This window comes from Podarcis melisellensis (genome assembly GCF_964234715.1).
Source record: "Podarcis melisellensis genome assembly, chromosome: 9".
Classification (NCBI taxonomy): domain Eukaryota; kingdom Metazoa; phylum Chordata; class Lepidosauria; order Squamata; family Lacertidae; genus Podarcis; species Podarcis melisellensis.
Genome location: NC_138541.1, coordinates 40,020,546 through 40,164,724, shown reverse-complemented (window position 1 = coordinate 40,164,724; position 144,179 = coordinate 40,020,546). Strand labels below are relative to the sequence as shown.

The 144,179-nt window shown below is 41.9% G+C and overlaps 3 protein-coding genes and 1 long non-coding RNA gene across 20 annotated transcripts; 1 reads left to right on the top strand and 3 right to left on the bottom strand.

Moving 5' to 3' along the window:
* Nucleotides 1–63,995: 63,995 nt before the first annotated feature.
* RBM46 (RNA binding motif protein 46) lies at nt 63,996–82,097 on the bottom strand. Of its 8 annotated transcripts, XM_081926097.1 has the most exons (6): nt 81,526–82,097; nt 76,641–76,812; nt 75,659–76,126; nt 74,253–75,035; nt 68,129–68,188; nt 63,996–64,228 (listed from the first exon to the last, which is right to left on the bottom strand). In XM_081926097.1, exons 1-5 carry the CDS (start codon nt 81,565–81,567, stop codon nt 68,133–68,135), a joined length of 1,521 nt encoding a protein of 506 aa, XP_081782223.1. In that variant the 5' UTR covers nt 81,568–82,097; the 3' UTR covers nt 63,996–64,228; nt 68,129–68,132. The 8 variants fall into 8 exon arrangements, with proteins under 8 accessions (XP_081782223.1, XP_081782216.1, XP_081782218.1 ...); XM_081926090.1 differs by lacking the exon at nt 68,129–68,188 and having other exon boundaries at nt 81,526–82,089; XM_081926092.1 differs by lacking the exon at nt 68,129–68,188 and having other exon boundaries at nt 81,550–82,089.
* LOC309378222 lies at nt 79,535–112,800 on the top strand. 8 transcript variants are annotated; one of them, XR_014171884.1, is made up of 4 exons: nt 79,685–79,774; nt 106,382–106,434; nt 106,767–106,816; nt 108,447–109,247. It is a non-coding gene; the product is annotated as an uncharacterized lncRNA (long non-coding RNA). The 8 variants fall into 8 exon arrangements; XR_014171885.1 differs by lacking the exons at nt 79,685–79,774; nt 106,382–106,434; nt 106,767–106,816; nt 108,447–109,247 and adding exons at nt 79,535–79,667; nt 82,849–82,997; nt 83,626–83,752; XR_014171882.1 differs by lacking the exons at nt 79,685–79,774; nt 106,382–106,434; nt 108,447–109,247 and adding exons at nt 79,561–79,667; nt 112,679–112,800.
* LRAT (lecithin retinol acyltransferase) lies at nt 87,161–96,221 on the bottom strand. Of its 3 annotated transcripts, none has more exons than XM_081926221.1 (3): nt 95,978–96,221; nt 91,356–92,045; nt 87,161–87,830 (listed from the first exon to the last, which is right to left on the bottom strand). In XM_081926221.1, exons 2-3 carry the CDS (start codon nt 91,950–91,952, stop codon nt 87,678–87,680), a joined length of 750 nt encoding a protein of 249 aa, XP_081782347.1. In that variant the 5' UTR covers nt 91,953–92,045; nt 95,978–96,221; the 3' UTR covers nt 87,161–87,677. The 3 variants fall into 3 exon arrangements, with proteins under 3 accessions (XP_081782347.1, XP_081782346.1, XP_081782348.1); XM_081926220.1 differs by lacking the exon at nt 95,978–96,221 and adding an exon at nt 93,833–94,175; XM_081926222.1 differs by lacking the exon at nt 95,978–96,221 and adding an exon at nt 93,471–93,687.
* LOC309378125 (uncharacterized protein) lies at nt 99,939–141,136 on the bottom strand. The gene is made up of 20 exons (XM_081926056.1): nt 140,953–141,136; nt 138,787–138,887; nt 138,636–138,705; nt 137,732–137,862; nt 135,418–135,503; nt 133,886–133,985; nt 132,299–132,342; nt 131,264–131,341; nt 129,177–129,373; nt 123,985–124,049; nt 122,771–122,877; nt 121,170–121,281; nt 118,999–119,098; nt 116,330–116,369; nt 115,724–115,775; nt 112,895–113,006; nt 111,646–111,729; nt 109,261–109,384; nt 103,337–103,427; nt 99,939–102,453 (listed from the first exon to the last, which is right to left on the bottom strand). The coding sequence occupies exons 1-20, from the start codon at nt 141,119–141,121 to the stop codon at nt 102,379–102,381; spliced, it is 1,938 nt and encodes a 645-aa protein (XP_081782182.1). The 5' UTR covers nt 141,122–141,136; the 3' UTR covers nt 99,939–102,378.
* Between the last annotated feature and the right edge of the window lie 3,043 nt (nt 141,137–144,179).

The following is a 144,179-nucleotide window of genomic DNA, read 5'->3' as shown; positions in this document are numbered from 1 at the left end:
CTACTGGGGGGAAAGAGCTGCGAAATGTACTGGGGTGGGGAACAACTTCACTGCACTGGTGATGTGAGCAGCCCACTGTCCAATTTAAAAACTCAATCTATAGTGGAAGTCTGAATAACCCCTTTCTCTAGGAGCCCTTAGAACTGTCCAGCCACTGCTCACCTGATCACTTTGGCTAAAATGAGATTTGACCCTAGTTCCCTCATTCCTGAGGGTTACACAAATGTTTCTTTAAAAGCATGGTAGGCAGCCTCAAGGACACACTCCTTGTCCCTGCCACACCCCTCCCTAGGCCCGTTCTGCAGCCTCCTTGATAGGTTAAGACTCACTGGAATGTTTCCTTGGAATGTGATAGTGGCTTTTCCTTGACTTGTTGGAGGGTGAGGGTGAGGGTGTAGAATGACAACTCTGACTTTCATATAGCTGGAATGTAGTCTATTGTACAAAGATTCAGCTCACATTTATGGCTCTGCCTATTTGTATCCACCACACGGAAAGTCACTCATGAAGGAATGTGGCCCTCAGACTTTAAAAGAGGTGTCTCTGTTGCCTCCTTCCAACTTGATGGTATGCCATTGTATTCATAATAACCAATAACTTGGTCTTTTACTTATCCTGACTAGCTGAAAGAAACCAAAATAGGCATGGCTCAAATGGCTGCATCATGGTGCAAAGAGATACAGGTGCTTTGTCCACACCTTAAGGTTTTCCTAGTTAAACTGACCCTACAAAACCTAACCAAAGGGGGAGATGGATGCATATACTCATGACTCTTTCAACAAGGGAGCCAAAATGGCAATGAATGTGAGCCATTTATTGGCAAAGTACCATGTCATAGCTGGCTACCAAGGGCTCCAACTGTCATTGGTATCATCTCATGGTGACTGGCATTGTTAGAGGAAATAATCAAAGGGTAAGAGAACACCTTAGCTGGCATGAAAGAGTTGTTGATTGGAAAGAGGTGCAGAGAAAGAGTGTGAGGTATGAATGTCAAATAAACCAATTACAGGGGGGGAAACATCTGTGGATTTTTATTGTCTTTCACTTGCTACTTGATGTCTTGGAGCTGAACTCCTCACTTAATATAATGAACATAATTCCTACCACACATTCCACACAAATGCTCCATGTAGAAAGAAGTACAGTGGTACCTCGGGTTAAGAACTTAATTCGTTCCAGAGGTCCATTCTTAACCTGAAAATGTTCTTAACCTGAGGTACCACTTTAGCTAATGGGGCCTCCTGCTGCAGCTGTGCCGCCACTGTGTGATTTCTGTTCTCATCCTGAAGCAAAGTTCTTAACCCGAGGTACTATTTCTGGGTAGTGGAGTCTGTAACCTGAAGCGTCTGTAACCTGAAGCGTCTGTAACCTGAGGTACCACTGTATATATGTCCCTGTGTGCGGAGCTTGAAAGAATTAAATATAGAAGGAAAGGAACTGAAGAAATTAAACACGGAAGCCAATTATCTTTTCCATATCTCCTGCCGCAAAAGCATTTTGATGTTCATTTCTGTTACCAGGGAAAAGATAAAAGCACTTCCAAATTCAATGAAGTAAAAGAGGTCATGGCACTCTAAGAGGTACTGTCTCGAGAGGATCCTGACGCATCCCAAAATTGGCATCTGAAAACGAAAGGTCCTTAGTCAAATAACTCAAACTGGCCTCCAGCTCATTTTGCAGTGCTATTTTTTTTGGATCTGTAATTATACTGTGAAGTAATGCATCAGGAATGCAAACTGACGGTCTTGGACAGTAAGACCTAAAAGATTCAGAATACTAATGTCAGGAATACTTATCTTCTTAGACACAGTCTTTGTAGTTTATTGGAAGATAGAGAAACACATGGGTGAAAACAACTCTTGCTCCAATCTTTAGCTGCTATTCTTCCTTCTCCACAGCAAAGTCAGGCAATGGCATTACTTTCCCTAATGGCTGAACCAAGACATTTTGCTGCCTGAGGCAGAGCAGCAAATAACACCCCTGACCAAGTCAAGATGACAGTGGTGATGAGTTTATTCTGATCAATGAGATCCTCTGATGGGGCACTTCTGCTGGTTCCCTATGTCCCTGAGGTTTGGCTGGCTGTCATTAGGGAGCAGACCTTTAGTGTGACAGGCCCTGCCCTGTGGAACTCCCTGCCAATAGAGGTCCAGTGGGACTTGTCCTTTCCTTCTTTCAGACATCTTTTGAAAAGGAGACTGTAGACAGGGCTTTGTAACATGAATTTTCTTTTATCCAGTCAGTATTCATCAATGTCTTGCTGGTGTTTCTCATGATCTTTTCATGGATACTTTTGCTGATTTTATTCTCACATGTTGTATTTTGCCTTGAAATGTTTTTTTTTAATGCAGATTATAAGCTACCTAATGCCAATTTAGGCTCTGAAGCAATAAAAACTGATTATACAATCATTAAAGTATAAGCGTCAGTTCACAATAAGACAGAATATAAAATTCACATTAAAACCAAGCTTTTAAAACCCCACCATAATTAAATCAGGAGACTCTGGTCAAGGGAATGCCTGTCTAAGCACATGCATCTTCAAAAGGCAGAGGAATACCAATGCAGAGGTATTATCATATTTTTGGGACACATTTCATTAAACTGGTGCCACCAGTGAAGACTCACATTTCTGCATCACCAGCACCTGATAATCATCAGCACATGGCAAGACTAACCGGATTCCATTTTTTCCAATAGCTTAATGTCCTTGCAATCCAATAGACAGGAAGTAGATCTTTCAAGTAACCTGGTCTACAATAGTATCCCAAGCCAACTGGGTTATTTTGGGGCCTGGAGCAAAAATAATTCCACAAACAGTTCTTCCACTTCTTCGCAGTAAGAATACAATCATAATAAAGCAGATTAATAAACATTTGCTGCACTTTCATGTCACCCAAAACCATCCGCCTCAGGTTACCACCTCCCTTTCCCTAATGGCAGGGCCGGCCCTGGGTTCTCCTAGCTTGCAGTCCCCATTCTGCTTCCAGTCTGTCAACTCTTGCAGGCTGAAAACTGGTTCCTGGCTAAGTAACAGTTGTGGCTGCTCTACACTGGATTCTTTTGCGGAATGCTGGCGCAATACATTCCACCAAAGTAACAAACAAATGAAAAAGATTGCAGTGAACTGCATTTATATTTGTTAATAAAAATATTTCTAGACCTCTGATGTGCCCATGGAGCTTCCTGCATGCAAACAGGTCTATGCAGCCAAAGAAAGTGGATTGCGCAAAAAAATATACATCAAAAGCATGACCTATGATGAGGAATATTATAGATCCTTTAAAATAAATCTAAACCTGTTCTTTATACAATATGTCTTGTTCTGTTCCTCCACACACTCCTGAATTCAGTTCAAAGGAACAATCTAAAAACATGTCAATAAAAAGCTTTCATCCAATTTGCCAAAACACTAGCATAGAGTTTCTAGTGATGAAAGCTTTCATCAGCAAAGATGAGAATGCGGCTATCATTATATCTGGAGTAATCTCAAATGTTAACATTAAAAGCAAGTGTTGTTTTGAACTGTGAGTGGCTTTTGAGTGTTTGCTGTAGAAAGGTAGCAAATAAAATCCATAAATATCTTGCTTCTTGGATGAAACAGTCAACTGTGCAATGATACTATATTTCCCCTCAGTGAAAGAAATCATGCTGAGAGCCAACAAACGTAGAATAAGCTCCCCTATTCAGACCCAATGCATTCATGGCAGCAGAGTCAGATGATGGGCACATGATGGAGGGGTGAAGCTAATGCTTGCTTTCACACATCTGAACATCATCTAAAGCAAAGCGGCTCTGTCATTTCCCTTTAAATAATTTCTTTTACTCATATGTACTCATATGTACAACCAATTAATTTATTTTTTAAAACTGATACAATTAATCAACTATGATTTCCTTAATCTAATGCAAGCATCACTGGCCATGTATACCTAGCATGCATCTAGTAATTATATGCTGCCGAATCATAAAAGCACAAAAGTGAAGTATCTAAGAATGCATCTTTTGCTAGGACTGAAGTTGTTGCCAGTTATCTGGAATAATATCACCGAACACACATTGGAAAGAGCTTATAGCCTGCTTCTGAATGAGTGCTTCTTTATTGAACATTGCCCTAAGGTCATCCTGTGAATGCAAGACTCTAGATGAAGGAAACAGAGTCATCGTATGAGAATATATAGCATTGTTTTTTAAAAAGTAAGCAAAAAAAGAGAAGCAAAATAATGGGGTCATACAGAGAAAGTCAGTAACCAGACATGACATTACCTTGTGATGGCTTTGCAACCTTCCATTAACTAAAGGAAGCATGGAGTATTATCCGGTGCATTTACTCAGAAGGAAGTCCCACTGTGTTCCATAGGGCTTACTTTCAGGTAAGCCTGCACAGAGTTGCAGCCTCAGTAAAGCTTTTTTTATAAATACCGGTAGTTTTTATTAACGATTTTATTGGATTACATGCATTGTCTCTATTTTCGGGTTGTAGAGTCTTTTCTACAGATTAGTTCCATTGAATGTGAGACATTAATGTTGTATACAGTATAAGGATGGCGGCGGGGGAGGGAGAGACTCAGTAAAGTAAAATTGAAGAGATGCTTTAGGAGCTCTTCACAACCTCTTTTTATTTCAGCCACCCTGAACAATCACCAGCAAACTTGGCTAGCTCACTATTCAACCCCCTCTGTAAATCATTTATGAAGAAGTCAAAAAGCACAGGTCCCAATACCAGTCCTTGGGGCTTTGCTACATCTGTCCCATTGGGAGAACTGTCCATTTATTCCTACTCTCTGCTCCCTCTTACCTATTTACCAGTCTACAAAACAACCTCTCCTCTTGTTCCATGACGGCTAAGTTTCCTTGGGAATCTTTGGTGGGATACTTTGCCAAAAGCATTTTTAAAAGCCTGAGTGCACAATGTCACATCGCTGGATTTCATTTAGGGTTTTTTTCCCGAGGAGGGGGAGTTGCACTCAAGGGCAAGCTTCAAAGTAAACATCCAGCGTCATTTGTCCCTAAATAGTCTTATCTCTTTCAGTGGATTTGAAGGCATCATTTTAAAAATTCTGACTGCTGCAGTTTTCATATTGATTGTACTATACAGACTGTGACTATTATTGTGCTTTTAGTATGATTGTCTATCACTTATTTTGGACATGCTGTGTTGTGTGTTTAAATTTGGTATGTCTTTCGTTTTGCACCTTGGGTATGACTTTATAGACAGCTGAAATAGACTTCTTCAAAATAAATAGATAAATAAATAAAAATGCAACACAATACAAGATTCTACCTAGCTTGGTTCCAATGTTCAATCTCTTCTCTCTCTCTCTCTCTCTCCCCTCCCCCATCTCTGTTTTGTACTTTCCATTCTACTATGGCTTTTAAATGACAGAAGTCGGTCGCTTAGCTTCTTTACAATGTTCAAGGACTTCAACAGGCAGCTGATTGCTTCTTGAAAAGAATGCAATATTAAACAAACACTGTCTGAGACACAGCATTACCAAAGTTGGCATAAGCAAAGGTCACAGTTGGATAATTTATTCACAACATTTGCTAGGGGGCTCCCCTCCCAGTTGGTTTACCTTGTTAATGGCATCCAAAGAAGATCATTAGGAGTACTGATGAGGTTCATAGTGCTTTGTCAGAAAACTATGTGACCCAGACGATATCACCAGAGCAACTGTAGTGAAATCTAGAGAAGTCAATGAGCACATATGAAAACATGAGCAGGCTGCTGAAACATTTCAGCATGGAGATAATATGTTCCCTTAGGAGAGGAAGTCTCCATTCTTCTTCCTAATGATTTATCATTGAAGCAGGAGTAAAGGTGCTTCTGCAAAGATTCCATTAATTTCAATTTGACTTTGCAAACCAGGGTCCTGGTGGATTGTGCCCCTGGAGATGAGAATGGCAAAAACAGCATGCACATAAGCGTGGATATTCACCAAGGTCTAGTAAGTCTGACTAAATTAATGCTGTTGAATTTATTAAGCATCCAGGGCATCCTCCCAGGACTCTAAAGTACTCTGCAAAAGCCATTGTGTGAATTATTCATCCAGAAGCTGGATTCAGTCTTCTCAGCTGCTTCTAGATCTGTAAGACCTCATAGAGCTGGAGAGGAAGGCGGTGACATTGAAGATGGCATTGGAACCTTCCATGTATATGCCTCTCCTTGAAGAAATCATCTGTTAAATAAACCTAAAATTGTTAGAAGAGTAGACATTTTCAGAATAACTGCTCTCTCTTCTCCAAAAATTTGCACCCAGTTAAAGACAAAATTTCCCTCTGATAGAAGGACTTATGCCATCAAAGGAAGGTTGCATCCTTGGACAAAGAGATGTAACCCACTGACTTTTCCAGTCACACTACTTGTGATATTCCTGCTTTCCAAGTATGGGTTGCAAGTAGGGATGGGAAAATTCAGGTGTCTTGGTTTCTCGTTTTTCCAGTTCTGCACATTTCCACATCAGTCTGCATTTTTTTCATTCTCATGAAAATCCATCAGCATAACATGCAGTCCATTCATAACATGCATATTTGTGTGCAATCTCATACAAAACGCACATTTTTGCAACTTCCATCCTGCAGTGCATTTTTAAAATACAGGCATTCCCCCACTTACATGTGATCGATTTGTACACAACCATGTATACATGCGGCACGAGGAAATAAACAAATAATTCAATTCAAACCTGGAAATGGCAGGAGAAGGCTGGAAAGTTCTCATAGCTTGCGAGGAGACCCTCCCCAGAGCCCAAACAGTACATCAGTGAGCCCAAAGTCCAGAAATAAAGGTTTAAAGTGCTTTTTTAAAAAGAGAGAACTTATTGGTTCCAAAATAACACACAGGAGCTCTCATTGCTGCCACACTACCCTGCTCAACAGCTGTTGGACGGGGAAGCTGTATCGTCGCTGGCTTGGACACACTGTTCCCTGCCCTTTCTGGAGATCTGGAGAAAAAGGTATTTATGATGCCTCTTAAATCGACCTAGTTCCCTTCTCTGATGATCTAGCAAAAGTGAGGGGTGAGGGTGAGGGGAAAGTAAAGCCACAAAAGGAACTTAGCTTTCTGCCAAAAACCAACTGAAGACAGGAATGAAAGTGATATACAGTGATACCTCGTGTTACAGACGCTTCTGGTTACAGACTCCACTAACCCAGAAATAGTTCCTCAGGTTAAGAACTTTGCTTCAGGATGAGAACAGAAATCGTGCGGCAGCGGGAGGCCCCATTAGCTAAAGTGGTACCTCAGGTTAAGAACAGTTTCACGTTAAGAACGGACCTCCAGAACAAATCAAGTTCTTAACCCGAGGTACTACTGTAATCCACAAACAATCCAAAAAACCAATGGTAAAATACATAGTAAGGAAAAATATCAGTATGATTTTAAAGGGGGGACCTAAAGCATATATAAAGTTGCCAAATTTATTCAGCACTGAAGAGACCAGAGGCACAGAAGGCTAAAATCAGACTTTTAGAGGCTTTCTAATGGGTGCTCCCCACTTACGTGCATTTCGCTTATGTGTACAGGGGACCAGAACGTAACCCCTGTGTAAATGGGGAGTCACCTGAGCTATTTTTGCCAATGTTGTATTTCTCAAAACTCTTTACCCTAGTATATGTATTTCTGTGAATATTACTTGAGTGGAGAGTTGCACTACAAAATTCAGGTCGATAGCTGTGCAAATTTCAAATGATAGTCATTATTTTCTGCAGATATTGCTTTGGAAACTGTAAATTAGTTGGGTTCATCTTTAAATGCAAACTGAATCAAATTTCTTTCCCATCCCTAGTTACAAAGAAGGGTAATAAAGCCACAGTGAGATAGGAGATTTGGGGAAGTAACAGTAAGTGGACCAAATTGGCAAATTATGACTTTATTGTATCAGCCTTTATGGGAGGCGCTATTTGGATTTTATGTCTTTTAGTATTATTTATGAGTTACTCATCACAGACAAATATACAAATCAAGCATGCGGGAGGCACTCTCACTTGGATCATTGATAAAACTGCCTAATTACATTAGTACTCAAAGCTGCACGCTAAAGCATATTTTAGACTTCTAATTGGTTCTGCACTAAGCTACACAAAGATTAGCTAGATAATTAGAAAAGCCAAAAGCATAGCTTTGCCATCCTATTTTTGCTCCGGTGTAATTTTCTAGAGCAAAGCGTGATTTGGTTATGAATATCTATGTCTTAATTTAAAACTTATTTATGTTTAGCGTTTGTGACATTTCGAGTAGGGATATAGCCCATTTCCAGAGTTCCTTTTCTTTTCTTAGCAATCTACAATTCACTATATGCTTGAGGAGTCAGTTAGCCATGAGCTACCGCTTTCAAATTTTATGCTTTCTGCCAAAAACAGACTAAATAAGTTCAGGTGTAAAAGCAACACACAGCTTGATATGATTGCTTTATAATATTCTACTTCCAGCCATTGTTCATGATTCTGGCTTGTTTTTCTAAATCATAGTTAAGCACAGTTTGACCACATTCAGATGTAAACAAAAACCATGATTAATTGAAAACAGAAGCAAAGAGCTTCCACTTTTCTCCATACAGCATAGTGCTTAACTAATTATACATCTAAATCAGATCACTGTGACATAGTCAGGTAACTGGAGTGTATGGGGTGTTAAGGGAAGGATAGCACCTCTGGTGGGTCCATCCACCATTGGTCCCTACCCTGCACTCAGCTCTCATATGTCAGCATGCGGCGGTGGCCACAACTTGTGTAACAGCTTTGACTGGGCAGCTAAACCAGGTGACAGTAGTTGATGGGTCTCAAACCCTCAGTGAGTTAGAGACTTCCTCTGCATGCAAAGACAGCTCCAGCGGACTGTGCAGATGAGACCAATAGTGGGTCCAATGGTCAAGAAGGCTGTTTCTGCACAGTAGAGGAAAGTGAGGGACAGATGGGGGTCATCAACCTGGGAAGGTAGCCCATCAAGGAGAGTGAAAGCTCTGATCCTCAACCTCCACTGTCTTGTAGCTGTACTCATTTGTGAGAAAGGCTTTGGAGTATACCCCAAGAAAAAGTCCATACCCACTTCCGTGAAGGCCATAAAGCTCCACATCAGTCTTCTTCACATCCAATTTGCCAACAGCTTTGGATGCATATGGACTTGAATAGGTGCTGCAATTAAGGTGCTAAAGACCACACTATGTCGTGCATAGACCCGATGAAAATGGTTGACCTCTTTGACCTCCCTAGGTTGTACGTGCTGGAATTTCCAGCACCAGCACATCTTTGTTTAAAAATAATACTGTAATATTTGAAGCCCAAAATTTGGTAGAGAAAGGACTGTCTAGAGAAAAGGAAAAACATTTCTCTTTACAGCTGCTTTTCTTTCTTAGGAATGACCGTAAGAGCAACACACCTGGGAATATTTGCAGACAGCAATGCGGCACATGCCAAACATTTTAACAGAAACAATGCATCATTTCTGATGAGAGATATTTTCTTCTTCTTCTTCAAGGAAATGTCATGCTCAGGAAGGAAAACGTTGAGATAGTATTTGTTGTGTTGGTGTAGCAGGAAAAACAAATCACGAAGGAAGCAGGCCTGTAAAGCACAACTGTCCTTTATTAGTACAGAACAATAATCGAAAAAGACATGGAAAATGGGATGGAAAAGGGCAACCCAAGTGATCATGGGGATGGAGCCTAGGATGTACCCTATGAAGAATGGTTGCAGCATTTGGGACTTTTAGGTTTAGAGAAAAGCTGAGCAAGAGGTGACATGATAGAAGCTTATATGCATGACATGGAGACAGTGGATAGAAAAACGTTTCTCTCCCTCTCTCATAACCCTAGAACACATGGACTTCTAATGAAGCTGAATCTTGGAAGATTAGGGACAGATAAAAGAAAGCACTTCTTCATGTGGTGCCTAGTTAAACAATGGAACTCAAATCCACAGGACGAAGTAATGGCCGCCAACCTAGATGGCTTTAAAAGAGGGTTAGACCAGTTAATGGAGGAAAGGGCTATTGATGACAGCTAGCCATGTTGACTATGCTCTGCCTCCACAGTTGGAGGCAGCAATGCTTCCAAATACCAGTCGCTGAGAACCAGGGTAGGGGAGAGCATTCTTGTTTCCAACAGACACCTGGTTGGCCACTGTGAGAAAAGGATGCTGGGCTAGGTGGACCATTGGCCTGATCCAGCAGGCTCTTCTTACAAGGATGAAGCTAACTCTGCAGCATGCAAATTACTTGACCTTAAGAGGTCCTCCTTAAACCAAGGGTCTGCCAGTTCAGAGAGCAGCTTACTTATAAAAGAAGCTTTTAATCACCTATCTAACTGACCGTATTTTAATAATGTCATTTCTTATTACATTGCTTTATTTCAATTTTACAAAGGACTATTCTCTCAGAGCCAATTCAGCTGCAATGAATAATGGAAGGCAATAATGAGTGTAATTTTATGCCTGGCTATTTTGGTTTAGTATCTGAAAGACATGACAAGTTGTTTAAGTCTGTATTACTTTGAGTGAACGCAGCTAGAGATTGACAAAAGCTATAACATACAATAGTTATTCACTTAGAGCTATTGCAAACAGAGGGAAAACTGCATTAGACCACCATGTGCATCGAATACTAAATCTAATGACTGATCACAGTTTTCTCATGTTGCGAAATAGACCCATCAACGTATTTAGTATACGTGATGCTGTACACAAGATTTATTTACTAAAAAGTAATATCCTCATAAAAATTAGTGTGGATAAAGAGGCCTTCAGTAAATAAATTGGGTGCAATTCTAACCTTAGATCTTCTGGGATGAGTGAGTTGGGATGTGGTGGGTCTCTGGCTGAGCCAGCAGGTTCCTGACTCAGCCAGAAATAGGCCAGAGTAAGTCCCCAGCCCCAACTCAGCAGAGGCTAAGCTGGCTCCATTAAGACCAGTGGAACGCCCTCTGGTATAAGCCCTTAAAAACTGGCATTCTGGAGGAGTGTTGGGCAAGACTGGGCTGAACAGACTTAACCCTGGATTTAACTTTATTCAGGTCAGTCATATAACCTGGCAACCTAGAGGAACTGATGCATTCAGCAATATCTAGCTTTTTAAGGTGTTATGTAGCTCTTGATGAACTGCTCCTTGTGCAGTTATATCTGTGTCATCTTTCAGGAGGTGAATCTAATTTCACCTCAGAGGGCAGTTCATCAGACTTATTACCTGAATGTTTCCTTTAAGTCCAAAAGGATGTTTTATTAAAGCAGGAAGATGAGTATAATAAAGGGAAGTTCAATGAGCAACGAAGTAAGATAATGTCATTAAGTGCACAAACAGGAACACTTAATATTTTGACTTGTGCACATCAGTACCATTTCATTTACTTTAGTAGAGCTTCTTCAGTTCATTTAATGAACAGATTTTTGAAATATCCTACACTAGCATCCTCACACCCAGCATTGCTGAAGAATTCTAAGAAACAAAAAAAGAGTACAGTTTTGAAAGGTTCATTCCACCACCTTGATTCAAAATGGCATGCAATTATATCCAAACATATAGTAGTTGAAAACTGGCTCCTTGATCTCAGGGACCACCATACAAAATTTGGTTAAGATACAGTATGTCCTTGTGCTAAGTTGGGTGACCCATCTTCAAAGCCATTCAAATTGGCACCAGTTGGAACCGTCACATCAAACTAGGCAGCTTGGACCCTTAATGCCAAATTGGGTGAAGTCACTCTGATGTTATGTTTTGATCCACCATCTTGATTCAGAATGGCACCTAGTGTCCAAACATAGATGAAGATTACCATCTCCCCTTCGAGAACCCTCATGCCAAGTTGGGCAACAACATCATCAGTGCTATCCAACGTCATGGAGGTTGGAACTGTCATGCCAAAAATCAGGTGAAGTCATGCCAAAGTCACATTTCAGTCTGCCATCTTGAGTCAAAATGGCAGGTGGCCACCTCAGGAACCCTTATGTCAATTTTGGCAATTGTATCTTAAGAGCTGGGCAAATAAAAAATGGGAAAGTCATGTCAAAGTGATGTTTTGGTCCACCAGTTTAATTTAAGGTGGTGCCTGGCATTCAAATGGTGATGAAATCCACTGCCCCCATCTCAGGAACCCTCATGTCAAGTTTGGCAACAATATCTCAACAGGCAGGTGAGCCTATGCCAAAGAACAGGTGAAGTCACACTAAAGCAGGCATGTCCAAAGTCCATTTTGGGGCCTAATACGGCCCCCTGGCCAGTTTTATCCGGCCCCTGTGGCAGTTTGTTTATTGGAGTCAAATCCCAAAAAAAAGCCCAACTTCAACCCTAAAGAAAGCTCAACAACTTTGGTCAGCCCTCATGCATGTTCACTTCATCAAATCTGGCCCTCTTTGGAAAAAGTTTGGGCACCCCTGCTAAAGTCACATTTCAGGACATCATTTTGAATCAAAATGGCACCTGGCATCAAAAAGTCAGCAAAGACTCCCCACCAACCCCACCTTGGAAGCCTTATGTCAAGTTTGGCACTGATATCTCAAGAGGCATCCGAATGCACAGAGAACAGACAAACTACTTCCCAAAATATACAGTAGATTGTCAATAGTCATTTTTTTGTAGTTTTAAAATTTTTATTACAGTTTTTCCCTCTCTTTTTTTTTGAGGGAGGGACAGGCGTTTGGCAGAGAGAGATCCTGATGGGCCACTCAGGTAACAGTAAGTGCTTGTGGATATGCAAGATGTCAAGAAGCATCACTTCACTGCTGCTACCTTGGCCTTTTATACTTCCACTAAATTTAGTGCATTTGTAGTAAGTTTCAGCAGTAAGTTAAGGTCTACTTTTCCCTTTCAGCAATTAAAATTAGACCCATTTATATTGGTTTAAGTAGGTCACTAGAAGACACTTAGCTGTACATGCTTTCCATCACACTTAAATACTTTTATCACACATGTTGATCCATTTGCAAATCAACTGAGCATACTTAGGGAAGCCATTCCTTCCTCCAGCTGCACCCATGGAGGAATGTTGTGCCATGGTGGCCATGGAACTGCCCAGGGAAAGCACCACTGCTGGATTCAGCTTCAAAAAGGAGTTAAGAAAGAAAAGATCCTGATCCTGAATTTTGAAATATAAGTCCCCTTCTAAAATTGAAATCGATTTTTGTTTGCCTCTCAAGGGACAGAACAATTTTCTCCCTGCTATTCATCTCCCAAGGCCCCCGCAAATTGACAGAAGCGCTCCCAATTACTACTTCTGCTGTATGTCCAGCTACAGGGAAATGACTTTTGTCCTTCATTAATATAATACTTTGTTTGCTAAAGTAAAGCTTTGTCAGCCTACAGGGGACAGGACTGAGTTGTAATACCTAATTTCCTTTTATCGATCATAACTCAGAAGCTGAGCCTCTTTGTAATTTCCCTTTACAGTCACTGGTTGTCCTTTCCGAAAACACTAGGTGCTCCTCTCAGCCCAAGGTTGCACATGAGAGTACAGTGGTACCTTGGGTTAAGTACTTAATTCGTTCCTGAGGTCTGTACTTAACCTGAAACTATTCTTAACCTGAAGACCACTTTAGCTAATGGGGCCTCCTGCTGCTGCCGCGCCGCTGGAGCAGTTCTCATCCTGAAGCAAAGTTCTTAACCTGAAGCACTATTTCTGGGTTAGCGGAGTCTGTAACCTGAAGCGTATGTAACCCAAGGTACCACTGTAAAGATCTTGGACAAAGATTGTGATGTTCCTATTGCTGTACAATGCCAGAGCATACCATTCTCTATGCCCTACAAACATACACTACCAACAGTTATTTAAAGACTCCAGCATAACCGTCTCTACCATTAGGTAAAATGGGGCAACTGCTTCAGACAGTTGATGCTTGGGATTAAATAACACCAGCAATGGAAGGCTTCTTTATTAAATACCACTTAAACCCAAAATAGATATAAGTATAAAACTATGCACAAGCATTAAACTATAGCCACCCATAACAAAAATATACAATAAAACAATCCCATTAAAACAGATTGAAGAACCTGTGGTCCTCCAGTTGTTGTGGAGTTATGACTCCTATGATTTCTGGTATTGTTTCTTAGGAAAATGAAGTTGTAATGTTATTCTTAAAAAAAACACATTGAGTTTATAAATTATACTGCCTGGGAAGTATAAATAATATGATCATGATTACCTGACAGGGTGGCACTTTTAGAATCTACTTTATGTTGTCATTAAAAAGTCAGTTTTAAAATACATATTAAGAAGTAAACTGCAGCCATAAAATACAGTAATGCTGGGCAGGCCGTTCTTCCTGTCATATACCTGCTAGGATTGGCAAGACCTTCACCTGAATCTCATAGCTCTCCTGACAGGTGATTTGGTCTGCAGCCACAGTGTGGAAATAAAGGAGCAGATTGCCCTCCAGATACCAGGCACTCTAATATTCAAATTAGGCTCCAGTGTTTTTCTTACGATCCCCTTCTCAATTAAGTAATCCATTTTAATCTAGTATTTCTACCTGCAACACACTTGAGCAAACCTGCTCCTCTTCCTTTCACAGATATATTGTTGCCATTTGCAACTGTAGCTGCCTCTGATGAGTTATCATTTAACTCTTTGGGGGGGATAAGCATCAGATGTCATGTGCATGGAAGTTGCCAAATCAATTAGCCAACTAGAAGGGTTACTGTTAATAGCACCAGTTTTCCTATAAATTGATACTGCTGGATAGTTCTGATGAACTGAAAAAGCATTTTTAGTTTGCTTTCTGTTGCAACCGGTTGGTTGGCTGTCAGATTCTAGAGCTCCCTATTGGTGGCTCTTAGGTAATTCCAAAAATACAGAGTTCATTAATAAAACACAGTGTTCATTCATAAAGCAGTAACATAAATCTTCATTGCTACATATTGGGTGTGTATTTCAGCAGTTGAACGTACAAGTTTATGGCCATGCTGTAGTGTAGTGATTATGCGACTGTGAATAAAAGGTGACTGGGCTCATCGTCCAGGGGTTGGGGGGGAAGGTGAAAAAACTGATTTCCAATAAGTGCCCCCTCTTTATTTCCATAACAAGTCCTTGAGTCTGTACTCTGAATGGTGACACCAAGGACCTAGAAGGTGCAGCGCTTGTCAGTCCAACCCCTGCACAGTCTCATCAGGGCTAACCTTAAGGCAATTTGGCCAAATTGGGCCCCACAGGCTGCTCCTAAGGGGCCCCCTGCACCAGGGCAATCTAGATGGATTTTATTTACAGTATATCTATAAGATTTCACAGGGACACGGGTGGCGCTGTGGGTTAAACCACAGAGCCTAGGACTTGCCAATCAGAAGGTCGGCGGTTCGAATCCCCACGACGGGGTGAGCTCCCATTGTTTGGTCCCAGCTCCTGCCCACCTAGCAGTTCGAAAGCACGTCAAAGTGCAAGTAGATAAATAGGTACCGCTACGGTGGGAAGGTAAACACCGTTTCCGTGCTCTGCTCTGGTTCGCCAGAAGCGGCTCAGTCATGCTGGCCACATGACCCGGAAGCTGTACGCCGGCTCCCTCGGCCAGTAAAGCCAGATGAGCGCCGCAACCCCAGAGTCGGCCATGACTGGACCTAATGGTCAGGAGTCCCTTTACCTTAACCTATAAGATTTTACAGACTTTGGCTGTGAAGTGGGGCCCTACCAAAAAAAAACCTAAAGTTGGGCCCCACTTCTTCAAATTGGGCCCCACTGGCTAGCCCTGAGTCTCAGAGCTGCTGGGAGAGGGGAGACTGCAGCACTGGGGAGATGGCAGGCTGGTGAGGCCCCCTAGATTTAGAGGCCCTAGGCTTCAGCCTACTTAGCCTATACATAAATCCAGCACTGGCTGTTTGACAGTGGCACAGCCTACCTCAGAAGACAATGTACCGTACTCTCCTTCATTGGAGGTTTTTAAACAGAGTTTGGGTGGCCTTCTGCCAGGGATGCTTTAGCTGTGATTCCTGCATTGCAGGTGGTTAGACTAGGTGATCCTTGGGATCTCTTCCAACTCATATGATTCTATGAGTAATTTCAAATCTTCCAAAAAGTCATGATGACCAGCAAATTAATATTTCAAGCGCTTCTTTTGCGTTTATCTGGAATTTTGAAAGAATCCCTGTTTGACTCACGTATATGATGGAAACAAAGTAATTCAGCTTTGTTCAAAATTACTGGCATTGCACTACTTCTCAGTATTAGCAACGTAAAATGCAAATCTGTCCTTTAATGCATCCTGGCAAAACTTGCTGGCAAAACTGAGAAACGTGAATGTGCAACTTCCTAGGAACATTGTGCCTGAGTTAAAGGATTTCGTTATTAACAACACAAATTAATTGCCTTGTTGGAGATCTTAGAGATCCTTAGAGGTTTCAGGAATAAGAGATTTGTTCAAATGTTTAGTGCATCTTGGTTAATATCTTCATGATGATGCGGTAATTATTTTTCCTGAAGAACACTTAAGGGAATACAGAGAGCTGCCTTACTGTGGGTCAAAACATTGCTCCTTACAGCCCAGAATTTTTGTTCCTGCTGTGGCTCTCCTGGGTCTCACGTAGAGATGGAGCCATTCCCCATATCTGCTACCTGATTGACAGTGACAGGGATTGAGCTGGAGGCATTTTGAATGCAAAGCATATGCTTTACCACTGAGCTGTGGCCCCATGTGTCATAATTCATACCTGAAATAAAGAAGTGTTTCATCTCAGGATTTATGCTTTATATTACTGGATTCTCAAGGAACTGAAGAATTCAAATTTTGCCTGGGTTTTATGCATATGTACACAGACATAAGAATGCTTGCTAGCAGGGCATTTTCATCTACAAGGACGAAGCCTTAAAGCAAAGTTAGGGAATATAGCGCTATCCGGATGTGATGGACTACAACTCCCATCATCCCCAACAAATGGCCATGCTGGCTTATGGCAGCTGGAGTCAGTAATATCTGGAGGATATCCCTTTAGCTGGCTCTGCCTTAAGACAGGGATGAGGAACCTTTGTCAGACCAGGGGTTCATTCCCACCTGGGCAAGCTTCTGAGGGCCACATGACAGTGGTGGCATGTACTTTTGTACAGTAGGCTACTTTCTACACACACACACACAGACCCTCTATCATGCTTCCAGGCAACCAAGAGGCATTGTTGGAATTCAAGGACACATTCCAGCTAGACAAAAACACTCAAGGGGCTGAAGAGGGTGTGGCCTGGGAAGAGTCTCAAGGGCCAGTTAGAAAAAGCCAAAAGAGCTGCATTTGCCCCCACCTCCAGGCCTGCCTTAGAGCTTCTGTTGTGCCATTTGGCTTTCTCTTTCCAACATCATCAAATATTAGTCAAAGGTAGTGGTTGTTATGCCCACAAATCTGAGCATCTGACTGGTTGAGTAAAGGTAAGGTCCAGTCGTGACCGACTCTGGGGTTGTGGCGCTCATCCAAGGGAACCAGCGTTTTTCTGGGTCATGTGGCCAGCATGACTAAGCTGCTTCTGGCGAACCAGAGCAGCGCACGGAAACGCCGTTTACCCTCCCGCTGGAGCGGTACCTATTTATCTACTTGCACTTTGACATGCTTTCGAACTGCTAGGTTGGCAGGAGCAGGGACCAAGCAATGGGAGCTCACCCTGTTGCGGGGATTCGAACTGCCAACCTTCGGATTGGCAAGTCCTAGGCTCTGTGGTTTAACCCACAGTGCCACCCGTGTCTGTTAAAATAGTTTAACCTATTACAATTCTTTTGATTTCACAGAAGATATCCCATCAAATTTTGTTATTTGAAAATAAAAAAAACCTTAACTCCTGCCTCAGAAAAATCAACTTTAGAATCAAAGGAGTCTTCTGTGTCCCTAACTTATTCGGTTCATGTCCTCCTTTTTCTTCTTAATGCCAGAAAAGGGGCAGGCAGTGTTTTATAGCTCTCCAGGTGCTGTTACGACAATCCTCTGTATGCCTTCTAAAACCCCGTAACTTTCGTGTTTGGAGCATTTTCTCCCTCGAGCACACTGTGTCTCCTGCTGTCAGTGCTGTTTCCTTTCCTACAGGAACCTGAGATCAGCTACCAGAAATAATTTCTATCAATTCTGCTGGTCATTCTGCCACCAGGCAGGACATAGTGACTTGGTTTATGTCACCAAATTCTGCCCCAAGTGCTTGTTCTATATTACTGTGCTAATTAAAGAGGAAGGCCTAGACTTAGCATGAAGGTGGACAGGCCTTCTGGGGTGTGAGAAAAGTAGTTGGAATAAATATTTGCTACATTCTGAGCCACCTGTTTTTAGGGTAAATGAGGTGTCAACAGATGGGGTCTTATACCAAGGCTGATCACTGCTCCATCTAACCCAGTGCTGTTTATAGCAGCCTTCCCCAACCTGGTGCCTTCTGATGTCTTGGGCTAGACTCTCATCAGCGCCAGGCAGCAATGATCAGGTATGATGAAAGCCATACTCCACAAGGTTTTCCAGGGTTTCAGCTAAAGGTCTTCTTCAAGCCTACGCAAAGATACTGGGAACTGAACCTGGGACTTTCTGCATGCAAAGCCCATTCTCTACCACTGAGCTATGGTTTATGTTCAGATCACTTCCATCACAACACAGAATGCCTGTCCATTTTCACCCTTTATCTTATCCTTCTGGCAACAAGCAGGGCCTTCTCTGTTGTTGCATCTACCTTGCTGAACTCACTCTCAAAAGGAACTTGCCCGGCAGCCTCCCCATCTCATTTATAATCAATATATGGAATTCACAGCCCCAATATGTGGTTGTGGTCTTTGACCTAGATGGGTTGCAAAGGAGATCAGACCATTCTGTGTGCAGAATATATGGCACATTAAGAGCAGTGACCTAACATAACAGCAACAGAAGTCTGTTAAGTCTGATGGGCTCAGAAGGGATGGCAAAGTTGAGCATGTCTAGATGGAATTCAAATGCCCAAGTCCATAGTTTGGGACTTACACAGGAATCAAGGGTACAGGAACTTGGCCACTTTTAGCAAGATGAGCATATTGTGGTATTTATCAACCTTTAGCATCCTTTTAAAATGTACTAGAGTCTTCTAGGGTTTTCTGTTTGAGAGGCACTGGCTTGTGTCCAACAAAATTGCCCCATTAGCACAAGGACTTCCATATGCCCCCAAATATGTTCTGGTTTTCCTCCCAACCCTTCAGAGCAAATTTTTGGAGGTTGGTGCACAGGCAAACGAAGAGAAGATACAAGGGGGATATTTTGTTGCTGAAGTGAAAGTCCTTGTTCTAATGGGACAACTTTGCTGGAATTTTCATAGTGTAGTCAGAGTGCAGCCAAAAACAAACAAAAGGAATAAATAACAATTTTTATATTAGCACATAAGTCAAAGTGGCTCAGTTTAAGATTTTGTTTAGATGATACATGGCACCCCAATGAATAGCAGAATACATTATACTATTATATTTGTATGTTGAAAAGATGGTAGGATTCATGCAGATCAATATCAGATGCTATGAACCGGCCCACAAGTTATTCAACTCAAATAATTAACAAAATAGCAGGGGCCAGATTAAAATGTGATGCATTAAGAACGTTGTTATATTTTATAAATGGAGGAAGCTAACAAAGGGTGTGAAATTTGATTAACTTTTTGACCACAGGAAGAAAACTCACCAGCTGCTGGGAAAGCACTTTAATCTCCACAAACTCAGAATGACTCTTAAAAGTACTGGAAATCTCACACACTGACAAATCAACCAACATGGTTTCTAGAAGAAACTGCAAAACTGTGTAAACTTTCCTCCCACTAAATAGTATCCTTTGTTATACAGTGGTACCTCAGGTTACATACGCTTCAGGTTACATACACTTCAGGTTACAGACTCCACTAACCTAGAAATATTACCTCAGGTTAAGAACTTTGCTTCAGGATGAGAACAGAAATTATGCTCTGGCGGCATGGTGCTTCAGGTTAAGAACAGTTTCAGGTTAAGAACGGACCTCTGGAACGAATTAAGTACTTAACCCGAGGTATCACTGTATGCAGTCATACCTTGGATCCCAAACGCCTTGTGAGTTGAACATTTTGGTTCCCGAACACTGAGTGTTCTGGTTTGTAAACGTTCTTTGGAACCCGAATGTCCAACACGGCTTACACAGCTTCTGATTGGCCGCACCTTCATTTCTGATTGTTTTGGAAGTTGAATGGACTTCTGGAACAGATTCTGTTTGACTTCTGAGGTACAACTGTATTTGAATAATTATTTTGGGTTTTATATTTAAGTAATGCTAGACTGCATTTCTAATAGATATCCTCTGAGGAAGGTCTATAGCTTAGCGGAAGAACTTGCATGCAGAAGGTCTCAGGTTCAGTCCTCAGCATCCCCAGGTAGGGATGGGGATGCCTCCAGTCTGAAGCCCTTGAGCATCTTCTCCCAGGCGGTGTGGACAGTACTGAGCCAGAGGGACTAATGGTCAGATTCAGCAGCTTCCTGCATTCCTGTTGCTAAGAAGCAAGAACAACCTTACTGCTTAATGTCGAACATAGTAGAGATTCCCCCCACGCACAAACATTTTCTTTGACATAATGATGCTCTCTATGTCGTCTGGAAGGTTGACAAAGGCTTACTTTGTAGGCTTTCTGCAGAATTTCATTAGGCAAGTATATTTTTGTTGAGATCTATGATTGATTCCATCATTTCTTTGTTATTCTTTACATCAACATGCAAAATTGCCTAGGCTCGTGCTGGTGGAATTTAATGAGCAGAACCCATGAGGCCATTTCCCACCTCCACACAAAAGTCCCCAACAATAATAAGAAAGCAAGACTGGAAAATAGTAGCGAGACCAACAATAGTTATCTACAATCCCACTTCCTTTGCAGTAGCGCAAGCTATAAAAGATCAACCAATTTAAAAGCAAACTCTAATTCATTTGCAAAACACGCTTGAAAGTCATTATTCAGAATGTTCTCTGAAACACCTACACCTTTCACAAGTTTCCAAATATGGGGTTTTTTCCTCTTTAAATGCCTTATTTTAAATTACACTATTAAACAATGAGAACTGCTATACAAAAAGTAAAAGGAATGAAAATATTTCCTTGTTATGCTGGGGTGGGGGGTGAATGTTCCAGTTTGGAAAAACTACTATTGCTGTTGGCATCCATTTGATTGAGAGAGCGTGTCTCTCTAATCAGTTACGTAGAGCAGGTTCCTCGCACCCAGGGCAGGGCAAGTGTTACATCATTGTCATCGGCCCGTCCCCCATCCCCCTGATCACTTGGACATCCCAGCGTTGCTGGGCTATCACTGAGGAACTTGCCTCTGCAGCTCTCTAATGCACCAGAGCCCAGTGGAGGAGAAGCACAGCAATGCTACCACCACCATGGCTCCTCTCGGCTGCCTGTCATGGCTGCACCCTCTCAAAATCATGTGCCCAGGGCCGTGGCCCCTCTACCCCCTCTCCATGCTATGCCTCTGCCCTAATACCCCATGTTGTTGTTGTTGTTGTTTAGTCGTTTAGTCATGTCCGACTCTTCGTGAACCCAAGGACCAGAGCACGCCAGGCACTCCTGTCTTCCACTGCCTCCCGCAGTTTGGTCAAACTCATGCTGGTAGCTTTGAGAACACTGTCCAACCATCTCGTCCTCTGTCGTCCCCTTCTCCTTGTGCCCTCCATCTTTCCCAACATCAGGGTCTTTTCCAGAGAGTCTTCTCTTCTCATGAGGTGGCCAAAGTATTGGATCCTCAGCTTCACAATCTGTCCTTCCAGTGAGCACTCAGGGCTGATTTTGTTAAGAATGGAGAGGTTTGATCTTCTTGAAGTCCATAGGACTCTCAAGAGTCTTCTCCAGCACCATAATTCAAAAGCATCAATTCTTCAGCAATCAGCCTTCTTTATGGTCCAGCTCTCACTTCCATACATCACTACTGGGAAACCATAGCTTTAACTATATGGACCTTTGTTGGAAAGGTGATGTCTCTGCTTTTTAAGATGCTGTCTATGTTTGTCATTGCTTTTCTCCCAATAAGCAGGTGTTTTTTAATTTCATGACTGCAGTCACCATCTGCAGTGATCAAGGAGCCCAAGAAAGTAAAATCTCTCGCTGCCTCCATTTCTTCCCCTTCTATTTGCCAGGAGGTGATGGGCCCAGTGGCCATGATCTTCGTTTTTTCTATGTTGAGCTTCAGACCATATTTTGCGCTCTCCTTTTTCACCCTTGTTAACAGGTTCTTTAATTCCTCCTCACTTTCTGCCATCAAGGTTGTGTCATCTGCATATCTATGGTTGTTGATATTTCTTCCGGCGATCTTAATTCCGGCTTGGCCATCATCCAGCCCAGCCTTTCACATGATGAATTCTGCATATAAGTTAAACAATATACAGCCTTACACTCCTGTGGGTGGGTGGGTGGGTGTGTAAAAAGTGACATTTCTGTAGTAGCTATAAAATGAAGAATAACTCTTCTGAAGTTTACTATTTTCCCCTGGGGCTCCCGTTCCTTGGGAAGCCTCCGGAGACCTTATACTTGGATTTACCACTGTCTTAAGCAGTTCCTTCCAAAAGCCATCCAACAATTCCTCCGCTTTTCAGCGTCTCCAACCAGGCAGAAAGTCTTTGATTTGAAACTAAATGGATCCACAGTAAAAGCATTCTTTTGGTAGTCTTTTCCATTTCATAAGATTCTCAGAGCCTGGGGCGGGGAACAAGAGCAGCTGCTAGGTGTACTTTTGAGGGATTCAAGTGAAGCATGACAATCCCAGGACAGAGCCAAGGGTCCTCGCAACAGATGAAGAGGTGGCCATAAAAGGAAACATCTAAAAACATGAGGAACACACAGCAGGAGATTTCACTCATCTTAGAAAGATAATGCTAAAACTTTAGCATTAAATTTGTGCCATCTCCAAAGACCAAGTTATGTCACTTGCAGCAAATCACATAGTCAAATAAGGGAGTAAGACAGTTTTATGTATAGTCTTTGCTGCTATTAAACCCCAGGGAGCCTCGCATATTGGTATCAACTTCCCCTCCAAAAATGCCATTCATTCCCTACCCACCCACCCCCAAAAAAGTGGAATTGAAAACGGAAGAAGGATTCAGATCAACTCCATGTTGGAATATCCCAACATGGAGAATAGAAATCATCACTCAGGAATCAGGGCAACCCTAAATTTAGGCAGAGGGGGTTGTTGCCTCAGGCTGTGGGTGGAGGAAGATGTTCTGTTGGCAGGATTGAAGTAAGATTCAACTGTCAATGCAACCATATCCTTTGCATGTCCTTTTTTTGAGCCAGCCCTGTCATCACCTGAACAAAGATATAATACACCCTTTTGTCCCTATAGCCCCAATAGACAACATACAGCAAAACCAGCAATATTTTTCAGGGACTTTGTTTGTGTGAAAACGTTGAAGCCTGAACATCTCAAAGTACCCTTGAAGTCCTTCCTTATGCATGATCTGCAGGATAGAAACACCTATAATTTCTGAATATCTGCGGCTTTGACAGCTGGTAAATGTGGGTGTTTTCTTTTTCCTGGCACACCTCCTATGCGGCTTTGGAAAGCAGATAATTTATATTCAATGGCAACATCTTGCCTTTCCTAGCATGCAGATTCATAGTGTAACCTCATACATGTCTACTCAGAAATAGGTGCCACGGACTTCAGTGGGACTTGTTCCCATTGCCAACAGAGTGAGTTCATTAGGAACTGAGGTGGGGCCAAAACGTAAAAGCTTCCCACCCCCTTGTGTTGGCCCTCATCATGTCACACACAATGGTTTTCTTTTAGAATAATTTTGTGAGGTAAAATGTGAGGGAAAATATCTCAACTTCTTTGGACATCAGTTTACACAAAACCAAAATATCACAGAAATCATATTGCAGATTCATATTCATTGATACTGAACACAGACATGCCAGATATTTGATTCAACATTTTTTACCATTAAGGTTTATATCCCAACACCCCAAAGTATCCATTCGCAGATTTGTTTTCAATGAGGAACAACAGTGAAAGGTTTTTTGTCTGAGGGGAGTACAAGAGTGCTCAAACATGGCAAGAGGATTCCTCCCTCACCACTTATTCTGGAGTTTTAGATTTTCCCACTGTGTAGGACAGGAAGAAACAAACAGATTTAATTTCAAGCCTCTCTTGAGACCATTCTGGTACAAATGAAACAGGCTACCTGCAGGGATATCAGCTTTCTGTTTCTAGCTAATATGATCTCTATTTCCAGTTTTCTAGACCAGGGGTTCCCCAACTGTGGTCAACAAGCTTCATTCAGGTGGTCTGTGGCATGTCTGCAAAATACAATTTAAAATCATACAAGCATCTAGCACAGCACCTTGCAATTGCTACAAGAAAAAAGAAAAATCTTTAAGTGGACAACCAAGACCCCCCACTAACTTTCAAGTGGTCCATGAGGAGAGTTTGAGAACCATTGCAATGGACAGTTGGAGCTGTACCATGGTAGAATATCTAAGTATTAGGCTTTATTTTATATTTTTTATTTTTCATTTTCTCATTTTACTTATTTGTGTAAAATCTAAATATTAGTGTGTTAGAAGTTAGTGTGATGAGGGATTGAAAATAAATAAATAAATAAATAAATAAATAAATAAATAAATAGTACCCCTTACGCCAACATTGTTGTCTTTTGAGATGCTATTTCTGCCTCGGGGGCGGTGGAATTTTTAATAGAAGTTGTCCACATCAGTGCTCATGAATAAAACAGAACACTGAACTAATGTGAGTGGGTGGTAGTCAGCTAAGTTTTACTCGAAGTAAACCTATTAAAAGTTAAGCTTAGCTGAATACCACCCAGCGGTAATGTATGCTTTGCACATAATAATACATTTTAAGAAAGAATGTACCTTTCGTATCTGAACTGCATAAACATCTTAACTGGAGTAAGTGCTATGATTCAACCACTTTAATGAAGTTTTTCGTAAAATTATTCCTCTGAAGCAGCTCGCTGTGTTCTGCAACTATATTTTATTGTCTAACACAAACTGAAAATAATATTTTCATACCAACTTCATTATGAACCAAGAATAAAATAATAGACGTAAGAGGCAGCTCATCAGCCACAGTCAGGATGAATTCCTGGGTATACAACTCTAGTGCTTAAAGTCCTTGATACACTTGGCTACTCCACGATTATGTCTCACGAGTTTCATCCTCAACTCAAAGGCATCAAAGAAAAAGATACAAAAACAATTATTTGCAAATATTTTTGGTATGAATTTGCAGTATAACAAATTAGCCCTGTTGGTTCCAAGACTTTTGAGCCTACCTGGATATAGTAAAACTACCACCACCCGTGGAATTTCAGGCCTCTGTGGAATTTGGTATTTTGAAACTTGCTTTTATCTCCAGTTGGGATTCAAAACCTAAAACACAGAATCATAGAATCATAGAATCATAGAGTTGGAAGAGACCACAAGGGCCATCGAGTCTAACCCCCTGCCAAGCAGGAAACACCATCAGAGCACTCCTGACATATGGTTGTCAAGCCTCTGCTTAAAGACCTCCAAAGAAGGAGACTCCACCACACTCCTTGGCAGCAAATTCCACTGTCGAACAGCTCTTACTGTCAGGAAGTTCTTCCTAATGTTTAGGTGGAATCTTCTTTCTTGTAGTTTGGATCCATTGCTCCGTGTAATAACACTTTGAGACAACACTTTTGTCTCAGTCCCTTAAACAAGAGTTGCATTGCAAAAAGTCTTCCACACGAGCCACTTCTGGTGCAGATTTGGATGTGCATTGCAATGCTCACCTGGGTCTCACTGTACTAGAAACAGCTGCTAGTCATTCTATGACTATTCACCATGTGTAACTAGACCTGATTTAGCAAGATTTTGGAGTTAAACCAAAGGTGCGTTTCACAGGACAAAATAGAAATACTCTTCATTTTTTGCTTCATTATTTATTCTGTTTCATTTGGGGATTGGCTAGAGAAATGCACCACAAATGTCACATGAAAGGGTGGCTGTGTTTTGGTTCTCATATTTCTTTCCTTTTCTTTTCAAATAATATTTATTATTTTCAATAGATAAACATAGTAAAGAAAGAAAAGATTAACAATAATGAAGACATACAAAAAAGAAAAGGAAAAAAGGAAAAACATACAACATATTACCACTTAATTAAAATTAAGTACCATCCATCTTCATAAACATAGTATTTGACTTCCTCAAATCTCTTCCATCCGAATTTCTTAGTAATTATATGTAGCAGTTTCCTATATCAGTGTTTCAAAAGACCATATCACAGTCCTAATCATAGTACATAGCTTTCCTTATCGTACATTTTCTCATATTTCTTCATAAAGTGCAAATCTGATAGATTCATCTCTAAATGCAAACTGAAATGAATTTCTTCCTCAGCCCTACTTTTGAGGTCTATCAGACAGCTGCCTATAGCCCAGCCCTGACAGGGTTAAAAATATGCATCTGTCACACACCACAGCTTACATATTTAGGTGTACTCCAGGCATGGTGGAACTGTGGCTTTCCAGAATGTTCATAGAACAACACCTCCCATCATTCCTGGGCACTGGAAATACTGACCAAGGCTGCTGAGTGTTAAGAGTTCAACAACATCTAGAGGGCCACTGGAATCCCTTGAAAACTATGTATAGGTATATATTAAAAACCTAAATACAGCATCAAACATCATTTGCCATAGCATGTAAACACAATAGCAAGGGCAAGACCAATTCTTCTTCAGAGAAGTGAAGGAAAACACATTTGCAGGATGCTCACATTATGGTTTTAGAAGCATAGGAGCATACATTCATAAAAAATGTAACATATAATTCCAGCTTCAGTAAGCATGAACTCAACAAGCACGTCAACATGAGAAAGAGGCCAAAAGAACCAGTTCTGACGCAGTCACCGTCCTGGCATCCAATTCCATCACGGAGGGACAGGATTCTATGCAATGCCAGTGAATTCTGTAGAATGACAAATATTACCTTGTGTTTCCCCATCAATCTCTTTTACATGAGTGACTGCAGGATTTATGTACCTGTGTGACAGAGCTGAGTATTTGTCAGAAAGGTAATATGGCTGTTTCATCATAGCAGCTGCTGAAAGGACTTGGGGAGGTCTAAGAAGAAAGATGCCCAGAAGATTGAGGCTGCTGCCTGTACCGTTGGGACAAAAGGGCAGCGGCAGTGGGGTGTTCATGCAAAATGAATAGAATAGTGATAACATCAAGCTCTTTGGTCCTGGCATATCAGGGCTGCCAAGCAAGAAACATGTCTTAGAAGAATAAACGCAGGGACAGTGCAGGAGCTGGCTATTGACATAAATGCTGGCCAGCACATTCTAAAGCCTTATTTCTGAATGTTCTTGCTTCCACTGTTAATTTTCCAGGAAGATTTTAAGATTGCAATTAAGCACAGCATGTTGCACAAATTTTTTATCAAATAGCTTAAAAAGAAAAACCCACAATATAATGATGTACTATATCCATTTACTTGGGAGTAAGAGTTATTAAGTTTCGGGGGACTGACTTCTGAATAAATATGCAATGTATCATGCTGCTGAAGTCTTTATTTACTCCAAGTTCTGTGGAGATGATGATATTTTTAAGAGATGAATATATAAAATATTCATTAAAATGTGAATTGTGTGGTACCATCTGAAGCAGCTGCCTATGGCTGATGGAAGTTTCTGCCGCCCTAAAACATCTAGAAGTCACCACTAGGCCTGCAGAATCTGATCTAAAGAGTCCCCTAACTGGGCCCAAGTAATTCCACATACACACTTAGGGATTCCAAAATTTCTCATTCCTCCAGCATCTTCTTGTGCTGCATCACAAACAGGATCACACAGCTTTCAGGAGCAGTTTTGCTGGGATTGGAGATAACTTCCTTTTAATAACATAATTTTCCTGGAAAGATTATGTGTTTTTATGAAGCTGTACAAGTCTCTGGATGCCTCTCAGAAGACATGGCAAAGTGCCTTAGCGAGCCTAGAATAATTCAATAATAATTTCATTTTTGCCTTGACAGTGTTGATGGTGATGAAGGGGAAGAGGATACTGCATGAAGATTAATAGCTGTTGCTTGCAGGCTTACATTCTAGTAATCAGAAAAGAGTGTGGCGAGAGACTTGGTGGATGCAAGTTTAAATACACATTGCGTTCATGCAGCTCATAAAACCTTTCTCCAAATACTACTGAGCTAAGCATTTTGGCATTCTAAGGCAGGCATAGGCAAACTCAGCCCTCCAGATGTTTTGGGACTACAACTCCCATCATGCCTGACCACTGGTCCTATTAGCTAGGGATGATGGGAGTTGTGGTCCCAAAACATCTGGAGGGCCGAGTTTGCCTATGCCTATTCGAAGATTTCATGCTCACACCTCTCCAACTGAAATAAACAGGGCTTCTGAGTGCTTACTTTAGCTAGGCTATGCCTGAATATTTTACCAAGTAATAATTTTATAGATCTTTTATATGGAAGAAAAAGAAATGTGTTAAGATTTGCATAGATGGAATACAGGAACTTAATAACCTATCTCTCATTATGAAAAACCAAAATTAAAGTTCTCTGTTATAGTCAGGAAGGGAGACAATGACTTGAACATTATTAAGTTGAGGCTGTTTACACTGCTTATGTAAGGTTGGGAATTTGCTCTAGGAGGAGTCGGGAGCCTTTTCTCATTTTACTCAGTTGTGTTGCTGAATTTCAGATTCCTGCCTTACAGTTAACAGCAACGTCCCAGGCTAGTCAAATGATGCACTTGCCATTCAAAAGTCTCTAGTTTAGTTTGTCTTAGAAGTCTGCAGTTTGAATATGCGATATAGAAATTTGGGTACATAAATACATCTCTTTTTTTAAAAAAAGCTTTTATTTAGGTATGCATCACAGAGGAAACATTAACTAATGCAAGAGTACTCACCTCACCCCAATGTTAGCAGTCCATCAGTGGCTATTGGTACTTTCCCCCCCTTCTGGCTGAAGTCCAATATGAGGCTTATATGAAGCCCAAGAGCAGCAGGCTAAAAGGCAAGAAAGATAAAATACATGTAACTCAGGAAACAGATTAGGTTTTGTCCTTCTTAATGGTCTGTTTTTCATATTTTTCAAAATTTTAAAGCATTTCTATACCACTTAAAATTTCAAAGTCTCTATGCTGTGTACATTCTAAAAAGACAACCATATATATATGTATATATACCCCACCTAGAACCAGTACAGCAGCAATATAAAAACATATTAAGATGAATAAAATAGAGAGAATTCAAGCACGCCTCTCTCTTGAGTGGCCTGCTGAAATGGACATTTAATGTTATTATCTCCAACCTATTATTATTGTATAGCATATTATTGTACTGTCGTACATATTTTAGCTGCTTTTTCCAGATATTGTCAGCCACCTTGGGAAAACGTACTTTGAAAAGTAAATTTTATTTGTTACATAAAGTAAATTACGTAGCCAGAAAAGAACATTAGGCTATGGTTTCAAGTCTGCAAGCATTTAACGTGCCATATTCTGCCTCCTTCCTTGCTAAACGTTCAGAGAGACACAGGCCTTGTCCAGCTGAGAAACGAAACCCATTGCCGACAATTCAGGTGTGAACTTTCTGCCTTCATATCTATTATCAGGGGTTTTTTTTAAAAAAAAGAAAAAGATTAGGTTCAGGACACAACAGATAATCCATTCGAAGGAGGGGAGCAGGAACGTACACAGAGTCATACTTGTTCAGATCACGTAGCTCTCCTCTCGGCTGCTTGCTCTCAAGCCCTTCGAAAGCATGAAATCAAAAGGAGCCATTGCATTGCAATTTACTGTAAGTGGCTGTAATTCCACTCAGGGGTCGGGTAGCAGTTCAAAGAGAATGAGAACCTGACACATTCAATTAGTCATATATTGCAGGTTCTTACTTGCCTGGGTTACCAATCACAGCAGAGTCCATTATATTGGTGAGGGGAAGGAATTTTTGTTCTCTCTTTTCAGCCAGGATTGATGTAGAATGGTGTAGTTAGGAGGGATGATAAAGCATTGCATTGCAGGCACAGGTGGAAGGCATTTTTGACCCACTGAAGCTATATAAACACAACAGGAAGAGGAAAGGCTTTGATGGCCAGGCTTCCTGAGCACAGCAAGCTCCATCAGAGCTTGATGAGCATGTCATTCAATTGTCCAGCTGCCAGCCATTCACAACTAAAACCCTTCTTACTGTGGCAGAAATGGCTTGTGCTGTTCCCTTGTTAGCTGAAGTCAATGAAACTGCCCAAAGTGTTTCTCCATCCTCCCTCATCCTTGTTTGTACCAATCGTGGCCAAGTATGATAGCTCTTTTTGTCTGTTCCCTCAGTGCAGAGGGAAAGTGTAGGGGAAAAACCATGCAAACTGTGAATGAGAGCATCCATAGTGGACCAGTCTACTCCCCTGGCTGGAGAAAGATGACAGCAGGCTATGACAGTTGCTTTGTATTCAGAGGAGAAGAGCTCCAGATTTAGGGGTGCCTCAAGGTAGTCTCAGGAGCCCCTCTCCCTGAGTGGACCCACCATGTTACCACCATCCCCATTTGCCCTCTTTCACTGTGCCAGATGTGCCACACTCCCCAGATGAAAGAGCAGCACAAATGGAGATTGCTACTCCTTGTCCTTGTCATTGCTTGGTCTGAAAGGGAAGGCAGTTTCCTGATGCAAGCACTGACCACAGCCAAGGCAAGGCCTTCCAGAGTCACCTCACCCTCCAAGTTGAGTCCTGCATGAGATGTTCTGATGTTGCTTCAGCAGCCACCTTCATGGAGAAAAGGCTCTTCATTTAAAAGAACCAAGCTTTCTGCCGCAGGTGTTTGGTCCCAACAGAACAGGGGAGACTCCAGCTAAACTGAGATGGAGGCCTCTGAGTCAAGAGAAGGGAAATTTAATGTCCCTGGACCACAGGGGTACTGGCTCTTCTTGCAGATAAGTTTCCAGTAGACCAGCTGCTTCTAGGGCTCCACCCATTCTGACTCTCTGGTCCCAAAGAAGGGTTGTGATAGGCAATGGCAGCAGCAAGAAGGTATAATAGAGGCCATGGGCCATGGACCATTGAGGTTAGCAATGTGACCAGTGTTGGAGTGTTCTCAGCAGATGCCCAGCAATGCTCATTCCTGGCACCAGCTTTGGAAATGTGGTGGCAGGCAGAGGGACGGCAATAGAAGGCTGTAGTAACTGTGTCCTCAATGGTATTTACAAGATTGCCATAAAAGGTACATATTTAAGCTGTAATAGTCAGGCAATTTATTCTCAAATAGCACTGGAGGCAGTAGATTTGCCTCAAATGACACTTGAATATTGTAGCTCGGCAGCATTTTAGAACCAGACTTCTGTGGTTGTTCATCAGGTGGCCATGACCACCCGTGTTGCGGAGCTCAGAGAAAATCGATGGAGCAATCATTGCCTGCATACCAAATGGTGTAAATGCTTAAGAATTTGTTGAGTGCCTGCACAATAAAAGGCAACATCTTTATGACAGCTGGTGTCATGCAGAATTTGTTAAGTGTATTCTTCAGTCCAGCCATTAAGGATCTATCCAGGAAGAAAGCTGCAGTCAAATAAAATTACCTGTGAGAATTTAGATGACCTCTAATAAAATGATGGCTTTGCTGCAGTAGTCAACTGTATGTACTTATTCAGAGAGATGCTTTAAGGTCAGTGTAGTCATTTCCATAAAATATGCATCTTCAGCATGTTGACCCTAGCTCTCCAGAGTTGTTACAGAGCCAGCATAACACTTATCACAAGAGAAGATAAATAGGTAATATTCAAAGTAAAGATGCTATAGAATAGATGAAGCCAAACATGCAAGAGAACCCAAACTTATCATCCTCATTTAGGAAAGGACATCATAAATCAAAGTTGCCGATATGACTTGCTGTGCCGGCACATTGTGTTTAGGGTACATCAACAGTTATACCTGAAGACAACCACAGGTGTAACTGTGATGCTGGTGCAAACATTTAAGAAAGAAACTTTCCAGAGTCTACAATACAATTCAAAGTGTTGGTGCTGACCTTTAAAGCTCTAAATTGCCTTGGCCCAGTATACCTGAAGGAGCATCTCCACCTCCATCATCCAACCTGGACACTGAGGTCCTCCTCTGAGGGTCTTATGCTGGTTCCCTCACTGCGAGAAGCGAAGAGAACCAGGTAGATGGCCTTCTTGGTAGTGGTGCCCTTCTTGTGGAGAGCCTTCCCTTCAGAAGCCAATGAGATAAAGAACTACACAACTTTTAGAAGACATCTGAAAGCAGCCCTGTATTAGGAGGCTTTTAACGCTTGATGTTTTTATTATGTTTTTAGATATGCTGTAAGCCGCCCAGAGTAGCTGGGGAAACCCAGCCAGATGGGCATGGTATAAATAATAAAATTATTATTATTATTTCAAGCAGTAATCTTTCTGTAACTAGGGTGATGGACAGATAATGATGATGATGATATATTTAATTATACCTCATCTATTCCCCTGATGGGACTCAAAGCAGCTAACAGTGAAAAACAAGAACCGCTAAAACATAGAAAAAATAATCATTACAAACAATTAAACACTGATAGGATTAAAACTCTGCTTAGAGCATACAAATAAGTAAATTAAAGGCAGCACAGCACCAGCCCTTTAGTTAAAAGCATTCAATCTCAAAAGCCTGTTGGAACAAGAAAGTCTTTACTTATCAGTAGAAGGCAGCAAGGAGGGAGCCAGTCTAGCTTCTCTAGGAAAGGAGTTTCAGAGTCTGGGAGCATCTACCAAGCTCAGTCTATTTTCATTGAGAATGGTGATTGTATCTGTGAGCATTCATACTTTGCCTTTGCTCATATGCATGTGGACCCAGAAATGGTAGGGAATAAACCCACAGGAGAAAAATAAGTTTGCATACTGTACATTTCACAGCTACTATTAAAAAAGTTTCCTGTCAGGTCAATTCAGTGTTGTATTAGGAGCCAGAATGCCAGGTATTATATGAAATGTCTACATTTCTGTTGAACGGTGTGGCATAATGAGCTGCTATGAGAGCATAAAGAATTGCCACTGTCTGTGTCTGGGCAAATCAGTCCATTTTTAGTCTGCTTTACTTTCATCCGTAAGTCAGTTCCATCCAGTTTTGGAATGCCAATGGATGACCTAAATTCTGATCTGTACATTAGTCTTGGAGGTGCAGAGTAGGTCAGTTTGCATCCAGATTTACAAAGTTTGTGTTCCTCAGGCTAAGCACTTTGATGTTTCATTCCAGGCCAAGAGAGAGACCTGTAATTGCACGTACAATCAATCTTGCTGATTGTAAATATTTAAATATTCAGGCTCTGGGTGGGAGGAGGAGGGCAAAAAACTGGAACAGCAGCACAAACTGTGCATCTCTAATTACTGCACAGTGTAAGATTGCAAGTTTTCTAATTAAATATTTTTGCTTGCTTGATAGAACGTTTCTAATGTGTGGTGCTGATCATTTCATAAGGGTTGCTGGAGTAAATGCAAAACATTTAGAAGTATAATATAAAAATAAATCAGCCCTACAATGAGAAATATATCTGTCAGGGAACTGCCATCAGTACTGGAGGGGGAGAGCAAAAGCCAGAGGGATTCCAGAGAGCGTCCAGGGATCGGGAGGAGCAGCCCATCTTCTGAGGAAGAGAATCAGCGTAGCACCAGTGGAGAAGGGGGGCAGCTGGGGGAAGTGGCAAGGCGGTCTCATGACTCCTTGCCTGGGACCAGCAGGGAGAGTAGGGGTCCTCCGTTGCCTACGCCCTCCCTGCGCAGAAGGCTTCCACGCAGAGAGGGTAGGCGGAGACTAGGCGTCAAAGAACTTCTTTGCTGGAAGAAGTTTAAGAAACACCCACACACGAATTCTGCCAGCGATTGAGACAGCCACGGGTGAGTGGCTGTCCGGACAGAAAAAGGTTCACTTTGGCAACGCAGCCAGGTGTTTGCACCCAGCCGGGGAGATAGGCACCTGCTTACGCACGAGCAACCCCTAGAACCATCACAATATCTGACATATCTGGTTCACTTTATTCAGCAGTTTCTGGCAATTTGCTCATTCATCAGATGAGCTGCAATTCTTACACTGATACAGCAGAGGAGTAAATTCAAGTGAGCACTACAACAGCAAAATCAAATGGGACATCCTTGCAAGGCTTTGAAAGTTGAGATAATCTATCTGCTCTTGTTGAAGCTTCTGGACCAGATACAAGGGTAGCCCCACATAAAGCAAATTACAGTAATCAAGCCTTGAGGTTATTCACACATGGACTTCTGTGGTCAGGCTGTCATGGTCCAGGAAGGGTCACTGCTGACATATCAGCCAAAGCTGGTAAAAAGCACTTCTGGCACCAGAGGTCCCTACTGACAGAGATGGACCAAGACGTACCTCACAAGGGTGCTTTCTTTTTATACAGGTTGGCAAAATGTGTTGTGTGTGTTGCTGAGAGTTGTGAAACTTCCCATTATTCAGAGTTGTGTTGTGTGTGTTTTTGTGTGTTTTTTTGGTAGCTCTGTCATAATAAACGTGTAAGCTTTTAAGATATCTCAAGACTTCTTTTGTGGTACTTTATTCCACGCTTTCCTTTCCTGGGAAAGGGGAGCCCCATTTGGGCAACTGCACCAGGGTCCCCAACAAACTTCATTCAGCCTTGGCAGCTCCAACCCCTGAGGAGAGAAAAGGGAGTCTAAACAGGCCTAGCCTTCCAGATATTGCTGGAATACAGCTACCATCATCTCTGAGCATTGGCTACACTGGTTGGGGCTGATGGGCATTGGAGTCCAACAGAATCTGAAGAGCCACAGATTCAGGACTGGAAGCTAATCCCAAACCTGAGCCCTGTAGCTCCATATAGCATCATGGGAAATGTGTGTCACCCGTGAGTGCCAAACAGCATGACAAAGCTCTTGTTCCAGGCTGAATAAAGTTTGGAACAGGAGAACTCCTGCATTTTTTTACAGGTCCCATTTGCAAACAATGAATATGCACCTCTCAATTTCACAATGAGAGTTGATAAAACATGGTTTCCTATCACATTATTTCGCCACCACATGCCCCCCGCCTTTTTTTTACACTTTGATATAGTAAAGATTATCACTTTGCATATTATACTTCCCTCCCATGTAATTTTGCCTCATAAATAAGATGTGCCTTCATGAATTATTACCACTTTCTACTGTCTGGCTCTAACAACCTGGACAGTCTCCACGTTCCAGGTTTCTGCAAGCTCAGCCCTGTTAGCATTAACGACCAGGAACTGCTTGGGGATGGAAACAAATAAAAATTCTGCCCATGCCTTCCTAAAGAAATTAAATTTTATCTTTTGTGAAGCTTGTATTTCTCAAGCACATAACCATCCGTTTTCTGTTACCTCTAAATGCTATACCTTGTTTTTATTGGCCTAATCATGTCTCCACATTTCATGGTGATAATGTCAGCAAACACAATATTTCACTTAACAGTCAAGAAGTATATTGCTTACTCTCCAAGCTAGTTACATGCCACATCTTTAAGCTCTTATGATCTTATGGTCAAGATGCATTCTGGCCTTTCTAAGTGTCTAGGGAAAATGAACTCTAGCCAGCCAAGTATAATTTGAACTCCTTGGTGCCAAAATGCATGGCATGTTGTTGTTTTTTTGTTTGTTTTTTGCTGTACTACTATTAATAAAAACTGCATTTATATTCCACCTTTCCTTCAAGGAGCTCAGTGGTATTCAAGGACTCCCCCTCCCCAATCTACCTTCAAAACAATTCCATGAGGTAGGTTAGGTTGAGAAGCAGTGACTAGCCCAAAGTCACCCAGTAAAGTTCATGGCTAAGTGGGGATTTTAACCCTGGCTTCCCAGGTCCTAGTCCAACTTTCTAGCCACTACACCACCCTGGCCCTGAAGCTTAGAGTATCAGCTTGACAATTAACTGTAACTGTATCACCTTGTTATTTTTCCTTCTAAGCCTCAGGTATCATTAGCTGTCGTACTTTGATTTCCTATGGGCTAACTTATTAAATCACTCTATAAAACAGAGCAACTGTCTAACTGTGGCTGCAGTCCTGTAACACATGCCTGGGAGTAAGCGTCCTTGAACTCAGTGGGCCTTATTTCTGAGTAGTATGGTTACTGTTTATGAAAAAACTGTATTCATGAAAGACACTCCGTGTTCTTCAAAGCCTCTCAGATGAAAATAGTCTATAACTTCTTGAAGTTCTGTGGGCTGTGCAGTATAAACTTAACGTTGACCATAACTTAGTAATTTTCTGTGAAAATATGAGACAGTTGTCAAGCTTTTGGGGGACAAAGTTGTTGAGCTTTCTTGCAAAATCTCCCCCCAAAAGGAAGGTTGGGGGCTTCTTTTTCAGGAAGTTTGCCAAAAAAATCCAACACTTCTGACATGGCTTGCTGTACACCCAGGTTTTCCCAGACATCTTTTTGTGATTTTCGAAATTTTCATCCAGACACTATTTCCGAAAGATGAGTCCCAGACATGTCTGGGAAATTCCGGACGTATGGCAGCCTGAGAAGAATGGAGTATGTTTGCTTCTCACAACTTTGGCCTCCTGCTCCCTTCTTCGCTGCCACAGATCTCCCCTTCTTGCATGAATACAAGACTGACACACCAGCATACCTACATATGTGCAGTCCTCAGTCACTTCCCCTACTAGAGAAAAACTTTGCCCCCTTCAGCAGGTAATTTTAAAATTTCCTGGGCATCAACACCCCTCAGAGTCTCCCTAGCAGTTCTGTTTTGTGGCTGGTCTCATTTAGCTTTGAAACCAAACTGCACAAAAATATTTTGCCTTGAAGTGGAAAATTACTGTTAGAGGGAACTATATAATAGCTTGCCGTTAGAAGCATTTTCCTTCTAAGCCGCAGAGCTCTTTAGCTCTTACACTTAGATTTCATATTAGCTTACTGATCATATCACTAAAAGCTGTTGCAACTGATTAGTGGGGGACACATATGAACCTTGTTCATATGCAGCACAATCTTATGTAGGTTTACTTGTAAGTAAATCCCACTGAGTTCAGTTAGACTGTCCCCCAAGTAAGATTACAAGCTAAAGAGGCCCCTTTTACCCAAAGCCTTTAGGACAAAAATATTATTTGAGCTATCAGTACATTGTAGTTTTTCCCCAGCCTGAACTATCATTTAGTAATTTTCCAGGCAAGTATGCCTAGAAGTCTGTCATGGTGATATACCATATTGAACAAGTGTTTAGTAATGATCCCTTAAATGATGATGATTTTGTTTTTAACCATCTGCTTTTTGCTGCTTAGATATATTCAGCAGACCTATTTGCTTTACTTTTTTTAAAGACACTGAAAATAAGTTTACAGATACACACTATCTGTATATAGCATTACTGCATTTGTGTGGCATTTGTTGATAAAGTTGTTTCCCCCCTTTCCGGTTAAATTCTTGTAGTTTGCTTCATGCTGATCATTTGCTTTCTCTTTGTTGCTTATAAAGATGCTCCTTGAAAATATTCCACCTCTTCCAAGAAGGCCATCTATTTTGTGGGTACCCAAATAATTCCCCCTGTACTTGAATGGGCAAGAGCTCCTTCCTCCAGCACCTGCTTTCCTAACTAGGGATAAAATAACTGCAATGGCTTACTAGTTGAGGAGGTAGCAAAAGAGAAGCCACGTGGACTTACTTATGAAACTAGAAGGCAAGAATGGGGTCCATGCCATGGAGTAAGAAGTACACCCTACATTATATTGGAAAAGTAAGGAGTAGCAGGAAGAGGCTAATAGGAAAATGGCTACACCTTGAAGATTTTGATTGTTCTGATTCTCTGGGTGGGGAGAATTGTATTGTATTCCAAGGATACAATATATTATCAGATTCTGCTTCTTTTGGAATGAGGTCGCTGGAGAATAGCATGTTGAGATACACAGTTTATTTACAAATACAGTGGTACCTCAGGTTAAGAACTTAATTTGTTCTGGAGGTCTGTTCTTAACCTGAAACTGTTCTTAACCTGAGGTACCACTTTAGCTAGTGGGGCCTCCCACTGCCGCCACACTGCCGCGCAATTTCTGTTTTCATCCTGAGGTAAAGTTCTTAACCCGAGGTACTATTTCTGGGTTAGCGGAGTCTGTAACCTGAAGCGTCTGTAACCTGAAGCATCTGTAACCCGAGGTACCACTGTATACAGGTTGAGCAGAGGTGGTGATACAGGTTTAATGCAACTGGTATCTCAAGGTTCACTGCTACTTCTTCATCAGATTTCTAGGGAGACAGAACCTCCAAAATGCTTTCCAGAGGCAGTTTCGCTCTGTTTCTGTCCTACGCCAAACCTGAATGACACCTACATGCTGTCCCAGTCAAGGGAGGGGTAAGAAAAAAATGTCCTCTTTTGCCTTATGGGCTCTCACCTTCCAGAATTTTTTTTAGCTTCTGTGGCAATATAGCCACATAACAAAGGGGATACTTAACAGACCAGGCCAGTTCCATTAACAAAAGAAACGAGTTTAATCATTTTAGCAGTCCTCATACTCTTCTTCAGACCCCCGTCTCACAACTACAAAATCACAGGTTTGGAAAGAATCCTGAGAGGAAAATGCAACCCAACGTAAGTCCTATAACAATATTATCTAGATGACGCAATTACATCTGAAAACCTTAAAGCATCAACTCCCAGGTCCCCATAGTATATATACTTAATATACTACCACAAAAGGAGATAAATAGTGTTGCTGCTGCTGCTGCTGTCTATTAAATTTGTATACTACCATTCATCCAAAGGTCACAAGGTGCTTCAGAACACAAAAATACAAAATGAGAACACACACTGCATAATAAAAGAAGAACAAAAACAATCTGATAAACCCTTACCGCTAACTCTTCTTTAGAAATTGTATAAATAATTTTGTATTCTATGGCTGCAATGCAGAGACAGTTGTACTCAATAATTATGCAGCGCACACAGAACTAGCAACTTAAAACAGCAGATAGAGATGCACATTTGCATATGTACTGTAGCGCGGATGGGAACACAGATACCCATCCACTATCTCCAGCACCAACAGGGATAATACATGACCTTTTGCATCTGGGTGCATTATTTCCAACCCAGTAAAGGATTCCAGACATGTAATCCTGCTTCTGATTCTATATATTCCTTGCTGGGTTGGGATAAACACCTTATCACATCACTGTCAGCATTTTAAAAACCTTTAGAAATAATCAAGCCAACTTTCCCTCCTGGTATTAATGAAATTAGATTCCTCTTTACTTCTTATTTTCTGCTTGTATTTCACCTGCATTTTAGATTTTATCTTTCACATCATTATATTTAGGACAGTAAAAAAAAAATGCACCAATTTCAACTGTATCATTTTAATTTACATAAAATGAATGTAAAATGAAAAGAAGGTCAGCAATGACAACTCAGTTATGACAATCATTTACATCTATCATTCTAGCAAAAATGTGCCCTTAACAAGTATGTCTCTACATGATACGCATGCCAATCATTTTAGTTGCCCTTATGCAGATCTGTCACATCTGCGCTAATTCCAGAAACTTGAGTACATAGGTTCCCATCATTACTGCAGTCTCACTGAGCCTTTGATGAAGTGATTATGTGACCTAGAACAGCATGAAGAAGATTCAAACCTTCCCCCCAAAAAACCTGAATGAAAGCTTTTTTTGTATAAATTGTTGGTGGGGATCAAAATACTGACTACCGCAATGAAAGGGAAAGTGATAGGCTGTCAGTTCCATCACTGTTTTTCTTAGTTATTATAGCCTGATTTTTTGGTTTTAAATATTTGAACATACTGTACATTTTTATTTGTAATATACTGACATTAAATACTTGTGCACTTAGCTTTCATAGTCAGACAGCAGTTAACTGTCTAACAGTGCAATCCTATGCATGTTTACTCAGAAATAAGTCCCACCCAAAAGGTGGTAGATTTTCCTTCACTGGACGTTTCTAATCAGAGGTTGGATGGTCGTCTGTCAGGGATTTCTTAGTTGTGATTCGTGCATTGGGGGGGGGGGAAGGTTTGGACTAGATGACCCTTGGGTTTCCTTTCAACCTACAGTTCTATCATTCCATGAGTTTATTGGTTGAGCGGTGTAGGGTTTTATCCCCAGTGCTCTATATGAAGCCACTGGGAGCAGTCATTCGGAGATTTGGTGCAAGGTGCCATCAATATGTTGATGACACTCAGCTCTGTTTCTTGATAACATCTGAATTAGGGGAAGACATGCAGGTCCTGGACCAGTGTCTGGATGCAGTGGTGGGCTGGAAGTGAGATAATAAACTTGAGTTTGGATCCCAGCAAAACTGAGGAGCACTAGGTATTGCACAGGAAACTGAAATATGTGTGCTTCAAATTTACAGTTGCTTTCATTTCATGACTGGAATGTTCCTAACTATTCCTGGCATGCTCCTGAACAAAGCATAGCTCTCTCTCTCTCTCTCTCTCTCTCTTGCTCTCTCTCTGTCTGTCTGTCTGTGTGTGTGTGTTCACTTGATCCCTCACATTTCCACAAAACTAGAAAATGAAGTAAAAGTGGATTAACATCTCAGTGAAGCTCAAATGTGGTACAGGTCCACTGTTTTATCAACACACAGACTGTACAGGAGAACCTGCCACCATTTCCTTCAAATAAAATTCACAAATCAGCTGCGTTAGGAAGGGATTATGGAGGACTGCAGGCTACATGGACCATTGCTCTGAGTTGCTCCTGATATTTCCTGAAGACAGATACAAAGCTAAAAAGGATTGATGGAAAGAATTACATATGCATTTACATGACATATTATAGTGCAGCCAAGTTTCACAGACTTTTACCATCAAAGGAAGGCACCAATTCCTGCTTTAGGAACACTGACTACTAAAAACTATAAAACTGTGCTTCCTATAGGTGTTTCAAACATTTCATTTCTTTGTAATAAAGTGTATTTCCAGAATAAAGTGCAGTATTTGTGCCTATAATCCTGTAAAATAGAAATGCTGCTAGGGGGAAAAATTATCTGAGCTATACTTCAGACGTGAAAGGGAAGAGGAGGAAGATCCTTGCAGCCACGTATCAGGAATTTTTTAATGACTGATGTTTTTACAATTTTTTATATGCTGTAAGCTGCCTAGAGTGGCTGGGGGAACCTAGCCAGATGGGCAAGGTATAAATAATAAAATTATTACTATTCTTATTACTATTACTATTACATCATGTCAAAGTATGTCTGTGGAATCAATCAGTCTCAAAGCATATATTGACTGAGTGATTTCTATGCCATTCCATATATTAAAAATATCCTGTCTAAAAAACTGAAGCAACGACGAGCAACCTAAACAAAATATTACAAAAATACAGTTACATATAAAAATGTTACATTAATACAAGTTTATTAATTTATACAAATCAACGTTGACTCGTTTTCCTACTGACATACGCTCCTTCTCAGCCTCCGGGTTCTTCCCCAGAGTCCAACATATCCTCAGCTCACCCACAAAAGTGTTGGTTTCTGCTTTCTTCTCTGTGCAGCGAAGTGCTTGTCACGAGACAGGTTGTTTACATTCCACAGTAAATGCACTGTTGGTTTTCTCACGGGAAAGGAGACTGGATGTGACGTACACTGGTTTCCTGTTTTTCACTGTTCTTTGCAGTTTCACTTAGGGATTCTCTCCGTGCTTTAGAGGAGAGAGGATGCATTCTCTGCTCCGGCAGAGGCAAGATGTTTTTCTGTAACATACCTGCTTTGAAGTGTAAATAAAGCAATATAGAGTATGTAGTACGTACTCCTCATCCTTCCGCTGTGCACGGGACGACTCTGCTTTTCAATAACACATGGTTATGGGCTCCAGAAGTCGAATCGGAGTGCCGGCAAAGGATCGGAATGCAGAGGGACAGATCGGATCGGAATCTGCTCTGCGCGTAAAGATGATTGATGAGGTATGTGCTACTGCTCCGGGCAGCCTGCCAACTTCTAATTAATGGCTTTATGGCTGGACTTTGAACTTTTAAAGCCGTTTTGCCGGGCACAGGCAAAAGGCTCACAGGCATAGATTCCTATGCTGGGGAAATCGAAAGTAACTTTTAAAAGCGCTTTTGGAATAAAGCAGCTGCAGATAAGCAGAGCAGCACAGACACAGCTTGTATAAAGCAGCCTGATTTAACGCAGCAGAGATGACGCAGAAGGCTAATGCCAGAGTCATGATGGCCCTTCAGGATGCTTGTGGGATTCCTAAGCTCAATAAGAAAAACTATGCGGACTGGGTTTTGTATGCAGAGGCAATTCTGCGGAAAGAGGGTCTGTTTGAGGTGATTACAGACAACCCCCCAGCTCCAGTTACAGATGCATGGGAAGCTAAGGATTCCAAGGCATGGGGAACTCTTACATTGATAGTATCCCCAGAAGAGCTCTGTCTATTGCGTGATAAGACCTCAGCCAGAGAAATTTGGGACGCTCTGAGAGAGGCTCACTTGAGGACAGAAGCTGGATCCACTATGTTTTACTTTAACAAGCTGCATAATATGGCTCTTGCTGAAGGTGGAGATGTGCGTATACATCTGATGGAGATGCAGAATCTGAGACATGAGCTGCAACAGAGAGGACTCAACTTTCCAGAGGCTGTGTATTCCTTCATGATACTACAATCTTTGGGTTCAGGTTGGGAGTCTGTTGCAACTCAGATTGCTGTACAGCCAACTGCTCAGCTGACAGTGGACTATGTTACTGCCGTGATTCTCAATGAAGCAGATCACCGGGGTGCTGGCTGCATGGGCAACAGGGAGACTTCACAGACGTCATCCCATAGTGCAGTGGAACCACCAGATGGCGCCAAAGCTTTGAAGGCAGTGAAATGCTACTCGTGTGGACGTCTAGGCCATATGAAGAGGGAATGCAGATATCCCAGGGCCAAGACAGAGCAGCGCAGCGAAAGCTCATCGCGTGGAAAAGGCCGAGGCAAAGGCAAAGGTCCGGTGTCCAGGACAACGCAGCACAAGGCAATGGTCTCACGCTTCACTCCACAGGTTGCAGAGGTCCAGAAGACGTCTAGATCTTTCTTCGTTGTTGATTCAGCGGCGACCCACCACATGTGCAACGATAAGTGACTGTTCGTGTCTTTTACACCGCAGGAAGGTGCGATTCACCAGGCGGATGACCACACAATTCCCAGTAAAGGCTACGGAACTGTTGTTCTTCACAGTTTGGACTTATCGATACAGAATGTGCTTTATGTGCCAGATGCCAAACATAATCTGCTCAGCGTTGGACAGCTGAATGAGCGGAAAATTGACGTTTCCTTTAAGAACAAAAGGTGCATCATCACAAAGAAAAATGATTATGTGTTGTATGCTGAATATGTTGATCGTTTGTTTGTTTTGTATTATGATGATGTTGTGCAGGATGACACTTGTTGCATTGCAGGTTCTAACAAAAGTTTGCATGCAGAATGTATTCACGATTTTCATAGAAAATTTGGTCATTTGCATTTTGAGGCAGTATCTAAAATGCCTGCCTTGGTTGAAGGTATGACTATTAAACCCTGCAGGTACCACATGAAGTGCAAGGCATGCGCAGCAAACAAGGTGAAAATGGCTGCGAAAGGTAAGGTGTCTAGTAGGCAAGCTACAGAACCATACCAGGTTGTTCATGCTGATTTGGTTGGACCACTAGCGCCCTCTTTAGGTGGAAACAGGTACTTCATGGTTCTCATTGATGCATTTTCCAGGTATATTTATGTGTACAATCTCAAGCAGAAATCAGAGGCTTTTCCTAGGTTCAAGGAATTCTGTGCTTGGTTGGAAAATGTGCATGGTAAGAAGATAAAGACTCTTTTCTCTGATCGCGGGGGAGAATTCACTTCTCAGCAGTTTGAAGCTTTTCTGACTGAGAAAGGAATTCAACACGATTTGTCTAGTCCTCGCTCGCCATGGCAGAATGGACTTGCGGAACGGGCAAATCAGACATTGCTTCAAGGGTTAAAAACCTTGCTGCATGATGCAAATCTTCCAGAGAGTTATTGGGCTGAATCTCTCTCGTGTTTTGTTTACAGTTACAATCGCAGGTTATCTTCAGCGATTGGTTGTACCCCCTATGAGAAGATGTTTGGCAAGAAACCATACATCAAATACATGAAAATTTTTGGTTCTGACATGTGGGTTCACTCACCACAAAACACCAAGTTAGACAAGCGTGGATTGCATGGTATCTTTCTAGGTTATCAGAAAGGGTCTTACAGAATAATGATGACTGACTCTAAGGAAATTAAGCTCACAAGAAGTGTTGAGTACAATGCCAAGTGGGGGGAGAATGTGGGAATTTTCCAATGTTATCCTGATGACAGTGATGAGACTGAGGATAGTCAAAAGCAACCGCAACAACCCACACCCACTGATGAAGGTTCTGATTCTGAGTCTGAAACTGAATCGGGTGATTCAGAGGATTTCAAGAGTGCGAAAGCCTCTATGCGACCCTCTGAAAGCTCTGATCAAGAATTGGAAGAACCATTGTTCACAATAGGCCGTTTTTCTCCTAAGAAGGAAGAGGAGAGTGTTGAAGACTTAAAGCTAATTCGTAGGTCACAGAGAGCCACAAAAGGCAGACCTCCAAAGAGATTTGCTGATGAATTTGCTAAGATAGCAATAACAGCTGTTAAAAGCTCCAAGAAGGTATTTGAACCTTCAAGTTTCCAAGAAATCCAGGATTTGGATTCAAAGGAAGCTGAGCCATGGTTAAATGCCATGAAGGCTGAGCTTGATTCCTTAGAAAGGAACAAAACATGGGAGCTTGTTCCAGTAGTTCCAGGAATGAAACTGCTTGGAAGCAAATGGGTCTTCAAAGCGAAGACTGATCAAAATGCCAAGATAGTCAGACACAAAGCCAGATTGGTAGCCAGAGGTTTTGCACAGGTACCAGGTGAAGACTATCACAAGACCTACTCACCCACAGTGAGGTATGAAAGCATTAGGCTGATGCTCAAGCTAGCTGCAGAGGAGAATCTACACATTAGTCACCATGATGTGAATACAGCTTTTCTGTACGGATCTCTAGATGAATCACTTTATATGCTTCCACCTGATGGCGTGCAGGTAAAACAGGGATTTGTTTGTGCTCTGAAGAAATCCCTTTATGGTCTCAAACAAAGTGCACGGTGTTGGCACACAAAACTCACTGAAGTATTGTTTTCTCTAGGTTTTCAGCAAGGGAAAGCTGATCCATGTGTATTTGTCAAAGAGGAGGGGCAAAAGAAACTGTATTGTTTGTTTTATGTTGATGATCTTTTATTCTTTTGGAAGGATGTCACAATGTACAATAACGCCCTAGCTCAACTGAAAGAGCACTTTGACATGAAAGATCTTGGTGAGGTAAACAACTACCTATCTCTGGAAATAGAGAGAGATCAAGATGGTAACATTCTAGTACACCAGTCACGGAAAATTGCTGATGTGTTAAGCAAACTAAACCTGATGGATGCTAACCCTGTAGACACACCGATGACAACAGGTTATCAGGTAGATGACACTGAAGAAGCATTTTCTGACACTACACTGTACAGAAGTGTGCTAGGCAAGCTAAACTTCATTGCCAGATGTTCAAGACCTGACATTGCTGTTAGCTGTAATTTGCTAAGCAGACAAGTCAACAATCCTACTGTTAAGGATTGGAAAGCTCTGAAACGCATAGCGCGGTATTTGAAAGGCACTATGCATTACAGACTGAGATTTAACAATCAGAAGTCTGGTGGTCTTGAGATATTTGCAGATGCAAGTTTTGGAAGTGACACTACAGACAGGAAAAGTACGTCTGGAGTTTGCTATAAGTACAATCAGGGTCTATTTGATTGGTCATGCAAGAAGCAAACAACAGTTAGCTTAAGTACTTGTGAAACTGAACTGAATGCACTGTCTTATTCACTTAAGGATTGTGAATGGTTGTTACAATTGTGCAAAGACATGAAAATTCCTGTCAAATGTCCAATCCAGGTTTACCAGGACAACAAAGCATGTTTGGCTTTGCTGAATTCTGAAGGTTGTAAGCAAAGCACGAAGCACTTGCAATTGAAGTTGCAACATGCTAGGGAATGTATTCAGAAGGGACTCGTAACGGTGTCCTATATGCCAGGTAATGAAATTCCTGGTGATGTATTGTCCAAGATTGTATCAAGGGATCAACACTGTACCTATGTGCAGAAGTTGGGTTTGTACTGATATTGTACGAACACGCTGCCCAGAGATGTTCACAGAAAGGGGGAGGATGTTGGTTTCTGCTTTCTTCTCTGTGCAGCGAAGTGCTTGTCACGAGACAGGTTGTTTACATTCCACAGTAAATGCACTGTTGGTTTTCTCACGGGAAAGGAGACTGGATGTGACGTACACTGGTTTCCTGTTTTTCACTGTTCTTTGCAGTTTCACTTAGGGATTCTCTCCGTGCTTTAGAGGAGAGAGGATGCATTCTCTGCTCCGGCAGAGGCAAGATGTTTTTCTGTAACATACCTGCTTTGAAGTGTAAATAAAGCAATATAGAGTATGTAGTACGTACTCCTCATCCTTCCGCTGTGCACGGGACGACTCTGCTTTTCACTAACAAAAAGTATCACAATGAGAAGAGTTCCTGGAAACAGTGAACATCACTCAAGACTTGCTTTTTATGAGCAGACCAAATGTAGATGGCACTTCCTCAGGCTGTGTACTGGTGCGTCCCATTCAGCTGCACACTCTGCACCCATTTCCAAGTGAAGCAGGTTTGTTGAGTTTCCCAGAAGGTCCAAAGTGTGGGAGAATAGCAGCCATATCTAACAATGCATATTCTTGCTAGTAAGCAAGTGAATGGGTTAAGACCACAGAGCTGTACTGCTGATAGGCACATATAAAATTAGGCACAATATGGATAATGGAGAGGGGGGATGACATCACAAAGAGCCCTCTACCAATTACATTTCTATGGTCTGGGTCTGCCTAATATATGGCCTAACTAGTCCATCATTCTGTTCCCACAGTGGCCAACCAGACTCCTACAAGAGCCCCAAACCAGGACATCATGCAATAGTACTCTTTTGCTCAAGTTCCCCAGGAACTGGCACACTACTTCTGATACCAGCCATCATGACTAGCCTTATATATACACATTATCTACTGCAGCTACAAATTGCATAGCGACCAAAGCGAGCTACAAGCAGCTTCCAAAAGAAAAGGAAATACACTTGAAAGAATGAAGCAATCGACAATCAGTCGCCTATGGTTCTCAATATAATGCAAGTACTCCAGTCCATGTGCACAGGAGATTTCTGCATGGGAAGAATCTGGAGCTGCTCCATTCTCTTCATAGCAGTCTCAGAATGTCCTTCACATCTTTCCACACGGACAATGAGCAGGAGGCATGCTAGGAAAACACAGAGCAAGCTGCAAGAATGAGTGGGGCACAGTATGCTTGCACAGAGTACATCAGAGCTCAATGTTGCTATTGATGACAGAAATTTCCTCACCTATATAATATATATGAACACAGTGAACACCCTTTTAATGAACACGGCGTGATACAATCAATGAAATTGATTGCTTGAATAAAATTAATGGCTTTCTCGTAACACCCTTGCAGTTCTGTGGACGTGAAGCTGGGAGAGATAAATATCTTACTTCCAACAGCCTTGTCAGGACAAGGTTGAACTGAAATTTACTGTTGCTCCAAGTTCAATCTTCTCCAAATTGTACTCTGCAGTTGCTTCCAAAGAGTTAATGAACTCTGAGTTATGTCCAATGGCTTTGCTTTAGCGGGGAAAGCTTGCATCCACACATCAAGATCCATTATTTTTGCTGAAGCGCCCTCCCCGTTGCTTCAGCCCTCAAAAAGATGTACCTGAGGATTGGGGATCCTCCAGAATAGATTAGAATATACTGTTAACAAGAAGACAGCAAAAACAGGGGGGTCAGAGAAAATTGGGTGCCCCAAGTCACCTCCCACCATTTGATGCAACCTGCAACTGTTGTTGTGGTTGTTGCTCATTAAATCTGTATACTGCCCTTCATCTGAAGATCACAAGATAGTTCTCAACATAAAAATACACACACATCAGACATAGCTACTCACAAAAATACACATCAGACACAGGTACTCACAAAAATACACACATCAGACACAGGTCCCACTTCAGCTGATCTATGGAGATTATGACTTCATCTCCAACAATAAAATGATTGATCTGATGGCTGAAGAACCTTACCAAAAACCTAGTGCGCGCAAGCATGCAATCTCTGGAGTGCAGACTTTGTGGTATTTTTAGGAAAAATTAAACCCCAGGATGTGAACTCATTTCTCTTATTTTAAAATAATCTAGTGGCATACAGATTTATGGTTTGGGCACATTTTCATACATCTACATTTTGTTTACTAGGTGATGCTGTGCCCAAAGCCACTGGAACAATTTTTTTTCTGATATCCCTATAACATTTCAATCAGATTAGCCACTCACAGAATAACTTCTCTGCAGCAGCATCAAATTGAAACTGACATACACTGAACAAAAGCTTCCTGCTCCACAAACTACAGAAGAGGCTTTATCTTTTCAAATCCATCAAACTCTTTTTCAATTTTATAGCTTCATAACCTAACTTTGCTACTTAAGCTCCAATGATCTCCCACCAAAGAAATGGACTAAAATCAGTGCAGTATGCAAGGTATGCATTACTTTTTAAGCAAAAAATTTTTGTAAAGAATTGTCGTTTCATAAGTTACCGTATGTTGTTATATCCATGCACCTCTTTGAGTGCATGGCTTCATGCTAGTTGACTCTAAGGGTTGCCTGCATTATCCTCATACAACAATTGTGTGCTTCTTTCAAAGACTAGGTAAAGGTAAAGGGGACCCCTGACCATTAGGTCCAGTCATGGCCGACTCTGGGGTTGCGGCGCTCATCTCGCTTTACTGGCCGAGGGAGCCGGCGTATAGCTTCTGGGTCATGTGGCCAGCATAACTAAGCCACTTCTGGCAAACCAGAGCAGTGCACGGAAACACCGTTTACCTTCCCGCCAGAGTGGTACCTATTTATCTACTTGCACTTTGACGTGCTTTCAAACTGCTAGGTTGGCAGGAGCTGGGACTGAGCAATGGGAGCTCACCCCGTCGCGGAGATTCAAAGCGCCGACCTTTTGATCAGCAAGCACTAGGCTCTGTGGTTTAACCCACAGCACCACCCACATCCCTCTTTCAAAGACTATTTTTTATAATTATTTTTGTATTGATGCCATCCATAGCTGTCAACCTTCCCTTTGTTTTGCGAGAAATTCCCTTATTCCAGCACCATTTCCCACTGCTATCCCGGATTGTTAGATATCCCGTAGACTGTCCCCGGGACAGGTGAGGCTGCTGATCCCTTATTTTCAAATCTGAAAGTTGACAGCTATGATGCCATCCTAGCAAGCAAGAGGCACCATAGTTCAAGGCTACATTTGAGCCAGGCAAAGAACACTTGAAGAAAGCACAGAAGAGGGATAGGAAGAGGTGTGGACTGAGGAAAACCCCATTGGTGAAATAGAGACCTGAGATTCACCACTCCTGTCCTACTGGGACACTTCTTCCATTATCTCTTTCTGCTCATCACTACAGTGGAAGAAGTAGACATCGGAAGCACCCTTAGGAAGAAAGCAAATAGACTGGTGCCTTCCTTTCAAACAATAACTTTTCCTTTCTGAGGACTACTGCAGAAATAGGTTACAAGGGAAAGGATTTATCTTACTAAAACTGCAATACCCTTGATTAGAATGTGCTGCACACTGGCAAAGGAACTCCATTAAGTGAAAACTCACTTAGAATGTAGGGACCTGAGTGGTTAGGGAGTTACTTATTTTAAAATGTCACGAGGAATGAAGAGTGCTTGATGTTTGAACACTCCCGTAATGGCTGCAGTCCTAGGAAAACCTCAGCTAGGGAAATGAAAATTAGATTCAATAAGGTTCTCTTATGCGGCTGCTAGGTTTCAAGTGTCTATTTTGATGATTTGGATATTTTACTGTAATGTTGCCATCCTACACTAAACCCACTGATACAATATAATGCCCAAGAAAGCTGAAAAGGCATAATAGCAGGTGATTTCTTTTTACAACCTAAAAAAATGCAAACTTTTCAGCTTCTCTTATCTGAAGATGGCAGCAAGTCACTTGGAGTGATGAAGCCTACCATCTGTTGGCTTGATCCTTACTCATCCTAGCTGATTAAATCAGAGAGATTAGGGCTGAGCATCTGCACCTCAAGAGTGGTTAATGCCTCCTTGAGGGAAGGAGAAATCCCCGGCAGCCTTAAGATGGAGGTAGTGAAGCCACCCCTTAAAAAGCCAAATTTAGACCCTGTGGCAATTGTCCAATTTGCCATTTGGTGGCAAGGTATTGAAGTAGCCTGTAGCATCCGAACTCCAGAAAGTCTTGGGTGATGCTGATTATTTAGAATCCATCTCAGTCTGACTACAGGTCTAGCTATGGGAAGGAGATGCTGTTGCTGTTGTTGTTGTTGTTGTTGTTGTTGTTATTTATATACTGCCCTTCATCAAAAGATCTCAGGGTGATACACAAGATACGTGCCAGGGAGAGGGAAATTAGTGTCTCTTGTTCTGCTTTATTGCCTGTCACTGTGGGACAGTGTGGCGATCTATTGATCCCTGTGTCACCACTGTGATTGCTTCCCCGCTGCCACCAACCTGTTTCTCTCAGGTACACATGGAGTCCAGACAGTTGTTAACATTAAACCAAATAAACAAGTTTATTTTATAAGCATGAACAAGTTTATGGTTTCAGATAATTTCTCTTGCCAGTTTCTCAATCTTAGTTTCTTTACCAGCCTATACCTTCCTAATAACTTCTAACTGATATCCCAACTGTCTATCTGACTCCTCTTAACAGATTCTCTCGCTCTCTCACATCAAACTATCCCAGCCCACAGACTTATCCTCCCTCTCTCTTCTCTAACACCCGACTGACTCCTTAACAACTCTAACTCTAACTCCTCCCCTTGGGTTCCCACTTGCCAATCACTTCACACTCATTTAACCCTTTCCTTATGACCCAGCATGATGTCACCTAGGAGGGCAAACGCCACAGGCAGGCACTTTCCTGGGCTGCTTCATCCCCAATACCTTACTCTGCCCTTCTTCAGAGCAGAAGTGGTGGCAATGGCACACTGTCTTGTGCCAGTCCTGATGGTCTAATGATATTAACTGGGCCTAGGCTGCGCAGTTTGGCAACCCCTTCCTTTATTCAAAAGGGATTCTTGATAACTTTTTAGCACTGATGATATCAGCCTGCATTTGTAAAAGGCCACCCTCCATTCAAAGAAACAAGGTGTCACGATCAAGTTGGCTCTTCAGCTTAATCAGGCAGCAAGCAGTTTTATTATATACAGTATTTACACTCAGAGCTGCTCCAACAGCTACCAACCCCTTTCAAGACATTGAGGCATCTGAGCTAAGGTTACCAGATTTTTTTCAATGAATCCGGGGACACTTTTCAACTTCAATGGATTTCTGGGGACTGTCCCTGGGAAATGGGGATGTCTGGTAACCTTAATCTGAGCTCGGATTCCTCCGCCAACAGGATGTCTTCCAGAAGCCCCCCTTTCATTTCTTTGATTGACGTATTTCATTGACCCTCGTTAACCTACGAGCACGGGGATATTCTGGCTGTCGTCCCACCTCTTCCTCTGACGAATCATTCCCCCCTTGTGCTGTTGTTAGAGAGCGCTTATCAGTGCCTTGGCCTCCCTCCCGCCCTCTCTCACTTCCCTGAGAATTTATCTCCTCTTCTCCGGCAGAGGAGAAGCGGGGTTGCGGGGGGCTGTCTACAAATGGCTGAGAAGGAAAGAGAACTACTCCTTCCTCCTCTAGCTCTCTGTCTCTCTGGAGAGCTCTGACATTCTCTGGCTCTCTGTCCCCATCCTCATCGTCCCTCTGGGGAGCCCTGTATCTGACACTAGGCTTCAATGCTCATCAAGCAGCTCAGAAGCATCATCTGCACCACTAGGCAGGTAAAAAGACACATGAAAAACTGCCATCATTGGAATGAGAAAACTTCAATCAGATGATATATCAACCAAGGCACAATCAATTCTAAGTGAAATCAGACAGCTGCTGAACTAATTTATCTCAACTATCTGATGGATGTGAAAGAGACTTGTCAACTCAAAAATGTGTCTGGTTGGTTGTTTTTTACTGACAAAATGTCATCCCTTCCCAACGAGTTAATAAGATGAAGGTCTGTGCCTAGCCTGAAGGCTTGATATATAATCAATATGTGCTCTCAAAACTATAGCAAGAGCCAATTAATTGTCACATAGATTGGGGCCTTTGTTGCCACAGTGAGAATTTACCTGGATTGGCTGATGAATCTCTCACAAATGCCTACTTCATAGTCAGAAGCTCCAAAGAAACCAGAATCCAAGCCACTGTACCTCTTCCTCATAAGCAAAAGACTGGTTTCCTGCTACTAGCTAAATGGGAACGCTAGGAAATTTTGCTGCCCTTGGGATTTGCACAGATCATATTTTCATGTTAAGGACATAATGAAAGCGCCCTTTTGGAACACAAGACTTTGGCTTTTGTAAAACTGGTTTTGTGTGGTGCCCTAGCAGCTCAAATACTGTCTTGAGGAGGATAGGTAGAGAAGCCCAACAAATGAAACCTTTGCTACTAAATAAATAAACCCTTTGTGAATTATCCAACTTACTGGATTGAAACGTTGTCTAGGGAAGGGCCATAACTCAGTTTTCAAGCATCTGTGCTGCATGTAGAAAATTCTGAGTTCAGCCTCCAGATACGACTGGAAAATATCATTGTCTGAAACTCTGGAAAGCCAGTCAGTGTGTAGACAAAACTGAGCTAGAACTGGACTCACTATAAGGCATGTTTGTATTTTGTAAAAATGGGTACTCAAGACACAAGGCAGAGAAAAGTTGTTGAAGCTAAGGAGGTTTGGGTCTGGTCAGCATCTGATATCCTAAACTCAGAGACAAAACATCACATTTGGTTGCGTTGATTAACTCAGTGTAGGAATGGATTCAAAAACTGATAGAATACGTGGAATTGGATAGTTTGTCCGAAAAAATAAAGAACAAACCAAAACAGGTATTTGTATCAAAATGGGAAGTCTTCAAAATGTATTTGAAAAATAATTATAGCAGTTTAAATTCTGTTGCAGCATTTAATTAATTTCAGTAGTAGTTTTAAGAATAACGTGAGACCCAAGACTAATTAAGAAGCAGTTTAATCATGATAACAGTTTGTATCAGCAACAAGTTTTGTGTATTTTAATTAAGGAGTAGATGGGAAGTCATTTGTGTTTTTCATTTGGTTTTGTAATAATTTTATTCACTTCTGTATGGTATGGGTGTTTCTTTTTCTTTTGTTCGTTCTATTTCTGTAACAATTCAATGAAAAATAATTTTTTTAAAAAAAAAAAAAAGATTAAATCATTGTAAGACACATGGGTGTAGCCAGGATTTTTGTTGGGGTGGCAGGACTTTGATGGGGGGGCAGAAGTTGATTAGTCAGCTAGTTAAGTATTTCTATGGTTTTACTTGATCTAGGGGGGCAGCTGACCCCCCTTCCCTCCCTTGGCTATGCCCATGGTAAGATTGGCTCCTCCTGTAGGGTAAATAAGTGCAACAGACAGCAGCAATGTGCCAGGGAGGTCTTGATGAGCTGCTAAGTGACATTTGGAAGGGAGACAAGAAATATGTCCCTCCATGTGGGATAAAATAAGACTACCTGGAAAATTTCTTCCTCCTGCTGACTGTAGTATGCCTTTCCTGAGGCCCTGCACTGGGTTCCCCTCTGACAGATGCTTGAAGAGAGGGCCTTTTCAGTTGTGGCTCCGTTTGTGGAATGCTCTCCACAGTGAGAGGTGCCTGGTGCCATCACTAACATCTTCTCTGCTCCAGTTAAAACTATGCCTCTTTCCCCCAGCATTTAAAGCCAGCGGTTGATGGCTATTATTGATGCTGCTGAAGCATTTACTGCAGTTATGGGGCAGGGAGGTTTCTGTTGATTTTTTTAAATTAACTATTCTATGTTTTTCCTACTATGAATTTTTTTGTATTTCTGCTTTATGCTCATTTTAAAAAAGTCACTTTGAGACCTAGCAACTAATAAGTTCAAATGATCACCACTACGATCATATCTGTGAGCAGAAAATGGCAGTTTGCCAAGTAAAGAATTGGTCAGTGACACAGCACATGCTCCACATTCCCAGGTTCAATACCTGCCCAAAAGTATTTTTGCAGAATTTCCCCTCAGGAGCGGGGATAGTAAATACTCCAAATAAAAACATATGCAGAATAAGCATCAGAGGACAGGTCCATCAAACAAATGATGCTTGCACATTTTGCCTCATAACTCAGGCAAATGCTGGCAATTTAACACTTATTTAAAAATGAAAGCAGGGAATCTGGGTATTATGATTTTTTGGAAGGGGGAGACGTTTCCCTCCTTTGCCCACCTGTGGACACCCATGTCCCCCACAATCCTCTAGTAAGGCTGTATAAGACACCTGTCTGAAAGAATCCTGAAGAGTCACAGCTAGCCAGTGACTAACCTGAGATACGTGGTCTGACTTGCTAACAGGCACTTTCCTCATTATATTGCAGCTCAAATCAAGCCCTTTGTGGCAATACCTCTCTGCTTGAGATCAGAGTGTTATGAGATGTGCATTGCAATCCAATAAGTTCACTCCAGTAAGCTCAATAGGACTTAGTCCCAGGTAAATGTACAGGATTGGTGCCTAAATCAGTTTGGAAGGGTAAAGTATTTTGTAAGCTGGGAACGATTTAATAGTAATTATAGTTTACAGAGGGATTTATGTTTCAAAGCAATTATGCTCTCTCAATCTTCCTGTGGATAAACAGCAATTAGCCAAACAGAAACACTTATTTACAAGTTCCATAATAGCCAGCCGACTTTGTATCGCTGGCAGATTCAGCCCCCTTCTGCTTTCCTCCCAACACGTATCAGTACTTAATAAGCTTGCCATTTAATGGGCTATTTTTCGTGGTCCATTTCACCCTAGTGACTAAGCTCTTTCTCCTGAGAAGTGGCAGTTTGATTCTGACATTAGTCATCATTAACAAGAGACTTATGGCCAAGGAGTTTAAGAAATTAGAAGTATAATGAGAGTCGCCAGCTGAGCCTCATCTAGAATTGTGTCCCATCCCTTTTCTCTTCTTATGAGGGAGGGGGCTTCAGCATTGGAGCAGCTCTCTGAAGGACACAGTTTTCTTGTTTTCCACTCTCTTGCTTTCTCTTGACTGGTCTATATATTTATTTGTTTTATTTATTTAGACTTTTTCTATACCACTTAATATATACTAATATCTCTAAGCAGTGTACAGAAAACTGAAACACACCAATTCCGAAAATACACAATAAAACCATTAGTGCAATTTGCTAAAAATATATATATACTGGTATCAAATTCCTTCTCTTTCTGACAGACCTCCCCACTTAACACCTCTAAGCCCCCAGGCTCTCACCAAAGGCTCCACCCATCCAGCCTGGCTCTCACAAATCTCCCCCAAAATCTCACAAGATTTTTCCTGGGACCTGCTGGCATCACCTTAGTCCTTCACTCTAGGCTTGTTTTTATGGACAGGCACCATGGTTACTGGAACTTCATCAGGTTGCCCACGGCAGTGTCCCATTCAGAACTCAGTCAGCTGCACTTGTTGTTGTTTAGTCGTTTAGTCGCGTCCGACTCTTTGTGGCACTCCTGTCTTCCACTGCCTCCCGCAGCTTGGTCAAACTCATGCTGGTAGCTTCAAGAACACTGTCCAACCATCTCGTCCTCTGTCGTCCCCTTCTCCTTGTGCCCTACATCTTTCCCAACATCAGGGTCTTCTCCAGGGAGTCTTCTCTTCTCATGAGGTGGCCAAAGTATTGGAGCCTCAGCTTCAGGATCTGTCCTTCCAGTGAGCACTCAGGGCTGATTTCCTTCAGAATTGAGAGGTTTGATCTTCTTGCAGCTGCACTGCACATAACCAAAGCCAGGATGCAGCACATTTAGTTGGGTGAGTTTTCTGGGGGGAGTCCAAAGGATGGCAAATAGGAAAATACTCTCCTCTCTTCTCACGTTTCTTTCTCTAGTCTCTGCATACTTCTTTCAGCTGCTTTGCTTGTTATGTGTTAGAATGACGTAGGAATAAGATGGGCAAGAAAACCATGTGGACTACAGGGCCTCTAGAGCACCGTTTCAACATAGGGATTCTATGATGCTAGAACTGTTTTGATTGCAAAATAATCAAAATTGGAAAACACTAAAAGGTCACCTTGGTTCCAGCCTCTGCTGCAGGGCAGGCCTATCCTCTTGTCTTCCCACACCTGCCCAAGACAGCTTAGTGTGCTACATGTAGACCAGCCACTGGGGAAGGGTTGTAAGCTCAGTGGTAGAGCAGGGGTGGGAGACTGTTTTCAGCTTGAAGGCCAGCTTTCCTTCTGGATAGACTTCTAGTGGCTGCATGCCAGTGGTGAGCAGAGCCAGAGACAAAAGTAGGTGGAGCAATGCATGCACAGTAGGCTAGCTTCCACACACACAAAGCTCTCTCTGTCCACACGGCCAAGAGGCCAAAGTTCAAGGACATATTGCTGCCAGGCCAAACCCCTCAGGGTGTGAAGCAGGGGCAGTGAAGAGCGTAGCCTGGGAAGAGTTTTGAGGGCCAGCCGGACAGGCCTGGAAGGCTGTAATTGGCACCCACACCAGAGGGACCCCACCCCTGGTGGAAAAGCATCTGTTTTGAAGATTTCCAGGTTCATCCCAGGCATCAGCAAGACAGGGCTGGAAACATCCTCTGTCTGAAAAGCAGCCACTGTAGACACTTGGCCAAGTCGATCTGCACCGCAAAGCACAAAGGCAAGTTTTTCTAAGGAAGCAGACTGTTATCAGGGAGTGCCTTGCTCTTCTTTCTTTGCTCCTGTCAGGATTTAAATTAACCTACTTGCTAATCAAACGAAAAGGATTTAGCATGCCTATAACTTTCTGCTGATTTATGATATCTGAGCATATGTATTGTGTAGTTGTTAGAGCAGCTGTTCAGATATATATCACGTCTGACTGAAATCCACAGAAAATAAAGGATGCAAGTAATTGTGCTGTACTGCGTGCATAATAAATACCGATCACCTCTATCAGCTGGGCAAATTTGAAAACTAAATTGTCTACAACTATGTTACATATGCAACGGTTAAATTGGGCATTCACTCATGGTGGTTGCAACCTACAAATGATTTGAGATGCGGCTGTATTGTGGACAATAAAAGCTCAAGGGTTTATCAAGGAGGTTCCAGGCCATTAAACCAAATTCTGTTTTTTGACTCCGTGAGACAAAATTCTGTAGATAAATAAGAGCCAAAGGACCTGCAACAAAATATTGCAGTGTGGAATGCTTTTTAAGAGTTCCAGCCTTTTCCAGGTTTCTCCATTCCATTTCCCCTTGGTTTCCCACTTTCCCTTCCCAACAATATTCTGCAAACCTTGGTTACTCTCCAAGCTGGCTGATACATTCCTTGTGTGTGTAGACGGTGTCATTTTGGCTAAATAAGGATCCACACTCAGAAGATGTGTTTGCTATTATTACATAGGTTAAGGTAAGTCCTTTGCTGAATCAAAGATCCTTCTCATCCAGAATGCCATTGGATGTTGACAAATAATTCTACATTACCCCTTTGTTTAAATCACAAATGCTTAGATTTTCTCAGTCCTCCTCCACTCCATGCCCCAGATCATTCTCTGTGTGAAGAATGGCAAGTAAGGCAGTGGTGGTGCTGAATCAGTGTGTGGGATCAATGATGACCTGCATGAGGTCCAATAAACTGAAGTTGAGATAAGGTAGAGTGTCTATTAGTAAGTGATTTGTCTGATTAGGGAGGTCATGTTCAGTATGTTCTGGGCAGAGTTGTTGCTAAAGGATCAGTTTTGCAGTGTGTAGGTGCTGATGAAGTCCTACAGTAACCCGTGCATGAACACTGTGCCCAGATTATTGTTGTATGCACTCATGCCACAATTATGTTGTATATTTTTAGGAGATAATTCCATGCCATTTAATATAATGTTAATTCACCAAAAGAATATTTATTTAAATGTGATCTAGAAATCTGTCTAGGAGAGAAGTCTCCTAAATACTTGCTTTTTGGGGAAATGAGAAATACATATACAGTCACTTTTTAAAATTACTGAGTGGGAAGTCAGAACTATCATTTTGACACAATGCATAAAAGTAATTTTTACAACAGTCCAATTTTCTTTAACAGTATTTGGAATGTTTGACTGTAATTGTAGGTGCAACTACTATATGTTCTACCGAGATTCCCTTACCAACATTTGCATAATCTCTTCTGTGATTCTTATCTCTTGTGTGAAGATATCCACTATTCAGATAATGATAAAAGAAACATAATGAAAACCCAATATATATGGAATTAGGAAAATGTTCAGTGCTGTGCACAATTATTGAAGAAAGGGGAGTTCTGTATACATTACTTTGAAAATTCTGTCCAAAATCCCCAAACCTTTGTAACATGAATAATAGCTCATGTCTTAATGCTACCTTATTCTTTTAAGTAGAGATTAAATACTATTATGTAAAAGTATCAGTGATGAATCATCAAAATTATTAAGATTATTCTGTTATGTACCTATTGTTAGGTTTAGCAGTGAGCATTAAATGATGTTTGGGCACCCAGTTTCATTTACAGTATCTGGATATAATTTAGGCTGCAATCCTTAACAGTGCTTCCCTGGGCATAAACCCCTGCTGAATTCAATGGAATTCACTTCTGAGTAAACATGACTAGGATTGCAGCCTTAGTCATTACTTCAGTTTCATTCTTCTACAGCTTTATCACTATCACAGCGTTCCACAACCTTGCTGGCTAGGGGTGATGGGAGTCATGGTCCAATATATCTGGAGACCATGTCATTGGGGATGTCTGTTATCAACAATCGGCATTTTGTGAACTACCATGGGTAATAACATAACAATTACCATCAGAACTTTGCTTCATTTATTTTTCTTCTGAACTCACATATAACTATACGTATATGTATCTGCAACTCAGGATAACACTTCATGCATCTGATGAAGTGGACCATAATCCATAAGTCTATGCCATAATAAATGTGTTGGGGCATTGCAAACACTGTGGAAGCACTGTTCCCCTTCCCCTTCCTCTCTCTGTCCATCTCCAAAATCTGCTACAAAGGGTTCCCCAAACCTCTGGAACAAATTTTGAGACAAGCAGCTGCATGGGAGAGGAGAAGATCCATTGCACAAGTGGAAGTCTGTTGTACAAGGGCAATGGCAGCTTTTCGTTACAGCCAATAAACTTTAAAATGCCATGACTGTTTTTTGTTGCAACAGACTAATATCCCTTTGCAAATTTCCCAGACATGTCAAGCTTTAAACCACAGCTGAACAGAAGTTTACCATCTGTAATGTGAAATAACAATTTCTGCCTTTGCCAACTATGAAGCTCATACAGAATTAAGACAAATGTTGTCATTTGGAAGTGGCAGTTGACAGAACTCATCCATCTTTTATATATGATGTGAATATTCTTCAGATAGGTGTAATCATTGTCAGCCAGCTTGTAAGAAAGCTGAACCACATCTCAGGCATTTTGTGGAGGGGACCATCTTATGAAAAGACTTTATCATGTCAGAAAAGCTACAGCAGCAACAGAAGCTGAACCTACAGTCTGCAAAGTCTGTTTGCAATGAGGAAATGGTTACCACTGTAGGCCCTTTTATGGAACTCCCTTCCAGCTGAAGTCAAACAGGTTTCCTACTGAATACTTTTTTATTCCAGCAGGCATTTTGACTGAATTCCGATCTTAGTTTTAACCCATTTTTATGTTTAATGTGTTCCCTGTAAACCACCTAAGAGACAATTGTAATTAAGCAGTATGTAAACTGTCCAAACAAATACATAAATATCCAACCTTGTGCAAATGGACTTCAACTTGCACAAAGGCCTTCCCCTTCCTTTCTGCCCCCATCCTCCTGAAATCTACCGTATTTTTCGCTCTATAGGACGCACTTTTTCCCCTCCAAAAATGAAGGGGAAATGTGTGTGCGTCCTATGGAGCGAATGCAGGCTCCCTGGCTTCAGCGATAGCAAGGCAAAGCCTCCGAAGCCTGCGCTACAGAGGCTTCCCGTTGCTTCCGCTGAAGCCAGGAGAGTCTGCTCTTTGAGGCTGGCGGTGGGGAAAGCAGCGCTTCCCCCATCGCCAGCCCCAGAGGATGGGGGGCAGCAGGAAGGCGCGCGACGCCTTCCCGCTACTCTCCAACCTGGCTTTGAGGCTGGCGGGGGGGAAAGCAGCGCTTCCCCCATCGCCAGCCCCAGAGGATGGGGGGCAGCAGGAAGGCGCGCGACGCCTTCCCGCTACTCTCCAACCCGGCTTTGAGGCTGGCGGGGGGGGAAAGCAGCGCTTCCCCCATCGCCAGCCCCAGAGGATGGGGGGCAGCAGGAAGGCGCGCGACGCCTTCCCGCTACTCTCCAACCCGGCTTTGAGGCTGGCGGGGGGGAAAGCAGCGCTTCCCCCATCGCCAGCCCCAGAGGATGGGGGGCAGCAGGAAGGCGCGCGACGCCTTCCCGCTACTCTCCAACCCTCCTGTGGGCTTTTGCGGGAGATGGGGGAATTCCCCCACCTCCCGCAAAAGCAGGCAAAAGCCGTGTGCTCTTTAAAGAGGCTCCGTGGCTTCTGCAGGCTTTTCTAGGAGGTGGGGGAATTCCCCCACCTCCTAGAAAAGCCCGCAGGAGCCGCGCACCCTTTAAAGAGCGCACGGCTCTTGGGGGCTTTTCCCCAAGGACGGAGAAGGGACTGACTGGCCGAGTCAGTCCCTTCTCCCTCCTGCGGGCTTTTGCGGGAGATGGGGGAATTCCCCCACCTCCCGCAAAAGCAGGCAAAAGCCGTGCGCTCTTTAAAGGAGCTGCACGGCTTTGCTGGCTTTTCCAGGAGGTGGGGGAATTCCCCCACCTCGCAGAAAAGCCTGCAAGAGCCGCGCAGCCTTTAAAGAGCGCGCAGCTCTTTGTGGCTTTTGCCCAAGGAGGGAGAAGGGACTGACTGGCCGTTTCAGTCCCTTCTCCCTCCTGGTCGAAAAGCCCGCAGGAGTCAAGCGGGGCTCCTGTGGGCTTTTGCGGGAGGTGGGGGAATTCCGCCACCTCCCGCAAAAGCAGGGAGGTCTTGGAGTAGCGCACAGGCTGCGTACAACCTGTCCACTGCTCCCAGAGCTGCGGGGGGGGGGGGGAATCATATTTTTTCCTTGATTTCCCCCCCTGAAAACTAGGTGCGTCCTATGGTCCGGTGCGTCCAATCGTGCGAAAAATACGGTACTTGAAGGCTCTCTAAAGCTCAATAACAGATTTGGAGTGTTATGTGCAGGGGGCAAAGGAAATCCCACTGTGCCACTGTGAAAATGACAGGCAGCTGCAGCTGGATATCATCCAGTGGGATTTGAATGTTTCATTTTGGTAACACTATAGAAAAGTTCCAGATATGAACAACATGAAACAAACTTCTTAATTTTTTTCGGTACTGCATTACAAAACAAGGAGTCTGAAGTTGTCAACGTGGGCTGTGGTGAGTAATGCTAAATTAACACAAATCAAACTAAATCTCAACCCTGGTTTTCAAATACTGTAAGGTTTTTTTCTTTCCAAATGTAACGTTGCTGAAATATTATGAGGTTTCTTTCCAAACCAGAAGCTCCAGTAAGTTTTATAGTTGTATTTATAAGGCTTTACTGCAGGTTATTTTCTTGATTTCAGTATCATTTTCATCTTAGCACTATCCCATGGCTCTCTACATATCAGTGGATAAAAACCTTTATGCCATTAGGTGAAGGAAGCTTACTCCCTGTCTTCTGTGTTGACACAGGTATTAGACCCTTTTCTAGCATTAGACTTAAGCACTGTTTCCTGGGTTTCCTTAGTACAGAGTACCAAGTTCAGCACAGTCAAGTTAGTGCTATCAAAATGCAATCCACATTTACTTATATCAGTCTGGGGATTAGTTGAAGTAGCGCTGAACTGGTGGGTAAGCATTAACAAAGAGAACCTGTCCATCTCACCAGTAAAACATCTGCTTTTGATTTGTAGCCAATGCCAGCCTGAAACCGGAAAACTATTTTGAATTCTCTTCAGATGAAAAAAACAAACAAACAGGCATTTGGTTTTCCCCAGAAGAGAAATACATTGGATATACATTGTGCTGACAAGGAAACCAGATTGCTTCTAGTGGGAAAGAAATTCTACTTCTAAACAAGATGCATCTTCACAAATATCAAATTCAAGTTACAGACTAAAAAAAAGCCCCAGTTTGGAGCTATGGAGCTTTGGCCAACCAAGATAAATCATTATCAAGTTCCACTGAGTTTAGTAGGAAAAAATAATCCAATTTACTAAAATTTCTTAACTTTAGGTCATTTGCAATTAGGAATGAGGCAGGGGAAGGGATCTGCCTGGATTATGCCCATGATCTGAAAATGGATACAAATTAATATTAAAACATATACCAGTTGGCAGCAGCTTTTCTTGGCTTGTGGCACATCTGCCTAGGTGCACTTTTCCTCAAAGTTTGGGAAAGGTCTGGAAGACACATAGCACTGTGGCAAATTAATGCTCTGCATTATTAACAGGGAGCAGGCAAGACTGCTACAACGCAACCATATAACTTTCCTCATGCTGCAACTGACAATTTCTTTTCACATTCAGAATTTGATTAACTGCTTCCTTTCGTAGCAGCAAATGTTTCAGTTGTTCAACACAACACTGTAATTTTAAAGTAGTGTTTGATAACTAATGGATCTTTGGAATTAGTTATCTAACTAAGAGTTAAGGGAAAGTAAACTAAACTTCCATAGCTCGTTAGACCCATTTGTTTTTATTTCCTTTGCTAGCTGCATTGATATTTTCAATTCCAAAGGCAGAATATAAATAAACTCTAGAAACCATTCATGCAGCACATTGCTGCCACCTACAGTCCAAAGTAAGTATGCTGTCTTCATTGAGAAGCAACTATTAATATTCCACAACATAGGTTGCTATTTATATGCAGAAGATCTTTAAAGAAAACCAGGTTCGGAGCAGGGGGTAATAGGGAGAAGAGGAGCAGTGGTAGACAGGAGGTGCCTTAACCCTTCCAGTGCCTAAATTTGGAAATCAAGATATCCCATCCACTTTTCTGTATCTATATGTTAGTGATACAGAATGCAACTGAATGGACGACAGAGAATCCACTCTAATAACTTATAAACTGGACCTTATTTGCAGTTTCATACGGTGGTTTGCAATATGTGCATTTTAATCAGATAACTTATTGGTTCAACACCACAGGGGGCAGAATCATGGTAATAAACTGATTTGAAATTTACTGACAACTACTTTATGTATTAAAGACAAATCTCATTAGTATTTTATACAGCAAGAATTTAATGTCAAAATGTCTGCATTCAAGTATGGAATTAAACACATGATATAAACATTAAAAACATGACAACATGCAAATAGAACAGTACCTTTAACAAATAATGCTTAACAATGTAAACACTGGATAAATTAACACAAAATAATTTGTTTCATTAATAAAACAAATATTTAGGATGCAACTAAAATGCAAAGTGATTTACAAGGACCACAATAGTATATAAGTTATTTGTGTGAAGTCAAATTTGGAGGCATTCACTTGGAGTTGTTTGTTTTTGTTTTTCTACAAAAATAAATCTCTCATATGTATCATTTCCTTCTTACATAATACTTTGCTTTTTAACTAAATAATGTTTCCCATCTCCAAAAGAGAAAAGAAAAGAAGTGTGGTCCTTGGTAACAAGATTATAACCAACATTTGTAGGCACTTAAAATATGTTAATGCTACCATTCAGCAAAGTAATTACTTAAAAAATAATATTACTTGGATTCCCTTACCTACAATTAGACAAGGCATGAAATACTATGTCATGTTTGAAAGAATCCCATTCTTGCCAAACAAAAACAAGTTTGAAACTTTATCTTCACACAAATTCAGTAAATTTATAAGCAATCTGTAAAATAGATAAAGTTAACTCACCAAAACTAATTGCGTGGACCCGATTAAAACTAAAACTACACTCTATATTTAAAATAAAATAAAACGTATTCCATTTTCATCCAGCTTTTTCTTTTTCTTTTTCAAAAGAATGAGGCCTGATTGGAGATATACAGACGCTGTCCAACATGGTTGCTATTAGCAAGTGGAATTGTTGGTGACAAAGGGTAGCTTGGATAAGAATATGGTCTGGATGCATATGGTAACATGCTGGTTGTTCCAGAAGAGAGAGTAGCGCTAACTGGAGAAATGTTATTTACTGAACTTCGACGGAAATTGTAGTCTGTAAAAAAACAATAATAATCTGAGTTAAGTTTGAATGTACAACAGAGGTTTAATTAAGCAACAAATTTAAGAAATAAAACAATGGACACTGTTTTAGTTTTCTGCAAATCTAGACTATGTAAACAGATATCTTTCGCCTTTTACTAAAGATTTCCATGCAACCTACACATTCCTCACTCAAAACCTTGCTGCTCACCAACAGCACTGAAGACTACCTATACACATGGGCTACTTTGAGCCAAAGCTCTCTAAAACAAAGTATGACAGGGCCATACAGAGAGAGAGCTTACTTGTCTTGCTTATACAAAATGAACATCAGGTGGAACTCTGGCTACCTCCCTGGATGTCCCCAATGAAGACTTTGTGGTGCCATCTAGTAGCCTGGTACAGCATTACAACTTGTCCAGCGCATAACCCATGGCACGGCGGAGGTAAAAGCAATTTACATGACTGTCACATGGAGACAGGAGCTTACATGCTTTGTCCTTCAGCTAAACAACTGTCTATACATTTCAAGCCTCAAAAAGGTCAAACGCAATGAAGATGGATGATACTGAACTGCGAAACTTGTTACACTAAGAGATGGCTCCTAGTAGCTACAAATACTGGGCACTTAGGGTCTAATTAAACATTATATGCAAATACATATAAAGAAACCCTGCAAGCCTTTTAGAATAAAATCTTTAAGTTGTTTGTTGGGACTGGGTGGGGACATGGAGTGGAAAAGATTTAGTCCTCCCTCTGCCCTTCTCCACTCCCAATTATCAGCATCATTCCTCCTGAAGGATCAGAAACTCATTCTGAAGATTAAACACACATGGAATCAGATTTGGAACAGAGATGTCTCCTTTCAAAAGAGTATTTTACTAGTAAGAAAGCCTTCAGTGCTTTATTCACATAGTTGCATATAATGTCTAATTAGCCCCTGCCTAACAGAAAATTCATTTATAGATATCAGTTGCATCTTTAATTTTGCAGAAACAGAGTTATCATGCTGCCACACTGAAGTGTTTTAAATAATGGGTTTCCAAGAGTCCAACCTTAGCAAGTTTTAAATCTTTGCCTTTAAGACTCAATCTACAAGTTAGAAATAAATCAGTTCCAGAGAAAAAGAAAGTGGCAGTACTTTTTATCACATCAATTAGCCAATATTTAACTACCATGCATCTTAGTATACACCTACATCTCTTAACAATTTAAGTATTATTGCTGCAGCACAAATACATTAATAATAACTTGCAGAACTGCAACAAGCCTTTCAAAGGAAAACAGCTAAAAACACATATATAAATAATTCCCTAGCATGTGCATCTTAAAATTCAATACTGTTTAGTAACAAATTAAATTTCTATTTTATGGCTGACCAACAAAAATTCTTTATTTCCCCACTCAGTTATGCCTTCTAAGATGATACAAGCCGAAATAAGCCACATTATTTTCTCAACACCGTAAAAGGAACAGGATGAAGCTACTCTTGGTTTTAGCCAACAGATTATATTCTAAAACAGTGTTTCCCAGCCTATGGTTGCAACTTGCAATGCCTGTGCAAGTGGAGTTTATAAGTAAACCCCAAATAATAATTTTTTACTTTTAATCCTTAACTGAAACAATGAACACCTCTTACAACTTTTTGCTTCATTGGCATATTGGAATGCTATGTTGACAAAGAGAAAGGCTCAAGTCTTACATTTTAATGCTTGGAAACTGCTCCCTGGCAGATGCTGGCAGATCAGGTGACAGTTGGCCACAATACACTGCCACTATTACTGTACTTGCTAAAATGGACTTTATCATGAATAGAACAATAAAAAATATTTATAGTTCATTATAACTACACTATATATTTAAAGTAGTATTACGTACATCACTTTCACACTCATAAAAGGTAAAGGTAAAGGACCCCTGACAGTTAGGTCCAGTCGCAGACGACTCTGGGGTTGCAGCGCTCATCTCATTTTACAGGCTGAGGGAGCCCACGTTTGTCCGCAGTTTTTATGGGTCATGTGGCCAGCATGACAAAGCCACTTTTGGAAGCCAGAGCAGCACACGGAAACGCTGTTTACCTTCCCACCAGAGCGGTACCTATTTATCTACTTGCACTTTTTTGGTGTGCTTTCGAACTGCTAGGTTGGCAGGAGCTGGGACCGAGCAACGGGAGCTCACCCCGTCGTGGGGATTCGAACCACCAACCTTCTGATCGGCAAACCCAAGAGACTCAGTGCTTTAGACCACAGTGCAACCCACGTCCTTTCACACTCATGGCTTCCCCCAAAGTTCAGTTCCCCCCAAGAACTGTTGTTTGTTAAGGGTGCTGTGAGTTGTTAGGAAAACCCATTCCCCTGCACAGAACTACAATGCCCAGAGATCCCTAGGTTGTTTTGGGGAATTGTAGCTCTATAGGGAAACAGGGATTTCTAACAATTCTCAGCACCCATAACAAACAGTTTCCTGGATTATTTGGGGGAAGCCAAGTGATATAATACTGCTTTAAACATATAGTACAGATGGGGCCCTACACTGTTTATGTAAACATATGTTTATAGAATAGCTTTTGTAGTTTTGAAGTAATATCCTGCAATCCAGATGGTGGGTGTTCTGACATTCCCATAAACAAAACTGAGAATCACTTTGTAAGTACAGTCGTACCTTGGAAGTCGAATGGAATCCATACTATACTATAAATATTTCAACAAACTACACATTAATAGGAGTGTTAAGTAAATTTGTCTTTGGGTGCCTCAGGTTGTTGGTTATAAAATCGGCAAACTTGCCATTAAAATGCACAAAGCTGATGGCTATCAAAGACCTAAGATACAAAATTCACATGACAATGAAGCTATAGATCACCACAGCAAGGAAATGTGAACTTGTGGGTTGCTGTACCAAAAAGGTTGTGACCACTGTTCTAGATGACTTGGCAGAGTTACATATTGGTTCAAAATAAAAACAAGTACATAGTTGTATTATTAGGAAAATGCAAATGCTATACTATAGTTCTTAAAACCTGCATGGACAATAACTTTGTTTTAAGTCTTTTAAAGTGCCATAAATATCATGGCTTGTTTTGCTACAGTAGACTAGCATATCTACTCTCCTGAACTAGGCAGGACTTTTTGGGGGGGGGGAGGCATGGGGGGATTAGAAATGATTTAATTTGCAGCCCTCCAGTTAGAGTAGAGTACACAGGTTCAGACCAACTTCATTCCTTAGACTTCATAAACCTTGCCATTTATTTTTCAACATATATTTTAAAGCTCAATGAACCAAAACACAGGCACTACGTCATCAATGTTATTTATAGGCATGCTAACAATATACTAGGTGCTAAATATGAATAATATGTATAAGCTTCTGCCATAATCTAGATAAAAATGTGAAATGAAAAGGGAAAGAATTGAGTGTGACAGTAAAGCATTTGGGGGCGAGACAAAAAAGAAGCAAAAGGAGTAACAATAAATAAAACTTTATGAATGGTAGAAGACATTTAAATATCAGCGGATGGTGTGGGGGGACAGAAAAAATAGTATTAAAACATCAATTAGTTTATATGCAGCTTAAGGAGGTCATAATTCTCAGAGAAAGGCTTATTTAAGCATGATTTTTGTCACACAGAAATTCCTTGTGCCATTAAAAATAATATAAAGAAAAAATATTGTATTTACATATTTTCATATTATTTCTGCCAATAGTTAAATATATACCCTGATCACTCTTTTTTTACTATTTTTACTATTGGGGATTAATTACTAAAGTTACATGCAACATTCAAAATAGAAGTGCAATAATCAAAGCACAAGTTATTTCTCTGCAAATGGCAATTTCATTCCGGGGGGAATTCCAAGCGTTTAACCAAGCATGGATTTGGCCCATTTTTTTTTTCTTCAATCAAGTTACTTACCTGCTTACTTTCTCCAAATTTTCCTACACAGGTCCAGACTGGGGAGGTTATGTACCCTTTCTGCAAGCAGTGGAGACAGAATATAACAATCTTCAAGGTGATGTTAACCCTAACAAAAGTGTATGGAATTCTGGAACTTAATTAACTGGACTATGCATTTTCAGTTTGTTATGTATGTGTAACTTTTTAGTTCTCAACTCACTTTAGGGCACTGATCTTCCGCACACTGAAGTTATGATTAGCAACCCCCAATCCTCCTGTACTAGCACACACCTTAAGAAAAAGGGCACCAAGTCCTTCATCAAAAACCGCCACAAAATTCATTATGCAGTACAATACTATTAGGTTGTGTTGGCATTGCAAAATACACCTTCACAAATATGCCAGCTAAGAATGCAAGAATAGTATGCTGTTGCAGTGCTGATCTCAAGGCATAAGTTTCAGAAGTACTGAGCTCTTCATTTCTAACTAAAAGCAATCTAGAGGTTTCCTTAGTACATTGAAGTCACAGGGTATAGATTTGCATAACATATACTAAAATAACAAGATCTAAATACAGGGGTCTTGCCGATTACACTGGTCAACAACAAATTGCGTTTTTTCAGTTGATTTAGGATGAAGCTGATGCGCTGAATCCAAAAATCACATTGGTTTTGCTCAATCAGGTCAAGTTTTTGAGTTATGGCCACATGTCGTCTTTTTACATTTTTGTTCACATGTATGCTTGTGTGGAGCATTTTAGAAGAAGTTGGTAGGGGTAAAATGCCATGTCGAATAATTGTTTTGATTGAAAATGATTTTAATGACAAGAAGTATTCAGGTCCGATAGTTCTGGGTAATTATGTCGAAAAGGGATCAGTTTGAAGTCATAAAACCTCGAAACCTTCCATAAATTGGTGCTGCAAAGCATAAAGTTGGGGGATCAAAACTAAGTTAATGGGGCAGCCGCCCCACAAAGTGTATAGGAAACTCCACCCGTGCATGCCACAGTACAAACCCAAAGATTGGAGACTGTTCATTGACAGCAGCAAGCGATCACTGAAATGTGTTCTGCTGCACAACAGCAACCAGTTTGCCTCTATACCCCTGGCTCGCTCGAGTACACTGAAGGAGAACTATGAAGCGGTGAAGTATGTGCTGGAGAAAATTGGTTATGATCAGCATAAGTGGTTTATTTGTGTTGACCTGAAGATGGTGAACTTTTTGTTGGGACAACAGTCTGGCTTCACCAATTACCCATGTTTTCTGTGCATGTGGGATAGTAGGGACCGTGCTCAGCATTACACGAAGAATGACTGGCCTGTGCGGGAGGAATTGGGGCCTTGCAGAAAAAGGAACGTCATCAACGACCCTCTGGTGGACAGAGACAGAATACTCTTCCCACCGCTGCACATCAAGCTCGGCTTAATCAAGCAGTTAACCAAGGCTCTGGACAAGGATGGTGACTGCTTCACTTACTTGTGCCAGGCTTTTCCAGGATTGACCATGGAGAAGTTGAAAGCTGGCATCTTTGATGGTCCTCAGATCCATCAGCTCATCAGAGATCCAGAGTTCGGAAACTCAATGAACGAAGTGGAACTGGAAGCGTGGAAGGCATTTGTTCTGGTAGTGAAGACCTTTCTTCGCAACAATAAGGCCAGAAACTACACAGAACTTTTCAACAACATGCTGATTGCTTTCAGAAACCTGGGCTGCAACATGAGAGTCAAGATGCACTACCTATTTTCACATATGGACCGGTTTCCTGAGAACCTGGGTTCAATGATTGATGAGCAGGGGGAGAGATTCCATCAGGACATGAAAGAGATGGAAACTAGGTATCAGGGTCACTGGGACCCACCATTCAGTTTACAGTAAACCTGACCTGATGGAGAGAAACGGATGCCATTTCCTGATTCAGCAGTGCAAAAATACCCTAAATCAGTTGTAGAAATCTAGACAACATTCAAAAAGTAAAAAATTGTTGCCCAGTGTTATGAACTTGATCAGACTCCCATTGGTTTTAGTAAAGGACATAGTTGCCAAACAAACAAAAAATCCTTTTTATACAAGGAAACCTATCTGTTACTTTGTATTTATTTTCAGGTAAATTGGCACAGGAAAAATGTTTACTATTTCTCTCTCCTATAAACTTTCAAATGTCCATTGAGGCGGTATAACCCATGATCTTCTTACATTTTAATACAGATAATTTAAAGTTGGTTTCCATATCTACCAATAACTGACAATTCTGTGATAGCTCCCTTCTCAGCATCTAATAATAACATTTTAAATTGTGTTTCCAAACATGGACATTTTTCAGTAATCTAATGTTATTAGTACTTAACTGCAAAAGCCGAATGGTAATACAACTTTATACTGTTTGAAAAATCTCTCAACCTCTAGCTATGTTAGATTTTTTGTTGTTGTTATCCTGTTGTGTGAAGTGGCAGGCTGGTTCCTTTCTCTAATAAACAATCAGAAATGTGAAGGGAGGGAGGGTAGTATGTTTTTTAAAGGCCCCTTTTCCCCTCAGAAGCTTTTTTTCTGAAAAATTTGAAAAATCTGGATGATGAAATATTTTCTTTAAAATGATGAACAAAATGTTTAAGACAAAGTGTTGATATATTTACTCCCCTAAAATGATTTCTAAAACTGTGTCCCATCATTATAATTCCTGTAAACTTAGGACGTGCAAGTCCTGAGTACAACTCTCAAATGCAACAGTAAGATGCATTTCTGCCTCTTGGAGGGCACTGCCATTGTCACAAGAGAAGGAAGGATTCAATGTATTCTTTTGTTTGTGCCCTTCCTTCTGTTGGCATACTTTGTAGATCTGTTTCTATTCTCTTGACTAGGCCTCAAAGGACTAGGAGTGAGAGAAAGTACAGGGGTGCATTTTATCAACTTAAGTTTGTAGCTATCGTACCACCCAATCTTCAGAAATTTGACCCTGCCAAAGTAATTCACGCATTAGTGATTTCCAGACTAGACTACTGCAATGTACTCCAAATAGCCTTTGAAGATATACTGGAAACTACAGTTGGTACAAACTTTGGCTGCCTCGCTTCTGCCTGGGACCAAGAGATTAAGTCAATCATGCCCAAGTTGTTGATAACATTTAAAGCCCTGAACAGTTTGAGTTCATATTACTTTATGTTATCTCCTGTACTTATTCCAGTCAACTCAAATCCTAACATTTCTGCCTGTAAAATCTATCTGGCTAATAAGACACAAAGAACCAGGACTCTTCTGATGTGGTCCCCCATTTATGGAACTCAACTCCAGTAGTAGTCAGGAAAGCCCTATTTCTTCTCTCTTTTAAACAAGCTCTAAAGAAATATTGTTTTAAAACGGGGTGAGGTTGACAATTGAGCTAGAATAGTTGGGACTTGTTTCCAATGCTGGCTTTCGCCTATTTTATTCTATGTTTGTCTTATTGTTGTATTTTAATTATTGTTACTGAAGTGTTTTTGTTATTGTGAAGCACTTCCTGACACTATTGGTCTGAAAAGTGGCCAGCCTTCTAACTAAATAAACGTACTTTTAAGCCTCTCTTGTACTGCCATGTTTGAAAATTGTTAATACAGATAGGAAAATGGAAGAATAATGAAATATTTACTGTAAACTGACACAAGTTTAGTCACAGATTTCCATTCAGTTTGCATTTGATTCACGCTTCCCAAACCAATACAAGAACCAAAACAACCTCAAAAATTCTTCTAATTTTTCAATTCAGTTTTCCAGCCAAGTAACGTGTAAATAAATGCATGCACTGGAGTAAAGTATGCATAAAAATGCATATATTAGTGGAAACAATGTACAATGCATACTATTAGGGGGAACTGTTCTGCCAAATGTGTATATCAGGCATCCCCAAACTCGGCCCTCCAGCTGTTTTGGGACTACAACTATCATCCATAGCAAACAGGACCAGTGTATATTATGAAAAATACACAGTAAATTCTGATGAATTTAAATGTGGATTGTTATTTTAATTGCAAACTGATGTGGAAATGTCAAAAACTGAAAATGAGAAACTTGGAAGAACCCATAATTGACTGATTCACCCATTCTTACTGGAGATCATTCAAGTCTCACATATAACTATGACTTATATGTGAATATGGAAAGTAATAGAGAATAGTGATGAAAATAGAGGTACAATTTAGTTCAAATCTAACCTCAGCCATGAGCTGACTAGGTAGCCTTAACCAAGACCCTGTCTCCCTCTCTCAGTCCCCCCATATCTCCAAAAATGGAGGAAAATGTAGAGATTACAACTAGATAATGCACATGAAGCTCTTTGAATACTGTATTTTTCGCTCCATAGGGCGCACTGGACCATAGGGCACACCTAGTTTTCTGGGAGGGGGAATAAAGAAAAACATTTTCCCCCTCCCCCAGCCCCAAAGAGCAAGAAGCCAAGACAGCGAACGGGATCTATCCCGCTGGCTGTCTGGGCTTCCTCTTTAGCCACGCGCAACCTCTCCAGCCTGCATGCAGCTTTAGCAGAAGCCAAGACAGCGTACGGGATGGATCCCGCTAGCTGTCTTGGCTTCATTTTTAGCTGCGGGGCTGGGGCTCGGGGCTTCCCCCGACCCCAGCCCCCAGAACAGGTCCGGGAGCGCCGGCAAGGTTGCGTGCAGCCTTGCCACTGCTTCTGGAGCTTGTGGGGCTGGGGGCGCGCTCCAAAGGTTTGCGCATAGCTGCCTGAAGCCCAGGGAGCGCAGCGGGAGTTGGCGCTGCGCTCCCTGGGATGCAGGCTGCTATCCGCAAGCCTTCGGAGCCCTGCGGGAACTCCCGCCGCACTCCGAAGGCTTGCAGATAGCTGCTTGAAGCCTGGAGAGCGAGAGGGGTCGGTGCACACTCCAGGTAAACTGCTGGTTACGAGAAGTCAGCAGAGACAGAAGTACCAACCTCACCAACCAGACCATATTGTACAGTACAATACTTCAGTCATGAAAAGTCACACCAGGCAAGTCAATTAGGAGGCTACTGCTATGCAAGATTGGATCCAAGAATAATACAAAAGGAATGGGTTTGGGGGGAAAGGTAACTCAGAGCAGTAATAAGTACGGTACTTATGAAACAAGTAAGGTAGTATAATCAACTGAAAAAAATCCAAACTGGCAGCTGACTGAGCCTGAGACTTCCCTCAGATTATAAATGTTGTACAGGCATCCTCCCACTTACATGCAATCAACTCATGCGCAACTGCATATATGCACAGGGCTTGGCAATAATAATTTAATTCATAACCCGCCCAACACGTCTTCTGATTTGCAACATTAATCATGTAGCTGGATAGCACTTTCTCCTGCAGATGTGACCTCAATCATGCTTTATCTGCTGGTTGAGTTTTCACAAACCCTTTATTTTACAACCTCTAACGCCTTATCAACTATAAATTAGTCCTTTTCACAAAGGAAGTGGGTAGCTTTTGCAAACAGTGACTATTTGCTTGTAAAAAGAGCTTAGGAAAGGTGAAGAGGTTTGGGAAAATATTTTACCACTCATAGCTTAAAAAACCAGAGGTGGGAAACTTTTTCCAGTGCAAGAGCTGTATCGCCTTCTGAGGGCCACATGCTGGTGCTTGACAAACACATCTCTAAGGACAAACACATCTCCCAAAGCCCTGAGAAAAGTTAACGCATTTGCGTAACTCCATCCCCAAACAACTTTACTGTATCATTTTTTTCTGCATTTCCCCCCAGTCAAGTTTGTGATTGAAATGAAAATTAACTGCCACTGCCTTTTCAATAAAACTAGAAGAAGCCTCAGTCTTAAAGGCAAAGATCCCAGATGTACATGGTCCAAAACAACAAAGAAAATCAGATTTACACTGAAGATTAAATGTATTCTTGCTCTCTAGCATGCTGCTGCTTGACAGTTAAAAAGATGAAACTGAGTATCTGACAGGTGCGTTCTGAGGCAAAAAGTACAAAGTCTCTACATCCCTTGGTGTATGTAAAAGATTCTAAAGTATCTCTGGAGTATAAAATGCAGGCTTTTCCGTAGAGCTTGCTTACTAATCACCAGGGGCCACTATGAAGTCTTATTTGCTTTAGATTAATTATTCATTCTCCTAAAATAATGAACACCAAGAACCACAACAACACTAATAAAAGTTTTAAGAACTTACCCAAGTGTAGCAGCGCAAACTGTGCTGCTAATTCTTTTGCATCTTCTACTGTTGTGCAGAGTTTGTCTGGCATAAAATAACTTTGGGATCCATTTGCAACAGTAGGAATAACAATCTTGTACACTAGTAGAACCTTTCCATCTTGACTTGTAGTTGAATACAAGTAATATTCTGGAGGAGCCCAGTTATTTTTGTTGCAGTAATAATCTAACTGCATTGCTGCAGAACTAAAATGACTAGATTTTAATGAGTACATGCTAATTGGAGTAAGCTTTGTTCCAGGAAAAAATGGGTAAGTACACCTTTCAATTTCAGGAGGACTTGGACTGTGCTGTCCATTAAGTCGAATTGGGAGACTGGCTGGCTTCGGTAGTGATTTTTGGTGACCATCTTCTTTGTTTGCAAAGACAAGAAGGTTTTCAGAACTGGGACTAATTTGTCCATTCAGATGTTGTCTCCAGGTACTCTCTTTGTTTACTGGCTTGGCCAGTGTTACCTCAATGCTAGCTCCATCAATGCATTTCCCATTCATTACTGACATAGCAGCAACTGCATCATCTCGGTTGAAAAAATGAACAAAAGCATAATCTCGAAGTTTCTTTACACGCTCAACAGCTCCTGGTTTAAATTTGTTAAATTCAGACTTAATTGTTTCTTCCGTAGTCGAGATCATCAAGTTTCTAACATATAATACTTTGACTCTCTGCATGGTTTCTTCATCAACCTCTTTTTCTGGGTCTGCCCAATCAACCTGAATAGTATGGCCCCACAACTGGAATGTTCCTATGAAAGAAAAATGAAATGAAAATGCATCAATTTTTAACATTTTCCACAGTTACCTAAGAATGTTCATCTACTTCTCCCTTCACCCCACAACCCCCAAAAGCCTTTCCAAATGGTGGATGGCTGTCATAAGCAATGTGGGATGGGGCATCATGGTTGATTTGCAGGGAACCAAATCAGAAGAGCGCCAAAAATCAACTCTCAGCTACACAGGAAAAACACAAATTTGCTTTATGTAAGAAGGCTCATTGTCATTTCTTCATTTCTCACTTCAGTATGTTAGGGCTGAACTAGCTGTGATGGCAGCAGATCAGTATAATAAAAACCCAAATTGACTCTATCAGGTATGAAATGGTGGTCCAATTTTAAGAACAAGTGTGTGGGAGAAAAGGACTTGAACACAGGCTTCAAGGTAAACTGTAGCCGGGGGATAATTTAGCATTCCTCACCTATGTGCTGCCCATTTTGTTCTTAATCAGATTCACCACTCCCTGCTTTCTACATGGCAAGGGAACAAGAACCTGCCACTATCTCATCAAGGTTAGCTCTTAGTGAAGTCCATATCTAGGAATGAAGTGGCTTGAAAAGAATGTTTACACTTTATATGAAAAACAAAGATTTACCAGGAATCAATTTTCTTCGTGCCATAGCTGCAGCTCTGTGGGATTCATATTCTACGAATGCAAAACCACGATTCTTTGTCTTGTCAGTTGCACTTGGATAAACAATAACATCTACTACACCTTCTGTAACTTTCTTCATTTCATCTAAGATCTCCTCTTTCTTCTTTTCTTTTGGGATAGCTCCAATAAATAGTCTGCAGTTATCCAAACTTACACAAACACCAATAAATTTTCCAGGACGGATCTCATAATTATTAAGGATCCTAATGGCAAGCTGAGCTTCTTCTTTGGTTGTATACATTACAAATGCATATCCACGATTCTCACCACTAAATTCCATCATCAGTCTAAATTCATAGATCTTCCCAGCTCTTTCAAAAACAGGAACTAGTTCATCTTCATACATATCACGGGGAATTTTCCCTACAAAAACTTCACAGCCTCGAGGTGGTGGTGGACCTTCCCAACCTTAAAAAAATGGTTCAGCACATTATTACAAATGCTATGAGATAAGATACATTCCCAATAAGAACTTTAACATACATGTCTTAACACATTAGGAAATTTCTAATTTGTTGTTTCCTGTATGATAAATAGATGGGGTAAAATATTTGTTTTATTAATGGAGTTCGAAAATAGTTTAATAGCTCTATTCCCCTATTCCCCTACCCCATCCTGCTAGTTAGTGATTTCAACTGAATTTACTGCAAAATATGGTCAGAATTATAGCCTAGTTTAACAAGCAGGAATAAATCAATTTGAATCCAGTTACTTTATCATAAGCTGGGATAGGTCAAATTATGGAAAGTGTAGTTTCCTGTAACATTAAGCACAAAAAGGATCTGCGCTATTTGAAAAACTAACCACAGAGTTCTCAGTCAATGTTAAATTGACCTACATTCCACGTATTAATTCAAAATCTGTTCCCTCACTCCCACTCCAAAGCTTAACATTCTCAAAACACACAGGTTTACTTTCTTACCCGGTGGAGGTCCACCAAATTTTCGTTGTCCATTTTCTTGAACCATGTTGTAGCCAGTCTTTTCCATAAGAGCCAATAAGGCAGCCTCATTCTGAGTACCAGTTCTGACTTTACTGCACCCATTTGTTACATCTGTGTGTTCTTCATTCATTGCTGTAACGTCTTCTGCAAACTGATAGAATGTTCATAGTGTTGCTTAAACAGAAAGCACAATTTCTTATTTCATGTTAAGATCCTATTATTGAAAAACCTTTATTGAAAAGTAGTTATATGTTTAAGTAGTCTGATATATTTCAAAGAAAATTCATGACATAGCTATATATGCTTGCCAATTTCCAGGATCATGTTTTAAATTACGTATCAAATTTTAATGTAGATTTTAGTACATGCTGTATGGTTTTATTATGCAGTCTATTCCTGAACCCCAAAACAATATATGAATATAATATAAACTAGCAAAGTGAAACAAAATGTTTAAAGTGTTTATAGTGTTTTAGCTTTATTAGTGCAAATTACTTTAGATAAATGTGCATGTGCAATGAACTGCAAGCTTCTGAAAATGCTTTTATAAACTGCTAAATGGACTCAGTAATTCTTGTTATTTCAAATGTGATCCTCCCTCTTTCATCTAGAAGCTATTATCTGTAATGGGAAGAAGCTAAAATAACAGAACTGAAACACAGTTAACCATTTACAGGTGCTAAGAACTATTTGATTAGCAATCAATTTCTGTTGTTAATGCAAATAACCATATTTTCTGGTAAGACAAAGTGTTGGGTTAAGTAGGCCCCTTCCCTTCTCATGTAGCAAGGAGTACTTGCTGAGCTTACTTTTTATTTCAAAAGATCTCTGCTCAAACTAACCAGCTTTGAAGTTGGCTTGTTTGCAACTAACCTTTATTTTGTTGTTGTTATAAGCCAGGATTCCCAGTGCATACATATTGCTGAGTATAGATTCTCTGAAATTGTAGAGTTAGAAGGTACCCTGAAGGTCACCTAGTCCAACCCCCTGCAATGTAGGAATCTCTACTAAAGCATCCATAACAGATGGCCATCTGACCTGTGCCAAAAACCTCTAATGAAGGTGAGTCCACCACCTCCCAAGAAAGTCTGTTCCATATTAAAACATAGATTTAATATGCAGGTTTTCAACTAGGATCCAATTTAGCATGTTTGACTTACATTTATTATACATAATATCGCTCAATTCTGCATGCTATATAAAAACCTTTCTCCCAAAGCAAGTCAATTAATGTCTCTTCTTACAAAGGGGGGAAATGCACAATGCAATTTAAAAAAAATATATTCAAACTGATTCAAATGTTTAATTGAAAATTGTTTTTGTTGAAATACCTGTAAATATTTTAAAACACGACAACTCAGTAGCATGCACTTTCCTTACTCTGTTTGAAGGAATAATTACGGCACTGAACAATTCATTTTATGAAACAGTGCATTTTATTGGTGCTCTCGGAGATCCAAACCTCATAGTCTTCCTAGAGATACTGGTGAGCCACTTGTGCCAAACACAGAAAGTGGAGCATTTCCACGAGAAATATACTGCACTAGAAATTTTTCTACCCCGCCCAATTGCCGGATTTTAACAAAGAACATGGTACCAAAGATTTCTAGACTCCTATTGCACACATTCGCAATTTTAGTAGTGCTTCTAACATGGGCATTTGGGTCAGGTCTTCAGTTACTTTTATTTACTTAATTACTTGATTAGGGAGGGAGCGCTAACCCCATGGCTTCTAATATGAAACTGAAGACCACCTTGTGACTTTTCTATAGAGGCGGCGTGTCTTCTTTTACTAGGAGTGCGCCCGAAGCCTCCTCTTTTGGACACAGTATTTTCAAGATGTGGATGTGGTGGTTTCTCCAAGAGCACCAGGTCCCTGATGCTCCCGCGAACAGGAGCTAATGCCGGCATCAAACCAGGCATTTCTGGGGCAAGATCCTAAAGCGGCCCACGTGCCGGTGATATGGCCAAATCGAGACTTCTGGGCTGCGCAAGTCTAAGTCTGCCAACGTGGAACGGCAAAACTTCCGGGGAGTTTGGACCTCAGGCTTTCGGCCTACCAGCCGGCTCCCCCTACCCCCTTCCCAATACCTTATAGGCAGGGGGACCAATCTTAACCAAGAACAGGGGTGCGATGGATCAGACGCAGGGCCTACAGGCCGCATCCGCGTGTGGGAGGGAGGAGAGGACGGCAAGGCCGGCTCGCCTGCCGTTCCCGTTTCTACCCCGCCTTTCCATTTTCTCCTCGGCTCTTTCTCAGGGTGGTTTGCCTTAAACCCCGGGGCTCCCTCGGTTGTTTCCGGAAAGGCGAGGAAATGGAGAAAGGCCGTTTCTACGGCCTGCTTTCGAAACTGTTCGAATTGTGCCCGTCGCTTCGCCCAGCTCGTGTGAACGTCTCCCTCGCCCTTCCGTGGGCCCTTTTCCCAAGCCCTCACGAAAGACCGCTCCCCCTTCCCTTGAGAAACCGAGACAGCGAGCGAGGAGGCAAAAGGGAAAGGAGCTCAGCGCCGACGGCGGCAGGGCAGGAATTACTTGAAGCCCCTCACATTACCACTGCCAACCTTGTCGCCCAGGCAGGTTCCTACCGCCTGGGACGGAGGTGGGTGGGGGGGAAATAAGGCTTCCTTCTCTTGTACAGAGGGGCGAGAACACGATGCCGCGCCACGCCTTCTCACCCGTGTGGCACACGCGCATCTGCCGCACTCGCCCGTCTGAGTTTGCGCCGGCTGCTTTTTTCGCGTGACGCCTCACAGAGATTGACGGCGGCCGCCTGCCAATGGGAACCCTTGAACCCCGGCGGAGCAGCACGAGGACAGGTGGGAGGGTTCGCTTTCTTTAAAGAGGTGGAGGGGCGTGCGTCGCGCGCGGTTCCCCGCAGGAGGGGAGACGGTTGTAAATCCCAACGGACGCGCCTCCCCCGTCTAATAATTCTCGTCGGTGGTCAGAAGCAGCCAATGGGAAAGGAGCTGCCAGCTCATAGGCTGAATAAGGCACGTTTACTCGCAAGTAGGTTCCAAGGGGGGGGCTTACTCCCAAGTAAGTGTGAGCAGGGTTGAAAGGAAACGGGAAAGATGCAACATAGCTACACACACTGGCCTGGTTCCCACAACACGGTAAGCCAGACTGTGGCTGGCAGAGGAATAGGGAACCATTGGTGCTCTGTATGCAATTAGGGTTTTTTTGTGATACAAAACAAACAAATAAGCAAGGAAAGGTACATATAGGACTCCGACTCCCATCAGCCAGCATGACCAATAGCCAGGGATGATGGGAAATGTAGTCTCAAAGGCCAAATGTTCCCTCACTCTGGCTTACATTGCCACTTTTTTGCTCCCACACCACTTGGCTAAGCCCAGATTTGGCTGGTGGTTAAACTCTCTCCTCACTAACTGAACTGCAGTCAGTGTGGCACCAGGCTACCGTTTGGCCTCCAGGCATTCCTATAATCCACGAAGCAATTCAAAAACAGGCATTTTGCAGCTTAGCATTATTCCCCACGTTACAGCTGAAAAGATATTAAAGAATATATTTTCCTTCCAGGTAACAATTAAACATTTGCAATAAATTTTAATAGCTCCACCCCGGGGAAGTTAATGATGCCTAAGTGTGATTCTACTGAAATGAATCTCAGTTGCAGGCCTGCAGCCAACAATTTGGCTGGTAAAATATGGTGCAAAAAGCAAAACAAAAAGCCATCCCCACAGCTTCTTTCCAGAGGCAGTGGGACACTCACATCACCAGAGCTGGGATGGGATGGTTGTTAGCCAAGAGGCAGGCCAGCTGTTCAGCAGTTCTCAGGTACTCCATAACAGCTCAGCCTGTACTGAGCAGGAAATTAGTTTGAGCAGCCAAGCCCATAGAAAGCAGCTATCAAAAGCCAGGTGGGGTCCTCACATCACTAAATTTTGCTGGTGTTGAAAGTTGCAGTACCTTATCTAGCCCTGTGTGGTGGTGGTGCAGCAGAGATTAGCCGTTTTCTCTGCATGGAAGCTACTGAGACAGAGTTCCCTGCTCAAAATCCTCAATGCCTTACCTTTGGCTGTGTCTCTGGCCTCACCTCATGCATCAGGGATGTGGAACTTCGGGCCTGTGGGCCAAATACAGTCCTCCAGGTTTCTTTTGGGACTCTTCCCTGGCCACACACACTATCCCCAGGCCAAAGCCCTCACCAGTCTTACCTCTCCCCCTTCCTTGAGCATTTTTGCCTGGCTGGAATGTGATGTTGAACTCAGATAATGCCTTTTTTGTGAAGAAACTAGCCTGCTGTATTAAAGAGAAATGTATATTCTTTGCTCTGCCCACTTTTGCCTCTGGCCTGATATTACCATGAGGCTCCCAAAAGTGTATGCAGCCCTCAGGTTGAAAAAGGATCCCCCCCCCCCCGCCTTATGGGTTTCTGTCAGTTGTCTCTTTCTTCCCCCTTCTCTGCTGTCCACACTTTACACCAGCTGACCTTGTGCTCTCCCCTATTCTGCGCAGACTGTAGAAGGAGTGTGGCCATTTTCCGAGCTTCAGCAGAAAGGTACTGGCAATCATCACCTTTGTTTTCCTTCTCTTCTTCCCTGGGCTTGCAGCCTGCAGTGTCTGCCTTTCTTGGCTTGTTGCCATCTGGTCCTTACATACAGTTCTAATGCCAGCCTTATGCATGCTGCCCAGTGGAGACTAGTCTATAAAAATGAATGGGGCTTTGCACCATCTACTTAATTCTGCTCTCAGACAAACCCCACCTGCCTGACAACTTGCTTATAAACACTTCAGGGGTTAGCCCAACCTATCCACTTCATCTTTAGGTCTCAATGTTGACCATGTACAACTCGGCAGGGAGGAGAATGGGGACAAAACTATAATTATTTGTTCTGCCTACCCCCTGTCTTCTACCAGTGCCCACCTCCTTCTGAATTCCCATGCGAAGTTCCAAGTCTCACAGTTTTGTGAGACGTCATTGTGATCACCAGGCTGCTCCTTCCTGTCTTGCCAGATGTTGCAAAGCAGGACTATGATCTCGTTGCCGTGGCAGTTGGGTCATTGTCTCTTTACACACCACACAATTGCACCTCTTCTCTCTCACTGTGTCTCCTGTCTGTGAGAATGATCTGACCTCAGGACCTGCCCAGGATATTTTTCAGCCTGAGGAAGAAGGGAATGGAATAGCACCCTCCACCGCACTTGGGGCTAAGTTAGGGTCCCAGGTCAGGTTGTGTGGCATAAATAGCTCTGTCCTTCAACAGAGGACAATGGCCAGAAACTCAGGAGCAACAGCTGACTGCTACCACCTGAGGTGGTCATGGCATTTTGCCTAAGGGTATGTCTGGCTCTGCTAGGCTAGCCTGCCCTTGCAATCTACCACTTTTGATAGCACACACACACCACCTATCTCTGCTTTTCCAGATAAGCGCCCCAACTTCAGTTTGTGTGTTCCACTGTTTCTCTCTCCCATCATTGAATCTCACTTGCATTCAGCACCTTGTTTCAAACACTTTTCTGTTTCTTCCAAGGTTAAAAGGGTACAACTGTAGGCAGCAGGGCTTCACTGCCACCAGTACAATGCAATCAGCAATAAGTATTAATCCAGAAAAACTAAGTTGTGATTGTGGTTTTTTTGTTGCTCCCACTTAGCTTTATCGGGTACTTTACATTCTCTCTTTTTAAAACAACATTTACACACACATTATATATAATAAATACAGAGATATTAAAAACTCAATATCTTAAATGTTATTTGCAGAATTTTAAATACCGTTTTCATACACTGTAATTACAGTTTAACTTTCAGCCCACATTGTTTTCACAGTGGCATGTGATCCATCTCTAAGTCCTACGTTTATGTTCTAGTAAATTGCTGAGTCCCAACTTCTGAAAATTCTCTTGGGGGGGTTCTTAAAAATACAGTTAACCTAATTATTTCTGTTTAAATCCATATCTTGCATTATAGTTTAGATTTTGATTTTTATTACTTTGACATGTTTTTGTAAAAAATATTCTGATCTTGCATGGATGTATACAATTGGAATTTGCTTTTCTTATGGGATGGTTTTTAATTAGATCATTGGAACATTTCATTGATTAGCTCAAGCACTCTTACTACATACAGTAGAAGTGCCACTCTAATTTGCAGTCTCATCTACTTAAGGGAGTTCAACATTTGTACAGACTTTTGCTGTAATAAGTTGTTGTTGTTGTTATAAAGTACATTATGGCCTGCAAAATGAGGATAATGTTCACAGCAGAAAGTGCAGAAGAACACGAGGCTGACAGAATCATATGTGCTTTTGTGTCTTGCTTTCAAGCTTCACTTCGATGAATACATCTCCCATGTGCACCTGTCACTTGACACAGGTAGATCATTTTACCTTAATAATGGCAGATCATTGTCAGCTATCAGACTGAAACTTCAGACAGTTTAAGAAGATTGACTATATATTTTGTTAGCCTTAATACCAAGGAATAATAATGCTGTATCAGTGTTCAGTTCAACAGGAGGATGCCGCTAAGCAAGGGCTGAAGTGTGGCATGGGTGGCCTCAGTTCTTTGAATAATCACTTGCCTTATATATTACAATTTTGGGCAGGGTTTCTCATTACAGCAGGGATGGGGAGCCTGAGGATCTCCAGATGTTATTGGATCTCTGTTCCCATAAGCCTCAACCAGCACGGTCAATGATAAGGGAACGTCATACAACAGCATCTGAAGAGTCATGGGTCCCCCATCCCTGCATTCCAGCAAACATCCCTTAAGTCAATGCAAATGATTAAAAGAACTGGAATCTTGATTCTCATGCACAGAAAAAAACAAGATAAATTATTTCCCCTTCCCCATTAATCTTGTCTGTGCAAAACCTCAGACTTGGCTCCAGCTGCTGTGGTACAAACAGTACTTTGCAGCTTTGAAACTTCTGCTACTGAACAAGTGGGACAGAGAACATCACTACAGAATTGTACCAGTTGTTCCTGTTGTTCCATTGTAGATGAACCACTCACAGAATGCTAACCAAGACACAGGCAGTGCAGCCCAGGTGAACTGTGATTCATCACCAAAGAGAAGCAGATATGATCTAATTAGTCTCACACACAATAAATAAATTTTAAAAGGAACCTGCCATTAATGCTGTCCTCCATTTTTGCTCATGACCAACTACTGTACTGAAAAGCTGTGCCATAGAAGAAAGATATCAGTGGGTTATGTTGCACTGGAATTTGAGCCAGGATTGAGTTAGGGTTTTTTGGTTGTACCGACAGTTAATATTCAGAAGCCTTCTGAAGAGTCATGGGCTTCCCCATTAAAACACCAATACAAAACTCTTCAGGTTCATAGAAAGTATATATGGATAAGTACCGTAATTGTTCTATGGTGGATATAACCAGGACCAGCCCTACCATTAGGTAGAGTGAGGCAGGAGGGCAGGGAATGTCATATGTTCTGTCAGATATACCCTAAGCTAGCCTGCTGTCTTCAGATGCAGTGAAGGATACTGTACCAGTGTTAAAGCAAGATTCAACTGCCATTTCAGCTGCTTTCTGTATATGAAATGGGAAGGGACACCATCTTGTTCTCGCCTCGGGCAGCAAAATGTCTTACCCTGAGTGCTTTCCGATTTAAAATAAGTCTGCAAATAATGGATGTTTGTACAGCTCTTTCTTTTCATTGAGAGTATGAAGTGGCATGCATTGATTCTACCATATGCTGAGGGTGGGGGGGAGTAAATTATAAGGTTGGTGGCACTATCCTTGTTTCCTTGACAAATTCATTTTGATTTCCATTTGGTTGACAATTACCTGCTTGTCCCAAATAACTGGTCTCAATTCCATCATCTGGGAAAATGTAGGAAGCATGGCTGAGTTTTGTGGAGACAATAAACCATTATGCAAATGATCAAACCCTAGGGGCTGCTTTCAGAAAAGAGCACCTTGTCAGATCAGCAATACCCCCCCAGTTGGAGGCCAGTATGTTTCAGGAGTCAAGCAGATAGCCAGCTTCTATGAAGGGCTGCAGGGGATGATTGATGGAGGCCATTTATCTTATCTAGAAGATGACAGGACTATACAATCTGGAAGAGAAGGGAGGGCCAAGCTCCTCTTTATTCTGAGGACTGCCTTCTTTCTCCCTGCTTCTGTCCTCATTGCACTTGCCCCCTGCTCCTGCCAGCAACTTCTGTTCATTTCACAAACCCTTCTGAATCGAAAGTTTTGTTTCACTGGAAGAGGGTCAAGCTTTGTCTCCTTGTGAGAGCATGTCTGTGCCTCCCATTGCTATGACTTTCAGCTCATCCAAAGTTGCAGCTTCTCCCCCAGTTGGTTTGGTGTTGTAATGCTAAAGAGAAAGGGATGATCACGTGCAAGAAGTACCAATTGCCATGGTGTTTTACTGAAGCAGTTGCCTGTTTAGACTGTGCCCCCAACCACTTCTCACTCTAAGATCTGGACTACCAGAGATCAGCAGAGTTGCTGCATGGCTTGTGGGTATCAGGGATGCAGAGTCAGTGTTTTATTCCCTCCTACCCACCCCCTTTGCAGAAGGAAAAAAGGCTCCCATGCAAATGAAACTGACCACAGCAGGAAGTTTTTCAAATTTGCATCTCAAAAAGAGGGAATGGCATGGTTGGAAGGGCCCCACATTCACATTGTTTGGGTTCATGTGTGCTAGCAGTAGAGTTGGGATCACACCAGTCATTATGCGTTGGCTGGGTGCTCTACTCCAGACAGTTCTATTGGAGCTATGAATCACAGCCCTAGACTTCTTCAACTAGTTTTCCATTTACAAGCCCCCACCATTAAGCTATCTCACTTTTTAAAACTGTCTTCATCTTATGCTCAGGCAGCCTGCTACAAAGATAGTCAATGTGGTGTCATCCAAATGTTTTGTTTTACAACTCTCTTCAGCCCCAGCCAGCATGGTGGCCAGGGATCGTGGGAGTTGATAGTCCGAAACATGGAGGTCACCAGTTTGCCTACCCCTGCATTACTGAGTCCAGCTATTTTGAGGTAGTTTGAATTGACCTGGCAAAATGTACATTACCTACTTGGGAACAGGTGCCCAGGTAGAAGTAACTTAAACGTAAGGTACAGGCCTCCTGCTGCTGCTGCGCCGCTGGAGCACAATTTCTGTTCTCATCCTGAAGCAAAGTTCTTAACCTGAAGCACTATTTCTGGGTTAGTGGCGTATGTAACCTGAAGCGTATGTAACCTGAAGCGTATGTAACCCGAGGTACCACTGTGTATGTGTGTGTGTGTGTGTGTGTGTGTGTGTGTATATATATATATATATATATATATATATATATATATACACACACAGACACACACACACACATATATATATACATACATACATGCAAGCCAGTTGAGTTTTAAAGGGGGGGGGGTTATCCCATTGTTTTATCAGAGATTTAAAAAACTCTAATACATCATAGACTAAACACAAGAGAGGACTTTCACTGCAGAAAGCATAAGTATCAACCATGCATCAATAAAGGGATGCATGGTTATGATGTCAAGATGTGGGTTTTGGTACTGGTGAGGAGGAACATGACTATGTTAAGAAGCACTTAAGACAGGTTAGGGGCCGGGGTAGAAATTCCAGCACACACATACACACACACTCGTGTTGCTGAAAATATAACAAATATGCCACCCAATTGTACAGTATTCATGTTTCCTCAGACATCTATCAATAGCAGCCTCTAGCTTGCTAGGAATCAACAAGGGCAGAGGCCTCTTGTGCCTCCTGCCCTGCTGGGGGGAGTGCTCTGACCCCACAAGCGATCTTTTTTGTTCTTAATCGGTCTCCGGTAGCTCCTACGTAAGTGTACTCAGCACTGCGGTCTAAGTAACTGACAATTTGCCACACTTTTTACAGCACCCTGAAATCTGCTGCCTGGCGCAGGTTGTTTCACCCTTTCTAATGGCAGGTCTGGCCCTGGACACAATGATGACACATGCTTCCCACTTCCCAGTGCATTAGCTGTCATAAAGCAGCTTCATGATTTCCAACCCGATTGGTCTCATTGTCAAGAAAAGATTAAAGAGCAAGGCAGTCTCCTTTCATCTTCCCTCAAAACACAGCCTTTCTCTCTTTTTTTGTTTGCTTGTTAGCCACTTGTACCAGCCAAACTGTTTTAGTCTCTACACTTCAGAAACTTCTGGCATGATTTATAACATTTAATAACAGGGACATCTCTAGGAAGGTGCAGTTTTTTCACAGCCCTTAAATCCAGGCAGGATGGTGGGAGGCAGTTTTGTAATTGAAATGGAGAGCCTCTTGGTGAATTAACTTCCCACTTTATAAAACTCACTGGCAGGACTTTGGGACAGAAGTCCAGGGCCCCTCTCAGCAGAATGAGCAGGAGGTCCCCCAAACGCAGCAGGGCTGGCTTTGAAGTAAGTGAAGTAATACACATTACTATCTAAAGAGGTGGCCCCTGTAAAGCCCAGAGTCTAAAATTAGAAAAGTAAAAAAGCAGAGGTGAACCAGACAGAAGTTGTTAAATATGCAACAATAAAAACACACATCTGGATTTATTTTATTCCCACTGCATTTGGTTTAGAAACAACAGATTTCAAAGTACAACTGGAAGAGATGCTGAATGCTAGTAGCTTGTTTTCATTCCCTATTTGTCCCCTCTCAACTAGCTAAGGACTCTAATACTCTGTTTCACTGATATTCTGAAAGACACCTCTTCCCATATTACCCTTATTGTCCAAACCTATGCACATTTACTTGGGAGTTACACCTATAAATTTCATTAGAATTCACTTTTGAGCTTAGGAATGCAGTTTAGGAATGCTTGCTTGGGAGTAAATCCCATGAACCCATTGCTAAATTTGCCTTCTAGAAAGATTTTCACAAAATCCAGTGGCTTACACAGTAAGCTATTACATATTCTGGCCAATGATGCTTTTAAATCATTACACAACTGGATGCCACATTTTTCTTCTGTACACAATGTTGGAAAGGTGTTTGAGCTTTCATAAATACATTGTACATTCTATTTACAACTTCTAACAAGCTCTGTGGGTGCCTTTAACCAGCCATCCACAAAATGAATGGAATAATGATGGTAGGGAGGGTAGTAGAAGGTGCCAGACCCAGGCAGAGTATAGAAACCAGTCCCAGCAGTGCTGAAGCAAGAACACTCCTCTGGTCCCGAATAATCATCTTCACTGTTTCACAGAACTGCAAAAATCAGAGCAGAAATTTTTAGAATGCAAATTAAGGGCTGCTTCCAGTTGAGAAATAAACACATGCATGGAATCATAGATTTGGCAATAACCTTAAAGCTCATGTAGTTCAACCTCCTGCTGATGCAGGGAATTGCTACTACAACACACCAAAAAAAGACCAGCTAGTCCTGGTTGAACAAAGGAGAGTCTACCACCTTCCAGGTTATATAGCAAACTGACTTACATAGTATTTAATTTTTTTAATTGAAATTTAGCAGGGCTAGTCCAAAATGTTTTGCTGTTACATGCAACTATGCCAGATGATCTAAGAGATGCACCTCAACATCCTCAGTGATAATACAAAGGATATTGAAGCACCCTTGTTTATTTGGGAAGACTCATAGCTTTGTGGAAGAGCACACCATTTGCATGCAAAATGCCACAGGTTCAAAACTTCCAAGATCTCAAGGCAGCAGGGCAGGGAAACAGCTCTATCTGAGACCACAGAGAGACACTACAGGTTAAGAGTAGGCACCCCAGTGGTCAGGAACCCACTTCCCATCCATTTGAATTTCTAATTCCCCAGATGCTGTGTGTGTTTCTAAAACCATTTGGATACTTATGTTATGTCTACATGATGACATTGGCTAGAATTTGGTTTCAGTTCTCTGCTAACTTTTACATGATGGTATTTCAGTGCTTTCTAGCAAGTTGGTTTTGATGGACTGAAAGTATATAATGCCTTGACTGCTTACTCTCTAGCCACCCCCATCTCAACTACCCCATCATTCCTGTGGTTTCAGGACAAAACATCAGCAGAACTGTGGTACCTGCACATTTACTATTTACTAGAGTATTGCATTGGGATGAGATGGCAGGAGTGAAATGAACAGAAAGGGGGAAAGAATAGTCTTCAAAATGTGCCAATCCACCAGTGACATCCAAGTGAGGCGTAGAGTAGTGAATAGTTGGGGTTGGCTGTTGTTTTTAAAGTGTATTTCAAATGAACAAATGAAGGCTTCAGAACTAGCTGTCCTACTTCTTAAGGAAGCATACCAAAAAAAAAATTTTAAACCAAACCAGGCAGCCTTAAGGGTTTAAAAGTTGCAAGTTTTCTCCAGCCAAGCCATTTATTAGACTAATAAAGCACTATACAAAAACTCTGTTAGATTAACAGTGCTGAACAGTAACACCAATTAAAATCTGGTTTTGTCTGTCAGAAACCTGGCAAACCTAAATGACTTCATTGGCATTTCACACAGATTCAATATTTTTAAGAGAGAGAGAGAAATTAAAGCAAAATAGCCCTTGCTCTGTTCCTGCCTGCATTGGGCACAGAGAGGCAATATGTGTTCCATTCTAATTAGCCACCCAGAAACACTGCCTCTACTACAAGAAATTATTTGCTTGGTACCTAAATAAATCTGACGTACTTCCTTTTGCAGACTTCATCAAGTTCAGCTTGTAAAAGCACGCCTCTGAGCTAACCTGGGGCTGCTGGTAATACTGCTCCTAGTCTCTGCACAATGTACCTTTATTTCTCTTGAATGGCGGAGAAGAGATCAGCTCTGCTCTTAGTACCACCATCTCCAGCTACAAAGGAGAATCATAACCTTAAATTTCAGGGCATCGCATTTAGATGTTTGCTAAACCACACCAAAAATATCCTGTGTTTACCCTCTGATGGAAAGATGAACTTCTTTTTTTTTTACTTTTGCAATGCCAAACCCCTGCCTGTTGGAACAGTACACAGTGTACAACCTAAACCAGTGTTCATTTTCACTCCCTGTACCCAGCTGTCCCATATGAAGAGAGACCTATTTCCTTAACACTGTTAAGCTTGAGATGGAAGGTTCACATAGGGCCACCCTCAACAATATGAAATAAATGCTGACTAAAACATACATTCAGCAAAATGGGACTGAACTCAAGTTCTGCAGAGGATGTGCTGTGCTTCAGATGGCTGTTTTGCATGCTCTGCTTTTAGATAGCAGCCAATCCAATGAATCAGAAGTTTTCACACAGTAAAGATGAGAGTGGAAAAAGGAAGGACATACCTTAGCCCACACGTTTTCAACCCTTTTGAGTCCATGGCTCGCTTGACCAACTACATTCTTTCTGCGGCACCCCATTGGGGCTCAGGAGCCCAGTTATGTCACCCCTTGCCTGCAGAGCTGGCAGCCTCTCACCCTTTTTCAAACACCCTCCTTTGTGGAGTGTTCCCTCAACCTCCTCTCCCCTCTCCTCTCCTTAGGAGTCCTCTGGGCAGCTGCTGCCCCTGGTCTCTGAGCCACCCCACCCCAAAGAGAGGTGCCTCATCACACTGTCCCATGGGGGCGTGGGAAGTACCCCCTGGCCAGCCACAGAGGCACCATTCACCTGGGGAGCTTGTAGCCAGGGCTGCTGGAACGAACAGCTGTGCAAGCCTTTGAGAGGCAGAGACACAAGAGGGCATAAGAGAAAGGAGGGAAGGAAAGAGAGACAGAGGCCAGTGTTGCACGTGGCACCCCTTAGCCCTATCCATTTCTGCATGAGTATTAAAAAGCCAGAATCTACAACAGCCTTGAACTGTATGCCTTTCAGGGAATCACCATTTCATTAGGGGGAAAAGCAGGGGGAAATATATACACCATATAGCAATTCCTGCAACCAGCACCATTTTCACTAGGTAGAAAGTAGTCAAAATACCAAATCTAGCATTCTTTCAGCAGTCTAAGGCCAAATTCTACTTAGATTAATGGGCCCTTGCTAGAGGTCTGGGCTTGGATCTAAGAGAGGCAGGTGGAATGTTAAAACAATGACTTGCCCACTTTTGATTTGCAAGAAACAAAATTTAAAAGGACTGTAAGTATAGTCAAATCCTGAGCTTAATAATAATAATAATAATAATAATAATAATAATAATAATAATAATAGAAGATTCCATTCCTTAAGAGCAATGGGAAGGTGAGCATTTCTCTTCAACAGAGAAGGCTCTAGTTAAAGTCTTTTGGGAATTGAATAGTTCTCTGCCCAGGTTTGCTTTCAGATAGGAAAACTGGATAGCCGGTGCTACAGCAGGATCTCTATACTTCCTTGGCAGCATCAGCTCACACTGCCCTGTTCCCAGACGATGGAATGGCTGGACAGTTTCGTTTTTGTGTTTTTGTTTATTCTGGCTCAGAGATGCATTAAGTGTTTGGATAGCAGTTTTGTTGGGACCTGCAAGGAAAGCTTGCACTTGAATCTTACCACTAACATAAAAGGCACTATATAGCTTTTTATGGATTATTAGAGATTTTGGAACACGGTCGGTTACTAATAGTTAAAGGCACAAGACTGAACCAAAAATGAAACGCCCTCAACTCATGCAGCTTACTTTATGTTCTGGGGGAAGGGAAGTGCAAGTGAGAAATGCTTATAGAAGTAGGTTATAAATGCACAACATGGAGTCCCATACAGATAAGCCACTGTGCAATTGTCCCTTTGTGCTCTCAAAGCAAGGACTCAGAATCCTTTTGCCAGGTTGCTTGGCTAGATTTGTACAGTGGTAGTTTACCTTCTCAGTCTGGAAGCTGACCGGAGAACCATATCTGCAGAAGGTCACAAAATGTTCACAGTTGTTCCACAGCAAGCTGTATTCAGTGGCACCCACCAGCTTTTCTGCTCTGCAGACCACCTCTTCATCACGCAGGACGTTGTTCTTGAAGAGTTTGTCCATGTGGTTTACCAGAATAGAGCCTCCATAGGCAAAGTCTTCCACTGTGTCCACACGGATCCTGGCCATTTTAGTGATGACACCAAAGATGAGTCTCTTGTTAGTCACCACCTTCTGGATCTGTTTCTGGTCGTTGGTGAGAGCAGGCAGGATATCTGGCATAAGGTGAGCCACCCGGTTATCCCCCAGGTAGATGCCAAAATGAATGAAGAGTGTTCGGGGCACCTCCAGCAAATCCCCTGGCTTGAAATAGGTGGTATCATAATAACAGCATCGTTTCTTCTTCTCTTCTTCCTCTGCACCGGAGCCCACACCGAGAAGTTTGAAGTTGGCAAGCAGCAGAAACTTTTCCAGTAGCAGGGATGCTATTTCATACATGGGATTTTTCATGGTGCTGATCTTACTCTTATTCTGCGGCTGCAGCTGCTCCTGATTCATTCAGCTTCAGCATCTTGCCTTTTTATCATGGCAAGAGGGGCTGTCCCACAACCAGCATCAGTTTGGATTGGCAGATAGGCAAGTGGGTGGTTACTGTGGAGTGAAATAGACCTCTACTCAGAAAGTAACTCTTTCAGAAACGTTTTACAAGAGTCCCAATTATGCATTCAGTATATAGAATGGGCAGGCACACATACAAAATCACCTAGTAGACCATGTACTTCTCAAATGCAAGCACTCAGTGACTGAACAGCTTGAAAGCCTAGAATGATGTAAGTACCAATGCAATCATTAGGCATTTGATTCAGATTGTGATAGATTATGACTAATGAGCCCATCCTGGGAGACTATTTGAGACACAAAAGCTGCAACATACACTTATTTTGGAGTAAGTTGTCACTGAACTCGGTAAGACTTTCTTTCAAGTAAATATGCAGGGGTTCGGGTTACAAGGCTGCATACTTATGGCACCCTGAAATTATTTCCAAGTAAATATTAGAATTGCAGACTTTTAATTTTATAGAATTAGATGCTTACATGAAAGTGAGCCCCACTGTGCTCAATGGGCCTTATTTCATTGCACATGTGTTTGCAGCCTTATTTTCAAGTAATTGCCACTGCAACCAATAGGAATGGGTTTTCAAACCTTGCCATGTAGTCAGTGTTAGGGAAATGTTGATAGGTACATCTCAGTGAAAGGTTTTTTGTTTTGTGCCATGCAAATTGGATTTGAGTTTATACATGTACTGATTGAAAGATACAGAGATCTGCTTACTAATGAAAATGATTCATTTTTTACATATACATGAACTCAGCTTGGCACTTAACATTTAAAAATATATATCTGAATTTGCAAGATGGTGAGAGATCAAATGCCATGATAGAAGTTCATTTATTTGCATTTCCTATGTGAGTGTTCAAAGCATACCTTTCCACATAGTTTCCAGGTAAGATAGCATCAAGTTCCAATGCAACATATATAGGGCTTTTGTCAAGTGTGGTTTCTGTTTGGCAGAAGTTTGGGAAGTGGTTTGGTTTCCCCCAGAATTGCAATGTATCCTTATTTTATTTTAACTTTTAGAGAGGCAACAGATCTGTACAGAATTGGGGAAGGTATACATTTCTGTTATGACAAAAAGCAAAAGCATGGGCAAACCCTTTCCACCACCCCATCCCCTGCTAATCTTTTCATGCACCATGGAGGTACGTGCAGGGTTCTCAGAAGGAAGGTGCTAAAGAAACTGTAGTGATGGAGAAGCAGAGTGATGGGAGAAAAGCAAGCAATCCTTTAAAAGTCATTTCCCCCCTTTCAGAATGGGCCTGTATTTCTGCTCAAACGAAAAAATAAAATAACCGTTGGCTGGCTTTGGGGAAGGGGGGTATTAATCTTGCACTTCACACATCTATTCATGTATGGATATCCCCGTTTTAACTTTCTGCATTTCCTTTCCCTCTGACGCCACTGTTTACACTGCTCTCCCCCACCGTGTGTGTGTGTGTGTGTGTTTGCGCGCGTACCTGCAAGTGAGGATAACTGATGACGTGGGCTTCGTTCCACGAAAGCATCTGGCACAACTGCGCCAGCCTCGAGGTGCCACGAGACTCTTCGACGGCTTGTCTGCCTGCGGCAGGCTAGCTGGGCAGAGAGACGCGCCGAAGGAGCCAGCCGTGCCTCGCGGTTAAGATTGATTCTCGGCTAATCCATTATGCGGAGGGGTCAAGCCCAGCAAACAAAAGCCTCAACTCAACACCCACCCCCAAGCCCATCAGACTGCTTCTCCCCTACCCCCCCCTCCTCCTCGGCCCCTGTCGGAGGCTACTGTGCTTGGTAGCCCAGCGGAATCTGCGAAGCATGATTGATGGGGGGCCATTCATCTTACCTGGAAGGCGACAAGGGCTTGACAGCCGGAGCGGGGGAGGCTACTCCCCCGCGCAACCCGCCATTCTCTTTCTAGCGGCCCCTGCCAGACTCACTTTTGTGTGTGTGTTTCGCCCCCCGGCACTCCGGATCCGGAGAGGCAGAAAAGCGGCCGCTGGAAGGGGGAGAGGGCGGGGCCCCGGGAAAAGGGGGCGGGTCTCTCTCGCCTCGGGCTTAGAAGAAGCGAGAGCTCCCCCTTTCCCCGTGTCTCTCAAAGCGCCGCTGGGACCGAACGGGAGAGAGGCGTGGAGCTGTTTCTCTTTTAGTCCCTTTGCCGAAACTGTGCAACGGATCCCGATGGGCCCTGACAGGACGAGTTTCCTTCCCCGCCCTGGCAGGCAGCCCTGCCTAAGGACCTCCCTGGTGGCGCGGCAGGATCGGCGGGGGCGGGGAGGGAGGAGGGAGGGAGGCGCATCTCAGGACCTCTGGCTTCCCTAACCAGTTACCAGGAAGAAACTCGCTGCCAGTGTCACAGAATCGTATTTGGAAGGGGCCATGAGGGTCATCTAGCCCAACCCCCTGCAATGCAGGAATCTTTTGCCCAACGTGGGATTCGAACCCACGACCCTGAGATTAAGAGTCTCACGCTCTACCGACCGAATGGGACACACGCTTGGAACACCTCCAGGAGCACCTGGGATGCGTTTCTTGGATCGAAGAGCGCTGCACACCTGGCACTCTCCTCCGGGCTGTATGTTGCAAGAGATCTGACAGCGGTGGCAGAAGCTTGCCTGCTATTGTTAATCTTTTAATTGAGGAAGCATATTAAACTAACAAAGAAAATGAGCAAGACTTCTCCCTCCATCCCCACCCATTCAAATTCCGGGGGCGGAGAATGCCGGGGGCATCAGTTGTGAAGGGAAAACAATGGGGGAAAGGGGTGCGGTGGGGGAATAGAGCCAAGCAGTGACGGCATGCTATATTCAGCATCAATGCTTGCAAAATGAGAATTCTCCCGCGCAATTGTTTCAGCTCGTTTTCATTGATAGTGGAGATAAGCAACAGAAGGGCTGCTCTTACATTCCCGTCGCGGTTATGAACTTCTCCCCTTGATAGGCGCTTGGCTTACCTGTCCTTGGTCACACCACCACGACATACATTTAAAGCAGATAGGCTGTAGCCCTTCCGAGATGTTCCCAGGTTGCATTTTAGGATTGCCAATGCAACAGCTGAAGAGCAAGATTGTTTTATGTTTACCAAAAAGAGGGGGGAGGCGTGTGTCAGTTTTTCTTCCTGGGTGCAATCTGGAAACTGCAAAGCACCTAACAGACTCCTTTCAGCTGAATGCCAGCTGCCTCCTACATACCATCTTAAAGTTGTGCCTAAATGCAGACTCCATCTGTGCCTGCAGCATCTACCCTTATGTAGAGATCTCGGGAATTCACAAACTTCTGCACTATTTTGTAACATGTTGGTCGACCTAATGTGGATTTTGTAATTTAACAAATGCTATAATGTGAGCCTCAGGCCCTGAAGGGCTACTGTAGAAATCTATTTCAGATGATCCATGTGGAATCAAGAAGGAAATTCCCAGATCTCCACTCTGTTCCACAACTAGGAACCCTTACATGACACTTATTTTAAGTGAATCTTCTGCTTCTCTTTCTTTTAGATGTATGGTTTTGAGAACTTCTTGCCTTTTAGTCTTGGCTGCATAGCTTCTCTCTCTCTCTCTCTCTCTCTCTCTCTCTCTCTCTCTCTCTCTCTCTCTCACACACACACACACACACACACACACACACACCTCAGATGCAACTCACTGTAGTATTGCCAGTGGGAACTTGAGCTGGAAGTCAGGTGGAGAGAGAGCTAAGTGTTGGTTCTTAGTGTGCAAAAAGATGTTTCCAGGATGTTTCACTCCTTGTTTAGACAGAGGCAGCCTTTGTTTTATTTTCCAGTGCCATTTAAACTTAATCCCCCCAAATGAAGGGGTACATTACAGATAAATCCAGAGAGGAAATAGCCCATGAAACCAGAGATGCTATTTAGGTTTCTGGCCAAAAGCCTTGATTGCTTGGGTGAATCTCAAAAGGAATGTATGAAAAAACTAGCTCCCTTTTCTTACTACTTCCACTAACAAGCTGGGGAAACAACAGTTTCACCTTACCTGGCTGCTCATTAGCAGGGATGGGGGAGGGAGTGTGTTGCATTTTCTTGAAAAGCTATGCATTGATCCCATGCTGACTGCAGCTCCAGAAAATTCAGCTATATACTCAGCCACTCTCTGAAATTAACGCTTCACTGTCCTTGTGCTGTTGGGAGCTTCAGATGCAGAAAGCAACAGTAATTAGTTTAAATATATATTTCAAAACAGAGTGTGGGTGTGTGGAAACAAGCAGAGAACATTCACGGATGTTATAGAGGGCATACTATACACATCACCCTTTATCAAGGACGTAAGTCATAGAGTAAAGGTAAAGGTAAAGGTACCCCTGCCCATACGGGCCAGTCTTGACAGACTCTGGGGTTGTGCGCCCATCTCACTTAAGAGGCCAGGGGCCAGCGCTGTCCGGAGACACTTCCGGGTCACATGGCCAGTGTGACATCGCTGCTCTGGCGAGCCAGAGCTGCACACGGAAACGCTGTTTACCTTCCCGCTGGTAAGCGGTCCCTATTTATCTACTTGCACCCGGAGGTGCTTTCGAACTGCTAGGTTGGCAGGCGCTGGGACCGAGCAGCGGGAGCGCACCCCGCAGCAGGGATTCGAACCGCCGACCTTTCGATCAGCAAGTCGTAGGCGCTGAGGCTTTAACCCACAGCGCCACCTGTGTCCCCAAGTCATAGAGTAGACCCACTGAAATTACAGAGTTTAAATTTCAGTGATTTCCATGGGTCTAACCAATTACTTAGTTGGCTATCATTCACATACAACTAAATTCCTATTAAAGGAAAGACAAAACTAAATACCTTTGAAACAAGTTGAGTAAACTTTAAATAACTATTTTCTATGGTACCCTTCAATGCCATGAACAAAGGCGTTTTGAGACTGAACAATTAAGAATGACTTTGCTCCATATTCAGTAACTAGAATCAGTATAACAAAATAGGAGATTGTGTGTGTGTGTAGGTATTTCAGCTGTAGCAACAAATATGTTGCTACAACAAATATGTTGCTACACATTATTTTTGAAAAGAAAAGTGTCATATGGACACAAATCTGTCAGAACTAAAATACAGCCTAAATTTGCATTACTGTTCTACAGTATGTAAATCTGCAATACTCATTCTAGGGATTAACATCACAGCTCAACCAGTGACTCACAAAGGCTGCAATCCACCCACCTAATGGTAAGCCCCATTGACCTCACTGTGATTTACTGCTGAGTAGTCATGTTTAGGATAGCACTGTAAGGATGCAATGTGCACTTACCTGCAAGTAGGCACACACTAAAGTGGTCTTACTTTTGAGTAAACATAGGGTTGTATGAGTTATATCCACACAGTCTCAATACCATCCATTGCAAAATTTTGCTGCAAAAGTGCATCAGAATCAGACTTTAAATACACTTTCTCCACTAAAATGTGCTATAGAAAGTATAGACACGAGAGCAAAGCACCCAAAAAATGCCTACGATTGTGGCACCCAAAAATGCACGTTTTGGGGTACTGTGCTCTTGCATGGGTCACACAATTCGTGCAGAAACACGGCCCAGAAGCCATGAATCCCAGTTTTGCACTGGGACATGTTGGATGGTATGGTAGTACCATTCACATAACAAAAACTACCACAGAAATATTAGCATTTTCAAAAGTAGGGGATCCATGGCTTGGCTTTTGAAAAACGGGGGGTCTGCAGTACTTAGCTAATCGGGAAACACTGACCTAGAGCCTACTAAGGTGAGCTAAGCCTGGCAGGACAGCTTATGCTATGGTCTTTACCCCTTCATGCATTAATTAGACTAAAGCATGCTGGTTATTTGAGGCTGGTTACATGCCTTTCTTCCTCCCCCATAGTTTTATTTGCAAAAATAATTTTCTAATTTCAGGGAATGGGGGATTATTAAAAATACTTTGGAATTCTCTTCAGGGTGTCCAGATGGAAAGGAGAGCAGGGTACCTGCACTTGACTTGCAAACTACGCTTGCTGAAATTCCCTCTTCTGCACTCCTTTCACTTAACCATGTGTGAATTTTCTGCTAACTTCCTGACTAATCATCACCTTTGTATCACCGCTCAGTAACTTTTTGGAAAATCTGATTTAGAACTGATTGTGCTTACTAACTATGCTAAGGCTGCAATCCTAAACTCACTTGGAAAATCAAACTGAACTGAAACTACTCCTGGAAAGACATATAAAGGTAAAGGGACCCCTGACCATTAGGTCCAGTCGTGGCCAACTCTGGGGTTGCAGCGCTCATCTCACTTTATTAGACGAGGGAGCCAGCGTACAGCTTCCGGGTCATGTGGCCAGCATGACTAAGCCGCTTCTGGCGAACCAGAGCAGCGCATGGAAACGCTGTTTATCTTCCCGCCGGAGCGATGCCTATTTATCTACTTGCACTTTGACGTGCTTTCAAACTGCTAGGTTGGCAGGAGCAGGGACCGAGCAACGGGAGCTCACCCCGTCACAGGGATTCGAACCGCCAACCTTCTGATCGGCAAGTCCTAGGCTCTGTGGTTTAACCCACAGCACCACCCGCGTCCCTAAGGAAAGACATATAGGATCACACTATAAAGGTCCAATGTATTTGACCCCTTATGCATGCTGCCGATAGCCACATGCAGCTTTCCTACAAACTGGAGTCTATTCACAGGAGAGCTGCTGGAAGGGAGGAATCATTTGGTGGCAGCAGACCAGAGGCAGAGCAGTCCGTTCATACACAAGGGTACTACAGATGACTGATTGACTTTTTAAATGTATACTTGACTAATGGACTTTAAATTAATGCAGCTAGCCACTTCCCATTCTCTGCACAAAATGAATTTCCCAGAGTCCAGTCCTTGTTAAGATGGGTCACAAACAGAAATATTATACAGTATTAACTGTTTATCTGCTTTTTGGTGTGTGTGTGTGTGGTGGGGGACATGATGTTTTGCAGAAGTCTTAGGATTAAACTATTAATCATGTATAGTTTTGTGTAGCTTTCCTCTATTTTTTTAAAAATGAAAAGAAACTTATGGAGGCTGCAATTATGAGTGGAGAGGCAGCAAATAGCAGGAGATGCATAACTCCTTCTAAGACAGTTGTTTTTCCACTCAAAAGTGCCCCAAACCCAGCATGGCTTTTCCTTTTGCAGGGGAAAAATATGCTAGTACTTCTACCTGAAGAGGGAAAGCAGCTGGGTGGAGTGTGATTTCAAGGAGAAAACAACTGGCAGGGTGAAGTTAAGCTCTGCCACACCTGCTGGTTCTCCGTATCAACCTCTAGCAGCTGTTTTTTCCTTTTTCAGAAGCATCCACCTTGCCAGGTGGATCAATGCCTACCGAATAAAGTTGCCTGCCCCTGCTGATTTAACTATCAACCTTTTTCCAGATAAGAAAGTGAAAACAAAATTTAAATTGTGTAGCAAGCTGAGTCACTTTGCAACAGAAAACACCACAAAAGTCTGTCTCATCATTCAAGGCACAACTACCTTTCTGTGATAGGGACGCGGGTGGTGCTGTGGGTTAAACCACAGAGACTAGTGCTTGCCGATCAGAAGGTCGGCGGTTCAAATCCCCACGACTGAGTAAGCTCCCATTGCTCTGTCCCTGCTCCTGCAAACCTAGCAGTTCGAAAGCACATCAAAGTGCAAGTAGATAAATAGGTACCACTCCAGCAGGAAGGTAAACGGCGTTTCTGTGCACTGCTCTGGTTCGCCAGAAGCGGCTTAGTCATGCTGGCCACGTGACCTGGAAGCTGTACGCTGGCTCCCTCAGCCAATAAAGCGAGATGAGTGCCACAACCCCAGAGTTGTCCGCAATTGGACCTAATGGTCAGGTGTCCCTTTACCTTTACCTTTCTGTGACTATATGAGATGAAGTTGGAATACATGAGATTGCTGCTTCTTGGGACATCATTATATTACGATGAGCCTAGAGAAAGTCAACAGACGAGAAGAAAGATAGAAAGGGAGACACAACAAAACTGCTGATTCCATTTAACATTTATTTAACACTAAAATTATGTGTACCACTTTTTAGTAATGAAGATGGGACTACACCCGGGTGTACTCCTTACTTTTATTAGTTCTGTACAGAAGCCTCAATGTCAAGTCCAAAGTCCGATCAACATATTCAAATGTAATCTTGATAAACAGTGGCTTGTATGCTGTTCTGGAAGAACGAATGTGCAAAATCTGTGTACAGGTCTTGAATTTAATATGTGCCTACAAGATTCTGGAAAAGTTAACATAGTCCAAACTAGTGTAATATATATATATATAAATTCAAGCACTTAACAGCTACAAATAATAATTCTAAAAATAAAATAAAAAATTCCCAAATAAAAAATATATACTGTCATTTTCAGTGAAGCATGCACTTGTATACCATTCTTCACTGTTCTACAGAATGAATGGATCGGGATTTCTGACACCTGGACTCTTAACCAGCCCATGCCAACCTGTTGCTGATGGGAGTTGTAGTCCAAAACACCTACACTGCACCAGGTTAGCACAGACTACTCTAAGCTAATATTTGGTCAATTCCAAATAAAGTTTAAGGCAGGAAGGGGAAACCTGTGGCCTTCCAGACATTACTGGACATCATCAGCCAGCATGGCCAACAGTTAGGCATAATGCAGTTCAGCAACACAGTTTGCACAAGTAGGATAAGCAACCACTTCCCAGTATTCAGGGTCTGTCCCCATGTGGACTTGTCTGGAGGTAGTATCTTTTTAACACATTGTACCAGCCATCAAATGTGACCTTCAAGTTCATTAGCCAACATCCAAAGAACCAAGCTACAAGTTCAACATGCCCAAGGAGTTCAGGGGCTTGCTTGTATTTATGGGTCTTCAGTTTTGTCCACCCACCCAACCTTGCCATGACAAAGCAAGGAAGGAGTTTCAAAAGCAGCTTGTGACATGGTGTGGTGGTGTGCTGTTTTAAATATCTAAAGGGCTGTCACACGAAAGATGCAGACTATGATCCAAACTAATGGCTTCAAGTTACAAGAAGGAGATTCCAATTATACATCAGGAAGAACTCTGACAGTAAGAGCTGTTTGACAGTGGAGCAGACTTCTATGAGAGGTGATGCACTCTCCTTCCTTGGAGGTTGGATGGCCAGTGGTCATGTATGATTGACTTGAGATTCCTGCATTGCAAACGGTTGGACTAGATGACTCTTGGGGTCCCTTCCAACACTATGATTCTACGATTCTATCAAAGGGGGTGGGATACAAAATATCACCCAGCTTGCCCCACATCTTTAAGCTGATCTAAATTAGTTCTTTGGATCTTTGCCATTGTTAATAAAACTTACATTACAGTGCATTCAAGGGGAGACTCCAGCTTCTACCTTGTCTCATGAAATTTTAACTCCCAATGGATGTGCAATCACTGGAACTTCAAATTGCTCATCTTGTCTGATTACCTTCCTTTCAATTGCCTCTTTCTGACCAATTGGGAAACCAATTCAAGAGTATGGAATAGCTCAACAGCATCTGGAGAAATCCAGAGTGATTCTTCATTAATTGTATAATGTATCATTTATCTTGCTGCACGTTGACTTAAAATAGATACTACACCATTTACTGAATATACATACCCAACTGGTTGCACACTTTGAACCACTGATGCAACATTTTGAAGCCAAGCCTTTTCCAACCTGGTTCTTTCCAGATGTTTTGGATAAAAAAACCCATCCTCCATGATCCATTTACCATGGAACTATCCTGGCTAAGGCCGATGAGAGCTGTAGTTCAAAACATCTGGAGGGAACCAGGTTGGGGAAGGCTGGGACACAACACAGGTTTTGTTTTTAAATCCAAATAGGAATTTGGAAGCCTCCAATGAAAGCAGTGCTAATCTAGAAGCTAAGTTTCAGTAACCATGAAAGACGAAAGAAACAAACAAGACTGAGCAAGCATTAAAAATCATGTGTTTCTGAGTTGCTAGTATAATTAGACCTCCTGCAGACTGAGGCAATAACAATTCCTGGATCCCATAAAGTAGCATCTATCTGCAAACAAATAGCAATGATTTAATGGTAGCAAACTCTATATTACAGTGCTGCTAGAGCTATTGCTGTACCAGAAAGCAGTGAAGGACGTGCATTTTTTGGGGGGGGGACAGTGGTTATCTCTCAGAAAGATATTCCAAAATTTATTGCTTAATTATATTAACAGGAAATAAATAGGCTCTTCATCCAATGCACTAGACAGGAAATACCAGTCACTTTCAAAGCAACAAATCTGGCATTACTCAGAACATTTCCTTATCTGTGCATAGGCGTTAGCTGAACGTTTTAACTGATAATTGCCACCAAAACGTTTTGGTGGTTTCTTGATTTTTGAATGAATCATGTGCTTCTGGGTTGATATGTGTTTGACGTTGTTTGAAAACTGAATGAGGCCAAAGATTTGTTATTCTATCAAAGATTTTAAATCTGGAACATTTTTAATCTGGAAGTCCAACAGCATCTGCCCATACGCCTTGCCCTGTGAAAGCAAATAAATAAATAAATGTCACTTTATGCAGCAACAAAAGTAATTTCTTATTCAAACAAGGGGGGGACCCCAAATATGTCTCCCTAATGACTCTCCCCCTTTTGAACAGCAACTCCCTTCCTCCTGCTGCAAACTATTTCAGTTTGGCACTTTCTATTCAATTACCTCATGGCCCCAAACCTGTGTGATTTCTGCCTGAGAATGTATGTGCAGGATTGCACCATATGAGTCTCTATAGAAAGGGAAGCTAAGATACAAGAAAGAATGAGGTTGTCCCCAGAAGTTATTTGCAGAGGTCAACACAGAAATGAGGTAGAACATGACAAGTCACAGGGTAACTCTGAAGTCCAGGGGTGGAATTCAACTACGGTGAGTATTCCTCAGAATAGACCCACTGAAATCAACAGCCCTAGCTTATTACAGCTCATTAATTTCAGCAGCTCTACTGTGAGTAAAACTTAGCTGAATACCATCTTAGAGCTAGAATTAACTTCAGGACATTAACATCTCAGCAGGTAATGGTTGGTTAATCTATCACAGTTTGTTAAAAGGAATGTAAGGGGGAGAAAACAAATTGCTTGAGTTCTGTGTCTTGTGCCCCCTTAAAGCCTAAGGCTGCAATCCTATATAACTTGGTAGTAAGCCACATTAAAGGGTTTACTTCTTAGTAGACATATATAGGTTTGCACTGTAACAGAAGTATTGTGGTATACATTTAATGAACCCCGCCTCCCCATCCCATTTACAATAAAGAGGGCTCTAATCCAGGAATGTTTATGCCACAATACATCTATCAATCTTGTAAGGGGCAAAAGACCCTTTTGATTTGCTGCAACAGACCAACTCAGTAACCCCTTTGGAATAAGACACCTACTTGTGGGTCACTTCTCAGAGATGCAGTGCCACCACCACCCAGGGCATTTTTCAGAACAAAGTTCAATCCATGTATTCCTGGCATTTCATATCTGGAAAAATAAAATATAGCTGTTTGATTCACCAGCTTGCAATTTAATCACAGTTCTTAAGAAATCACACTGGGACTGATCATGGATTACAAAACTTGGATTTAGAAATTAAACACATGAGTAAGTGAAATGATGCACATTTAATGAAGATGACTTCAAGGAGCTGACCTATTTTAACAAGTGTGTGCATGAGGCAGACCATTTCCTTTTATTGCTATGTTTATAAAACTAGCAGACTACAACAGTCTAAAAAGTTTATTTCCAATGTTTAGCTTCCAAACTTCCTGAAATTCTTTGGCAAGTGATGATTGTTTGCTAGTCATACCCCAATTCTGGAGGGTTTCTTCCTTCTTCTCATGGACTTCTCATGGACCAACATGACTGTGCTTTTTTAGCTGCCTTAGGGAATATAGAAGCAAGCCATTCATGGCAGAAGCATCCATAAGAAGCTACATTCCTACCACCTGAAGAGGAACTTCACATTTTGAAGATTACATCCTGTCCTACCACTAGGTTGACCACACAATTTGGTATAACTGATCTCCAGATTTGCTAACATACAGAATGCCATGCTTTTCTTCATTTCAGCTCTCTGACTAATCAGGAACCCAGGGTTAAGCCACTGAAGGCATGGGGCAGATCTGGGTTACTGCTGGACGTTATAATTTTTAAAAATGGGTTTCAGGCAATTTTTTTTATCCCAGCATGAATAATAAATAATATTATTTAATACCTGTAGCTCCTAACAGAGACTGATCAGAGACACTCTGTAATCTCCATCGTGAAACTTAGGCAAAAGCGAGCAAAGAAACTAGTGTGAATTTTACCTTGTATAGTAGGTTAGCTTCTTTACCAATACCTCTCTATCCTCCATCAAGCAAGGAAGAAGCATTACCAGAATTCAAGTCTAGGCAAAACCAATCAAGTAGCACACAAAGCAGGGCTGGTGGGGTGTGTGGCTTGGGGAGAGCCCTGATGGCCATATTTGGCCTGTCTGGCCAACACCCAGCATACTGTTGTTGTTGTTGTTCCTCTCCCCTTGTCACTATTTTGTGACATCTTGGTTGGTACCAATACAATTCTGTAAGTTTTTTAATGGAGAAAACTTTGTTTTTCTACATGTCCGTCCCACCCTATATATAAAGAACTGTTATAATCTGGGTGAAAATATCAATTCCAAATATATGTTAAGATGAAATGTGAGTGGAGTTTTGCCTGTAGAATGCAACTTTCCTACCTTCTCCATCTTGCTTGGTACAGCCCCCTGAACCACCTAAAAACAATGCTGAGGATCAGCTCCATGTATGAAGCAAAGTTTAGAGAAGTCTTCCCTCGAAAGAGCAGTTCCACTCTAGCTAGCAGGCTGCTCCTCAGCTTGACTAAGATGGGATGCAAGTCATGACTGAAATGGGGCTCCTCTCATTTAAATGTGCTTTCAGACATGGTGCCACTTATATAATAATAATTTATTATTGATACCCTGCTCATCTGGCTGGGTTTCCCCAGCCACTCTGGGAGGCTCCCAACCGAATATTAAAAACATAATTAAACATTAAACACTTCCCTAAATAGGGCTGCCTTCAGATGTTTTTAAAAAGTCAGATAGATGTTTATTTCCTTGACATCTGATGGGAGGGCGTTCCACAGGGCGGGCACCACTACCGAGAAGGCCCTCTGCCTGGTTCCCTGTAACTTGGCTTCTCGCAGCAAGGGAACCTCCAGAAGGCCCTCGGCGCTGGACCTCAGTGGACTGGACGATGGGGGTGAAGACACTCCATCAGGTATACTGGGCCGAGGCTGTTCAGGGCTTTAAAGGTCAGCCTAGCTGCTGCATTCTGGATTAATTGCAGTTTCTGAGTCACCTTCAAAGGTAGCCCCACGTAGAGCGCATTGCAGTAGTCCAAGTGGGAGATAACTAGAACATGCACCACTCTGGCGAGACAGTCTGCGGGCAGATAGGGTCTCAGCCTGCGTACCAGATGGAGCTGATAAACAGCTGCCCTGGACACAGAATTGACCTCCATGGACAGCTGTGAGTCCAAAATGACTCCCAGGCTGCGCACCTGGTCCTTCAGGAGCACAGTTACCCCATTCAGGACCAGAGAGTCTGCCACACCAGCCCACCCCGTCCCCCAAGAACAGTACTTCTGCCCCGTCAGGATTCAGCCTCAATCCATTAGCCACCATCCATCCTCCAACCGCCTCCAGGCACTCACACAGGACCTTCACTTCCCTCACTGGTTCTGATTTAAAAGAGAGGTAGAGCTTCACTAACAGTCTCAGTTAGGGTGTGATTAAGCTGCCTGGGGCAGGTGGAACGACACTGACTCTGTATGAGGGGCTGCAATGAGCTTCCACAAACAATTCGGTAATCATCAAAATACATGCAGAAGATGTGTATTGTACTGTTTTATGGGAGTTCAGGGAAGATGACAATGTGTTGCTGTAAATCTGGGAGGTTAGTCTGGATGCCACCTGAAGCATCCCCAGGTTGTGAGGCTGACATCTGGTAAGCAGAAGGCTATGCTTTAGCAACCCTGCTAGATCCCATTACCTTGATGGCTCCGGCAGAGGGGTTGATACACACCTGCTTTTGCCAAAGAGGTGTCTCTGAATGGAAGGGGAGAAGCTTTTGGAATCAGGGCTCAGCTCCCCCCCCCCCCCCATTGTTGGAGGTGATGTCAGGAAGGCATGTGTCTGTGAAAGGGAGCAACAGCATGGCAGTCTTCTGTTGGAGCTGGAAACACACAGGGATTTGTGTTCTTTGAGAATCCAGAGTGGCTTTAGTGTTCCCCCACTAAAAATATACCAAATGGGGGAACAGGATCTGTTGGGGGGTGCTAAATAAAAATAAGCTATATATAATTTTTAATGTAAAAGATAACTAGCTAGCTATATACGAGTATTATCAAGTTAACTCTCATTTAAGTTCTATTTTAACTGGGCAATTCTAGGCAATCTCTGCTCAGAAGTATGGACCATTGAAGTTCATTGTGCTTACTCCCAGGTAAGTGAGTACAGGATTGCAGCGTTAAATCTTTCTGTCTGAAGTCCTCACTGGCACAAAAAAAGAAAGTTAAATTTTGTAATAATTTCTACAGAAATAGTACTAAACAATTCTACTCATCTGAAGTCCTCACTGGCACAGAAACAGGAAGTTACATTTTGTAGTAATTTCTACAGAAATGGTATCATAACAATTGTGCTCATTTGTCAGATAGTATACAAAAGAGAAATAGTGCTATTAAAATGCAAGAATATGGTTTTCCTCAAATTGCTATTCAAAATTATGTGTCGTTTTCTTTTCAATGGAAAGCTTGTTTGCTTTTGTTCCCATAGGCAAACAAATTTTGCCAGTCCAGTAAGAAGCCTTCAGATCTTAAAAGCATGTGAGTATAATTCCTTCTAATCCTCCTCAAGGACAACACAAAAGTGTTCTTTCTTCTCACTGGTCGCTTTTCACCCTATGTTCACATTATTCTGTTATCACATCCTTAAAAATACACAGCAAACTAAATGCCTATGATTTGATTAATCTAAGAAATTTGATTAAGCCAAAAACTTCAATAGTGGCCTGAGCACACGTTTTCACGAAGCAAATATCTGTTCACAATGTAAAAATGGCAAGGCTAGCTCATGGTCCATAGCATCGCTCAATGAATAAGATAACTATTCTCCAGCCTTCAGAGAACACAAGTGTTATGAACTTAAACTTTGCAGAAGGCCGCATAATCATGAAGATTTTAAGGTTGATGCCACCTGACCTGCGTGTTGTTCTTCAGTTTGCCTCCCAAAAGAAAAAAAATTGTGACAGAACAATCAAATCATTTGTTGGAAATCCCACAGCAAATGTCACAAGCTGAAAGCCCTTAATTAAAAGCCTTCCTAAGTTTCCTAGCAGTTTGAAAGCACGTCAAAGTGCAAGTAGATAAATAGGTACCACTCCGGCGGGAAAGTAAACGGCATTTCCATGCACTGCTCTGGTTTCGCCAGAAGCGGCTTAGTCATGCTGGCCACATGACCCGGAAAAACTGAGGACAAACGTCAGCTCTCTCAGCCTATAGAGCGAGATGAGCGCTGCAACCCCAGAGTCTTTCGCGACTGGACTTAACTGTCAGGGGTCCTTTACCTTTAAGTTAAGATCAGAGGACATTCCAGAGTTGTTTCTCACCTTGCTTCCACTGTAAACAGAATTGTAACAACCATTTGAAGGACAATGACTTGGGAGTTTGGAAACAAAAATATTTAGGGTGGAATTCCAATGCGATTATTCCATCAGTACAAGCATGTATGTCTGCCAGACAGAATGACCTCCCCTCTTCTCATCCTGCCAGCTGTTCTGGGGATTCTCTCAACCACCCCCTAAACACCTTTGGGGAGGGTGCAGGGGTGCACAGTGGGAGAAAGGCGAAGTCCCATTGTGCTACTGCAACTAGTCTTCCGTTAGTACAATTTAGTTTAATCCAGGTCCTTAGCATCTAATTTAAATATCAGTAAATAATAACTTATTCCTATAGGATCTTGAGGCATCACAATGGAAAACTTTGGTAGAATTTCTGTTACCTTATGGCAATTTACTCGCTGTGAATTATTGTTGTTTCTATTCCTAGTAAGAGGCTGGGTGGTTTTATATTTAACATCCTAAATTATCTGATTTATGACGAGCCAAAGGAACAGAGATTGTTATCAATTCCTCTCTGAACTCAAGTCACATTCTGCATACGTACAGGATTTGGTTCAACACAGAAATGAGACCAAGGCAAGGGACAGATGCATCATTTATGCCAGCAGTATTAACAGAGTAGACACTGTAAGGCTGAACTACCAGTACGACTAGTCCTATTACTATGACGATGAAACATTTGTTAGGTGTCATAGTGTGCTAGGTGCTGTGACAAGAAATCTTATAATTTAATTAAGATGGAAAGGTAAAGAGAAAGACCAGGGTTTAGATGAATGATCTTGCTCACTGGTTTGATCATGTGTCTCCTTCCTATCATTCTTGTCACTGTCCTCCAGATACATTATATACCAATGTTGCAGTGCTCCTGTTCATGGCTGTCAAGTCCCCTCTCTGGTCTGTTTCCTCCCATACCCATGCAGAAGATTTTCACCATTCTGCTAAACAGCACTAGAGGACTGTTGGCCCAAAACCTGAGTACCATATAGCTGGAGGCAGGGGATGGCAGAGGCAATCTCCTCAACTTCAATTCCTATCCCTCTTTTGGGATACTTACAATGAGCTGTCAAAGGCTTGAATGGCCCAATTCACACTTTTTCCTCTGCCTCCCATCTTCCTTTCCTTTCCTTTTTTAAAGGATGGTGTTTGCTTTTAAATGACACAAATACTCTGTCTCAAACTGTTGTCAGACATACACTTGATCCTATCTTGGTTTATTAAGCCAAGATGTAAACAAACCTTTTGGCCATTCCCACAGCCTCTTCTCAACCAGAGTAAACAAACCAGGAAGTTCTCCATTAACTATAGGTTTCCATTTCATATGAACCAGGAAACTTTATTTCACTGCTTTGGAGTGAGCCAAGCTATTAAGTCAACTTCAGGCATGCCTTAATATCTCAACCTCTTCCATACTTTCCCTGTTCAAATGAAGCAGCTCAGTGGAGCCCCAAAATCCACTTTTCTACTTGTGACATTGAATCAACCCTTCAGTGGGAACATTTATGTGTGTCCAATGTTCTACACTGTACTTTTGCCTAGAATAACATTTGAAGCCTATTTCAAATTTGAATATTTTCTAGTAATCTAAGAATAAGACAAAACAGTTTCTTCAAGCCACATTGCATGAATGTTTTAATCTGAAAAAGCACATACCTTGTGACCGAGCTCTCTTCAGACTGTTCCTTCTCTAAAAGATGTTGGAAATACCCTTCTATAGTCTGAGCAGTTAGTGCTTTCTTGAGGTATGGATAGTACAGTGGATGTCGGGCTACTACACCTGTTGTTGCACACAAGAAAAACACAACTGTATGACCTCAGAATCTAGCCTCCAGCAAGACTAGGAGTCAGAGGCTGCAGTCTCTTCAGCTAAGGAGACAGACCAGGTCCAGGTCCAGGTGCTGTTGCACAGCAGGAGACAATTGAGCCTGCAGAACATACCCCCCCCCCCGAATCATCTCCCATATCTCAATGGCCAGAGCTGGGACTCTCAAAAGTAACTTTCCCCAGAGCCATCCAATGCCTCCCTCGCTAGTCCAGCAGCACAGGGAGACACCAAGATGGAGGCTATGGAACAGGAAGTGCACATATTCAGGCCAGAGGGTTGGCCCTTTATGGTCCTGAAGTTATCTACAAGAGGTGTACTTGCTTTAAAAGGCTTGGTCTGTTCTCAATCTTTGTGAGAGCAAGTGGCTCACTTGATGCTATTCATGGTTCTGTAACCTTTGACCTGCCTTCTCCATGAGATCCAGTACAGTCATACCTTCGTTTTCAAACAGAATGTGTTCCAGAAGTCCATTCGACTTCCCAAATGTTCGGAAACCAAGGTGCGGCTTCCAAGTGGCTCACAATTACGCAGGCATGCCAGAAACAATAGTGGAAGCCACATCAGACATTCAGCTTCCAAAAGAACATTCAAAAACTGGAACACTCACTTCCAGGTTTCGATCATTCAGAAGCCAAAACATATGAGTACCAAGGCGTTTGACAACCAAGGTATGAGTGTATTGAGCCAGAAAACAACACCAGCCACGTACTGTTTTATAGCAAAACTATAAGAAAAAAAAAGAAACCATTCCACTCCAAGTTTTTCTCAAACCAACAGCCTTGCAGGGCTAAAAATAAATGCAATTTCTATGGGAGATCTTTCTTCCTCTCAGCTGTTGTTTCATGTTTGATGAGCTGTCCTTGCTGGTATAATAATGATAAAAAGTAAGGTAAAGGTGTGGTTGTTTTCTGCTGTATAATTTTTGCATCTGGTGACACATTTTTAAAATAAATTCAAATATTTATATCTCACCTTTTCCAAAACAGTCCCAGGACAGCTTACAATAGAAGTACAAAGATGTGATAAAACAACTACAAACTATTAAAAAACCCCACCAAGATAAACAAGACAGCCAAACAAAGCATCAGTAGGAAGTGAGAAAAAATTCCAAGTTAAGGATGTAGATGATAAATCCATATAGCTTATTGGGGGAAGATCTAGATTTAAATATATTTGAGGTCTACTTTTATATGAAATAAAGTCAGTCTTAAGTTACTGTATATTGCTTCCTGCATCTCTTTCCACTGACTTGTGATAAATGAACAACATATGCAAGCATAAAATCCTCAAAGCTTAACAAAAATTCATTGATTGTATTTCTCTTTGACAGATGGGAACTTAGTTGTATTGACAGTGATTTTAATAAGCTCTTCAAGTTTGAAACGCACATACAGTGGTGCCTCGCAAGACGAAATTAATTCGTTCCGCAAGTCTTTTCGTCTTGCGAGTTTTTCGTCTTGCGAAGCACGGTTTCTCATAGGAATGCATTGAAAATCAATCAATGCGTTCCTATGGAAACCGCCTTCAGACCAGGTCCGGGGACAGTCTGTCCCCCGACCTCTTCTGAAGGCCGGCGGGGGGCGAAAGTCTTTGCTCCCCCCCGCAAGCCTTCAAAAGCCGTCCGGGACAGTGGAGAAACACGCTGCGTTTCTCTGCTCTCCCGGGAAAGCAGGCAGGGGGGAGCAAAGACTTTTGCCCCCCGCCGGCCTTCAGAAGAGGTCCAGGACCTCTTCTGAAGGCTGGCGGGGGGCGAAAGTCTTTGCTCCTCCCCGCAAGCCTTCAAAAGCCGTCCGGGAGAGCGGAGAATCGCAGCGCGTTTTTCCGCTCTCCCGGGAAGGCAGGCAAAGGGGGAGCAAAGACTTTCGCCCCCCCCGCCGGCCTTCAGAAGAGCATTTAAAAGAGGTCCCCGGAGATTTCCCTATGGGCTTTCTTCTTGCGAAGAAAGCGACGCAAAAACCGAAAAACCCTTTCGTCTTGCCGGTTTTTCGTCTTGCGAGGCATTTGTCTTGCGGGGCACCACTGTATACAAAGTGGGACAAAGGGATGGAACACTGTCAAAGCATTATTTTGAATACATGAAATGTTTAAAATTTTGTTCTACCGCTTCAGCATCAGTTATCCTTGCAAAAATGTATGAAGGTTAATCATATTCTCAATATGTGGGCTGCTTTAAAAAGCAGCCCACATATGTAACCATAAGAATGGAAGAATACCTATGTTTGCAGAATTGCCTTTGTCCCCACTTCTGGTATAGGCAAGTTCTTCCAGACGATATATATGTGGACCACTTGGTAGATCTATACATATGGAATGAAATAAAATTACTGCTTTCTCACCTGCAACAGGGAAGCTGTTGTTTTGTCTGTTTATACTCTCTAGTGTATTGCTGCTTGCAGACTTGACCAGGCTTCCTTAAACTCGGCCCTCCAGATGTTTTTGGCCTATAACTCCCATGATCCCTAGCTAGCAGGACCAGTGGTCAGGGATGATGGGAATTGTAGTCTCAAAACATCTGGAGGGCCGAGGTTGAGGAAGCCTGGACTTGACTCAATCTTCATGTATATATTCTTAAATCAAGCTAAGGTACGAATGATCCATAACCCTTAGCAACCAAAAACAAAGTTAAGGGGAAATGTATTTTTTTAAAATATTGAATTCTTTATTACAATAAAATATTCACCGCATATACAAACACTCCAATAGCAAATATTATAATAATAAATCCTTAATAGGCCAAATTGTGTACAGTATATATCAACATAAACCAAATGAGCTCAAGTTTGCTCACCCACCCACTTTATCCTCACAACCAACCTGTGATATAGGCTGTGAGAGAGAAAAACAGGCCCAATGTCCTCCCAGGTGGTTTATAACAGAGTGGGAATCTGAACCTCAGTCTTCTCAGTCTTAGTCTGGAACTCTAATTTCCATCATTTACCAGTAAATTTTGAAATTACTACTAGGATTGAGAAATGTCCAAAACAAGCCCCCAGATCCAACCATTTATGATACTGCTACAACACTATCACATATCTGTCCTTTGTGCAATATCCTTAATATGTTTTAGTAATTAAATAATCCAAAATTTTGAATAAACCGTAAAGCAAAATTATGGCATGTGGTCTAATATGACTTTAAATAATTGTTTATTCTGTTAAAAACAGTAATTCTACCAATTTTCAGCATGTGGCTATAAGGCTATAAGATTATGCCCAAGGCCTATATTTTATAATCTGTTAATTTTAGGATCTGCTACAAGAAATATACTTTGCACATTTGACAGAGAAGATTTCTCCAGATTTGAGAAACTACAATAGCATTTGATTTATTTTCAAGTGGACATGACTGTGTGCAAATAGAAGAAGACTGTACTGGAAAGCACACCCTGTATAAAGAAATGTCTATATGCAAAAAAAAAAAAAAATCTAGGTATGGAGCAATTTTAGTGGTAAACAATAGTACCTTTTAACTCTTCCTGAGTCATGGGCTCATCATGTGAAATTGCTGCATCTGAAGTGAATGAAAGATCCTCCTCATATGTTTCAACATGTAGCCCATTGATAAATATGTCAATCTGGGGGAGGATATTATTTAAACTGTTAAATAGGCTGCCACATATACAAGACTAAAAGCCATGTAGGCAACACGTTAGATGTAAAATGGGTAAAACTGTTTGTGTTAGTGCTCCCATGCAACATCTAGCTTGTGCTTTCAATGAAATCTGTGTTGACACAACCTATCACACCAAGGCATCAGCTGACTGGACTATAATAGCTCCTGCTTACAGATATCTCACAAATCAGAAGTGTCTACTGCAACCTAAAGACGCAGCCAGCCAGTCATGTCAATGGCCTTTCTCCAGCTTTTGATTTTTAAAAACTTCCGTGGTGGTCTGCAACCATTTACAGTATGTGCAAGTACAAGTTTTGCAAAAGATTCAAAACAAAGTGGAATGAGAAGGAAGGAAGGAAGGAAGGAAGGAAGGAAGGAAGGAAGGAAGGAAGGAAGGAAGGAAGGAAGGAAGGAAGGAAGGAAGAAAGAAAGAAAGAAAGAAAGAAAGAAAGAAAGAAAGAAAGAAAGAAAGAAAGAAAGAAAGAAAGAAAGAAAGAAAGAAAGCCTTCCTCATGTACATCCAGCAATGGTCAGCAGAAATTGAAGACTAAGTGGAACTCAGGACAATAGGCACCATTCCTACTTTTAACAGATATTTAATTTGGGGGGACTTGGAGGACAGAGGAAGACTTACTGAAAAAAATTTCAGCTGCTCCTCAATTAAAAAAATATGCAAGGTTTTATCCCAACGTTAGCCATACCCCCAGTACACCAATTGAAATGAACAGACATGACTTAACTTAGACCCATTAATTTTATTGGGCCTGCTCTAAGTATAAATTAGTTGTATATGACCCCTACAATTGTATATTTTGAAATCAAAAGGTTTCTAACTTGTAAAGATACGAAACTGCACAAACACTGTTTTGAAGTTAAGTACAATTACATAAAAGCTGAAGGAAAAGCTCCACTGATCCTCATTCTTCACAAGAACAGAACAAAGCTCTGTTGCAAACCAAATAATAGAATCTTTGTATCAATGCAAGTCTTTGGAGATGGGGGGGGAACCTTATGCAATAGGTTTTACTCTAGGTCAGACTTTAAAACAATATTTAAAACAGCACGCATTTATGCAACTACTGAAATCCAGGTCAAACTTTAAGCACAGGAAATGGTACACTCTCCCCCACCCTGCATGAGCCAAGTTTGACACATGAGTGGGGACTCCCACCTGTCAGTCGCAATGACCTCAGGTGACCTGTTTCTGCACAGCGCTATGCTAGCCTCCCAAATCAGCTGATTGTCAATACTTGCATGGAAGCACCAATGATCAGAAAAATGTTAGTGTTGCTACAATAGGACTTAGCCGCATCAGGTGCAGAACAGGTGGCATGGCTTGGCCAGTATCAGCCTCATGGACCGAGTGGTTAGGCCAATGGGCTGGAGGTTCCCACAGCTGCTGGAACTGCTACACTTTATTAATAAGGACATTACTGTTCTTCCCCAACCAGGCTAGAGAAACATAGAAGGAGTTGCTTGGAGACAGAGGAGGGAGGGACGAAAGTGCAGCAGAGGCAGAAGAAGCCTTGTGTTTCTCAGTCTTAGGTCCTCAGAAGACATTTAGCCCCAACTCCTTGCATGGATGAGAGTATATACCAATGTGATTTCTCATTACATTGTAGACAAATAGGGAGGATTGTTCAAGCTTTGCTACTCTGACCTCGCACGGGTTATTTTATTTAGGGGTGTGCAGCTGCTCTGTCCTGCAGCCATAATGAAGCAAATTGGGGTGATTTTACTCTTCGCTGAGTCCAACCAGGGGTGTATGAAGTGGGGGGCGGAGGGGGTGGTGTGCCCCGGGTGCCACTCTGGGGGGGGGGTGACAAGATGGCCCCTGCCTCCCCACAGCTGTAGAGTGGCCGAGGGCGTGCGCAGTCAGTATGGGCGCCGCTCGCACGGCGACTGTACAGGCTGCCACTCTCGAGCGCCATCCATAAGGGCTGCCTCTCGCACGACGACCGTATGGGCTGCCACGCATGTGCACTCCGTACAGGATACCACACGTGCACACTCCGTACGGGATACCGCGCGTGCACAGTCCGTACAGACACCACGTGTGTGTCACTGGGTGGTTCTCCCCACCCCTCGGCATCCTGCCCCGGGGGCTGGAGAGGGTTCCTCTGCCACTGAGTCCAACCACAATGTAAACAAACCACCTCAAGTCAAAGATGGGCCCTCACAAAGTTTCATGTCACGCTGTTTTTCTGTGCTCCCTTCCTTTCCGTTCTCTCTGTTTTCTATTCCTCTATCTTTCTCTACTTTTAAGTCAACAGATTTTGCAAGAGGTGTGACTGCCTAAATGCTGCTTGCAGAGCACTAAAGAGCTCTGAATTGTTTTCTTCTTTCTGGTAAAGCATAATGGAAGATTCTTTTTAAGAAAGATTTCACTTTAAAAAAAATCATCCATACCTATGCTTGTGGGGGGACGGGGACATTTGGAGCTTTTCAACACTCCACAGACAACATTAAGAACAGTATCGCCTTCTGCAGTGGTGCATATTATAGGATGTCTCTTCCCAACACAAACAAGCTAAATCAGCCACCATGAATCTAATGACTAAGAAGAATGTACAAGTAAGAACACACACCCTTCAAAATATAAAACCAATATGAATTTTGTGATTTTCTGCAGCAGCTACAAAGTGTATTTGGGACTGGTACTTAGAAAGCAGCTCCTACCTTGACATTCTTTTTTGGATAAAGAAAGAAAAATGGTTTCAGAACTGGCGATCTGGAAAAGAAGCCACACACAAAAAAGGCAAATTAAGTACAGATGCCAAAAGAACACCTTTCAGTAGGTTTTTAAATGGTTCCTGAATACATCTCAACATCAACTATGGTCTTTAGACATTCAGTACATCTATTTCATTCAAGGGTGGTCCTTCATGACCACTGGCCATGATGGCTAGGGCTGATGGCAGTTGGGGTGCAAGACCTGTCTTTTAATTATCAGCAACACAGGATAATTTAAAACCATGCAGTGCAGTATCGCTGATAATCTGCTTCTGAGCCACTTTGTTACGACTGGAAATTTTCTAGAAATATAATGACCAATAAATATTTTCACTGTAGGCAAATCCCTCCAAAACACAGCAGTCAGCACATTCCTGAGACTGACTAGAATATTTTAGGATTGTCAGCTAAGGGAGTATATAATTTGACTGTCTATAAAACATAAAGTTAGCTAATCAATATGCTCAGTAACTGACAGTTAAGAAATGCACAAATTCCCTAACGGTTAAAAATAAAAGTATATATTCTTATAACCCCCTCTTAAAAACTTACACTTTTGGACGTCCTCCAACTATTCCAGTGAGACCAGGTGCTAAAAATGAAATATTTTAAAGTTAAGATTCTAAAGATGATTAACAGAAAATCAGGGTTGAACCATTTTATTTATCAAGATTTGGTTTTTCTCCAAAGCCCCCTCAGACAATGAGATAAAAGTTTTAGGATGATGAGGACTTTTGCCTAAGCATGAGATACTTAAAATCACTCCAATTCCTAATTAGACCCTGCAGAATTAAATGGCAGGAACAGTAGGATAAATGGAGTTTCAATAGCAGGAGGTCGGGGAAAGCTGAAGGAAATAAAATGATCATCCTTCTACTAGAAGACGTGCAACAGAAGCCAAGAAGATGGTGGGAGTTTGCGACTAAATCTAGGAATCTGAGTGAGTGAGTGTTCCACTGATAAAGTATTTAGGATGCCTATTTCAAATAACTATACAGCTGTCCCCTTTACAAGAGCTTTAGCTGATGGGTCTAAATAACATTAACTCAGGGTGCTGAACAATATGGGTCTAATCTAACACAACACAAAATACTTTTTTTAAAAAAATGCAGTTCAACTGTAACACCAACGCAAATTAGAAAGCAGAATACATTTTCAGCTTTTATAGGCCCTTCTCTATTGTAATATCCACAAGTATTAGGATGAGCTAGAGCCTGAAACTAAATCAGTTTCAAGATTTTAGAAAGAATATTATTTTCGCTTCTCTAGCGTCCAGCCACAGCACTTATTACGAACTTGAACTTTTCAAACTCTAAAACAACAAGCATCTGAAATCAAGTGTCCTATAGTCATTATAATATTGCACACCATATACAAATAACTTTGCTTACAGAGGCCAATTAAAATTGCTATATCCATTTCCTCTCAACCCAAAGAGATAAGGTATCTTTCAGGATTATGTATTCAAACATAAATGAGGACTGGCCAAGTTAATCTGTTAAACCTAGAAGCAACTTCCAACACACTTGTCATCAGTCATAATATTTACATATACCCAGGCACTTTAAAATCTCAAGCTGCATTAAGCAGCTGTCATCGTGGTGTCAAGCTCCGGTCACTTAAGATGTGAAATAAGGGTCAGCACATTAGTTTTGTAGTTGGGAAGCTGCTTCAGAAGATTAAAAATGTGAACGTTCCTTGCTGACGCTGTTGAAAACTCCGAACATCAGTTTGTTGTAGTTATCTCAATAAGAATGAGGGGCCAGTATGGGAATTTGGGTGACTTTAATACACGTTTCGAATCTGGATCCACTTCCCCACCCCTGCCTTAGCCATACCCAGATTAGATTACGGCTGTACACTCCATATGGATCTGCCCTTGAGAAGTGTTCGGAAATCGTAATGGCATGTTTTCAGAGCATATGACAGGTTTTATTGTCTTAGTTCTGAACAGTCAGTGCAGTTTCATGCTCGGCAGGGACTTAAGAATCATGCCCATAAGAAACAGGGGCAATGCCATGCTATCAAATGGTCTAGCTCAGTGGTTTTCAACCAGCATGCCATGACACCCTGGAATAGTGGTCAGGTGTGCCGTGGGTGGCACTGGCCTCCATCCTTCCTTCTCTCCATCCTCTGATGCCCTCTCACATCTCCACCTCCAGAGGCCTGCGCAGCTGTTTGTTGCAGCAGCCCTGGCTACAAGCTCCCAGGCGAATGAATGGTGGCTCTGGGGCCAGCCAGCGGGTGCTGGTTGCCAAGAGCTGAGGTTGCCTCGGAGTAAGCAAGCTAGTGGGCGAGGATTCATGAGGAGAGGTTGTATATATGTGTAAATAAACCACATATCATAAAGACACCACAGTCTCTGCTGTGCTTCATATCTAAAAGCAAACACAAACCCTGGGTAAGCACCTGGAACCCATGAATTTTCGAACCGCTCAGAAATTGGGGTGTCATCCAACAGTGCTTTTGACTTTCACTATTAATTAAAGACTGCTTTTATTTACATTCACAAATGTTCTGATGTATGGGCTTTTACTACACAATGTTGTTGTTTTTGCAAATACGCTGTAAAAGGAAATACATTTTAAAGGTAAAAAAAATTCTTCCTGAAAGCAAATCTGATCAATAACAAGTGTCAAGATGGTTACATGTATCTTATCTTAGCAATATTTAATATCATATAGATAAGTGCTACTTTGCTTTGCTCTGTTTGGTAGAACATAAATTTACTGCCAGTTACAGACTGTGACCATGCACTGACCCTGCTTCTGTAAACAGAGGTTTAAATCAACAGTGTATTTATTCTGTCTCCAGGCCACTGCAGAAGCAATAAATGAACAGCTTATTCACATGGACCACATGGTTAATGTACTCCTAACATCCCAAGCAAGGCAATTACTTAACTACAAAGGGAATTTAGTGCAAATGAATACCTTAAAAGCTGGTCTGTATTGAGGAAGGACCTTGCTCAGGAATTCAGAGTACCTTGCACATGATGTCATTGTGACATCACATGACTGATGTGGGCAGCCCTGCCCACCATAAAATTTGGCCTTAAAGGCTGTCTGGGGAAGTCAAAAAGGTTCCCCACCCCTGCTCTAGACTAACTAAAAACCAAAGAAGTGCTCACTTTTGGTCAAATGACAACCAATTTTATACAGTCTAATAACCAAGTTTGGTTATAAACCACAACAGCAGAAAAGCAAAGATTCAAAATTTACCCATTCCTGTTCCAGCTGGAGCAATCTCTCTGGAAAAGATTTCCACTGCCTTTTTCTGCTTATGAAGTACGGCAAGCCAAATAACTACTTCCCGTGGACCCTGTTTTCAGATATTAAAAAAGAGAAAGGTAACAATTTTAACCACACATATAGAGCTCTTTTAACACATTGAAAGACTAACAATTCTATGGTAAAAAACCCCCACAGAATTTAGAAGCGGAAGCGTAAATCAAAAGACACAACTCCTACTGCAAATGGTTTGAAATTTTACTTTGAAGTATCTGTTTATTTTCATAATTTATTAAAATTACCAATTAAAATTAAGACAATAGCTTTAGTTTTCAGCAGACAAAACATATATAGCATATATAGCAAATAAATGTAGAATGCTGAGCATTAAAAATGTGACTGACACACTTTAACTTGCAAGCAAGCCTTCTAAGAATAGTCCAAAGTTTAGAACATTTCCATAGTATAAACTTCCCTAGTAAAAAACTGCTGCTGTTGTCAGTAACAGGGTCAGTATGCTAACTTTCAAATGGCACAGTTCAGAGTCTGGATGATATGTTCTGTACAGAAGCAAATTTGATCGTGAGAACATTATATTTTGCAACAGAAAGCACAATATCAAGAGACATATTTTCTTGCAGGAACAGAATGTTGTATTTCTAAAAAAAGAGATATTTCATACATGACTTTTTAAATTAAATTTTAAATAAATTGGAATAATTCCAGCCATGTGTACAGATTTAGATACTGAAAACAGCCTGGACTAGAGGGACAAGTATTGACAGTTTAAAGGTTGCATGAAGCTTCATACTTACTTGGAAAAGGATCCTACTGAGATAAGTTATTTTAAACATTTTTATCCCGCTCCTACCACAACAAGAGGGGGTATACAAACAAAATATATAAAATATAAATAGCAACCGTAAATTACCATATTTTTCGCCCTATAGGACGCACTTTTCCCCCTCCAAAAATGAAAGGGAAATGTGTGTGCGTCCTATGGGGCGAATGCAGGCTTTCGCTGAAGCTATCCCCCCAGCCCCGCAAGCTCCCAGAGCGATGCCAAAGCTGTGCGCAGCTTCGCCATCACTCTGGGACCCGTTCTGGGGGCTGGGATTGGGGGAAGCTCGGGTTTCCCCCACCCCCAGCCCCGCAAGCTCCGGGAGCGATGGTGAAGGTGCGCTCACCTTCGCCAGCGCTCTCCAACCTGCTCTGGGGGCTGGGGCGGGGGAAGCTCGGGCTTCCCCCGCCCCAGCCCCGCGCCGGGAAAAAATAATAATTCCCCCCCCCCAAAAAAAATCTAGGTGCGTCCTATGGGCCGGTGCGTCCTATAGGGCGAAAAATACGGTATCAGTAATAATACCACCAAATAAATCCAGTAACTAAACCCAGTAGCACTACAGCATCCTTGCCCACCAAAGGCCTGGCTTCAGAATGCCTCCTAAATCACTGTAAAATGGCATTAATAACCTGCCTTGTCCTGTAACAGAGCCTCAGTTTTATGAAGAGAAAACCCAGCTCCTTCCCATTTTCAGCCTGATCATTCTAAATAATGCAATTTTGAGCAGTAGCTGAATAATGGTACTTATGAAAGCTACCTCAGTTATTTTCAAATTAATAAAAAATATATATATTCATGGCAACTAGGAACTTCTCCTTAACACAAATGGTAACTTTTACAAAAAACATCACAACTGCACAGTGAAGCAATATTTGGGGGGTAAGCATTGGCAATGCCCCCCTTACAATAATGCCTCCCTCCAATCCCACAGCTGCAATTAATTTGAAGAAAAGAAGAGACTAAGCAATAAATGTAATATGTATTTTAATTCTTAGCCTCCATTCCTTCCCAGTTGGTGGATGAATATAAACAGGAAGAAAGTGATAAGACTGGCAAAATGCACGAGAGGAACGATCTTTTTCTCAGTCTGGTGTTCTCTGTTTCTATTCATCTTCCCACCTAGGCACCGAAACCAGAACACAAAAACAAAAATATCCTCTGCAAATAATGTCATACGCTCCATTTCATTCTCCTTTCCTTCAGGGCTGAGTGAACGATAAGATGGTGAAAACGAAGAGTAAACGGAAATGCAAAGGGAAAGGAATACTTCTCTTGGCTACACAATCAAGAAAAGTGCTTGTGAGACCACCTTCTTACTTACATCGTCTGTGCTCCTTCTGGCATGCGGTCCGTACGTTTCCTCAGAACCTAAAATCTGCAGGTTAATTTTGCTGTAGTCCTCATATCCCAGCTGATCAAACATCAGGCGTGTCCTGAAACAGGTCAAATATATTCAATAGGCTGCTGCTAAAGAAACTTTTGCAACACCCAAGGTTTGTTTGTAGAACTCAAGTCCCGTTTGCAGGCTCCCCCCCCCCCCGGACATGTGGTTGGCCAGAGTGATCTACTAGGTATAACTTTGGCATGATCCAGCAGGGATTTACTTAGGATCTCCATTCTGAGTTTCAAACTCTACATGGGTCAACAGTAGACAAAGTCTTCTAATGGGTTTTCTGCCTTTGTGTGTGAAGTGGATGCAGATGTGAGTGTGTTATACGCAGGTGACATATACGTATATTTTCCCACCCCTGCCCACTTGTGGCTTACTTCTGGCTTAGCCGGTGATTTTTCTCTTCAACTAAGCTCTAACACCAGCTCAGCTGGGAGAAAAGGTCTTGGGATGTTTTGGCCCACCTACCCACCCTATTCACGTGCCCTTTAAATTGTATCCTCGTCCCCACTTTATACCAGCAGGTCACAACAGTGTTTAAAGATGCAACTCTACCACCTTCACACAGAGATTGGGTCAGAGATCAAAGTTTCCTATTGGGCAAGTGTTAGCATAGCTCTAAGCTCAGAAACCGGTGAAAGATGGGAGCCTCTCCCCCCCCCAAAAAAAACCCCCTCTGAACTCTTATTATCATAGCTCTCATAATAAGAAAATGTGAAAGAATCAAGAAAATCCTAAATCCTCATAAATGAAGTCTGAAACATTTTTCAAAGAATGTATTTGAATTTCTCCCCAAGCTATTCTACTCATTCCTGGTACACTCTGAACCATTGGTTTTGGTTTTTTTAAAAGGGGAGGGTAAGAAGGAGTGTGGAAATCAAATGATCTCTTGCCCCAGCCAATCTTTCTTTCAAGGGAAATGTCGTTTACCTTCCCACCGGAGCGGTACCTGTTTATCTACTTGCACAGGTGTGCTTTTGAACTGCTAGGTTGGCAGGAGCTAGGACAGAGCAACAGGAGCTCACTCTGTCATGGGGATTCGAACCCCGACCTTCCAATCGGCCCAGCGACCTTCCGATCGGCAAGGCTGAGAGGCTCAGTGGTTTAGACCACAGCGCCACCTGCGTCCCTCTTCTGGAAACACACTTTCTCATTTGACAGTATTCATATATTGCAATAGGCAACTCCAGGCTTAATTTGCAAATATGGCCACAGGCAGTAATGCTTCTGAATGTCAGTTGCTTGAAACTGCAGGAGGAGAGCCCTCTTATTCTTGGGTGCTTCCTGAAGGTTTCCTGCAGGCATCTGGGTGGCCACTGTTAGAACAGGATGCTAGACTGGATAGGCCTTCTAATACATAATGAACGCCTGATAATACGCTGTTGGAAATATTAAGTGTATATTACATTGCTCTTAATTTAAGATAGTGACATTTTAAGTTGCGGACGAAGTGACATGGCTACTTTTTAACCAACGGGGGCACTGTGAGATGATTATACAATTAGGGGAGCTCTTCTGCAGTAAATTCCAACCTTTCCAAAATACTTTCAGCAGTTCTTCTTGCTTTTTCTATTGCCTTTGGTCCTCCTACTGGGCAGCAAGCTGTAGCTCTGAATCCATCAAGGTACGTAGCATTTACCTGGAAAAACAGAAAAGATGTGAATAAATTATTAATGGTTCATTCTCATTATTCATTCTCATATTTTGTTTAATATGGAAGAGCTATCCTTGCAGCAACAAGGAGTATCACAAAAGAACAAAGCTGTATATTTTATGCAAAGGGTTTACTGAATGAAGAGCGCTCATAGCTGATAGCTGAAGCAAGTGGCATTAGAAAACTGGATTGGATTGATTATATTTGCAATTAAGATCTGCGCTCAAAACACTCAGGGCAATTGTTATTCAAATAAACCCTTTGAGAGTGCCTGTGGCTTTCTTCGTCTGTGACCACTCTTCAGTTTCATTAGCTATGCAGACTAATGTTTAATCATCTATTTAAAAGAATCCTTTACTCTAATTTAATCATATTCAGATAATTAGAGAGGGATGGATTTAAAGTTCTGTCTCATTTTAGAAATAAATTAAGATAAGAGAGGATGATTGTGATTTTCAAATGCTGTCAGAAGTTGGGAGATAAATCTTTATACTTGCTAAATAGTGTATCTGTGGTAAAGGACTAGCAAGAAAATGTTTTAATATGTATACATTTAAATGTGCAAATTTCTGTTAGATACAGAAAGAGACAGTGGAATAGTACAAAAAACCCCACTGAACCAATGCAAGATAAAGTAAATTCAAATCTCAGCCTAGAAATGGTTATGTGAGATGCCAGCAGACAAATCACCCTCTTCAAATCCCCAGATTCAATGCGCAGAACACTACACAAATTTGCACCTGCATTATCCAAAAGTTTTAAAACAAAATTTCAGTTTGTATGGTCTTTCAGACTCCTTTTTCTGCACAGCCTGTTCAAACAGTTTGGATGGTTTAATTTCAGACTGTTTACCACAGAAAGGACTGCAAAACCTTCTAAAACTAAATACATAAAGTGAAAATAAATAAATGCTATGCAAAACAGACTTGCCAAGAATTTCTTGAAAGACTCATCACTTCAGTTCAATGACGTTTGCAAAGTGTCTATATTCTTTTCATTAGACATAGGAAAACACATGTTTCACAGCATGGCAATACTATCTTTTCTTCAGGCTTATACTACCGTTATCATTATTGAAACAATAATTAGAACCTTGTAAAATACTGATGGAGGCAATCCTTTTGCTCCCTGAACTTTTACTGCACCACCTTCAATACCTGAAAAAGGATATTGAAAAGATTGGAATTACTTATAACCAAACCATTATTAATAAGCATTTATGAGCTACTACACTCCAAAGTGTATAGGACTGACAACAACACTATTAAATGAAGACAAAATCAGAACTGTCAAAATATGTTTCCCTGGATACATGTAAAAGCAATGGCTCCAAAATGAAATTAGACCAGTGCGTGGCAGAAAATTATTTCATTGGATTTTAGCCACAACAGATAAATGGAACTGTGCAGTTCAGAAGTGGAATTCCTCTGAACATCTGTTGCTGGGGTGGGGTGGGGTGGGGACAGCGGTTGTGTTCAGACTGCATTCAGTGGTGCCACCCAGGTGGCAGAAAGATCTCTGGTAACAGAACAGGAAATAAATTCTCGTCTTTTCCAGTCCCCTGTGCCACCTCTAAATCTGCTCTGGTGGTTCCCCCCAAATGCTCTGAAGCAGACTTTGGAGAGGGAAAGGTAGCAGTGGGGAAAGGGAATTGCTGGAAATGGCTTCCCTCTCCATTCTGCAGGCAGAGACCCTACTGTCAGCTGAGCAGTACTATTGGATACAACCTCAAGACAGCAGACCCTGCTGAATGAATTAGGCTGTGAGAGTGTAGGTACCTTGCACTAGTAGAGCTTCAGTTTGAATACAGTGGTACCTCAGGTTACAGACGCTTCAGGTTACAGACTCCGCTAACCCAGAAATAGTACCTCGGGTTAAGAACTTTGCTTCAGGATGAGAACAGAAATTGTGCAGCGGCGGCATGGCGGCATTGGGAGGCCCCATTAGCTAAAGTGGTGCTTCAGGTTAAGAACAGTTTCAGGTTAAGAACGGACCTCCGGATCAAATTAAGTTCTTAACCCGAGGTACCACTGTAATATGTTCATGCCCAATTATCAGGGATCTGCTTGCCCTGGACAACAGTCTACCCAATTCAGCAGCATCTTCCAACCTTCAACAGAGAATATCTGAGGGGCTTGGAGGTAGGAGCAGGCAAGTCAGTTACAGCATTTAATTTAAATTAGCTCACTATCTAGTGAAAGACAGGCATTTTCCCCCCCAGAAAATGGTTAATCGTTATATTATCACAGCTACCCAAAGATGGCTCAGCCTGCAAACAGGATCAGCCAGGATCATGCTGACATTCTGTGCTCAGGACAATTCTTCTGGATGACTGATTCCAGGTGCTGAGGAGGAATTTTAACCAGCAGTGGGAAACCTGTGCTACTCCAGTTGTTGTTGGACTCTAGTTCCTAACAGTCACAGCCAGCAGGGCCAATGGGGTCAGGGATGATGTGACCGGGGAGTCCAGCAACATCTGGAATGCTACAACAGGTGTCCCCCCCCCGATTTAAACCCTGTTGTCGCCATCACAGTATATCAGATTGGTTTATTTATATCTAGCCATCAGACCATCACAAAGCAAGCGTTTAGCAAACGTAATTCCATATTTGTATAAAAGTCACATGCATTAACATAAATAAATAGACACAGACCTAAATAAAACTATATACAATTTAAAATGAAAAGTTCTGAACCTCCAGGACAAATCATAGCAGTCCCCACCTTTTTTTAAAAAAAAACCCTCTATTTTAACACAGATCAAAATTAAGAAAATCTAAACAAATCTGAACAGAATTATATAAAACCTAAATAAAAGATAAGAACAAATGTATGCCACAGTGTAGATATTGCTACACTAAAATCTGCTTCAACAGAATTACCACTGGTGTTCTAGTACATGATCCTCCCATTTTATTTGCTCCAGTTCCCCTTCACAAAATCACATAACTGTAGAATTTGAATTGATGCCAACGATCATCTAGTCCAATTCCCTGCAATTCAGGAATCTTTTTGCCCAACTTGGGACTCAAACCCACAACCCAGAGATGAAGATTTCCATGCTCTACTAACTGATCTATCCCAGGTACTAACCAAGGAGGTCTACACTGATAAAGAGAGATGATAGTTACGACAATAACTCTGTAAATTATTCCACAGCTAAAACAAAATAAGCTCTGGAGAAACAAGCCATAGTTTGTTTGCCTGCCTGTGAAATGATTTTCAGTTTGTGGAACACACTGTGCTGAAAACGAGCCACGGCTTAGCGTTGATGTTCAACCACAGCCTGGAATGTATGATGTGCTCCTCAGTAATAATGAGTATAAACAACATCTTTGAAAACAGCTCAGCAAAGAAATCTTATCTGACTGAATGGTTGGCCCACCTAGTCTTGTATCTAACTGACTCTGGGTTTCCATGTCGGACATGTCAGCCCTTGATGCTTGCAAGTATATCAACGATTGATGATGGCACACAAGACGATTTAAAAGCCTAGGCAGGATGATATGGGAGTAGACAGTCCCCTGAAGCAACTAGGCCTTGAGCAATTTAGGAAATTAAAGATGAGCATGCTAAATTGAACCTGGAAACACACAGGTAGCCGAAGTAACTGGAATAATAAGTCCCAGTTATCAGATTTAAGTTCTGAGTGCCATTTTCAGTCCTACGGATGAAGTTTCCAAGCTGTTTGTGAAGGCAGCTCCACACAGAAAGCACTGGAATACTTCAGCTCTGAAATATCTAGAGCCAAGACCATTTTGTCTCAACTGAGGCCAAGTCCGTCTTTTCTTAAAAGAGGCTTCAGCTGGAGAATCACCAAAGTCGATAGGCTTGACTTGTACACAGAGGAGGTCATGGTTTTCTCCTCCATCTCAGCAGAGCTAAATGGCAGACTACTCTGCTGATTTCAGTGGTGCAGGACTTCAAACTAATTCACAGAATCATAGAATTGTAGAGTTGGAAGGACCCTGAGGACTGTCCAGTCCAACCCCCTGCCATGCAGGAATATGCAGCTGTCCCGTATGGAGAGTGAACCTGCAACCTTGGCGTTATCAGCACCACACTCTTATCAACTGAGCATGTGAAGGAACACATCTATGCAATAATATTAAATATTTTTCTTCATAAATAATCCATCACTAGAAGAACATCATAAGCCAAACGGTACCAGGACAATGCAATTTATCATTACTTTCGAAATGGCTTTACCCCTCAATGTTTTTAAATCTAAACAAACATAACTTCCTGCAGCTTGATTCATTATAGCTCATGAGTTCTGTTAGAACTTTTATAATAAGAAAAAATACATTTTAAAATCACAAAATTAGCAGAGCTCTTACACCAATTATGTTTTTTAAAACCCTTCATATTCCCCACTGAAATAATAAAAAGAGCATCTCTAGTTCAACCAACTAGTTTATCTAATCCTGCCATACAAAATATTTAGTAAAGTAAACAATTAAAGTAGATAGGCCTGGAGTCCTTTTTCTGGTGTACGTGTCAAAACAATTATATCTAAAGATATTTGAGAAATCTGCCTATTTCCCATCTGTTATATTTCTACTAGAATAACTTAAAGTTCATGTGAAAGTTCATTTGGAGTTCAAATGTGTCATGTTGGGCCATTTACAAACTAAAAGTTCATTTGAAGGTCAGGTGTATTTTTAATTATTTTTTAAAAGGGTTCCTTTAAGCTTACAGCTATTGCTTTTTTGATTCCGATGTTTGTGAAGCTTCATGTATCTGTTCTAGGGTTTTCTTGTTTATCAAATATATATGTGTGTGCACAATCTTTCTGGATTAATATTGCATTTGTATTTTAATTGTATAATTTCATTAAAAATTCCTTAACACTGACGGCATGGCGCTATACATTTTTACTTGTTTGGCAGTAAGCCCTATTGAGTTCATGGATCTTAAAGGTAAAGGACCCCTGACAGTTAAGTCCAGTTGCGAACGACTCTGGGGTTGCGGCGCTCATCTCGCTTTACTGGCCGAGGGAGCCGACGTTTGTTCGCAGACAGTTTTTCCGGGTCATGTGGCCAGCATGACTAAGCCCCTTCTGGAGAAACCAGAGCAGTGCACAGAAACGCCGTTTACCTTCCTGCCACACTTTCACAACACATACACACAAAACATTTTGTCAACCTTGAAAAACAAATATCTTTGTGCTAAAAATACAGCCTACAGGACTTCTAACTTGCTACAGTTGTAAGGTATTTCATATTTTTGCTTGTAGTTGCTGTGTTATGAATAAATAACAGCATAGTTATGAGAAGCGGACCAGTAGTTGCTGGAAGGGGGATGTGGAAAACCGGCACAGGGGTTGCAACAGTACCATTTTTCTAAGTAAGAAGGAGGTCTCATTTATTTTGAAGGAACTAAGTTTGAGTAAAACCTACCAAAGCCAGCCAATTTTGTTTTATTCTTTAAAGGCAGCACACTTGGAGGAGACAAATAACACGGACATGGAAGAAAGTGCTGAAACAAATAAACCCCAGTAACATCCTCTGTCCAGCACAGTCTAACAGCAACAATGAGTTTTCTTGTTTTATCTACCACTCTGAGAATGCCCCTTTCCTGAGTGGGAGTGGTCAGCATTCCTTCCTTTGGTTACTTATCAACAGTGATTAAATTCCTTAGCAAAGGTGCTGCTTGCCCAGTGCTGAAGCCTTACAGTACTGTACCTCCACAGTTTGCTTTCTAACTTTCTATACAAAATATCCAATTGACTCACTTAAAATTGAAAACTAAGTCTACGGCCCACGGCCCAGTGCAAATGTACTCCCCTGCTACCAGCCCTGTACTTAAATTAGATTAATTTAGATGTCCATGAGCCTGGAATTTAGAACCTAGGAAGGTGGTACATTTCTCCACATAGCCATGTGCAAGTAGCCACATACAAGTTTAACTCTGGTCTTTGATAGGGATCAGCTCCCCCTGGCACTTCTTGGTTCCTCGGCTTCATGGTACACAGCTCCATCTTTGGTCACACCAGGGGTTGTCAACCTGGTCACTACTGCCCACTAGTGGGTGTTTCAGGATTCTAGGTGGGTGGTAAGGGGTACAACAGCATAAGCTGAATTCTCCTTCCATCGAGCACTGGTGGGCGGTAAGGAAATTTTACCATCAAGAAAGATGCATTAGTGGGCAGTAGGGATAAAAAGGTTGACTGCCCCTGGGTCACACTGTTCTTGCTATGATTCCTTATCCTCTCTACCTGTTTCTTCAACTCATAATCATGTGCTTATGCATGTCTTTACACACCCTCTGCAGACACTAACCTGGGATTTCAGCAAGGGAAACTTGAGAGAAGTCACATGTGACATCTGGCAGGAGATATTCCTTAGGATTACCAATTTCATATACCAACTGTTCTGCCACCGTGCCAAAAGACAAGAGGCCTCCTGTGTTAGGTGGTTTGGATACAATAAAACTTCCATCAGAAGAACATTCTACTATGGGAAAACCGATGTTATGCCTAAAGGGTTGAAAACATTGAATACTTTATTGATTCAGAAAATATATAAGCATTCAAATAACAAGCAATACATGGCAATGGTTAGAGGGGACAAAAATATATCTACTTCCAAAACGTATACCCAGAACTTTAAAGGATATAGAACACACACACAGTTTTCAAAGCTCTTGAAGAGTCAAATGACCAGCTGCAAATAAGGAAAAATAACTGGGGAATGAAATGTTTGTGCCCCCAAATCAGAGATGGGGACAAATAAACAGAAGGCAAGCTAAAAAAATAAAACTTAAGAATTTTGAGAAAATTAAAGGCAGATTGACAGGCTGGCTACAATACTTTGAATTGCATGAGGTTTTTAGGCAAGATAAAAAGAAAGGCTTTGCAACAGAATTTTCGAGATTTATAAAGGAGGTGATCTATAATGAGGAGAAAACGCTTTCAAAAATGTACAAAATTATGCTAGATTGGTCGGTAAAAGAAGAGGAAGTTAAGTGAGTCATGATAAAATGGGCTATGGATATAGGTCATAACATCCAACTTTCAGCATGGGAAAAATCTCAAATTCATGGCATGCTACACTCTTAAAGAAAATTATATGAAGATTTTTTACCACTGGTATTTAATACCCAATAAATTGGTGATGATGTATAAAAATAACTCAAATCTGTGTTGGAAGTGTAATAAAGCAGTAGGAACAATATATCATGCATGGTGGAGATGTAAAAAAATGGGATAATTCTGGGATATAATTTATAGTGAGTTAAAAAAGATGTTTAAATTATCATTTCCCAAAAAGCCATAAGCTATCTTTTTAGGAATCATTGGGAATGAGATCTCCAAAGATATGAAGAAGTTGTTCATGCACGCCACCACGGCAGCGAGAGTATTGTTAGCACAAAACTGGAAAGGAGACCAAATTCAAATGAAGAGAACTGGTAAGTGAAGTTGATGGAATACGCAGAGATGGATAAGCTGCAAGGGAAGTTAAGAGACCAAGAGTACCAAAAATCGACAACAATTGTAGTAAATTTAAAAAATATACGGGAGATTACTGCGGTGATTAAAAGTTTTTGACTGGGCTTGAATGACTCTTGTAAAGACAACTAGTAGAAACAGTGGGAAAGGTGGTAAATAGAATATTAGATACAATTGGAAAGGCATATAACATAGAATTCAATGGACCCAAGTAAGAGGAGGAAAGAAGTCCAGTGCAAACAAAGTAACAACAAAATAAGTAGATAAGTAACATAATATTTATTTTCTCTTTAGTTTATGCATAAATGTTAAACGTTGGAATGTTCATTGTGCCCAATTGTTTATTGTGAATATTGACGTATATGAAAAGGATGGCTGTAACCTAATTGAAAAACCAATAAAGATGTCTATGGAAAAAAAGAAAAACGAAGGCAAAAAGAAGGGGATGACAGTGTGGAGAACAGAACACTCTGTATTCAATGGTTCCAAAGAATCTGTGGTAGGTTGGGAGCTAACTAGGTTACAGTGAGGCAAAGAATGCACAGTATAATGAAAACAGCTGAAATTAAGGTAAAATTGCATTCAAATATTTAAGCCTGGCCTGGCTAGGCCTCCAAAAACACAGAGAAAAGCAAAGGCGCATAGCAATTTCTAAAATTCATATATTTTGAGGGTTTGGGTTTTCGTTTTTACACGCAAGCTGTATATAAATTTTATGAAATAAATTTGATAAAATAATTTAGACTGCCCACATATACTGATACACATTGTCCTAATATTGATACATATTGTCCTAAAAAGTTTGAGAGAGAAAATGACAAAATAAGCATAAAGAAAAACGATAAATCCCCTTAAGGTGTCCCTGTTTCATTTTCACCACATAAATCAAATCAAACTATCAAAAAGGAATCAACATACCAGTCTGGTACCCTATGCCAATCAGTAAATATTCCGCCTGTACATTGAGCACCGCATTCAATTAGATGGCCCGCAAGACTGAAAACAGACAGTCGTAATATACATTTTAGTTCAATGGCAGAAACCTTAGTTTACAGTCATTCAACTTTAATCTTTCAGAAGGAAAAGAAAGCTAATTGAAAAATATCCTGTTCATATGACACATGGTTATATGCATCTATAATGGTCAAACTGAGCTTAAGGGATCCCACATAATAGATAAAAGTTTCAAAACTTAATGGATCCACTGGCAGTTTCTATAATCTTTAGCGTATCTTGGAACAGAGTGCTTCTTTGGCCTCTTCCATCTGTTTGATAGTCAGGGAACACATTACTACAATGTAATTAGTCCTCCTGCTTAAATCGACTATGGAATATCAGCAACTAATTTATAATTCTGGTTCATTAACTTCAGAGACTTTGACCTGAGGCCATTTTCCTAGTAAGTCCAAATGAAATCACTGAATCTTAGTGACATCAGTATTCATATGGCTCTGAAGAGATAGTTGATGCTAATTACTAATAGGCCTAATTGCATCAATTGCCTTTTTTGGATGGGTGACAATCCTTCAACCCCCCTCTTCTCTTTCTCTCTCAATAGAAAAAGAGTGAAAGAGGAAAGCAAAATCTAGTCTGACACACACAAAGTCCAAAGATAAATTTGGACCAAAAACTATGCATGCAACATACTTTCTTTGTACATAATTTCCAATTTAGCAGGGGATTTCTATGCAGAAGCCTGCATCAACTTCATTGGATCCAGATATGCTTCCTGAAACCATGACACTTCTACGTTGGAACTCAAAATAATTTGATATATTTAAATATATCAAATATATTTAATTATATCAAATGATATAATTAAATGTGAAAGCAAACATTGCACTCCTGTTTTTCAAAGTAATATTTCCATTAGAATTATGCAGAACATAACTGATGTTCATACAGCATTACATTTTAACAGCATTTATCATTTTTTAAAGTCAAATCGTTTACCTTCCAGATGCTAAAAGGCCAAACTCATCTCTCTTCCAGCCAAACTATAAAAGAAATAAAAGGTTTAAAGTGTTAAACATAAAGGTACCCCGACCGTTAGGTCCAGTCACGGACGGCTCTGGGGTTGCACACTCATCTCGCTCTATAGGCCAAGGGAGCCAGCGTTTGTCTGCAGACTGCTTCTGGGTCATGTGGCCAGCATGACTAAGCCGCTTCTGGCGAACCAGAGCAGCGCATGGAAACACCGTTTACCTTCCCGCCAGAGTGATACCTATTTATCTACTTGCACTTTGACGTGCTTTCAAACTGCTAGGTGGGCAGGAGCTGGGACTGAACAATGGGAGCTCACCCCGTTGCGGGGATTCGAACCGCCGACCTTCTGATTGGCAAGCCCTAGGCTCTGTGGTTTAGACCACAGCGCCACCCGCGTCCCATTTAAAGTGTTAAGTGAAGTACATTTCAATGGTGCACTGAATATTAAAATGCAAGGAACAGTTCATCACAACCTACCCTAGAGGTAGGTTGAGCCCAATTTCCCCACTGCCTGTATTCACAAACACACACGCTATCATGAAAAGAAAGCCATTGGGTGATGACTACGTGATGCCTAGGTACACATTCTATCCTTCCCCTTGGGACAGATAATTTGCATGGATGCATGGCAAGGGAAAGAGCCTGTAGTGAACTGAATTGTGTCCTGAAAATTAAATAGACATCAATAAACAATGGAAGAACATTTTACGGATATAAAGAGGAGTATTCTCAATATCTGCAAACCAAGACACAATGCAGCCGGCTTTCAAAATTCATTTGGTAAATATCAAACTTGTATAGATAAGGATCTGCAGCATGAATAGCAAAACCTCTGGAGGTACGGCTTTCAATGCAAAGGACATGATTTACAAACAAAATGAAAAACTGACGTCTCTGACTTTTTATACACCAAATATGTTAAAGAGGTACATACTTGCAGAAATTTGTTTTAGACTAACCAGACATTTAGATAAAAATTGCTAACCCATGGAAAAAAAATCACATGTTTAAAGTTGACCTTTTGTGCCACCTTGTGGCAAGCGAAATCATTTTCATGGTGTAAATATTTTTGTTCTGTGAAAACTACAAATGAGAGAAAGGTTGTTAAATAATGCTAGATTTATCAGAGGAAGTTCATTAACATGGATGACATTTTTTTCCTAAAAAGTAACTAGGTTGGCCTGCTAATATGAGGATTTGCTTGTCTCCATAGTTCTTTTAGAACTACAACGAACTACTAGAACCCCCAACCTAGGTTTCAGATAGAAATATACAGGTTTCATCCATTTATGATAACAAGAGTTTGAAAAAGACAGGGAAGGGGTTGCAAAGCTAAGTTAGTTCTTGATCTCTTGATCACTGTCTAACTACTTTCTAAATAAGCATATTCCATCAAGTTGGATGCTTCTGAAATAATCAAAACTAATGAAAATACATTTGCACTTTACTTCAAGGGCCTGTAATTAAAATAACAAAAACTGGAAACCTGTTCAATATTCATACGGATGACTCCTAGAGGAAGCAACTGTTTTGGAAGCATTGATTCACACTTACGGAATGAATTAGTGGTCCCAATACAAGGCTACTGTCAACACATCTTCCTGTCACCACAATGTCTGCTCCTAAGTCAAGAGCTCTGCTTATTGGCCTTGCACTGAAGAAACAGAAGTATTGATCATTATAACACTAGATATACTCATTCACCTTTCAAAATAATTGAACATTCGATCTTAAAGATTTAAAATTAAATCCAGCACAGGGTTCTTAAACGAACAACCCCTCAATTCAATTGAGCTTATGAGAGAAAGATCTTGCAGCCAGAATCATTGATTATATTCTCAATATTACACACAACAAAATATTACTGGGCAGAGCAACAACATGATGAACGAGGGATCTTGTGCCCCAGAGTTTATAATGCCCCAGACACACTCTCAGTAGGCAGCCTTACACAAGCCACCACCTCTCAGGTTCAGATTCCCATCTGTAAAAAAATAAAATGATACAAAAATGCCTTAAAAGGTTAGGATAGGTTTGGCTGGGTTGATAAAATACTGCTGTCTAACTTTGAACCTTAAGAATGCAATCCTAACCCCTCGATCTACAAGTTGAAAATGGATAGGAGCTCCACCAGCAGGGTGGCTATTTCTACTGCAGAATCCTCTGCTATACCTGCAGAAAACTCTCCGGGAATGGATCTGTCACAGGCAATGTTTCCACAATCTTTAGTAGCTAACATTAGGCCATGTGATGAAGCATTCCAGGGATGAGATACAGGTGGGGCGAATCCCCTTCACTCCCATAGGAGACCCCAAGATCAGGCATATAACTTCCTTTCCACTGGCTATGTTGTGCAACAGTATGCACATATCTGAAATGCCTTTCTCAAACTACAGTGGTACTTGGAAGTCAAACGGAATCCGTTCCGCAAGTCCGTTCGACTTCCAAAACATTCAGAAATCAAGGTGTGGTTTCCAATTGGCTGCAGAAAGCTCGTGCAGGCAATCGGAAACTGCGGAAGCCATGTTGGACATTTGGGTTCCAAAGTACGTTCACAAACCGGAACACTCACTTCCGGGTTTACGGCGTTCGGGAGCCAAAACGTTTGACTCGCAAGGCGTTCGGGATCCAAGGTACGACTGTACTGTAGAAAGAAGCCTTAACTCTTCAGCTAAGGCAGGGATAGGCAAACTCGGCCCTCCAGATGTTTTGGGACTACAAATCCCATCATCCCTAGCTATCAGGACCAGTGGTCAGGGATGATGGGAGTTGTAGTCCCAAAAACACCTGGAGGGCCGAGTTTGCCTATGCCTGAGCTAAGGCATCACACTTCCTGTCCCTGCAAATTAACACTAGAGGTGGGAGGGGCAAGGTGTGACGAGCCAATCCAACACTTGTGCTGCTGTACTCATACTGTGCCTCACCCCTTCCCTTCTCAGGAACCAGCAGTGGTACTCAGGTGTTCAGAATGTAGGTGATCAATGCTGCCCCCAGCCCACAGACTGCTACTGCTATTGGCGTGCTCTAAAAAGCAGCTCTCCATATAACTTTTTTTAAAAACAAGATTAATTTCTTAAAGATCTTACCCAAGGTATACATTCATGCTGTGAATGTTTTCTGGAAACGGCTTCCCATTCTCCTCTTTTGAGGCAGATTCTTTGATGCTGTTTAACTGTAAAATACCCAAACTTACGTATGTGATATGAAAATATTTACATTACAATTCTAATTTCTAGGATGGAAAAATAAGTAAAGTTTCTGTTATAATTCTAGATAAAATTAATCAATTGCAAGAGGTAAATTAAGTTAGGGGATACTAAATAGGTTTGTTTTCAGAAGAGTGTTCAACATTTAATCAAGAAATTGTGGCTAAATGATTTGGGGAATTGGAAACAAATAACAGGCTTCCCCTCTCCTCGTTTTCTTTCAAAACTTAATTAAAGACTTCCTGATTTTTTCAAACAATAATTTGCCATGGTGACCAAATTAACAAACAATGGTTTGAACAATCTCTACAAACCAGCACTGCAGAGCCTGGGGGAGGGGAAGCGCTCAAGCACATTTAAAAGACTAGAATTCTGATATCTGAATGCCACCCACTGCTTTTACGCCAGGAACCTATGGCTGAAAGCAAGCCCCATTATTTTCACTTGATCTTGCTTGCAAGTAAGTGCTAACATATCACATCCTTGTGTAAGGTTCTCTTATCCTTATCCAAAAATATCTGATAGGAAATAAACAAATATATGTTTATGTTTGCTTAGGGTTGTGAAACGAGTACAGTGTTTATCAAAACAGAACTACTGGCAAGATTCCCATGATTTTAATGAATATGAGCTATTGTTTTGAATATTCACATTGTTATGCAGTTTACCAATATTAGCCCAAGGATTTTTTTTCATAAATAGCAGCCATCACTTTATCAAATAGTAAAATTATTACATGCTTGCATAACCCATGCAAAATTTGTATCATAATAACTGCTGAAGTGAGGTAGTAGTCAACAGGCTACCAATAACTTTTGTTCATCTCAACAGGGATGCCAGAAAACGGGGTGTAGGGAGCAGCATTAGAAACTGAGATATGAAAACTAGGAGCTAAATGGCCCCTTAAACCTAGGTTATGGGCGCAACAACGGAATGTCTAGGCGTGCTTTTTTATAACAAGAATGCAAAGCTGAAAATGAATGAACTGCAGCTAAAATATTATAGATTCAGGTAGGTAGCCATGTTGGACTGACCCAGTTGAAATATATATATATAAATTGTCCAGTAGCACCTTAGAGACCAACTAAGTTTGTTATTTGTATAAGCCTCTGAAGAAGTGTGCATGCACACAAAAGCTTATACCAATAACAAACTTAGTTGGTCTCTAAGGTGCTACTAGACAATTTTTTAAATTTTTTATCTATTTTGACTAAAATATTATGTTCATTTTTCCCATGGTCTAGTCCTTCCCCTGCCCCACTAATATTCTTAAGAGGATCTCTTCTCCAGTCTTCAGAGAGTAGCTGGAAGAGGGGAGGCAGAAAAAGATCCTCCTTTCCTTCCACTTTGCTCTTTTAATCTGAAATCTTAGGCACAGTATTGTGCCCAGAGCTCAGAAACTGCTTGAGCTAATGATATTCTCTTGTCACAAAATGCACCTAGAAACACAATGGGAGTTTTGAACACTGGTGGTGTCAGGGACTGGACTGAGAAGGAATGGTGGGGACCCCCCTCCCTTCTCCTGAACCTCCCCGAGGACAGGAGGACAGGAGGACAGCATAGATTTAGAACAGTGGTTTGCAGAAGGGCATAGTTCAGAGGCTGCAGAGGGGAGAAGCTGGGAGATACTGGAAGAGGAACAGCAGGAAGAGGAAACACCAAGGGAGACACAGCTGACAGACTGTTTTTTGAAAGCATTCTTGACCTCCCCTCTCCTAAGACTAGGCAGGCATTGAGGCTAATAGAACAGAAAGCTCAGCAGCAGAAAGCTCAGATTAGCCGACGTAGGGGTGACGTAGAATAGTAGAGACGGAGGGGATGGGACTTTACTTGGAGCAATGCCATTTCTAGAGAGAGACCGCATTCCTTTGTCTCCTGCTGTGATTATTGAATAAACTAATTGGGAAGAACTCTTCTTTTATCTGCTTCTGTGCTGCCACCGGAGAGGGATCTGATTCCCTGAAGCCTGACAGGTTGGGAGGAAGAATACAGACAAAGGAGACCTCACTGTCTCCTAACTCCATGGATTATCTACTGTATTTGTGTAATGTTGGTGACATTTGTTTAATGGACACACTAAGGATCTGACCAGACTTCAGGCTTCTACGACAAACATATATGCGGTTTTTAAAACTGTACGAAAAGTACCAACCTTCCTATTAATTTTTTTTAAGGAAATAAAATATCCACATACCTCTCCCATTAAATCATCACCAGTAATAGCAGCAATCTTCAAGTCGACGCCAGCTTTTTTTGCCACTTCTTGGAGTGCAGAAGCACAGACAAGAGGATTCATTCCACCAGCATTGCTTACAACACGAACACCTAAGAAAGGCAAAAAAAAAAAAAAAAAAGGATTATGAACAATGTATATACCCTGTTCCGGGACGCAGGTGGCGCTGTGGGTTAAAGCCTCAGCGCCTAGGACTTGCCGATCGAAAGGTCGGCGGTTCGAATCCCTGCGGCGGGGTGCGCTCCCGCTGCTCGGTCCCAGCGCCTGCCAACCTAGCAGTTCGAAAGCACCTCCGGGTGCAAGTAGATAAATAGGGATCGCTTACCAGCGGGAAGGTAAACGGCGTTTCCGTGTGCAGCTCTGGCTCGCCAGAGCAGCGATGTCACGCTGGCCACGTGACCCGGAAGTGTCTCCGGACAGCGCTGGCCCCTGGCCTCTTGAGTGAGATGGGCGCACAACCCCAGAGTCTGTCAAGACTGGCCCGTACGGGCAGGGATACCTTTACCTTTACCTTTATATACCCTGTTCATGTATGTACGCACACATATAAATTGATTTCTCTGTTGTTTGTTTCTACTCAGATGGTTACTAAAAGTTAGCTGCAAATTACAGCTGGCTGCTCTAATCCATACCTCTGACTGGACTAAAACAGACCTTTAAACAGACACTTGGGAGTCAGTAAGGAGTTGCTACAGGCAAGAAGAGTTTTTGTAAACTGGAGGAGAATTTGGCTCAGTTCTAATCAATCAAGGTTTTACAAGCCAAGGTTTAAAACAAGCACATGGGTCAAGTACCCTCTCCCCACCCACACACACATTGCAAATAATTTAAAATTATTACAGCAATATAAAATACAAAATCATACCTTTCCTGTGTATGTCCTTTATATATGGAGCCATTGCAGTTAATACAAAATCAGGAGTATATCCTAAATCCTAAAAGAAATGAAAATTAAATTGCGAATGTTTTTATTAGAATAATTTTTTTTTAATTTTTGCTTCAGAAGAATTACTCACTGGAGATCTAGCTTTGGCAGTAGCTAGTAGAGACATTGTAATTTCAGAAAGGTAATCAAAAACCAGGAAATCCAGTTTCCCTCCATAGAGTAGTTGAGGAACTAATACAAAGAAATAAAACTGTCTTTAGTAAGAACACACACACACTCACATTGCAAAAACATCGAATGCAAAACAGTTCAGGAATATGGGCTTTGCAGCAAACAGACTTATGGGTTAATAATAATTCTTTAAAATATTATTCAAGGCCAATGAGCTACATATATGCAATGGCTAATTTCTTAAAGTCAAATCCCAAGACCGCAGTTCATGACTAACCTGTAAAATTTGGCCTTTAATTCCAAGGACGGCTATGATAGCATATTACACTAATAACAGATTTTGGCTCAAAAGGAACATTTCGGTGGACGTTTACATTGGAATGGTGAACTGAAACTAGTATATAACCCAGCTCTATGCATTTTTATTTACATTAAATTTGAGGAAATTAAGCTGAGATTACTCTGTAATAAAAGTGTCTTACAGGGCAAATACCCATGCATACTGCCCAGAAGTGACAACCCCTTTTTACATTAAAAGGTTTAGGATCACACTATACAATCAGAGAAAGGTATAAAATTGTTGTGGCAAAATATCAAAGGAAGTGAAATGGGTAAAAAGCTAAGATCAACTAAAAGGGAGTATAAGTGTCAAATACTGAGAGTAATAATGTTCTAACTAAAAAGTGTCTACAGTAAGTAAAAGGTGACCACTAAGTTGGTTGTCAAAACTGAGGAATGCCATATGGAAATTATTTTAATAGTACACCATTCATAGATACATATGTTGCTGCTCTCCAAATCAGTTCCCACATGACATTTATTATATTGGACTATGCCTTTTCACTTTGGACTCATTTATCCAGAATAGCTCCTCCCTAGTTCTTCCAGTCACATTGAAAACCGAATCCTTTGCAAAGTTACTGAGAAGTTAAGTCCCACTGAGCCTCTTGGGATTGCCAATCAGAAGGTCGGCGGTTTGAATCCCTGTGACGGGGTGAACTCCCCTTGCTGTGTCCCAGCTTCTGCCAACCTAGCAGTTCGAAAGCACGCCGGTGCAAGTAGATAAATAAGTACAGCTTTTTATTCCTTTTCTATTCTGTCATGGTGTTCTGTTGCACCAGCAGCAGTTTAGTCATGTTGGCCACATGACCCAGAAAGCTGTCTGTGGACAAACGCTGGCTTCCTCGGCCTGAAAGCAAGATGAGCGCTGCAACCCCATAGTCGCCTTTGACTGGACTTAACCGTCCAGGGGTCCTTTGCCTTCTTTTTTTTACCTTGTTTACAGGATTTACTCCCAAGCGTTTAAGACTGCAGCCTCAGAGTCATGTTCACAATATACATTTACAGACGAAAACATATACTCCCTTTACATCATTTTCATCACGCCAAACTGTGATTACACAGTTGCTAGGCGATCAGAAGTTTTGGATACTCCAAGGCTGCACGCTGACCTGTAAATCCCACTAAAACAGATGCTCCTTAGTCCTGAGGTTCGATTGCATCGTTGCATGCAATCTGAGAGGTTGCAGCTAGTAAACAAACAACGCAAGTTTGCAGCAACTTCAGCGCCATCTGCCGTTTTATCTTTTGGCCCGATTTCACCCCCAAACTTCCAATGAATCAAGCCAGGAAGGAACGGGGCTGCTTTTGCAAGGTGAGCCTGTGCGGAACCTAACCCAAGCAATTGCAAGGGCAAGTGAGTGCAAAGGTGCGTTCAGATGGCATGATCTGGACAGCAGGCCGGGCGAAAGAGTGTGCGAGGAAGCGCGCAAAAACTGCAGCGAAGGCTAAGGGGGCGAGAAGCGAGTGAGGAACTTAATAATGGAGACCGTGAATCTGTGCACGCCGGTTTGGGCATATTCGAGGCATGCAAAGCATCTCGCGCCATTGCATTCAACGGTGCCCACACTCCCCGATAAGCGTGGCGAAAGGAGTGCAGCCGAACAGCGCGATCGGCTCAGAAGGGATTACTCCGCGGAGTGGAGCGGAGCAGATACCCGGGGAAGGCGCGGAGGGAGTTTTTCTTTTTCCCGCCTCCACGTCCGAGGGGTTTCCCGGCGGGCAACCAGCAGGAGGAGCTGCCGCCCGGTGCAGGCGCGCAAGGCCGCGGCTCCCTGCGTAATACCTGAGGCCGCCGTGTCTCCCCAGAAGCCCGAGGCGCAGCCGATCCGCACCGGGCTCGCCTGAGGGTTGCACGGCTCGCTGCTCCAACAGCGGCGGCTGCTGGTCCACCGCGAGAGGCGCGGGGCGGCGGCGGCCGCCGGGAGCCTCAGCAGCAGCGCGGCGCCGCTCATGGTGCTTCTTCCTGGGCGAGAGGCGAGGCCTGGGCGGGCTCGGCCGAGGAAGTGGCGCGGAGAAGGAGGGCCGCCGGGCGCCGCCAGTCAGCGCCCGGGATCCTCGCCCGGACTCTGGCGCCCTCGGCTCTGCAGCCGCCGCCGTGTCGTTCCGCGTTCCCGCAGCTTTCCCGTTTCTTCAAGGCGGCCGCCGCCGTTCTCCTCCATGGGGTGTTGCCTGTGGGTGGCAGGCAGAAATCCGGCTGGTGAAGCCGCCCGCCGCCATTCCTTCTCCAGAGTTGCAGTAGAGTTTCCCATAATTTTATTTTTTTTAAGTTTCCGACCGTAGAAGCTGCTGCGCCTTTTTGGAAATGCTAACCTCCTGGAGTTGTTAAAAATCCAGGAATCTTTAAGAAACAAAGGCGTCAGGCAGCTCATGAAGGTGTAGGAGCTCTCAGGCAACATGCGGCAGCGATCCTTTGACCCTGACCAGCATTTAACAACTGTTCATTTGGCCAAGAAGAGCCAAAGCCTTTCACTATAGGAGTGTTTGCTGCTTACATCAGAAGCTGCCTTATACCAGGTCATTTAGACCGATATTGTCCACAACAGCAGTCAAGGACCTCAACAGCTTCCACCTAACGAATATTCTGAAACTCGAACCCAAGACCAGCTACATTCAAGACATGTGCTCCTCCACTGACTTCCCTCCCCAAATGCATACCTTTGCTGCTCGTTGAGTTAAATGAATATAGAAGGAAAAGGTGTACCAGTGATGAAAACACCCTTTCCAATACTAGCCTTACATGGCTGTCATTTTCCCCAATACATTTTGCTGCCAGAAACAAAAGATCAGATGCCTCATCCTGTTTCATATACAGAAGCTGAATGGACCAGCAGCAGAATATTGAATTCACACTGGTCTGGAGACAGGATCCTCCTTTGCACCTGAAGGCAGCAGGCTAGCTTAGGGACCGCAAACCACGGGGTCCATACACTCTTATCTTAAACTACCCTGCTTCTTCCCCAGCATCTGCTTCCAGGGATGGTTGTCTCACTAGCTAATGGAGCAGAATATAACAGCAAATAAAAAGAAATTAAAATTGCTATACAGTATGTCAAAGGAAGCAAAAGTTCCATCTGAGAGAAAAAGCGAAAAACAACGCACACACATTTTGGGAGTTTTTATTTAGGGTTCCAGTCACTGCCCCCCCCCCCCCCGTTTTTCAATTCTCGGACAAAAAATCTGTCAGAATTCTGTCCTCAATAAAAACAAATTTAAAAACAGAACATACGCTTGAACGTTATCATCCATAACATGTGTAAAGAGTACTTCTTCCCTGTTCCTACATTTTACTTGACTAAATACAGTGGTACCTCAGGTTAAGAACTTAATTCGTTCTGGAGGTCTGTTCTTAACCTGAAACTGTTCTTAACCTGAAGCACCACTTTAGCTATTTGGGCCTCCTGCTGCCGCCGCGCCGCCAGAGCTCTATTTCTGTTCTCATCCTGGGTTAGCGGAGTCTGTAACCTGAAGCGTATATAACCCGAGGTACCACTGTAGTGCTTTAAACTACGCTTATTAATAGTTGGGGAAGAAACACCATTCTTTGGGTCAACATGAAATGTTGGTGTGCCAAGCATTTTTAAACCTTTTCTGGCAAAAATCCAACAACTTCAAACATACACACACATTTGCAATATTTTAACAACCTTAATTGAAAGCACCATCAGAAAACTTGGCCATTGTGAGATGCTTAACTTAAAAATTTCTTAGGATTATACTCTGACCAGCAGGAGGCTGTGTTGCACCACCATCAACAGTGGCCAAATCTTGACAATAATGATACTGGTATAAAAAGAGCAGGAATCAATTTAAGCAATGCTATTTTTAGTTTATCATACAATGTGCCAACTATCAGTCACTGAAAAATTTATAAGCAGAGGCTGGTTTTGCATGATGCAACTCACTACCGTACTTTAGGAAGAGTTGTTGTTGTTGTTGTTGTTTAGTCGTTTAGTCGTGTCCGACTCTTCGTGACCCCATGGACCAGAGCACTCCAGGCACTCCTGTCTTCCACTGCCTCCCGCAGTTTGGTCAAACTCATGTTTGTAGCTTCGAGGACACTGTCCAAGCATCTCGTCCTCTGTCGTCCCCTTCTCCTTGTGCCCTCCATCTTTCCCAACATCAGGGTCTTTTCCAGAGAGTCTTCTCTTCTCATCAGGTGGCCAAAGTATTGGAGCCTCAGCTTCACGATCTGTCCTTCCAGTGAGCACTCAGGGCGGATTTCCTTAAGAATGGATAGGTTTGATCTTCTTGCAGTCCATGGGACTTAGTCGCAATCAAATTCAGCTAGAATAGCCATAGTATAGCTAAAAATAACACTGCACGGCAGCCATATTAACATGCCTTTTGGTTATAAAAAACATTAATTTGGATTTCTTGTGCTTTTCTCAGTGAAAAGGCATTTCTGATGCATACTATAGTTTTGCATTTTGTTTTCCTTTTTCAGTCAGTACACAAACCCTAAGGAACTCTAATGCTACCATAAAAAGACAGCAGGTGGCAGTCTATAGTAATACATAGATACTTAATAGTCTATCATTGTTTAGTACATGTTCACAAAAGGATTGGTGTTTCAAAACTATTTACTAGCCTATTGATCTAACTAAAAAGAAGTTGGCAATGCTGTTGTCTGTGCAGCCTTCTCTAGTCCCTATTGACTTTATGGAGCCATATGGGGCTAGTGTAAACTTGAAACAACTTTTGGAGTAGAAAAGCAATCTTTAATCGTTGTGTCATTGGGTAAGGTTGATCTCATCCTCCACCCCACCTTGTTTTCAATGTAGATCTTCATTCACCCCTTCTTTCCTCGTGGAGAGGAGGAGGATGCCATTTTGTGGTTTGCCTCAGCTGCCAAAATGTCTTAGGCCAGAGTTGCATTGTTTAGATGCAAATCTATCTCTGGATGAAACTCATTAGCTTTGGGAAGTGATTTCACTTTCTGTATTGAGACAAGTGAGGTTATACAACAACTAATCAGATACGTAACTATATTTAGTGCTGCAGCCAAGGATA

Excerpts from the sequence above, each read along its gene's own strand:
- RBM46 (XM_081926090.1), bottom strand. The coding sequence starts at position 81,567 with ATGGGAATTCAGAAGGAGGTGGGCACTGGTAGAAGACAGGGG. Across the intron at positions 76,813-81,525 it reads GCACTGGTAGAAGACAGGGG|TTTGCAGAAGACGTTACAGC; the intron begins GTAGGCAGAACA and ends ACATTCTATCAG. Across the intron at positions 76,127-76,640 it reads ATTTGGTGGACCTCCACCGG|GTTGGGAAGGTCCACCACCA; the intron begins GTAAGAAAGTAA and ends CATTTTTTTAAG.
- LRAT (XM_081926221.1), bottom strand. The coding sequence starts at position 91,952 with ATGAATCAGGAGCAGCTGCAGCCGCAGAATAAGAGTAAGATCAGCACC. Across the intron at positions 87,831-91,355 it reads TCAGCTTCCAGACTGAGAAG|TTCTGTGAAACAGTGAAGAT; the intron begins GTAAACTACCAC and ends TGATTTTTGCAG.
- LOC309378125 (XM_081926056.1), bottom strand. The coding sequence starts at position 141,121 with ATGAGCGGCGCCGCGCTGCTGCTGAGGCTCCCGGCGGCCGCCGCCGCC. Across the intron at positions 133,986-135,417 it reads AGCATGAATGTATACCTTGG|TGCAAGGCCAATAAGCAGAG; the intron begins GTAAGATCTTTA and ends CTGTTTCTTCAG. Across the intron at positions 111,730-112,894 it reads GACTCAGGAAGAGTTAAAAG|ATCTACCAAGTGGTCCACAT; the intron begins GTACTATTGTTT and ends CCATATGTATAG.